Source organism: Ciconia boyciana, chromosome 5, assembly GCF_034638445.1.
Source record: "Ciconia boyciana chromosome 5, ASM3463844v1, whole genome shotgun sequence".
Classification (NCBI taxonomy): Eukaryota; Metazoa; Chordata; class Aves; order Ciconiiformes; family Ciconiidae; genus Ciconia; species Ciconia boyciana.
Genome location: NC_132938.1, coordinates 18194858 through 18339036, shown reverse-complemented (window position 1 = coordinate 18339036; position 144179 = coordinate 18194858). Strand labels below are relative to the sequence as shown.

General features: G+C 37.5%; 1 protein-coding gene across 8 annotated transcripts; it reads left to right on the top strand.

Moving 5' to 3' along the window:
* Positions 1-53202: 53202 nt before the first annotated feature.
* Positions 53203-141517, top strand: LCORL (ligand dependent nuclear receptor corepressor like). Of its 8 annotated transcripts, XM_072861727.1 has the most exons (10): positions 53203-53282; positions 53815-53971; positions 83350-83415; positions 83717-83776; positions 90188-90267; positions 90514-90643; positions 99672-99926; positions 109559-109649; positions 118864-123749; positions 140540-140695. In XM_072861727.1, the coding sequence occupies exons 2-10, from the start codon at positions 53821-53823 to the stop codon at positions 140551-140553; spliced, it is 5733 nt and encodes a 1910-aa protein (XP_072717828.1). In that variant the 5' UTR covers positions 53203-53282; positions 53815-53820; the 3' UTR covers positions 140554-140695. The 8 variants fall into 8 exon arrangements, with proteins under 8 accessions (XP_072717828.1, XP_072717827.1, XP_072717835.1 ...); XM_072861726.1 differs by lacking the exons at positions 53203-53282; positions 140540-140695 and having other exon boundaries at positions 53777-53971; positions 118864-125241; XM_072861731.1 differs by lacking the exons at positions 53203-53282; positions 118864-123749; positions 140540-140695 and adding an exon at positions 111076-115214.
* Positions 141518-144179: the final 2662 nt, after the last annotated feature.

Sequence of the window (144179 nt, the reverse complement as noted above, 5' to 3'; positions counted from 1 at the left end):
ATTTTTCAATTAGTGCATTGGTGGTATGGTGCCAAAAGCAGTTACATTAGTTTCAATAAAGCCTCATGTTTTAAAACTTATATTGATCACACTCAGGGTTATAAAAAATACTGTCCAGGTTAACAAACAATGTGAACTTAATCTGGAAAAGCTGGAATTTGCAGTAGTACTTCAGGAGAAAGTATCTATCAGTATATTTTTAAATGAACGAGTATGTCTACTGAAGGAAAAGGGGGCTAAAACAACTGAGGGAGAGTTTAAGGAGGCTTTCCAGGTGGATATTTTTTCATCAGAGTATAAAATATAGGCAATAGAGCCCAAACTTTCACTTTGTCGCAAGGGAAAGGATGCATATCAGAAGAAACTCATCACTCTGGGAACCAAAGAGCAAATGAAAGAACTGGTAGAATAGTTGCATGTGCTGACCACTGCTAGAGAAAAAGAAAAAAAAAGACCAAGACAATGCATTGTTAAAGTTAAATAGTAGAATACATAAATTAGGGATATTTTCCAGTACTTCAGAGAGATTTTATGAGAGAAGGTTAAGGTTAATTTTTTAAAATGTAAGAAATACATTGCATATGTGCTGGTAGACACCCTTCCAAAAATACTGTGTACACCTGTGTATGTTCAATTTATCTTTTAGGTGACTCTTGCACTGCATTCCCATTCCATAGCCAACATGCTGAAAGTTCAAGAGACACACACATATGTGTGTTATGTGTATGTGTGTGCGTGTACATTTTATCATACAGATCCACACAAGAAATCCACAAAAGAAATATTTTCGTGGATCTTTCACTAAGGTCCACACAAGAAATATTTTCATGCATGAAAAGTGGAAGAAAAGCATGGCCAAAAGATCTGAACATCTATGAAAAGGACCAGAATTGCTGGGCTAAACTTATAGATACAGAAATGTAGACTGTTACAGAAAAAGCTCATACAGCAAAAGACACAGGTAAGACTGAAACTATCACCTATATACACCATTTTCCAGGCTGAAGTCTCCTAAAGTCTCGCCTAAAGTCTCAGTTCACTGATGAACACTTTTACATATAGTACCCCTGCATAGGATTATTCCTTGAATAGGTCCAGCTAATCAAGCAATCCAGATCCCTCTAAATGACTGCCAAATCTTCAGTGTTATTTACATCTCCATCCGCACATTTTGTCATCACTGATTTCATATTTACTTCCTCATATCATTGTGGAAATGTTGAAAAACATTGAGCCTAATATCAATCTGAGTAGTACCTCACTAGGAAATCCACCATTTGATGATGATTCACCATTGGCAAGCACTTGAAATCTGTCATGTATCTAATCCTTAGTCTATTTATCAAGTGCTTTTTTGCTGTGCTATAAATCTAATTTTTCACCAGAATATTATTCACTGTACTTATTACCAAAAACTTCATATACTCTATATCTACAGGAAAATTTATGCACCAAACTTCACATTCAATGTAATTAAAAAATCAGGCCTGTTTGAAATATCTATTTCCTTAAAGTCACATTACCTACAATAAATTGTATTCCTATTCTTTAATGTTTTTATCAGATAACACTTTTCACATTATTTCACTTGGTTTTGGTTTCAGGATAACCAGAATATATTTACATAGCTATCTCTTTTGCCCTTTTGAATTACTGGCACAAATGGGGTTAGTTTTCAACTGTATGGAACTTGCCCGGTATTCAAATGTTTACTAAAATTAACACTAGCAGACTAGATATCTTAGCCAACTCTCTTCAAACTCTAGACTCCAGTTACTGACTGGTCAGCAGTGGTATCAGCTCTACTTCTGTGAGCAGGCTAGAAAGTTCTTCCTTGTTCTCATGTAACTCCTGTACATCAACCTTTCCAAATAAGGAATAGGAACAGCTGTTGAACGTTTTCTGAGTAATTATCTTCACTTTAGCCATGTCCAGTTTCATAATGGTCTATCCTATTAGTAGGATCTCCTTTGTTCCCAATGTAACTGAAAAAAAATTCTATTACCCTTTTTACTGGCAACCATGACTTTTTGCAATTCCTATTTTGTTACCAATTTTCTATGCTCTAGACTGAAGTTCATTTCACTCTCTTTTGCTTTTCTTCAATTTCATAGACTGTTTTTCTATTTCTGTTATCTTCATTGCATCACTGAGTTAGGGTGAGCTTTTAAGAAAATTAGTCTCCTTCCTGATATGAAATCATGACTTTGAAGATTTTCTGATAATTCTCTAGATTTAATCAGAATGCCTACTTTCTAATAACTCTTTCTAAAGGAGCAAAATTTATTAAACTTCCAATTCAGTCAAATTTATACATTATAATGGGGTTCAAAATATTGTTGCTTCATGGTGAATTCATGTATTATAAAATTACTGCATTTGATTTTAAAACCTCTAACAGTGATTAGAGGTTCTTGCTCCATAAATTCTCCTACACTTGCTTTTAAAAGTAATTATACTTTTTCCTCTCCACACTTTACAGTCAGGTGTTTTCTATTTCTATTAAATGGTCTTTAATAGATTTTCTTTTGCAGCTGTATTTGTTAGCTCTTACATGGAGTTCTCATACTGTGCTAGAGATACGCCAAAGTGTGCCTGTTTGAATTCAAATAGTAATTCGAGTGGAAAGTGGAGGGAAAGAGGTTGTGTGCAGAACTCAGTAGACACTCTCAAAAGTGTCTATTACTGAAAACTGTGTTACCATACCACAGTTTTCACAGATGCCTAAAGTTAGGCACCAGAATAAAGGATGTACAATGAGCTAAGCAAAAGCGATATGATTTTCTTGGAGGCACTGATCAGTAACAGAAGGTTTTTATTTTTTCAGGTGCCTAATTATGGTTTTCAGTGCTTATTTTTTAGAATATTAGATTGAAAATTGTAAGCAGTCATTATTAAACTGTTCACTTCAAGACTCTAAAATTTGACAAGGGTTTGTAAATATTGCATGTTGTTTCCTAAGGGAAAATGAAAACTCATAATGTCGATGGACTGGAAATCCCACGTCATCCCATGTGTTGTCCCACATCCTTCTCAAAAGTATTGCCTTTGTCAGGTTTTTACCTCAACTCTAATTATTGTGGTTTCTTAATAGAGGTAGAACTTACCTATAGAGTACTGAAGGGAATTTTAATGGAAAAAATATCTGCACTCAGAAAAGGGGTAAATATGTTTTTAATTGGGCAATGCCCCTTCCTCATATGTGGGGAGTGAAGGCAGTGGTTCCATATTTTTAAATACATTTTTAGTACAGTTGAGGAAGCTTTATCACAGCTTGCATCTATCCAATGGCTATTTGCCATTAATTTTAAATATAACTTAAGTTACAAATCTTGTACAGAATAGCAACTCACAAGAACTATGTTCCTTCTTAGGCAGAGAAAAGCAAGAAAAAAAAAATTGGGTGTCACTTCACTGAATGTAAAACTGATGTAAAACAGGTATAAGGAGAATCAGATACCCTATTAACAGATCTTGTACAAAAATAGAATATACTGATGTTCATTACACTTTTATTTCTGGTTTGTATTTTTGAGAAACCTTTCTGAGAGCTCATACTGAGGTAAGAGTTTGTTCATCATTTGCAGGAGAGTACAGAGTTTTTATTATTTCTTCACCTTTTGGCCTCTCCCAAAAATGATGAACTCATGGAAGACCAGAACCTCAATTTGTTTTTAATAAAAGTGGATATTGTGCACAGTTTTCTTATTACTTGTTTATGAAAAACTGAATGCCCTGATAAAAGGTATGATGAAGGCCCCACATGTACTTGTTTTCACCTGCCTGATTTCAGCTATTAATTTGATCTCAATGAAACAGCATGTCTTTGGTAAATACAACACACAATTAAACTCTGTGATCTGGTCCTAATGTTTCTCTGTTCTTGCATACTCATATTTTATTTCAATTAGTTATTTAGATTTATAAATAAATGGCATGTCTTCTCCTCTCACCCCAGGCAATCAGGTAAATAAAATCTAAGCTTAATTATGCTGTGCTTTCCTCCCTCTGCAAGCTCTTTTAATCATTCCCATTCCAAACTCTAGTGTTATGAGAACCTGGGTAATAAGAAAAATTGGGTTTGTTGTCATATTTTCTGGACATTTCATCAGCTTTTGATTATGGATCCTTGTAAACATATTAAAGGTTACAGTTGATTAAAAAAAAGGCTGACTTCATACTGAAAGGGAGCCAAAAATATAAACTTCTGTACTTCACATTTTAAACATGATTATACAAATTCTACTTATGCTATTTGATGTCAAAGAATGGTGGGATCATGCTGTGGTTAAAATATAGTATAGTTAAAAAGTCAGTTAACTACAAGATACAAACTCATAGCAAACCAGACTTCGTTAGTTCCACTGTTCATGGGACTACTTATTTAAACATGCAGTCAACTGACATTTACTGAGATTGTGAATTATTATTGCCACGGATGCAGAACGTGCTGGGTCTGACAGAGCTTGCTGGCTCAACCTCAGAAACGACAAAACAGAGATACATTAATCCCAGGACAACTCTTGCCCAGAAACAGTTCAACTTCTTTCATGTGATACAAAGGCTGAGGCTGTAAACTCAGCAGTCCTAATTTTGCTCCTGGAGAATCATCTCAGTGCCTCAGGATTGCACTTCTCAGCATCCTAATTCCAGGAGAGCTTTTTAGATGGGCGCAGCAGCATGTGAACAGCAGAATGTGAGCAGGCTTAAGCCCAGCAACCCAAGTTACCCATGCATATGATCAAAAGACACCCAATGCACAAAGCCAGCATGTACCTGGAAAAGCCAATGCTGAGCTTTGGAGCTAAATAAGCTTTATTGTGCCCAAAGTAAGTTCCAAGTAACTACAAAAATATTTTGCTTTTCAGCCAGATTCATCATATTCATAACATCCAGATTTTTCCACTAGCCTAGAGCTTCCTAGTCACCTTTCTCCAGCATAATCGAGTTGACTATCACCAAAACACCAAAAAAAAGCAAAGTCCATTACTATGTTTGTTGCTAGCTGTAGATATTAAAGTCACAAGTAGTGATGTATATTTGAGAGAACTATCCACTATTTATTTCTATTCTGTATTTGTAATGAAGCAGAAGGAGATGTTATATTCCATATGATGTTAAGGATGCAATAAAAGTTTACCATCTGTTGACAAAGAAAGATGTGAAGGATCATTTGCTAAAATTAATTATTTCAGTTAAAGCTGAGATAGGACAAGAGGAAATGGCTTCAAGTTGCACCAGGGGAGGTTTAGGTTGGATGTTAGGAAAAAATTATTCACTAAAAGGGTTATCGAGCATTGGAACAGGCTGCTCAGGGAAGTAGTTGAGTCACCATCCCTAGAGGTATTTAAAAGATGTGTAGATGTGGCAGTTAGGGACACGGTTTAGTGGTGGACTTGGCAGTGTTAGGTTAACAGTTGGACTCAATGATCTTAAAGGCTTTCCAACCTAAATGATTCCATGATTCTGTGATCTTATACCCACGATCCCCACAGTAACTAGCTGGGGAGCTCACTGGAACAGTCTAGGGCTATTCTGAAGGACTAGAGCACTCTTGGTATAGTTCCAATGTCAGACATGGGCAAGCTCGAGGGTGAATCAGGGACTCCAGGACAGCAATCACCCCCTGCGGCACAGAAGGGCTCCCATGCCCAGCTGTATGGTGACTCATATTGCCAGCAATGTGTAAGCAGGGGTTTGTGGGTACGAACTGCCCCCAGGAGTGGTACAGATGCCTCTGTTGGGATGCTGTGTTCCAGCTTCTCACGTGCTTCAGGAGCTCTCACCAGCAAGGGAGCAGCAGCAGGCACATTCCTCTACAAAGTTGGTGTCCCAGGAGAAAGAAAAAAGCCAAAGCAGCGTGCATGGATCTGTGATGGGAACAACTGGGAGGGAGAGTGATTTGAATGAGGGCCTGGGGTCACTTTAGCCCCTGGTAAATCCCCACCTGCCAATTTTAAAAAGAACTGGAGAACAGTAATGTTGGTCTGGCATGCATGTAGTATTTATTTATCAAAACTCATGCTTCAGGGATTCAATCAGTCCCTTAATTACATTAGGAAGATTTCCCTTCCTTTCCTCTGCAACACACAAGTGAGAGATGCATTCAGAGGGAGAGATTTTTTTTAAGACATTATATTGGTCAGCAACAGAGGTCAGTCTGCTTTCTTTGCTTTCTTTGCTGCAGTCTACTTTCTTAGCATGTCTGACTGAAGTATTCAGCTCACGTGATCATATCTCCATCACTAGATTTGGAAAGTGTGAACTTCTGCTGCTGCTTGCAACTGATCATCTAGGACAACGAATATGCCACTGTTTAGTCTCCTGACATTTGGAATGATTTTCACTAACAGAAATCTTCATATTATAGGGGGAGATCAGTATGCAATGTAACAGCCTTTGACATACAGAAAGTCACACTAGGTGATTAAACGGTATTCTTTGGCAAGCTGATCTGCTGAAAAATCTGACTTGCATATTCCCTACTTAAAGAAACAGCCAAGAACTTGAACACAGAAGAAAAGTAAAATAGAAATACAGACCCAGCTGTGATGGAGTCATGGGCTCAGAGGCAGAAGGAGTGCTCCATAGAATGAATTTAATGGACCACTGGATCACTAACAGCAGATATTCAATAGAAAAACTAATTCAACAGGTAAGCTTTACTCCTTATAGTAGGCAGATTGAGAAGGATTCAGCTGCCTAAACATAGGCGAAAATTTTAGATGCTCCAGAAACTGGAGTTATCCACACTTGACTGGCTGGTAGACTCATCACCTTCTGTAGTTGTAGCCAGAAGCAATAGGGAATCTAAAATGAAAAATATGTCTGGACACATGGATACCAATAGATAGCAAAAGTCCATTTAACAGTCATAAACTGTTTGGGCTCTTAGATCTTCCTGTTATTCCCCAGGAAAGAGACTGGATTTTCTGTATGCTAGAAATGAAAAAGGTGTATACATCCTCGACAACAGTTTTTATTTTCCTCCCCCTTCCACATTTTTTTTGTTCAGAGTTTTAAATTGAAAATCAAATGGCTAAATTTAGAAGATGAAATCTATGTATTGAAAAACTGCAATGGGCCACCTAAATTACGGCAATGAGTTAGGACATAGGCCTGGTTTAAAACATTGAGCTAAATCAGTCAGACATCAAAGGCAATGGAATTAAAGTGGACTGATACAGCCAAAACAAGGAATCAAACAATTATTTTCATTTTTGGCATCGACTTATTTCTGCTTATAGAGACAAATTTCTTATGAAAATGTGGTGATGCCATACTAATAGGCTGGATTAAAGAAAAAGACAGCATTGCCTTTCTTTTCAAGGATATAGTATGTCCCTACAACCAATTGTTCTTCACTGCTCCTGAAAGTTTAAAGTACTGTGTTAGTTATAAGGCAACAAAAGCAAGCCTCCAGCAGTAAGTTATGCTTCCTCTTTTTTCAGATTAGCTACTTTAACAATTCGCCCTGAGAAAGTACAGCTACCATGAATGACAGAGCAAAAGCACAATACCATAAACACTCAGTAAGACAGAACCAGAAGGTACGGTTAACATCGGTCATAGTAGGCCACAAAGCTTAAGCAGGACTTGCAGGTCCTATCATGCTGCTGTAGGAGATATACAGTATAACAGTAGAGGGGTTTAATAAAGAAGGAAGATATAAGGAAACCCATTATTTTCTGTATCTGTATCTTGTTTCTTCCCTTCCACTTACAGGGAAGAGGACAGATAAGTAAGTCAAGCCTGACAAGTCATCAAGCAGACTATTAGCCACTTTTCCACAGCTCTGTCTGCAGGTTTGTGAGCAGGTAGGGAAAGAGCACTTTAACTATTTCCCTCATGCCTCCATTCCTCACATCTCTCCCTCTACAGTTTTGCTGAGTAGCAAAGCAGGTTTCCTTCCTCTCTGGAGCTCTCAAGTGAGACCTTCCTCCTTCTTTGGTACATCTGGATTCTGGAGGAGATAAATGTTCCTGCTTTTAATTTGCTTTCTCCATTTTCTGCTCTCTGTCTTTAATGTTGCTCCCCTCAAGACCCATGGGCTCCCCAGGGAAGAGGAGTTTGTGGGGTTTCTGCAGTGCTTCCAGCACAAAAACTGAGCAACATCTCCTCTGTAATCTGTGCCCCACAGTTACATAAACAAGAGTTTTAACCTGCAAATGCAAACAGGGAGTGACCTAGCATAAAATCATGTGTTCTAGCCAATATATGCATTAGCTTTCTTTTTCTTCTCCAGTCAAAGTATTTGTCAAAGCAAGAATAACATTCATCTAAATTGTGATTATGGAAATAGTTCTCCATATGATACGGTCAACCCTCCCATTAAAATATTAATTAGCAAATGATAGCAGTAAAATTTCAGGTATGTTTTTAATACCTAATTCACATATTTCATGTCCTCTGAACTGTAGTTTACTTTGTAAATATTTGCTAATCTAACAAAATATGTACTGCCAGCCTCAGGTCATAATTCATGCAGATAGCAGAGAGGACTTCATGCCATTTTATAATGTACTTCCCCATTTAATTAACTCCTTTAATCTGTTAGTATCAGACATTTTTTTTCCTAGCTCTTGTGTTTTTGCTTGTGTGACTAAAAAGCTCTGTGTACCACTCAGCACAGGTCAGCTTCCTCCCTCTCTCATAGCAACAAAATCCTGGCTACCTCTGAAGTGGATATGCTAAATGGGAGGGCTTTCACATCATCTCTTGTCTTTCTAGCTTACATGCACAAAATGTCACAGTTCTGCTCAGAATGTTTTTGTCAGCAACAACCATTTTGTGTGTGATGCTAATCAGTTTGCTATTGATGACCACATCTACTCAGTAATAAAAATATATCAATAATATAACTAGTCTGTTTCATATTCTTTCCTAATTCAGTAATGTATAGTATATACAGACATTCTTTTCCCAGTTTTTTAATTTTCCAGAAGCCATGCTTAAAGAGCATGAACTTTACAAATTTACTTGCTATTCTTGCTTAAATAAGAAAGCCACATTCTTCTCTGGATGCTTCACTTCTTAGAAGAATAATTGATGCTAGCAATTTATTGCATCAATACGTTAAGCATTATGTTGAACATTGTAGCCAATTTTTTCTGACACAACGTACACTTTTTGCTAACACAAAGTCCAGTCCTGTAACCCTGATTCAAATTATCTCATGGGAATAATCTCACTAATTTCAGTAACTCTATTTGCATTGGTGCTGTTCAATATTCTACTCTGGCTTACTGAATCAGACCATTAGCAAAGATATACAAATATATTCAGCCATAGGCAACTTGTATTTCCCTGTTTCCAAATTAATGAGCTTATCCTGCAGCATAAACAGCTCTTATTTTCCACAAAGCTTTAAAGGAACGAACATGGTCAAGACTAAACTCTTCTTTTATTATGATATCCATTATTTTTTCACTATCCATTACTAAATTTTATTGGGTGCCCTGCAATCAGACAGTTTTGTTGCTGAGTTCAGTGGTAAAAGGATTGTTTCTACAAGGCATAACTGAAATATCTGACCAGTTTGACGAGCTTCTGAGCTCCCTTCACTTCTAATGAAACACCATTACTTAACAATGATAGAGCATTTACTAGCTCTCGATAGCTTTTATTCAGTGAAACTATTTATGACAGCAGAACTAAAAGTGAGTATGAGCATGTGCAGGGTGACGGCTTTGACAACAGGTTCTGCGAAGAGTATTGCTAACACAACACCTTACTCCTCACAGCAAAGGCAGGCAATGTGGTGCATTGCTGAACAAGCTGCTATGTTAATGCTAGAAGAATAATTGAAGTTAAAGGGACTTTTGACCTAATGGTAAAAGGAAAAATTAAAAACATTCACCAGTTTGGTGTAGTAATACTGCCCAAATCCATTCAACCTCACTTACGTTCATCTACATTACTGCAGTGATGTTTCTCTCATTTTATCTAAGTCAAGATTCTGGTTTGATAGCTTTGCTGGAAGGGGAATATGAGAAACAGAAGGTCTGCTGCAGCTGAAGGGAAAAGGAAAGATCAGGACCTTCAGTGTGACTGCAGTATGCATTGCCTGAATTTTCCTTTCCCTCTCCTTGGACAAATAAGAGTGCTTCTAGTCTAGGTTACCATAGTTTCTGGTTTCCTTAGTAACCCCTTTGAGAGCATTCATGTGTTTGTGTCAGTAGGAAAGGGCGTGAGGGGGTCTAAAATGGAATACAAACCTCTCAAACTTGGAGTGAAAAAATCCCAAATTTTCTCCTCAATCAACAAAACAAAACCAAACTTACAACAAGCAAAGTCTCACTGGAAATCAACTGAAATAATTATGACTGGGTATAATTTAAATAATGATGTCATGAAAAGACAAGTTTGTTCTCAAGTCATAAACCTGGAAGTTGAACAGAAGAAAAGAACACTTATTATCCTCACGATGGGAATTTGGAGTTATGAACTGACTTGCAAGGATGCTTCCTTTCTAGAGTTTTGTTGCATGGTAGTTACAAAGAAAGTGGTTATTACTTGAGGTGTAATATTAGCAAATAAAAACAAGACCAGTGAGAATTATGTGTTTTCTAGTAGCTTTGTGTTACACCCAGTAATATTTTGTACAGTACTTCCTCCTCCCTTCACCCCATTGGCGCTAAATACCAAAATAACGTTTTATGAGTTAATGGTTTGATCTTGCTGGTTTTTTAATCTGAAGTAATGGATATGCTCCTTAACTACTTGAGAATTTAAATTTATATTTAAATTTAGAAATTTATTTATGTTTGAAGAAAACTATTTTTTACTAGTAGCCTTCCTAACCCTTGTTGTTGTGCATCTGTCCTGCCCTAGAAAGAAACTTGTCAGTAGATTTGCTTTTTTGCTCTTGAAGAGCCCTTTTGTGTTTGGAAGCTATGCAGACACTTAACTGAAGCAAGTCTCAGCTATACAGCATAAAAAGTGAATATAAAAAAAAACATTTTTACTGTGAGGGTGGTTGAACACTGGAACAGGTTGCCCAGAGAGGCTGCAGAGCTTCCATCTTTGGAGATATTCAACACCCAGCTGGATGCAGGGCTGGACAACCTGCTCTGAGCAAGGGGGTTGCACTAGATCTCCAGAGGTCCCTTCCAATTTCTGCTGTTCCATGACTCTGGGATTCTGTGAATTGTGTAATGGTTGGGAAACTGGCTAAATGCAGATTACTGAGAGAACTAGAAAAAGTCTACGATTCATATAAGGAGGCACCAGCACATGTAAAAATGCTGGTTCACAAATGTAATACTTTTCTAAGCTAATTTATAGCATTTGAGAGTTTAAAGTGTAAGTGGTTTTGAGGATATTTCCATATAAAAAATAGAGAATAGTAACTACAGCATTGGTATTAAATAGGTCTAATGTCCTAACCACAATTTTGGTAATCATAGGATTTTGAATTACAGGAATTTGGGGAATTTAGAATTAGAAGTTACAGTTGGAAGAGTTTCATTTTTATATGACAAAAGGTGCAGCTCATCACATACAAACGGGAGAAAGTTGGAAAACAAGTGCATAGACAACTTGAGCAATATGAAGGATGAAATGCTGTTAGAAAGACAACAACATAAACATGTATCATTTTTTTGGTTCGTATTTCCCATTCTTGTTCCTAAGCTGTCATTCCCCTGTACTGTCGATGGCTTGCTCTGTTTTTGAAGGCAGTAATGGCAAAGCTGCTGATACCACTTTTCTAATTTTTGGCTCCTGTGCTAATGTTTTATAGTAACAGATTGCAAAATACATTTGTTGGTCTTTGTCTAACTGGTTTTCTAACACGAAAATAAAAAAGAATGACATAGGTCAGCAATGAATGGTTTAGTTTGTTTCTATGAGCTTCTCCTCAGAAGTGGTTTGAAAAGAAATTGAAGTTTTCATATACTGTACATGAATGGAGCATTAGTAACGGCCTCATTCTACATACAACACATTGCATATACATCTTTAATCAAGTAAACAGTTTCAGTAGGTGGCTCCTAATGAGCTATTTGCTACATTTCAGAGGTGATTTATTGATTGGGTTTCCATTAATTATCAGTAGGAGCTCTGCCCTTCAGTAGATATGTCTTCATTGGCCAGTTTATTGTCCTTAAAGTATTCTCTGATCCTGCCTTTGTTTAATGTTTCATTACCTTGAATCTTGTAGAATATTTACTTCAGCACAAAGAGGAGAATCAGAACAGTAATGTTTTGTGTCTGTTTTGCTGAGACAAAAGTAACTACCTATTGTTTACATCAAAAAACAGTCAGGACCTTTTCCTTCAGATAAATGCCACTAAAAACACATGGGATCACAGTGCACCACTTAAAAGTCTGACTGAAACCTCAGTAAAATCAGTGGGAACCTTTCTATTTAATTGAATAAACTTCAAATCGGATCCTGAATAGCCCTGGCTTATAATATAGTCAAAGAAATCTCTTTCCTCTAAGAGGCAGAAGTTACTCCCCAGTGACTTCTAATGCTGTTTTTGAAAAGTAGAAAACTGTAAAGATGAGAGTGCAGAATAACAAAGAAATAATTGAAAATACCATTACCACAGTTTACTTCTTAGTTGCTGACCACAAAACTCAAGATTCAGCTCAACTGAAAAAAAAACCCACCACACCCTACAGTGAGGATTTGTAGTTTGTATGTATCCAGACTTCTGGGAGAATTTCCCTCCTCACACTTAAACAGTCTGGACTGTAGGGGCTACTTATAATTTGGGCATCGTTTTTTGTTTGCAGACTGAAAATACTCATGTATTAAGTAGAATGCTTTTAACATAAAATACTAGTATAACACATTAGTGCTATAGCTAAGACTAATATTTTTAGAAAGACACATATTACTGCATATTAATAAATTTTCTTCTTAGTAAAGTGGGTTCCTTCCAGATCTTGATGTTTACTATTCAATAAGATGAAACAAACAAGGGTTACTATTTTCTTTTGTCTTCTCATTCCTTCTTTTACCACTGACTTTCAGGTTTCATATGAAAAAAATAATGAGCATTCTTTAATAGACCAAAAAAAAAAAATCTCTGAAGTTCTATTCACTGATTAGCAACTAGCTCTCATAATAAAAACAATTCTTCTCTAACCCAGAAACATGCATAAATATGATAGTAAGGAATCATGAATTGGACAGCATACTTATTACAATACCATATATTGTACTCATCACAGCCACAGAATCATATACAAAGTATCCAGTACAGTATGTTACTAAAATACCTTTTGTATACAGATAAGGTTATACTTCAAAATATTTTTTCTTAAAATACATTTCCATAAAACCTGCAATCAGATGTTTCAGAAGATTAGCAAATCGATGCCAATATTTTCAGTTTCAGGTACATGATTCAAATGTCAAAAGGTTATGGTTATCAGAACTTGTTACCATCTGAGGGTGTTTAATAGCTCATACAATCCAGGTCACACTCCACTTTCTTGCAGCAAGTGATGTTCCCCCACAACAAAAAGAGATACTAACTGGCACGCTTGGTGACAACCTCAAGGTAAGGATCTTGAATAATAGAGGCTTAAATGATCTCTCAGCATTCAAGGTGCTAACCCAAACCAGGGGTTTAGGCAAAATGATACAGGGAACTTTTCATTAACACTGTCTCGTATTGAAACTTGATCACAAAAATATGACATTACCATGAAAAAGAGCCCAGGGGATAGTCTTTTTTTGTACATGATGGCTATTTTTAACGGTTCTTATTCTTGAGTGCTAGGTACCAGTACAGGGATAATCTTCAGCTATGAAATCAAAACAGCAATGCTGTGTGATACTGATTTCAGCAGAGGCTGTCTGGTAAAGTTGTTGCAGAACCCATCAGAAAGATGTCTCATTCTGATTAGACTACTTGTTTCTAGTAACTTCGTAATTTTTTCAGGTTCAGAGGCAAAGAAAGAAATTTGTGTTCCTTATTTTCACCCCCAGTAACCCACTGGCTTTGTGTACTTTTCTTTTAGAATGAGAAGCACTGAACTTCCAAGGTAGTATTAAATAGATGCATTGTCAGTAACACTAAGAAAATCCCTACTCTTATACAGTTAATTAGTCTTGTTACATTAATTGAAAACCATTCAGAACTCAGATCTGAATGGAGGGCGATCTGGGAAAGCGGCCAAGCGCGGTTTTAGAGAGCGATGCACAATGCGCCTCTCCACAGCCTGCTGGAGGCAACGGACGTTGCCTTCACAGGGCAGAGGATCAGGCTACGCTCCTATTCAAAAAAGTTGCTGAGGAGCCATGTATTTAAGTAATCACATTTAGCAGCGGTTATAATAATGAAAAAGGTGGAAAGGGAAAGTCTTTCAAAGGGCTTTCAGCAATGAGGAAGCATGGAAGGTATCTTCTTCCAATGATTGTAAGGGTGTAAGAGGGCAGATGGATAATGGCTAAATGCTCTTCAGGACATAACTGTGCCCTCTTGCAGGTGTTTGCAATGCTCAGAACACATTTTTGCCTCTTTTTTTTTTGTTCCCAGTTTGGTTCTGAATAATGGAATGTTAATAAAATAACGACAGATCATAAATAAAAAAGTATATCAAATATTCTATTTACACACAAAAACTGAACTCTGCAGTGTAGCAAATAGGAAAAGAAGGACTAGGATGAAAACATTTTTAAGAACTGTATCACTGAATGTGAAGACATGTTTGCTCAGTTCTTTCTGAGCTTCCACTCTAGAAGAAAAGATAAAATACAGAAACAAAGTACTTTATGATGGCTTTCTCTTACTAAAAGGCAAAAATATAGAAATACAGAAAATTAGGAATGATATGTACATTTGGATTCTAGTTTATGGAAAACTGAATTACAGTGCTTGTCTTAAGGAAAATAAATGTGTTTGTAGCGGGTTACCCTTGGCCAAGGACCAAACTCCCACCCAGCTGCTCTGTCACTCCTCCTCTTCAACAGGACAGGGGGAGAAAATAAGATGGAAATACTCATGATAAAGACATACTCATGATAAAGACAGGGAGATTGCTTACCAGTTACCATCACGGGCAAAACAGACTCGACCTGGGAAAAATTAATTTCATTTAGTACCAATTAAAATAGATTCGGGTAGTGAGAAACAGAGGCAAAAATTGAAACACCTTCCCCCCCTTTTTTCCAGGCTTGACTTCACTCCTTCATTCCCGCCTCTTCTTACCTTCCCCCAACCCTGAGTGGTGCGGACTGGGGCAGGGAATGGGGGGTTGTGGTCAGTCCATAAAGTCAGTTCCTCTCTGCCACTCCTTCCTCCTCACACTTTTCCCCTGCTCCAGCGTGGGTCTTCCACAGGTCACGGTTCTTTCAGGGAATATCCACCTACTCTGGTGTGGGGTCCTCCACAGGCTGCAGGGAAATACCTGCTCCAGCACCTGCAGCAGCTTTTCCCCTCCTTCTTCTCTGGCCTTGGCGTTCGCAGGGCTGTTCCTCACGCTCTTCCCCACCTCCCATCCCAGGGTGTCCAGCGTTTTCTTTACTTTCTTAAATACGTTTATCTAGAGGCTCCCCAGACGTGACCGAGGGGCTCAGCTGTGCCCTGCCGTGGATCTGCTGGAGCCAGCTGGAACCAGCTGCATCCGGCACAGGGGAGCCCTGGCCTCCCCTCACAGAGGCCGCCCTGCAGCCCCCTCGCTGCCAACACCTCGCCAAGTAAACCCAGTACAGTGTTTGATTCAGAAATTTGATTAAATTTAAATATGAGGGAACACAAATATATTATGCAAGGCTTTTGGTAAGGAAAGCGTCTTGTATTGCCTTTGGCGGTAATAACAAAATACTCCTGAATAGTTGTGGGATTTTTTTTATATTCTTGTGATACAAGCTGATCCAAATTAAATCCAATTATACATTGAAGGTTAGTAGTAGCACTTGATTTTCTGACAAATATATAGTTCTTCAAAGGGGCAGATCATTTGTTTTCTGGAATATGTTGACAAACTACTGGAAAAGATTCAACTCTTTTGGGAAATAACACTTCGAAACAGAGGATGGTGTTGAAAGTCTGTGTGGAAAATATACGCACCTGAAGGCTCTCCTCTTTTTATGATACTGTGGTTGGATTATTAAAGGTATCTTTCCTTAAAAATATTGCCTTTTTAGGTCACTACAGAGTTCATTCCAATGTCCTGAATACCATCAGGTTTGTAAGTTACTTTAGTAATCAAGACTGTCATTAAATGCTGTAATTCATTGCTATAGTGTATTTGCTCTGTATTCCTCTCCTTTTTCCTCCAATATGTATGTCATTAATTACTCTAATTACAGATATCTTATTATAGCCATCCTTATTCGTTCATGTGCATCGTCTTTGACTTTTTGCTACTATGACTTTTTTTCTTTATTAACTACAGATCATTTTGTGACCTGAGCTCTTTTTGTAATAATGGAAAAAACCTGGGTTCAGAGGATGCATTTTGCAAAAATTGATGCTTGAATTATTAAATACAACTCTATTCCCATGTGCAGTGAGAGACAAGCAGAAAATGGAAGCTGTCTATAATTTAATTATAGTACATACAATAATAATCAGTTGTCATTAGGACCCTGGTTTTCACTGTGATGTGCAAATAGAGAAATGCCCAATTCACAACAGTGAGGTGTTGTGTGGCTTGTAGAGCAGGACTGGGTCCTTTTCTGTGCAAAATTGGATTTTTTATTTATTTCTAGTATTTATTTCTGGTGACAGTATGTGACTCTAAACTTTTAATTGGACACAGTGAATACATGACACTAACAGGTATTATAACTTAAAGAATCCCTAGCTTACAAATAATTTATTTTTAATGCAAATCACAATAGATGGGCATATTCTAGAAAAGGAATCAGAAACAGTATTCTTATTTCTAAGTGATTCCTGTTTAAATTGTGAGCCCATGCTGCTATTTTGAAATTAAATGCCATAGTCGCAACTCTCTAATGATAGAAATTTGTTGATTATTACAGATCTTTAAACAGCACTCAGGCACATACCAAAACAGATTGATAATGCCAACTGGATACAAACTGGAAGTGTTAAATTCTGCTGCCAGTTTCAGATGCTTTGAAACACTTCAAGAGTATAGTTCTGGTGGCTCCAGATTGAGTACTGTGCTAAGCGCTGTACACATATGTAATGAAAGGTCCCTATCTCAGCCAGTTTACATCCCAAGCATAAAAAGTTTCCCATTGACCAGATGAATGCTTAAGTGACACTGGGCAAAGGTCATTAACACAATGACATGAAGATATGAAAAATTCAAAGTCTAATTATCATAGCTGTGCAACTGAAGTAGAGACTGGCAGGAAAGATGTCGATAGTCCATTGAAGGACAAGTGGAAGTCTACTTGTGGCGCTGTGTGGAGAAAGACATGCAGCCTGGGAAATAGCAGAAATAGCTTTCAAATGTATATAGCTTGTACTGAACATGTGGTGCTACTAATGACTAGGTTTTGTGTACATGTTTTGCATATTAATAAATTAATTAACTAATTAAAAAGGCACATGATGAAAATTCTAATCTATAGGATTTTGTCTAAGGTACTAATTAGACATCTATGAAGGAGAGGTGTAAGTTTGATTCAAGTTGCTGGACAATTGATGCTATGGTACTAGTGACAATTAAGCAGCAAAACACTCTCAATGCTTTCCAGTTGCCATACAGCCTTAATAAAGAAACCCAAGAGGTGAACCAGGTCAGTTTTGAGCCACTTCAGTCTTTGTGGCTGGGCAAGGCTGAGCAAATCTGGTCCCTGTGAGAGTTGGGATTTGAGGTAGACCCTGGGGCAGTGAGTAGTAGCCTCTGGAAGAGCCCATGAGCCCTGTAGTGCCTGGCAGGTCAGGGCAACCAGCTATAGTGGCTTTTTTAGTGGCAGCTGCAGACATATTCACCCTCTCTTTTCCACCTACCACCAAACACAAGGAATTTCTGTAAGAAACATCTTAATGTTCTATATTGCATATTTTGGGGGTTTGGAGGCTTTTTTTTTTTACAGTTTTCACTCTCAATAGAGTGCCCAGACCTGCACAGTGAAAATGGCTACTAGCTCCCACTGAAATTAAGAGATATCACTTTTCAGACCAGCTGAGTTTTCCCACTCAGTTGAAGAACCTTATTCAAGACTACCTGAAAAATTTACAAAAAACAAACACCAGACTCAAGACTGCACCCCACTGCTAATATACAGTGGAAATCACAATACACTGCTTGCACAGGAGCTTGATTGCTGACAATTTCACAGCCATTTTTGCCACAAGTCACAAACTTTCAGTACAAAAGGGTTTTTTAAGGCCTTAGCTCTCAAACTGATGCCATGAAATGAGACTCGCAGCTTTCATGTAATCGAAATAATTATTTCAGGCTGTCATAGTTGCAAGCACATCCTTGAATGCATGACTCAGGTGCACCTTGTGGGCTTAGAAACCAAAATGTAGACCAGTTATTTACAGATCTGCTCCGCAGCTGCAGAGTGCTTGGAACTGCCTACCCTAGTGCCAGCATCATGTACCTGAATGCCTTTTTCTATCCCTTACTAGATAAAACTGCAGCCTGAATTCTTAATAGTGCCTTGATCCAGCACTAAAATAAGGAATTGCATACTGGTCAGACTAAACCCACGGAGCCCAGAGTCTAGCAGGGACCAGCACACTCCACTCAAGTGTGCCATGAAGAAGGCTTTTACCTCAGGTAAAGCACAGAAATGATCCCATGCCTCCTCCTTCTTTTTTATGTAATGGATTTTCCAAAGAATTTGCCCACAGAATTATGCATTTAAGCCATGCTACCACGTCTTTTTTTAAAGTTATGATTTTTTTCAATTTGCTTGCTTTCTTCCATTATAATTATAAGGGCCATTTAATGGTTTTGGTAATGTGGAATTTTTTAACTACCTTCAGTAAGAGCATAGTTAAATCCTGTAGGCAAAAATTGAGCTCTGTATTACCACAGAATTTCTCTGCTTATAAGGAAGAAAATATTCACTAGCCAAAAGACAAATCCACAAGCATTTCACTTCTGGAAAAATCCATGTTTCGAGATATGGTATCAACAAAAAGCCCATCCCCTTTCATCTAAACATTTGTTTTTACACCTGTCATACAGGACTAAATATAGCCTGATTCTGTGCTTTGCCACCATATGTTGCCAGTTTCTGAGTGCAGCAAAAGTGGGTTTGGATTTAAAAGGTTCTATGCAAATTCCAGCTGCTAATGGCACTCGTTTTTATGTTCAAAAGGGGTTTACTGCTTTATGTAGATGTTTAATTTCTACTTGTAGTTACTTAAGGTATATTCAGACATCAGATGGCACTTGTCTAAATTTTATATGGTATATTCATCCTGTACACCTGTGAAAGATTCTTGAGAAGAATAAGGTACAGCCAACTACTCACAGAAAATGTTAGTTCATGTTAATCAGCACATTATGAAAACACATAAGTCATTGCTTAAACTCATACCCTCCATATATTCAGTGCTTACAGATTACATCTTCTCAAATAGAATTAGAATTATGGCCTTCTTATTACACACTTCCACAACCAAAACGGTGTGTTCTGGAAGCGGGTTAAGGGAAGCATGCCTCCCAATGTCTGGGACAAGACTCTTGCTCATAACCTCTACATGCAAACACCTTTACGTCAGGCACAAAGTAAATCCATAAGCAAACATCACGCTGCACATAAAGTGATAACTTTTTCCAGCATAACTGGAAACTGAACTTATTGTTATAAGTTTGGCAGAACAAGCCTCCAATGAGTCCCACAGAGTGGCAGCAACAGAAGAGAGCATCTGTGGAGAATTAAATATACCAAACCCCAACAACAGAGCACTAACACAATGTTTAGGGGCACCTCATCTCACTTCCCTGCAGGAAAAGAATCAGCCCTTTCATACCCTTACTCCTACTCCAGGAATGTTACAAACTCATGAAAGGGTTGAATCCCCAGTTCAGTCATCCAGATCACTTATATTCATCCTGATTCAACTTAGCTGTTCCATTAGCTGTTCACTGAAGCTCTCACCTCATCCAGATGCTGCCTAATCATAGCTTTCCAGATCTGGCCTGCCTCACCTCACAGACCTTCCTCAGCATCAATTCTGCCCTTTTTTCCTAGGAAGTTTAGGCCAGGTGGGAAAGCCTGGCTGTTGTTTTGTTCATAGAAAAAGAGGGTAGAAGAAAAGTTGTCACTAATACATCCAATAATAAATACTTCATTTTTTGGCTTCCAGTTGTCTATATTAAGTCTTTACAACACCTTTAATACTTGATGACCCCTCAGAGAATTACCTTTTAGTTACCCTGTAGACCCTGAACCAGGAAAACCTTTATATGCCGTCCAAGTTCATGCTTATTTTAAAGAGTGTCTTCACACCCTTCTGGAGAACAGGGCTTTTTCCAAAACTGTGTTCAGAGCAGGGAAGAGGATTTGGAAAACCAGTATGACCATCTAATAGCTTATAATCTATATTCTCTATAAACTGACAAGCAACACCTGAAACATATGGCAATTCAAAGTCACAATGTTGCTCGATATTTCAAAATATTGATTAATCATTTTCATCAGCGATGTAGAATTCACTAGTGCAAAACAGCAGCTATGACACCTTGTGGAACCCACATCTTTTTTGTCCTGCCTAAAAGGCAATGGGCAGAGCAAACAGGACAAAAGTAAAAAGCTTAGAAAACTAAAAGAAAACTCAGGGGGAAAAAAAAAAAAAACAACCAAGTTCAAAAGCTGGTTGAATGTACTTTATCTTCAGGTGCCCAACTTGAAATATATCAAGTGCTTTTGATTTTCAGGAAGCCCCAAACTTGTGTTCTGAAGACCAGCTCCTGTAGGACAAAGCACATTGGGAATTCCTTGTCTATTCAAATTCCTTTGAAAAGTATTGGCCAAAGTTGGTTTGAGTTTTTTTAGCTCTTCAACTAAGCTGACAAGTTGTCAGTTGCTCTTCTGAAGAGGTACTTTACAGGATGATTTGAGACTGACTTTTCTTGAAACTCAAATCAGGCTCCAGCAATGAATTATATAAAACTGTTAATGCAGACCTTGTATAACTAGTGTGTAACTGTTAACTTGTGCAACTTGTGGAACAGTTACATCATCCTGTTTTGCATCCACCTTTTTCTATTTTATGCAATTAAAGACAGTGACATGAAAAGACCATCAAATAGGTACAGGATACATAACGATAAAAGATTTTATAGCCACGATTCTGGGAAGAGTACGTTCCTCACAAAGAAGTTACACAACTCATTCTTAGAAGTGCCAGTAAAATCTTTATTCCTCTCCTTCCCCACCCTTTCCCATCCACACACATGCTAGCACAAAATTTTGTGCTATATTTCGGAAAAACTTATTTTAGTACATTTTCAGAGTTTGAGTCTGTTTGTCATTCACTTAGTTTATTCACTATTCTGTACCTGTGTGAAGCTTTCAACAGCTTCATATAGATACCATACATGTAAAATAAATATATGTAAATTCCTTCTTTATCCTATCCCTTCATTAGGTATCAGAAAAAAGATTTTAAAATATTTTAGGTCAGGTCTGGAAATATTCACTGCTAGGTCATGCTGTTCTGAACATACTGTCTTCTAAAAGAGCATAACTGGAAACTTGTAGATTATTGCATTGGGCTACTGGGATTCCAGTCTCTCCCAAATCTTTTAAAGCACTTGCAATAAACCTTCTAGTTAGAGAGTCATCAGTCATATAATCAAAAGATGCATTTTTAGAGATAATCCTTTTAATCCATTTTGAAGTTTTGCATTTCACAACAGAGAGCACAGGATGATCTAGTAAGGCACAACATAAACAGCCAAACTGTACTACAAATTTTGCTAGGGATTTCTTGGGTCAGAGCAGGCAAGCAGATTTCTAACTGCCACACACTGTGTCTTCCTCTGAACTAATGAATCATGGTTTCTTTCTTTCACAGAGCACTTCAGATTTACAGGGTAAGTGCTTTTTTCTTTCTCCCCCACCCCCCACCCCCACCCCTCAAAGAGGAAATAAAAGTCACAAAATAAAAGGGGCTTTCTCAATCAGAACCATGACAAAACCAAAACTGACAGAGTAAAGTCAGACATTTCCGTGGAGCTTATTACAACAGCAGGTACAACTTAACAAAATCCAAGAAAGGATTAGTTATTTAGAGATAGAGTTTCTACTATATATTAATTAAAGATACTCTAAAACTTTTAACTGAAAGACCTAGGAAAAAAACTAAACTCATGGTTTAAACTAATCACTGTGTATTAGAAGTTAGGATGACATTTAATGTATGGGAAAATTTTTTACTGTAGCTGCTTATTGGAGTTTTTGGTACTGTCTTCTTCAATCTGTACTACTGGTCACTGACTGTTGGGAAAGTCTCGCTACAGGTTTGATCCACTGTGTCAATCCCAGTATACGTATTCTGTTGTTTATTACATTGATAAAGTACTATAGCTTCACAGACTGAAAAGGCAAAAGTGCTGCCTGAACAAATTAACAAAGCTGAAAAAAGCTTAAACAGTATTTCTTAGTTACACTATTAGATTATGTGCACTACAGGTGAATTCCTCTGAGGTGGCTCGTAAATTTGAGACAAAGACTTTGCCTCCTATAAAGTCTGAAAGTTGTAGGTGCCGCCTTCTGTAAATATTAACAATGGCACCGGAGCGAGTGCCACAAGCAAAGGGCACTCGGCCACTCAGAGCCTTCCCAACAAAAACCTCACTACCACATAGACTCCATACCCCTTGATCTCAAAGCTTCCTGTAAGATTGCAAACGTAAAGGAATTTTTCTATATATACCACAACAACACGTGGATTAAAGACCGCAGTTACTCCTTCATTGCTACTTGTATTCTGGACGTAGCATTTAAATATTTTTCGCAGCAGCCAGGAAAGCTCCTGTGTGCTTTTGAGCACTTGCAGTAACTGACCCAACCCAAACTACATCCGTCCCCCAGCCAGTCTTCTCTAACTGCACTCCAAAATGTACTCTTCAACTGTAAACTACTTGAAAGCAGCCACATTTAATCTCTTTTACAGATTAAAAAAAATGAATAAATTATGGAACTTTTCAATCACTCTAAAAGACACCACCCTAAATTCTGCTAACGACCTGACAGCCCGAGAGGGTGCCCAGCAGAGGTGCCTTGTGCCTCAGTTCCCTGGGTAACGAGGACACAGGCTCAGTAATGGAGCACAAACCTGCCAGGAACAACGCAGGAGCCATTCCACTTTTTTGCTGCTCTGTCATTTTAAAATATCTCACAAGCGTTCGCTGACTCAAAAAGCAGCTTGAAAGAGACAGAAATTGCCTTGTGTGCATTCTCCTTTTGAATCCAGGGCAGATCAATGATTGTTTATTTATCCTGAGTGAAGCAAGTGATGTTTTTTCTCCAAATTCTAGCAGACAATGCTCCCATCAGTGAACCTGGCACGACACGTGTCACACAGAGCTGGGAAGGGGCACAGGACTGGAGCAGGTTAGAAACCGGCTGCCTTGGTCACACAGAGAGCACAATTACTTAATGACAGCAATTTACCGGTTTTACAGTTTGCAGTGCCAAGGAAATATCACTTGTGACAGTGGAAACAAATCAAGCCTGAAGTGGTAATTCAGCACAGAAAATCAGAGCTCGTTCTTCTAACACTGAAAATCATGGAATTTATTTCAGTGCTTAATTAATGCTTTGGATACCCAGTTCTAAGTAGATTTGCTGGAAAGTTTGCGACACCAGTCCTTTTAAATAATCAGAAATTATGGATTAAACTGTCCTTGCTTCTTCCAGTTATTAACTTGACAGTAGATTTTTCCTAATGATTATTCACTGTACGCCATTAGTCTTCCAACTGTGAGAGTTATTTATTTGTGCTGTTTTCCTAAGCAACCCTGCTAATTCCCTACTGAAAGATCATGCACAAGAATAGGGCTACTGAAGCCAGCTGAAGTCTTTCAGTTCACAAGGAGAGGACATTAAGGAAGAAAAGGGTTGTTGAAACCTCTCAAGGCTAGATTAATATCTTCACCTTTCCACATTAAAGGAGTGCTTTTCAAATTTGTATTATCATCAGCTGGAATAGGAGTTCATAGACAGAAAATGTATGGCTTTTTTATATTTAAAATCACTTAAAGAGAAAAGACAGGGATTTGGTTTAACAGGTAATGAACTCACAACAGTCTCTCAGGAATAACGTCATCAGTGCACAGGAGGGGAAATCCCAGCTATATGTATTTTTCCTTGTTGTTTATGTACAGCTGCAGTGATGATTTCTTCAAGTTATAGGAAATGAACGAGAGTCAAAATGTAAAAGAATTGGTAATTAAATTAGGGGGTTGATTTTTGACTAAAAAATTAATTAGCCCAAATACTAATACACAAAGGTTTTTACAGTCTAGTAGCTTTCAGACCAAAAAACACTAGAAATCTATCACTGCTTTCTGACCTACTTTCCATGGTCATCGCTAATTCGATCTTCTTGCCTTTCATATCTCTCTGTCTCTGCCAACAGACAGATGAGCAGTGGAAGAACAGAAGAGGCAGGTTGGGTTAAGAGGCCAGATCACGGCAAATCATAGCAAATGAGACTGGAAGATTTCAGAGACCTACTCCCTAAATGAGCAGACAATTACTTTTATTAGGATGAAGTCAAAGGACATTATTATCACAAATATAGTATGTCTCATAAATCACCAAAAAGTGTCCAAGTGATCTATGCATGGATAATGTCTGAAACAATTATTCTAACACTTACAGTATCAAATCTAAATTCTACAGGAAGTTAGTCAAGACAATTGAATAAATAGATCTGTTGAAAAATGAAACATCAGAAATAGGGGGGGAAAATTGAGTACAACAGACGTTTTCTAAAAGAATTCTTGTTATTTTTAAGAACTATGTATTTGTTTTGAAACAGAAGCAGTTTATAAGATGAGAAATAACCCAGAAATCATACATTTCATTTCAATTCAGCTATTTTACCTGACCTGAAAAACATAAAAGAATGGTTTTCAAGCTACTATCATTTTGCTTTTTTCCCCCTAAGAAACTTTTCATATGTCCCAATTTCTATCCGGAGCCCTCCCACATCAATTTTATTCTGATTTCCTAAGTAAATGAAGTTTATGTAACAGCACTGTCAATTGTCAGCTGTACCCCATGTCTTCCAGTAGCTCTTCATCCCATTGACCACTTTGAAATAGCTTATATGAAAATACAAATTTCTATAAATGTGTCTGAGAATTGACAGCTGTTTGGAGAAGATAGACCCAAATTCATGTCCCTGTTTGAAGTAAGCCAGTGTAACTCCAGCAGTTTCCTGTTAGCCAGGCAGCATATACATGGACTAAGCCAGACTCCGCATGAGCTGCTACATGCCCAGCCAAACATGGAAGTGGTTTGGGAGCTAGAAAAAAACAGGGCGAGAGGACAGGAGCATTAGCACATCTGGATGTTCTGTGAGATGAGAGAGAGAGATTTAAGACACAGATCAACTGAAAGCTAGTTGCCACTAGTTTTACCGTTCATATGATTTTTTCTTTCCCCTTGAATTTTCAATTTAGACTCCAAAATGAAGTAGTCACTATTTAGACGCTCCTACTTAAATATTAATAAACTCTCAGGTACAAGCTACATGAAAGAGAATCAGAATCTAAACTTCAAATGATTAGGAGGGTTTGAAGAGAGGTATCTGACATCTAATTACACTGCCTTGATTCTGAGGATCTGCATCCTGTGACCTTGGCCCAAGTGTAAAACAAGCCACCGACTGCACTGATCTACGTCTACAGTTCCTAAAGGCTACTATCATGTCTTTCCATGTTTGCTTCTAATAAACACAAAGCACATTGCTTATAGGGATTAATTGTCTTTTTGAGATCAACAGTTTATTCCTCATTTAAAATTATACTGGGACTGAGACAGATGTAAAACTGGTAGGAGTGTCAAGTCTGTCAAAGAACATGCAGGTGTCTTCCCAGTCCCATGTTGTGTATACACCTATGTAATCCTGTTTAAGGAATGTGTTGATTTTTTCAGCCTTAAAAGAGCTAACTGGATTTTGTGCATTTCAGTTATAACCATAGGAACCTCCAGGACATGTTTCAACCAACTGTCCTAAGCTCTACCCTTTTACGCTGAGATTTCTAGGGGAGCTGTGTGCTCCCCACCACCATGAAATAACAGCACCTGTACTATTGTTCTTTATAGTTTTGCAGAAATTAATTTTTGTTTGTTGTTGTCTGCAAATTTCCCTTTCAGAAAGCCGTCAGTATTGGAAATAACAAATATTGCCAAAATGCTGTTCTCTTATTTGCTATATTCCTTTTACAATTCCTTAGCAAAAAACAAGCAAACAACCAACAACAACAACAAAACAAAAACCAAAAAAACAATTGCCCAAAAAACCTACTAAGTTCTTTTTTTTCAATACAGCTGTGGAGCAAAAAAGGCTAATTTCAATGAAAGATTTTTAATTGGAAAATACTACGATGATGAATTTTCAGTCAGCTCGATGACAAAAGAGAAAGTAGAATTACAGAGGTATTGTTCAGTTAAGGTTGTATGAACTGTTAGACATTCACCTAGATTAAACAAACTTGGTTTCACAATTTAATAATCACAAATTTGAAAAAAATAATTCTTCAGAAGATGACAGAACTTGATATACAATTTTTAATTTAATCTATAATTTTAAAATATAGATGCTTTATTCTGGAGTGTTCTGGCCACACAGAGAAAAGGAAAAGGGGGAGTTAACTTCACTGCAGCTTTCAGTTTCAAGATTGCTAATAAAATGTATTTCTTTGAATTCAAGAACTGAAGCCATTGTTTGTATTATCTAATGCTGCTATAGATAGATTTTCTTTTTAATAGATATTTTGGCAGAAAATAAAGTAAAAATAATTGGAAATAATTTTGGGAATTTATGTTTAAAATAATTAACAGGAAGTGATCATTTTACCATAAAACCTTTTAGGACTGTTTTAATTTTTTTAAAGTATTATTTCTTTATACTGTAGAAGATTAATACACCTAAAAAGATAGTAAAGTCCCAATCATTTAGGTAGTGAAACTCCCTAAGGCATGTAGTAAATCTAATTTCATGTTTGTGGGCTTTTGCTTTTATTTATTTATTTATTTTATAGCCACCTCAACTGAGAGGTAGAAGTATGTGGGATATTGATAAAATATTATTTTAGCATAATGGCTATAATTTTATCTATATTGAGTAACCCAGCTGATACTAAAAGGGGTTTAGTTACTGTGAGTACAGTCGTTCATGCACATTTGCAGAATACCAACTTGCAGCGTCGTGCTCTACTTCCAGTGTGTTTTTAGAAAAGCAGATTCAACTATGGAAAAATATGAAACAAATATAAAGGAAAGAAAGTTCACTGTTGAAAAACCAAAGTCTTTCACAGTGGTTCTTAAACCAAAGAGGTTATAATTTTTTACTGTTATTCAGAAACAATAATTATTTTATAGTTTTCTGCTTCCAAACTTTTTTTTAATAACCTTTGAAGTTGTGCTTTTGTAAGAAAAGAAAACTTTTTTCTTCCCTCAGGACAACAGGAAGAAATTTCTGTTGTGTAGCAAAAGTACAAAGTTCAAGCTCAGAAACATATGATAGATATTTGTTTATTTATAATATTTTACCTTCTACCTTATATGGACTAAAAATATCCTCAGAGTTCTTTCACCTTTTTAAACAATACAAATTGTTCATGTATTATGATATTGCTTCAGTGGTCTTCTAAAAATTGTTTTAGAACATCTTTTATAAAAAGTATGTGTCATTTTTAACTATAAGAATGTAATAAAACATTTAGTACAAAATTCTATAGTTCTCCACTGAAAGGAATTATGAATCTTCAAAGGTCAGCTATAAATACCTTTTCTAATGCCTTTGTGACTGAAAGAGCTTCATAATAATGAGTATAATCTTTGTCTGTCCAGATTTTCTTTTTCAAGGAAATCACAAATCTGTAATTTCTACCTGTTAAATTTCTTTAACTCTCTTCTTCACAGGTCTGCAAGATTCATCCTTTCATAGCAAAGGAGAAAAAAATAAACCTGTTTAAAAGGAGTAGCTGGCATCACTACAAAGTAGACTGAAAGACTATCTTCAGGGGAAAAAAAAAAAGACTTCAGGAAGACAGACTGCAGGGAAAAAAAAACAGTTCTGCTTCAGTGTGTGAAACAAAGTGAAACGTTTCTTGATTAATATAGAGAAACAGGGGAAAACCAGATGAACAGGTAGGATTGCTGTTTTCATTGTTTCCTTAGATGAGCCTCACCCATGGTTGTTCCCAACACCAGAACAGATGTAAAATAAGTCATTACAGGCAAAAGAAGCTGCTGATGTACCTTTCAAAATTACAGTCTTCAGCGGTTTTTATATGAAACCTATAATAATACGAACAGGTAGTAAAGCTGAAGACATTGGAGAATACTCGTGCAAGTGTATCTTGTCAGCCGTTTTAAGAGATCTCATGGAGTATGTCTTTCTCTGTTTAGTTAGTGCTGTCCTTAATGCAATAAACCAAACAAGACACTGAAATATGGAGCTGAGTAAACCAGAGTAAGGTCCATGCTAAATGCAAGAATTCCCAACATCTAGGGTTTGGAGGTGTTTGGGTTTTTTAATTATCATCCTTTTCTTAATCTGGAGTGTAAAAATGTTATTTATTTCATGGCAACTAGCAGAGAGAGAAATACATTGACCTTTGTGGAACAAAAAAGTGTACTGGGACGGAACTAGCCAGTAGTCTTACTGGCTGTCTCACTCTACTTTGGCTTTCCTGCAAAGCAAAAATTCTTTGAGAGAGATATGTATAAATATCTCTAAGTGTTTTCTATATATCTCAGATAAATATATACCTATCCCATGTCCTTACTTAAGATAACTATCACCAGAAGACAAACTACTCCTAGACCTTTCTTGATAACTCAAAAAGAACACTCCCAAATGTGTTTATAACAAAAAAAGGACATATACAAATAAAAGTGACAGAATTAGGAGCCTCAGTTTTATTTGAGCTGACACACTGAAAACAGATCATTTAGTCTGTATGTGAAGACATGGAAGAACATAATTTTTTATGCCTCAGCTACTTAGCCTTTAGACCCCCGGGGTACCGGGGTCTCTTTCACGTCCTATTTCAATGAGAAAAGGAATCACCCTTCAGGTAGGTGTGATACGTACACTTATCTAACAGCAACCAAATGAGGAAAGACAAGATTTCAATCTCTTCCCTTCAGTCTGACTCAAAACTAGACAGAAGAGTAGGGTTTTTTTTTTCCAGAAGTAGTAGCACAACTAATCAGTTGGCCCAAATATCTTGCTTTTGAAGGCCTGCCAGCAACAAGTGGTGCTTGAAGGCTGTGTAATGAGCCAGATATCAGCTCTCAACAACCTCCCCAAGGAATGACATGCATATAGAGCCAGAAGCAAAATAACACACCTCAAAATAACACACAGTGCAAGCGATCTAAGGGCTGAGCGATCACTGACCACCACATGATGCCAGATACAAAAAGGAAACTCAGCTGCAAATGGATTATCCCCAACCACAGGCAAAACTCTGGATAAGTAAAAAACAACAAGGAAGTGCAAAATACTGCTTACGTTTTTAAGAACAAGCAATGGGGGCTACAAAAAAAAAATTAACTGTTACTCTTTTTCCTGAGATGGCTTTAAGGCATTCCGTGCATGCAGCTCTGTTACAGCAATCTGAGGATTATTTCATGTCAAGGAACTGTAAAAGGGTACTAATTTTAAGAGTACTAAATACTGATGTTTCCAGTGCTCAGGTCAATGCAGCAATAATTCATTCTGTTTGAACTGTTGCAACATGCAACATGACGCTTTATGTAATGATTCCCCAATTAGTTTAATTCAGTGCAGATCCACACTACTGCTGAAGGGGTCGAGCCTGTCTCCTTCCCCCTTTCCCAATTCCTGTCCCCTCTCTTGTGCTAGCACTAGCACTCAGGAAGACACGTGCTGCACCAGACAGAGATCTCATCTCCGTGAATATTTGTGGGGTTAGTTTCTAACCAGATCAGTGCCAGATCCAGTTCACTTTGAAGCTGCATGAATGTTCACGTCTGCTCAAGAGAAGGGGCAAGAATAAACAACTAAGGCTGTGCCCTTCAGTAGCAATGATGACTTATGCCAGTTAAATTGCTGTTGGATCCCCAGGTAATGGTTGCCACAGAAAACCTTAACATGGAGCAAACAGACTGTTTCCTACTGTAGCTTTGCATAGGATCAGTGATGGTGATTCCTCAGCCACCTCTCCCAGTTTGGTTTTCTGCCTGACACTTCATATAGTTTTCTGTTATTTAAGCTATTCAGTTGCAGTAATAATAGTTATTCCAGCCTCATTAGCTAATGAGAATAATTGCCTATTGTCATCTTTATTAAATCCGTCCTTTTTCTTTTTTTTTTTTAATAGTCATGCTTCTTACAGTACTTCTTTCCCCTAAGTTGAATAGGATGAGTCGATTTCCATAGTGTCTGCTAGAATAGGATGTTGGCTTAATAATAAATCCCTGCCCAAATTAAATCAAAAGCATCTCTCTCTTATTGCATTGCCGCTTTGATTAACCCATTGCCATTTAAATGCAAGAATTCTGCTAGAAGAACTCCAAGACTCTATTGTCTTCTGTCTAGGCATCAGCATCCTTACTTGCGCTGTAACTTCCCTGAGTCAATGCAGATTTTACAGTGCCTCTGACCTACTGTGAAGGGAGTTGTATTTTCCACCCCGCAAGCACACAGATCTTCCCTAGCTGCCCTTAGACTAATTTAAGGACATGTGGAGAATTTGGCAGAGACTATTACAGTACAGTGAATGGAACCACTGTAGTCAGTAAGGGCTTCGTGAGCAAGCCCGTATTACAGTGTCATAATACAAACATATAACTAATTAACTAAATAACGAAGGGGAAACATAAAAACAGTTTCTTATGCCTGGGGAATTATAGAGCCTAAGGCTAAATGGCAGCTTTAAATAAGTATTTCTTTGCTTTTGTTAAGACAGGTTGCTTTATTTTAATATACATTTTAAATTAAAATTAATTATAATGTATATTGGATTCTGTGCTTTATAATTTGTATTTTCTGCTTTATGTATCACTCTCTCATTAGTTTCCTAAATAACAGAGAACGCACTTAGTCAGTTGGCATTTTCCAGTGTTTTAATTGCCTGCTGTGATATAATTATTGTGACATTTTGGGATGTTTTTAACATCCTGAATTAAATATTCTGACATCCCACAGAGCACTTCATGAAAACAGTCAAACTGTATTCAAGTCATTAGGAGTCTACAGTTGTCCTTTAATATTAAAATTATTTTTGACACAAAAAATGCAGATAAAATTAAAGTATGTAACAACTTATATCTTATGACAGTTTTCATCTTTAAAATTGTAAAATGTTATTAGAATAAAATGAGTAACGATGGAGCTCAAAATATTACATTAATTTGTATTTTCCTTTCTTTTTTTTTAAGTAGCTGTCAAAGAATGCTACCTATGAAATCCTATCTACAAAGCTTAATTTTTGGTGAATTCTCACAGTAAAATATGCTACACTTACTTTAAAAAATAAAATAAATAATTTATTCTATTATTTCACAACAATGGTTATGAAATACTGTACAACTTTAAAAATCATTTTACTTGCCACAAAAATAGTTTATGGCACAACATAAAATGCTTTGACTTCCAGATTAGACTTCATTTCTGCAAACATTAATTGTTTAATGGATTAAACAATGAGAATGAGATATGTCAAATAAAATGTTGTGAATTAGCTCCTAACAAGGTGCAAGAATACCCAAGAATGGTAAATTTACATAATAAACAGACATTTCCCTGTCTTGGTCTTTTCAGCCTTGTTTTGCAAATGGATTGGAAGTTTACTGGTATGTGCTAGGAGAGTGTGGAAAAGGTTTTGCGAACCATAGAGCCAATAAGGTCAGCTCCATTCAGCCCTCCAGTCCAGCCCCTTCTGTCTCTACCACCACTGATGCAGAAATGTGTAGGTCTTGTCAGGGATAGAAAGAGAAGTCAGGAGACTGATGGAGAGTGATATTGCACACTGGCAATCTCCAATTAATACCTGGTCCCTAAAGACTCAAATGTTGACTTGTGCACAGCCCTATATTAAATTGCACTACGGTAAAGCTAGAAAACCAGGCAGACATAACTTGTCACTTTACTTACCCATGTGAGAGTGTGGCTCTAAGACACAAACTGTGCCTGTTTATTAAATATATTTTTAAAGAGCGAGTCAATGTTTTAATATATACTTAATGTTTCATTTATCTGTATAATTTATCTTAGCACTGATACCCCAAAACCTCAAAATCCTCAATTCATATTCTCACATTTCAAGGCTTAAATAATGATTTTTTAATCTTAACTGCAAATATAGTCTATAATATTAATCAATTAAATTTCAAAAGATTGTCTGAACTTTCCTTTAATAAGAATTAGACATAAATGCAACACTGTAACACTGAAGTAATATTCCACAAATCTTAAATGTAATTGTGTATGTTTGTGCAAAAATATATTGGGCTATTGAGTGACCAAGACACGGTTCGTGCAAGATGAGTGACAGAATCAAGACTTTATAGCTTGTGTGGAAAGACAGTAGTTGCTAGTTATCAGAATTGCAACTAGAAGCAAGGAAGCAACAGTAAACAGCCCTATACTACGTTAGCATCAGTTTGATAGCAAGAATATAGAAAGTAAAGTTCTTTCTATTTCTTAGGCACAATACAGCAAAAACTTCTAAATCAAATCAATTGTCTGATACAAGTGAAGAAGATGACAATATTACTCAGTGCAGTGTGTGCAAAATTTATCTCCATCATAACTTTAGTGAGAACCTGGAGAGAGAGATAATGGAGTTACAACTAGGGGACAAATCTGCAGCAAGCATGTTACTTTTATGTATACAATTACCTGTCTCTTCTATGAGTTATAGCTTTACTTATATGAGTACTCATTTACTTTATATCTTTCTGATAGTATACTGATGATTCATATTGACTTGAGCATGCCCTAGCGTATTTACTACAATAAAATGCACTGAAACAATCCCAATTATATGACCAAATCTTCAGTAGTCCAGCTGACATTTAATGCTGACACTCCATCCTCACATCAAACTTCTATGCAGGTTTGAGAGGGTTTTTTTTGTGGAAATCACATCTCCATTTTTTATATGCCTTTAAAACACTTTAAATGAGTTAATTACAATTCCAAACAGCAGATGTGGGTTTTAACAGCCATAGGGTTTGCAGTAACAGGGTATTTGAGCAAATATCCTGTTAACTTAAGTGAAACTAGCTCTCCTGCAGAACAGCAAGAATACAGAACCAAGAAATAAGAGACTACAAATAACATGGTTAAAATTAAGCTCACATAAACTCTGTCTACATTTATAGCCAGGAGCAGATCAGCACTGGTCTTATTTTACTCCAGTTCTGAATCATTTTTTAATATGTTATAAGATCGGTGCAAGTATTGTCAACCCTACTGACCCTATTGAAGTCAAAAGTCCTACTACTTCATTTTAGCTGCTGTTTGGCCAGGCATCTAAACTAACCACGCTAAATGCATCCCCATTCAACAAAGTATTTAAGTACATGCTTCGTGCAGCTGAACCTAATGTAGACTTAAGCACCCACTTTTAATGAGTAGGGTAATAGACGGCCCTGAATGTGCTTTCCCTTCTACTTGTAAGTATTGCCAAGCATGAAGATGGTGACAGATCACTAGAACTGGGAAAAGATTATCCAGAACAGCTTATTCAACTGTTCATTTTCAGGCACAAAATCTGAGGGGACAGAGTTTTTTAATCTGAAATATAATCAGCTGACATTGTACTCCATTGTGGTGTAGTATCAAAAACCAAAGAATAAACCAAAGAACTCTTAAGTGCCAGAAGCAAGCCTTTAAAAAGGCTTTCCAAAAGTTTTATGAGTTTGTGTTGCAGGAATATCTACTAGAAAAAAATAATTTTGTGTTTGTCTGTTGAAAGATGCTAAAAGACAATCTCTTCACTTTGTTGGAAAATAAGCACCCATCCAACAAAAAAAACCCTTAATGCTCTAGTCATCTCTTTCATGACTTGCTCTGAGATAGTATGGAGTTACCATCATATATTTACTCACATAGTTCTTTCAGGTATATCAAAGTGATACCTGAGGTCATGAGTAAAATTGTGCTCATGTTTCAACACCGTCAGACAAGGTATTTTGCTATTAATAAATTGGAATTGGATTATTATCTTTAGTGAAGGAAAATTATATTGGGACCACCTACATTAGCATTTCAGTTCCATCAAAAGTTAGTGTTTTCAAGCATGTCTTCCACTCATTGCCACATATTATGCTCCACTTCACGTTACAGAGCTGTTTTAGAGGGCAAAAGCTGCATTATTTTCAGATTAAACTAAGCTAGAAGGTATGCTCCAGAAGCACACCTAATAGTGTCCACTCCTGGCCAGACAACTAGTCCATGGGGCCAGACTACAGCAAGTCCAAAGTAAACCTCCAAAAATATAAATAATGGAACATAAAACTGGTCATCAGTGCATAACTCTACAGGTTCAATGGGTGAAGCCACTTGCTGGTGTGAACACAGCCATTCTGTCCAGAAAAGTGCCATGAGAGGTTTGATGTTTAAATGTACAAATCACTGAAAAACAAGATTTTTAAGAGAAATCGTAAGTGCTATGGTGACTGAAACAGATGGCAGCAAGTTTTTCTCTTCTTATGAGGTATATAATAATTCAGTGTGATATCATGTCCTCCCTTGCCAATGGTTCAGCTTCTGACTCTATGGGTTTCCCAAAATATCCAGTGATAAGCCATCCCTGAGACTTAAGCTTCCGGGTTATCTCTGACAAATCCTTCTTGTCAATGCATCTTCATCTCTTAAATAACAAACCCAACAAGGTGATCCAAACTCCACTCCTGCCTCCATCTGCAGGGATTTAAACCTCTCCCTCTCAAGAAATATGTATAACCACAAACCTGTGGGTAATCTGGGGGAGAAGGTGCTCTCTATCCATCCTACTGACACTGTGACATCATGCAGAAAGGAACTTGTGATAAATCAGATAGGAAAGAGAGAGGTCAACTCTAACTTATTGAATAGGACATTTCTGTTAACAACAGGAATACTTGGTGACGGTCTGCAGGTAGTTGTAGCTGCCATTACAGAAAGTGATCCCTAGCAGTGGTTTTGTAAAAACATTACAACTGCATTTTGCCAGGGGCCTAATCCTGTAGTAAGTATTAGGTATGCTCTGAGAATGCCTCCCAGATCAAGCTGCTTAGAGGATTTGGTAGAGAAACAGTTCCCAGATCTCTGCCAGACTGAGGTAGAACATAGGCAAGCCCCCAGCAGCCTTGGACGTGCACAAAAACAAAAGTCTAGACACATTTGCACCTTTAAAGGCAAAGAAACAGAGACATTCAACTGCATCTAGAATGAAGCTGCTACTGAGCAAGGTCTTTTTGGATCGTATTCTAGGGTTCATTATCATAAGCGCTTTATTTGAGCTACTATGATTCCTCTGATTTGGAGGTCTATTAGTACTTTCCCTGCAAAAGAAATAGCAGGACCTGGCAAAAATAGAGAGGCAACTGCTCTGCAGAAACTAGAGCAGACTAACAGAAGGAGGTGTATACTGCAAGCTGCATATCTTAACAGGCTTTTACCAAGGCAGCTTGAGCATGGGAAGCAAGTCAGTGAAATCACCCCGAGCACCAGGCAGCTGTGGTTATAGACTGTTTCCAGCCCCTGAGCAACCTGCTTTCAAACTCGCTCAGATAGCTCTGTGCTCTGCTGCAGTCAACAGGCATAGCATAAAACCAATCCAGGAAAGAACTTCCGGTATGCGCTTAAGTTCATTTCTAATTAGGAAAGTGGGTAAGTGGATGCTTGAAGTTAATCACCTACTTAAGTGCTTTCCTGAATTACAGACATACACTGCTATAACCGATACCTATATCTTTATGTAGACTCCATTTTATAGTTCTATACAGAAGCAGAGAAGGAAAGTATTCAGATTAAAGGAAGGGGAATGAAGCTGAGTAAATGCTATGCATACTAGTTTTGTTGGCTTTCTTAATACTGTCATACCAGTTCGACCTTTATTTAGAAATCTGATTTTTGTCATTTGAGATTGGTATGTTTCTAAGCAATAGACTATTTCTGGAAGGAAAAACTTTTCTTCCTTTCCCATTTTCTTTTTGTTTTTCCTCATATTATAACAATTTGTACCATTTCTTACTTCTATTGCTAAATAGATACGGTTGTTAGGTTTGCAGTAATTCCAACCATAAATGTTCAGTGTATATGGCAGAAGGCTGTTTCCTGTCCCTTACCCTGGTGAAGCAGCTTTCTGAGTAAATATTTACAAAGACATAATTTCAGTACTATTTAATTAAAATGTTAATTTTTAAAGAATGGGAAATACATAAAGATTATATGATTAAATCAAATTTAAAAAAAAAAAGAAAACACAAGGTAGAGTCAGTATAATCCTATTGATCATTGTAAACAACAGAACATTTATTCCTGAAAATGATCATTCAGCACAGAATATTTTATGTTCACTGAATTCATACAAAAACCCTTTCACACCTTTGTCTTTACTAAACCTTCCCCAACATACCTCATAAAAAATGGAAATAATGTTGTTAGCTATTCTGAAAAACTCCCAGGTTTCAGTAAATACAGTTTATTCTGCTCACACCAGAAGCGAGCCAGATGCCATTATAACATCAGCAAGGACACCTATTAGTCCAAAGCTTGATCTTCATTCTCTGAAAGTGTTGTTCAGATTTCATACTGAATACTCACTGCATTTCACTTCAGGGGTAGGAAAACCATCCCCGTGCAGATTATATTTCAGATTTGGTGTTACTCTTTTCTCCAGAACAAAAGATTAAACTAAGCCTCAGTCTTGCATATTTAGCCTCAGTCTTACATATTTTAAACTAAGCTTTACTAAAAGTTCACCTATGAAAGAGTCATAAAAAATGGCTACAGGATGACAAAAGAAATAATTATTTTGCAGGTATAGATCCAAGTGACGAAACAAGAACACAAATATCTTTATTTTTTAGCTATATGCATATCCATTTATTTGCAGTCAGGTGAGCTAGGATGGAATTTTTTAAAGATTGCTACAAGTCTAAACACTTATCCACATAAATTGTCTTGCAGGATCAAGGCCTGAACTTATTCAAAAAAGAACCCAAATTCAGCCAGAAGCTTGACATCAGCTCAGTTTCACCTTTTTTAAAGATAAATTCACCCAAAGATGCTACGGATTTATAATCTCTAAAAAGAGGTTTCTCTGAACAAATAATAATATAGTAGAACAAACTAATCCAGTAACTAGAGCAAATTCAGAAATATTGAGACACACATTTAAAAAATTGTTTGGAAACAAATCTGTCCCTGACCTACCAGAAGCTATGACCTTCCTTGCAGGCCATTTTTCTTACTCAGAAGTTTCCCAAACTGAATACACTGCATAATCTCCTCAAGAAAGCCAACCTCCTTCTGTTCCCTCTGAGGCTGAACTCCTTGAGTGTTCATGCTACTGTAACTTAAACCTAACTCTTTTACAAATGTGTTTCCAGTTGCAAATTCACTGTGTCCTCTTCCTCAGACTCTTTCTCACCCTCCTAAAAAGGTAAGATTTTTTCTCATCATGTAGTAAAGAAATCACTTATTGTAATGATCCTATTCTTTCACACCTAAACCTTCTCCCAGGTGAACATGGTTAACTGCCCCCAGGGGAACCACCTCCCTCTCCCCTATGGACTTTCACCTGACCAGAGTGCAACAGCCAGAGCAGTACAGGTAGGCAGCTATCCTCTCTGTGCCCAGTCATGGACTTATTAACAAAACATAACATAGAATAAACTGTAAACAAAAAGTTCAATTGACTCTCATAATAGGACTTGTTATAACTCTAAGCTTGGGTGATCAGGTTAGACAAAAATAACCTTTGTGTTCTATCTTCTAATGTGAAATGTGTCTCTTTTAGAAAAAACAGGTGCTGATTTATAGCCCTCATTTGGGGAGTGATTAGCTTGTGTTTCGCATTATTCAGTGTTCATACTGGGTGAGTATTTTAATATTTTTTCCTTTGCTCTGATTCTTTTGAAGATAGCACATTAAAGGTTTTTGATGCTGGATTTTTTTTTTTTTTTTTTAAACAAAGATCTGCTGATATTGCCTACAAAGCAGACAGTATGTGCTGGAGATAGGAGCATTGGTTATGTTAGAGGCAAGTTACCAGATCCTCAAGCAACCTTTCCATAAACTTCAGGATCCTTACTCCTCCTCAGGGAGAGAAGCAAGATGACTACCAGATCACTTAATATTTTGAGGAAAGATTGTTTCTAAGTCATCATTTCTCAAGCAAGCTATATCAAAAAGAAACAAAAAGTTCACTAAAATGAAACCTCAAGAAGCTTATGTAGCTTGGAGGTTTGTGTAGCTTGTACCAAGAGGATTTCCTCACAACCTTTTCCTCTAGCTACTCTTCCCTGTCACTCACACAAAGAAGCAAAATTTGTTCTCAATATACAGAAGAAAAAACTTGTCATAATGACCCTTTCTTTATATACTTTTGCTGAATCGGTAAGACCATACTTACCTGTCTCTCTAATTCTGTCATATATATAAGCAGCAATGTAAAGGAGGAGAAAATGTTTAAGAATATGTTTCAATATTCCTTTCATTTGACTTTCATTTTCATACTGAGCTTTGCTTGCATGATGAGGGATTCCTACTGGTTTATGTGTGTGTATGTATGTCTGTATATACATATGGCTTTGTTTCTGAGCGAGAAGAATGTGTTGCAGGTCATCCAGATTCTGCATGGAATTAAACTGTTTCTTCACCTTTAAGGTTGGTTGGTTGGTTTGTTTGTTTTTAATGTTACAAACTGGCATTTTAAGGAAGCATGTTGGCTCTGGAAGACTTGTTTTAAATGCATTTCCCTGCTCCAAGGCATGTTATTGCTTGACTGAATACCTCTGTAACTAAGAGGAAATGTCTTTCCAGATGACCAAAAGGATGACTGTTTTCCCATGTCTAGAATCACCACCATCACTTAAGTTTGTATCTTTAGATAGACCTACTCCATCATCTTTTCTGCTTCTCATGGGAGCACAGCTGTATTTCCAAGAGTAAATTCTAGCTGTAGATTCCCTAGAATCTAACTGATTCCCCTGTTGGCTAGAACAGTTGCATCAGACACTGTATGAAGGGTCACTGTGAAGTGTACAAGAAAAAAACAAAATCAAATTAGATGTGATGCCTTAAACATCTCAAGTATATCAAAAGTTTTTGACAAGTGAGAGATGAGATAAAGGGAAGAAGAAATTTTACATACCTTTAGAGGACAAGGTCTTAACGGATATTGAATTTATTTACACCATAGCATTATTAAGTCCAGAAGCCCAGATTTTCAGTGGTGAGTGAAATTTCATGTGTTTTACGCTACAGCATTTTCAATCTGTCTTTTACATTTTGGAAATTATTTAATGCTCTAATTACCATACTTTCTACGTTAAACCACATATAAAGTTATTGACTGTTGAAATAATGAGGGAACAATTTATAAATTGTGACATTCTATACTTCTGTATTTGACTTTGTCTTGAGTGACATTGTTTTATTAGAAATACAGCACAATATTTTTAATTCTTATTTGAAGATGTGAAGCATCTGACAATATAGTGGTTAATAGGAAATCCTTACTGAATAATTTTGTTTAGTGGGCCTCAGTAAAGGTTGACAGAAGGCTCCAACACTATTTGATACTTAAAAAAATGGATTGCTATTTTGAAGTTTTCTTTAATGATCTGATAGTAAACAGAAAATTCCAAAGAAGACAACTTGCATCTGATGCAAAAATTGTTGCGTTTGTCAAGGATGCTGAGAATGAGTCTATTGCATTGCACCCAGCTTATTAAATAAAATGTGGGTCTCCGTATAGCCAAGTGGAAGACTAAACATTTATAGGAAAAAAGAAACATAGGCATTTCCTACAAAATGGAGAACCATATTCTAGGCAGCAATGGTCAAAAAAATCCAGGGATAATAGTACAGAGCCAATGAGTTCCTCTAGAAAGGCTAATGTGATTCAGACAGTTATATTCTAGCAGGGAAGTAATGAGTACCTTTTAACTGATGTAATTTTACTTCCAGTATCTCAGTTCTGAAATTTTTTTAAATTCTGCTGCCTGTTCTTATGCTTCCTTTTTAAGTGCATTGAGAAGCTAGAAAACAGGCCAGCAAGGATCATTTAAAAAAAAATAAATAAAATTGAACTCTAGAATATGGCTTACTTTGTGACTGCAATGTAGAAATACCTCTTTGCTTCCTCTCTCACTTACAAGAGGCTTAGTATTATACCCAAAATATTTCTGAGGCACCATATCAAACCTGATTTTTTTCCTCTCATCCACTTAATAAATGTGACTCCAAAATATAAATCAACATATTCCATGGTAACGTATATTTCTTAAAAAAAAAAAGTTGTCATTGTTTACTTTTTAAAAAAGTACAATTTTGAGGACTATCTGAAAAGTCTCACGAATGTTGATCATATCCATCGAGTATTTTTGGCCCGAGAGTGATGATGTTCCTGAGAAATGATGCCTTCATGCACTTTCACCAAAGGGTGGTGAATGGGTGTAGGAGGGGAAAGGGCAGCTCTGCCATTTCGTCATGTTTTCCTTCCCAAATAGTCTATGATGTTCACCTAGATCGTGGGAGACACAAAGCATGTTATCCGCTGCCCTAGGAAGTTAGAATAGACATCTCTGAGTACTGAGAAAAGCCTGATAGCTATCATACCACTCAGGGCTTAGGGAAAGGCTTGCTTGTCTGCTGGCTCATGTGCTCTTTCTTTTTACAGCTGTCCACTATGTATGGATTAGCTAAATAGTCGCATTGCCTGTTTGGTGACTAGCTGTATCCATGTTGGGTCCTATCATGAGGGCTGATCTTAGCTCAAGCTTCTGCTTCATTTGTTTCTCCAGCTTGGTTTTGTTTCATACCTTCCCCTCAGCTTTTTGTCCTCTACTGTGTATACATTTATCATCTTATCCTAGACATGGTTCTTGTATCATCTATTACCTCACTAACAGCAGCATTATTTTATTAGCAAACTCCAAGTTTTCACTTCCGTGAAACAAATAAAATGCATCCCAAGTAATATATGCTGTACAAATTGGTGATAGAAGTGGTATAATAATATTTAACACTTAATGTTGAACTGTCTTCATATCAAGACATCCCTGGGCAACATTGATTTGTCACTGGGTCACATGCTGTATAAGACTTTGTTTATGACAATTTTGATCAGAAGTAATCAAATTTTACAAACAATCAGGCCACAGATGGCAGTTAATCTAGTCTTTGACTAAATTAATTGCTTTCATAATTGGGTACGCATTGAGGTGTTTAAACATTAAGCACAGTGCTCTTAGGTATCTTTAACAAGAGAAAGTATGGCTGTTTTAACCAAATGCTTTGAGCAGCTGAGAATAACAGGAGAGTGTGTGTCATAGGAAAAAAACAGAATGCTGCAACTACATTTAGCTCTGCAGAGACAAGAAACAGCAAGATTAGAATTGGCATGTTTGGTTAAATTTGAGAAATGTTTTGTAATTTCACAGAGGTAGGAAACTTGGTACTGTTATCCCCTCACTGGGCACAGAATTAGCTTAAATATTTGGGAGATAACATGTTTTATCAGTTTCCCCTACACTTAACCAACTGATTGACCGCATATGAAAATAAGGGGAGAGGAGTTTTAGTTAGTACTTGCACAACCTTTCCAGTGCTGGAGTGTGCAAACGTTGTTGAGGCTCTGCCATATCTAGCCAGGGACCCTTTGTGCAGAGGATGGTGATAACCAGGGTGAAACACGATAGCTGTGGTACAGGAAACCTGATAAGCACTAGAATACCAGAGAGTGGGGATTTTGCGCTGGTGAATTTGTACACTTACGTAGCACTCTACATTTCCAATTTTGTATCATTCTTGCAGTTCTTGAAATCTTTGAAAAGGATGGTGAGAAGCAATGAACTGCACATAGGACACAGATCACTGCAGGAGGTAGGCAGTAAGAAAAGAAAAAAAAAAAAGGTAGGGATGGAGAGGTTTGAAATTAGGATTTCCAAACTCTACCTTCTTGTCTTCTGAGTGTGCACAATTACAGTGCTTTATATATTAAGGAAGAAATTTTTTACAATGAGGGTGGTAAAACACTGGAACAGGTTGTCCAGAGAGGTGGTAGATGCCCCATGCCTGGAAACATTCAAGGTCAGGCTGAACAGGGCTCTGAGCAACCTGATCTAGCTGAAGATGTCCCTGCTCATTGCAAGGGGGGTTGGACTAGATGGCCTTTAAAGGTCCCTTCCAACCCAAACTGCTCTATGATTCTATATGACTCTATGTAAAATTACTTGTGCGTCATAGCAAGTTGTGCTGACCTTGACTGGTTTCTACCCGACAGGCCAAGTTCTGTCTTAGCTCATCAGGTAGTTTTGGGGAGATCATTTTTCATATATGCACAAGCTCCTGTCTAGCAACCTACAGAGCTACACAGGAATTACCCAGCAGCAGTCCCAGTTCCTGTCTTGCAGGCCACGTGGTAAGGCTACACCAAACAGAAAAGCACGTCCACTAAAAGTCCTAATATCCCTGAAAGCACAGTGAAAAGTCTGTCACTTGGACTCTATTTATATTCCAGCTGGTATGTTCTTCCTATCCTTTCCTTTTCTACGAAGGAAATGCAAGATGTTTTAAAATATAATATTTCCAGTGATAAGAAATATTGATCCTAGTAGTGAAAAGATGCTATTTCCAATAATCTCTTGCCAATAATCATGCAAAACAGTTGTACAAGGTCAATGTGGAAATGGAGCTGAGCTTTATTTTAGAAGTAGCACTCCATGCATAAAAGGAGTGCTCACAGGGGACAAGGCCACTGGTGAGGAGCTTAATAAGTCCTTTGCATCAGTGTTGGAGGTGGGAGAAGCTAGGAAGATCCTTATGCTGAATCCTTTATTTCTGAGAGGAAGGAACCTGGCAGAGTTGTCTGAAATCAAAGTGGCTATGCAAGAGCTATGGAACAAGTTGCTAAAATAAACCCAAAAAATAAATCACCAAGACTTGAGTATTCACTTGAGTTCTAAAAGAATTCCAGATTGAAATAGCTGAATTACTAGTGGAAGTGTATGACCTCTTACAGTTGTTTCGAATCCGAGAACTGGAGATAGCATCCCTAGAGATTTGCTATCTTCAAAATAAATAAAAATTTTTAAAAGACCAAAATCAAGATCAAAATTGCTTTGGATTTTAAAAGCTTATGTGCTTTCTACAACGAGTTTGTAGCCAAATCTACTCCAGTTTCATAGTCCTGTAGATATAATGATAAAAGGTTAGAGCCCACTTTAATCATCAGCAACTGATACTGTTGGTTTAAGACATTCCTAGCACCTCCTTTGACTCTCCAGTCTGAATGACTAGTTGAATCACACTGGAACCTATTTTATGGCAGCAACACCTGGTTGATCTATGTTAAGAAAAGCTGATTGTGAGAATGCATAAAAGCCTAAGAATATGAGAAATAATCTAAATGGGGAGGTCTCGTTACAAGGGTATGAAAAGTACTTAGTATGAAACCTTGTCAACCAAATCTGATGAAATGGTGGTACAGCCTTGGCTTGTAACAATATTTGTGTAACACTCAAGTCTATGGTTAATTTTTTATTTTTAATAGTAAAACACTACAGTTAAGATACAGTCCTTACCTTAAAGAACAAAACATTGCCTGCTCTCACACTCGCATTACAAATTCTGTTATTTCTTTAAGCCCAAGACTGTAGAATCAGTGGACAGGAACCTCTTGGCTTCCCTTAGAAAGAAATTACATATGTAATAGTGCAGAAAAAGTTGAAAACATACCTTGATACAATCCTAAGGCAAGAAATATTGCACAATGGAAAGTAATACAATAGAGACACTGGATAGAGAAGGAATATATCTGAATCACTGTGGCACTGTGCCCAAACTTGAAGGAGCAGGATCCCAGCATTGCTCTGAAGTGGTTATAGCACTTTTAGATCCACATCAGTTTCTTAACCACCTTGCTCTACACTATGGGGAGGCATTGCCACGAAATATAGATACCCAGCTGTTTAAACATCCTTCAAGGCAAACAGTAGGAACTTAAACACTTAAATTTTAAACAAGAGGAGGAAAGGGAAGAAACAAATATTTGGGTTTTTAGAGGATGTGGACTTGTTTAAGATACAGAAGGTAAAGATTAATTCTATGTGCATCTGAACCCATGAATACTTGGAATGAAAAAGGCTTTTCCAGGGATGATCACATTATGGGAAAGGACAACAGCAATATTATGCTTTTTCTTATGATGATCTGCAGTAGATATACGCTGCCGTCTGCTTTTCTCAGCAGGAATCCAATGAGGAACTGTTCAGTCTGTCATATTCAGCCTACTGTGACTTCATTTTTTTTTATTAGCTGAGGGGATTACTTCATGTAGTCCCAAAAAAGGAATACTTAATGTGAATCTATAATTGTTCTGTTAATTTGTTTGAATTAACCTAATACAAAAATAGTCTTTAAAAATTAATGTGAAAATGGTCAGACAATGTAAGAAAATCATAAAATCAAGTTTAAAAAATGCTACTTGAGATATAACATGAACAAAAAAATCATTCCATGTGTTTGATTTTAAAACATAAGTATGAAAAAAGGTACAATAAGAAAATATCTTGGTTATGTTGAATTAACAAAACAGAAATGTTATTTTTCAGTCCTTTTGCAGCACTACTGAGATTGATTAAAACCACATGAAAAGATACCTATTGAGAACCAGCAGAAAAAACCCAAACATTTCAAGAGTGAAGTTATGTGGAGCAATATAAGGCCATAGCAAACTAAACCCCACAGCACTGATCTAGCTAGTGAAATAGTTGCATTTCAAGAATAACCAGGTACTTATTTTCAAATTATTTTGGGTCTGAAAAATCATGTTGCTCTCCGTTTGTTTTGCTAAACGGGTGGTGAATTTCATCCACGATATTCCTCCTTTCTTTTTCTTCTACTTTTTTTCAATTTGAGAAGGTTAGCTTGAAAATGGAAGAGATGGAACTGGTGGGAAAGGAGGGAGAAGGGAGTTGAGTGGGGGATTCAGAAGATAACACAACCTAAACCACAGACAATCCAGCTAAAAGAAAGGTTATACATAAAATTGATAAGATGAAGCTTATAGATGTAATAAAAATAGTTGTTCTAAATCAAACCATGAAGAGCTCTACTTCAAGAGGCAATAACTCTGCAAGTGATGTTACAGAAAATAAACTGCTTTACTCAAGTGACCAATGAGCCATTCAGTCTCATCTCCTACCACCTCCCATGGTGGATGCTGGTTAGGTTGGCTATAAAATTCCAGCCTATGCTGGAAACTGCAGCTAGAAACAGTTGCAAAGGACTCCAAAACACAAATTTCTGCAGTAAAAACAAGAACCAAAAACCTGTTACAGGCATACACCTTCCTCCTCCCAGAATCACAGACACATCCACTCCTGGGGAGACCTAGAGACCTAGGAGGTGGTACCCTACGCTTTGCTTCCTGGGGGATGACTCTATTGGAGCAGCCAGCTTGTGAACTGGGTGTTACTTAGGCAATACTCTCCCTCTCTATTTAGATTGCCGTCCTTTTGGGAGAAGGAACCACGTCCTCTGTTTGATGCTCCATGTGTGCTGTATCTTGCTGCATGCTCTGTTGGCGCTACTGTCATACAGGGAAACCCACCCAGTGTGACATTCCATGCAAGGAGGAGTAGTATTGGGGGAAAAAATTTCCTCCTTAGCTTAAATGATAATTAATCTGTGGTCTACAGCAGAACTAGCAGCCCTTATATTACTTAGCTTCAGTGAGTAGTTAGCTAGTGTAATTGTAAAAGTCATTCATGAAGACAGTAAACAGTTCTTTGTCTTTTCAATAATAGCATAAGTTTGGATTATCAGCGCATGCTCTGATGGCTGGCTCAGTATTTCATGTCTGTCTCTAATATTAAGCTGCAATTAGTGATCTATTCTCTCTGGGTTTAATAGCAGTATATTTTCAGCTGCAGAGTTGCTCTGTGATGGCATACTTAAATTACTTGGCCACTTGGGAAACTTTAGAGAGAGTGAGTGACATTACTCAGCTGTGTGGAACATAGGATAACAGTTTAAATGGAAGGAAAAAACAGCCATATTTGATAGATAGTGCTATGGAGACATCACTTAGGAGTATATATCGGATTTTACCTTCCCTCTAAATTTAATTTTAATAGTCAAATAATGACATGTTAAAACAGCAGTCTAATCTATAGAAGACTAATTTGTTATTTTTTGGCATTTCAAGCTGGCTTCTTTCACTTACACACCTTTCTCTGCCAGGCTAGTACTGAAACATAGGATATATCATCCTCATAAGAACACTTTAAGAATAATAAATGTTTTAAATTAGTACTGAACAAAAGTTGCTATATTTCTAGTTGCAAAGTAATCTAATTGTTTTGATAAGCTAAGACCATAGAGTCTTTCATGTAGTTTGCATATTAGCATTTGATTTCACCTTACAAGCCTGTATTACTTAAAGCTGTATTTTTAATACCTTACTGTGCACTGAAATGTAGCTCTGCTTTGAAGAGTGATTCTGTAAAGTAACATTTTGGATTCTACTCTGATCAAATGTGCTCAGCTCACCATAAAAGTTGTGTGATTTTTTTCTAGCTCTAGGGGTTTGTCTAAATGTTTTGCAGCCTTCATACACGTGTGCTCTTTCGTAGCAGAACATGTGCGTGATGAGACCATGCCCCTTTGGCCACAGTATCACCAGACCCTTAGCCTTTAAAGAGCAGTGATAAACAAAGATCTGAAAATAACCTATGGAAATTTCACTGTGTATTCTAAAATGGTATAAACTGAAAGCTCTATTCACATTTTAGTTACCCATGTAAAACTGAGTGCATCTATTTTATAAACATTTACTGCAGGGTTTTATTCTAACGCTTGCTTGCTACAAACAAGGCTAGTTTGATACATGGAAGTGACATCTCTATTAAATCATCTAGTATAGTTAATGTAGACAGGACTTGAAGATTATCGGTGTTCTTGAAAGTTTGGCTGCTTTTCGCTAAGTTAATTAGATGGTCTGACAAGAAAACATCCGCTCAGATACAAACTTTGTTTTACCTACTTAGATCCTCACAGCTTTAAGAGCACTACTGCTAGGATATATAAGAAGCATTTTCCCATTTTTTACCTTCCTATACAAAGGATAAAGATGTTTGTTTGTGGAAAATTGTCATCTGCCTGCAACAATCATGGTTCATGTACTTAGAATTAGGCCAATAACAGGGATGCAAATATAGTGCTGACTTGATTGGTTTAGTGCTGCCTTTCTACTTGAGGAAAGCTTCACTTCATGAACTTCCTGGTACTTTTCTCTAGGTAGAGATTCAAGGAGCAAGTTTTGGCTAAAAAATGTTATTGTCCAGTTAAAAATTCACCTTGGCTAGCTTTCTGTTAATCTGTGTGTAGATACAGTCGTGCACATATGTTGAAAGATACTGATAGCAACTAATGCAGACGAGATTCACAAAAGCAGACCCTGTAATTAAGAGACAGCAGTACTTTTCATTGTATGTATTGCTGAAATACGCAGTCACTGAACCCCAAATACTATACCCCAAGATTGCAGATTGTGCTGGTCTGGCTGGGATAGAGTTAATTTTCTTCATAGTAGCTAGTATGGGGCTGCGTTTTGGATTTGTGCTGGAAACAGTGTTGATAACGTGGGGATGTTTTCGTTACTGCTGAGCAGGGCTTACCCAGAGTCAAGGCCTTTTCTGCTCCTCACCCCACCCCACCAGCGAGGAGGCTGGGGCTGCACAAGATGTTGGGAGGGGACACGGCTGGGACAGCTGACCCCAGCTGACCAAAGGGCTATTCCATACCATATGATGTCATGCTCAGCATATAAAGCTGGGGAAGAAGAAGGAAGGGGGGGATGTTTGGAGTGATGGCGTTTCTCTTCCCAAGTAACAGTTACGCGTGATGGAGCCCTGCTTTCCTGGAGATGGCTGAACACCTGCCTGCCCATGGGAAGGAGTGAATGAGTTCCTTGTTTTGCTTTGCTTGTGTGCGGCTTTTGCTTTCCCTGTTAAACTGTCTTTATCTCAACCCCCGAGTTTTCTCACTTTTACTCTTCTGATTCTCCCCCCCATCCCACCGCGGGGGACTGAGCAAGCGGCTGTGTGGGGCTTAGTTGCTGGCTGGGGTTAAACCACGCCACAGATGTAAACAAGTGCCATTTCTTTCTTCATCTGTCAGATATTTGGTATTAAATTATAGCCTCTTCACACATCACCATTTGTAAACTATTTTGAATTTTATAGGAGCACAGGGAGATAAAAGGCCTAAAACTCAGGAGCCTGGAACGCTTGTAAATCTTACTTCTTCCTGGTGATCCAAAAGCCAATGAGTAGACCTGAAGTTGCCTGACTTTTCTGCCCTGTTAAAAAGATCATTTTTTCACCTGTGTGTGAAATGGAAACTTCTCCAATTGTTCTTATTTGAGTTTGAGCTTTCATTTTCCTTACTAGAACCGACGACAATGCAAAGAAATGTTTTGGGTTTAAGTTTCAAGGCTCACAGAGCCCCTAACCCAGATGTCTGCAACTAACTGTGAAGGATTTTAGCCATTTTAAAAATAATTCTGTTTTTAAAGATATTTTTGTGTAACTTCACACTGACTGAGGTTGTTATGAAAATTCAAAGTCTAAACTATTTGATTAGGCATAATCTTTTCAGCTGGGCTGCGTTGCTTGCCACCATGGGCAGGGAAAAGGTAGATAACAGGATGGTCCCCCCCTCACAGCGTTCTTGCTGTACTGCACTATACCCGCTGGTCCAACTTCTTCTGCTGGAGGTTAACTTCCTTCTCCACGGCAGGAAAAAGAATAGGCTGTATATCACACTTGGAATAGTGGAGGTATCTGCTGTCAGTAGGTGAAATAGTAGGTGGAGCAGTAATGCCTCAAACCATACAAATCCATCTGCAGTGGCAAAATAGTTATCGTTCCCTAGCTGTCTGTGCTTACCTCTCTTTCGGAGGTTGCCAACCTATTCAGCCAGGGCATTTTATAGTACAGTGTATCAGTTTAAATCTCTGAAATTCATGGTATTCTAGCTGATGAGATTGTGCTCTTTTGCATCTTGCCAGACTCTCACAAAACCGCTATCTGTGCTGGCTGTCCACTCATCGCACCCTGAACCTAAGGATGAGATTGTGCCTGAAAAATCCTGTTGCTTTTGAATAGGTGTACTTTTCCAGCTCCTGACTTTGAACTGTGCTTTATGCAGGCAAATCTAGAGCAAGTTAAATACTTTGTATGAATGTGCCTTTAGGAGTGACCACAGGGATTCTGCCTTCAAAGCATGAATAAAAGCATATGCAGATCGCTGAACAGAACTGGAGGGTTTGCTTCTCAGAGCTTCTTCTATGGAAGCTATGTGCTAAGTCCCCTAGCATTTTTTAAGATTAAGTTCTCAATGACCAGTGAGGAAAAAATAATGATTTTTTTTTTTAAAAAAAGGAAAAATGGCCTAATAATTGATTGCTTAAAATGACATTTTTCCTACATCTGACACTGCAAAAGAAAGTGGTATATCTTTGAGCATCTCTGAATTCTTTATAATGTGCTAGATTGTTAGAAAATGGATATTGCAAATAGGTTTAAGTAGTCATGTATTGGCAATCTAATATTCACACTGATTACTAAATAACCTTTATTCAGTTTGGCTAGATCCTGTATCTAAATTATCATGTTAGTGTTTATGGTGAAATCTTCTCTAGTGTTACTTTTTTTTTTACCCTTCTATTTTCTGCTGTGGTATATCTTTCAAGTGTGAATGATTCTCTGAAATACTGATTCATAAAGCTATCACACAATTCATCGTTTAACTCCCTCTGTTTTACCAAGAACACTGACAATTTCCAGGTTTACAAATTGCATTCATGTGAGACAGGGAGCTCACCACTTCAGGAAATATTCACTTCAAGACAGCATCTGCAAAAGGCTTACTACAGAGTTTTGACTGTTTGAGTTAGACTGTTTTAATTACACTTCATCCTTACCCCCAGTTTCCACAAAGCAGTACTTATGTGACAAAGAGCCAAGCAAAGCTGTCTGTACAGGAGTGAATTTCACCTTTGGGGATTAATTATAAAGAGGTTTTGGTGATGAACAATTTTGCAATGTTTCAATAAGATAGTTAAATCTCCCCAATGTGTGTTCAAAAAAATTAATTCAAAATGTCAGATTTTGATGGGGTTGTGGTATCAAACCGTAAGCATCTGTGACTATTTTAATTTCTCTTTACCCCAAAGTTAATATGAGATAAAACATACAGAAAGAACAGCAGTAATAATTCCTGTAGCTTCAGACAAAACTGTACTGGACTTCGCCTCCAGAGCCATTTCTAAGTAACTGACTCTGATCTCATAAAAATTAGCTAGGATAGGCAGCTAAAATTAACTAAATCGAAGCTATCCCTCACTGCTCCAGCTTCCGCCCTCGATCAGCCTTGGAGTTTTGATCCAACCCTTGTTCAGAAAAGTGGAATTGCTTCTATAAAATCAAGTACAAATCCACATAAGAAGTGACCTCTTGGCTGGAAAGTCATTTTCATAGAGAAGAAGAAGAAGCTGATGTAAAAATAACACCCCTGATGGTTTGACAAAGCAGGATCCTTGGGTTGCCTGGTTCAGTTTTAAGTTTGGGAGAATAAAAAAAAATCAAAAGGAGGGAGTGGTTCAAAACCTAGTCTCTACACCATATCTGATGTCTAGGCAGTATTTTCAGAAGGCTTAGGAGTTCAAAATCTAGGCAACTATAAAAATTCCGCTTGAAATTTTTTCTTTCCCCTTTCCTCCTCCTGCTCCCTGAAATCTGCCCACCAACTTTGTTAGCCAGGTTTATTTTTTTTTCTTTCATGCATGGAGAAGTCTTTCAAATGGGAGGAACCTTGAAACGACAACAAAAAGTGTGTTAAATGAACAAAATGGGGGGGCAGTGTAGTTTCTTCTCTACTCTTTATTTAGACATAAAGACATCTCAAAATAAAACTCTTCAGATGCAGGGCATTTGTGTCCCTATGAAACTGATTCCTGTTAGATAACCTCAGGGATTCAGTTAAATTAATAGTGTTGAAAATTCCTGTGTGTTGAATGTATTAATCTCAATTAGCTGTTTTACAGAAGTGACAAAGTTTTTATTTTTATGAAAATTCTTTACAAAAAAAGATGTGACCTGTCATCTGTTACCAAAATTTTGTTCATTCCAGTGGAAGGAGAACTGATCTTCAGGACTGTGTTCTATAGGCAATCCCTGAATGTGTCCTTCACCCACAAAAAGGAACATCTTTAAGAAGTTCAGAAGGAAATATCCACCATGGAAGGTTTGCAGGAGAAGCAAATGCATGACAGATTATTTTTTTTAAGCCTATTTTGTGGCAAAAAGAATTACTTTTAATGGAGGCTATTACTAGTTCAAAACAGATGCATTCTGTTCAAATAAGGTTCCATTTTAGTTTGCGTGGGCTTTGACAACACCTTACTGGAGTTGCCTTGGTTTTTGCTGTTTCTCTGAGACAAGGCTGGTAATTGTTGTTGCTGTTTGGAAGTCCAGTGCAAATAAGAGAGCCAAGGTACTCGCAACGGATCTGAGGTGAAGAAGGAGGAAGCCAGGAGATGGCAAGCAGCAGCTTCGCAATGTAGTGCTGGCTGCTGTGATGAAAAGCTAGAGGAAGCAATAGGTTGCCTTTTCACCTGCACTTCCAGTCTTGCCATTCTCCTGAAATGCTCCACTGAAAGGTGGTAAGGGCTCCATTCCCAAATAGCCCTGCTTCTGGTTGCACTGACACTCTACACAGATACATAGAGGGATGGATGAGTGGGCAATGGCTTCCCGTTCTTTGTTCAAAGTTGAAGCCCCTCTGTGGCTTTGATGCAGAATCACTGTGGTTAACTCGGCTCATCCTCTAGCATAGGAAAAAAAAATGTGTCTAGATAGGGGTGACATGATTCTTGCCAGCGTTGCTCCTTCAACCCTTATGGGGGAGGGAGGGGAGAAACAAGGTGTCTTTTCTGTGGCCATATTAAATGCTGTTTTCTACCACAACCTGCAAGTAGGCACAGAAAATGCCATTTCTTGCTGAAGTAGCGCTGCATACAAAGACTGTTCAGAGGAGGGGGGTGTGGCAGAGGAGGAGGCACTCAAAAGATGCACCAGGATCTGAGAAAACAGCAAGATCTTGATTTTTCTGTCTGGGGAATTCAAGACTGCTAATTGCTCTCTTGCAAGGCATGGGTAGCAATTGTCACGTTAGACTGGTGCTGAGGGATGTCTGTCTTGTGCTGGAGTCCGGAGGTACAGCATGAGGGTGACTACGTGTGCAGAGCAGTGAAACTGGCTGTCCCAGTGGTTGTCGAATGCTCCAAGTAATCCAATCTGACGTTTGTGTGTTAACTTTCTTGCAGTCATCTTAATCTGACTTTAGTTCTGAAGTCATTCGTAGGCTGGGAGCACGCCTGAGAAAGCTTACTCTCAAATATTGAACTAAACTGACTTGCCTCTAGTTTCCATGCTAGTCTTTTCCAGAGTTGGGGGTGGGAGGTAATGCTGTGTTTTGTGTGATGCCGGCTCCCAGCTCACCTCCCTGTCCAACTGTATGTGATCGACACCCTTATAAAAAGTAGGCTGAAGCCAAAGCCGTTAAAAACAGTCTGGTGAATCGAGCAGGAGTTTAGAGAACTTTGAGAATCTCCCTACGGAGTGAATTTGGCAAACTAATTAGGAAGGCATAGCATTGTGCCTTCCCTCGTGTGACAGCCACGTCCATGCTGTCGTGGAATACGGGGGTGGAAGGGGGAAGGGACTGCCATGATGGGCAGCAGCCCCGGGAGTCAGGTGTGGGCGAGGAGGCGGAAGAGGCTGCGGGGCGGGGGGGGGCCGTGGGCCATGAGCGAGCCCTGCTCCACGCAGCACCCGGGGTAGATGATGGGATGAGGGCGAGACCTGCGCCGCTTTTTGAAATCCGCTTAACCCAGAGCTGCCTCCGACCGAGCTGCGGGGCCGGGAGGTGTGGGGCGAGGGTGGCCCTGCGGTGTTGGGGCTCAGGCAGCGCGGAGCCGTTGGAGGGACCGTCCGCGGTGCCTTCCCGGTGGGGAAAGCTTCGGGGGCGGGTGCCAGTCCCCCTCCCTCAACGAACTACAACTCCCGGCGTGCGCTGCTGCTGCCTGCCCTGGCCGGGCCGGAGCAGGTGGCGCGCTGCCCCGCGGGAGTTGTAGGCCGGGGGGACATCGATGGGAAAGGCGGCGGGTGGGGGAGGGAGGTGTCCGTTTTGGGCCCGGTTACCGAACCGGCCCGCTGTCTGCGGGGGAAGGCGGCAGCCGGGGAGGGCCCGCGGCGGGGCGGGGGCGCCGCGGGGAGCGGGGACGCGTGTCAATCACCCCGCCAGGCGGCGCGCGCTCCCCGCCCCGGATGCGGAGCAGGGGCGGGGGGGGCGCGGGCACGCGCTCGAGGAGGCAAGGGGGGGGGGGGGAGCCAGGGGAGCGCGCGGCTCTTCTGGGTGGCGCGCGCGCTCGTATGTAAATGAGCGGGCGTGAGGTCAGAGGCAGATGGAAAAGGGAACAGACAGAATGGCCGCCGCGGCTCCCGCTCCTCCTGCCGCCGCCGCCTCCCAGTGCCGGAGCCCTCGCTGCACGGCGGAGCGCAGGGGAGTCCGCCGAGAACTCGACTCCTGGCGGCACCGGCTCATGCACTGTGTGGGTAAGAGACGGGGGGACGACGGGGCATCCCGGCTGTAGTGGGGGGACCGAGGGGCGGGGGAGGGGGCACCGGGGTCCTTGAGGGGAACGGGGCGGCGAGTTGGGGAGCGGGGTCTCCGCAGGAGGAGCGGGCGAGGCGCCCCGAGCCTGGGTCTCTCGGGTGGGCGGAGGGGGGGAGCGGGGATGGAGGACCGGCTCCAGCGGCTTTCTTGGAGGGCGGAAGCGGAGACGGGGTCTGTGGGGGAGAGCGAAGGTCCTAAGCCGCCTCCGGGCAGTCCAGGGTGGGCGTTACGGCTTCGGTTGGGGCCGCTCGGTCCCTCCCTTCGCCGCTGGCCGAGACCCTTTCTCGGCTCGGGTCCTTTTGTCTCGGCTTCTCGTCGTTCGCGCGGTGAGTGCCGGTGGCTGCCCCCCTCCTCTCCGCCTCCATCACCAGTGCCTGGGGGGCGGAGGGGGGGGAGGGAGCCCGCCTGTGTGTGTGTGTGTGCCTTTAAGAGGGAGCCGCTCCTGCACTGACGGTTGGGATTTGAAGTTTTCCCTCCCCCCTGGAAGTTGTCATGGCGACGGCAGTTCTCCCCTCGCACGCCCCCCCCCGCCCCCGGGGCTGCCCCGGTGCCTCTCGTGCCGTGAGGTTCCCCCCGGGTCACGTGACTTCCCCGCGTGTCTGGGCGGGGGAGCGCGGTCCCTGGCGGCCGCCCCGGCGGCGTTCCCGCGCGGGGGGAGCCCTGCCGAGGGGACGGGCGGGGGCCGGGGCCGGAGCCGCTCCGCCCGGGCGGGTACCCGTGCCGCGGCGGCCTGCCGGGCTAGCGGCTCGCGCCTCTGCCCTCGCTTCCCTGCCCCTTCCCGGCGGGCGGGCGGGCTGCCCGCTTTGAGCGCTGGCATTTGTTACGTGTGCCGCCGCGGCGCTGCGATCCCGGGGCGGGGGACGCCTCGGTCTGGGGGCCCTGGCTGGGCTTTTTTGTTTGGGGGGTGAGCACTTCGATGCCAGGAAGCGCTTATTTGTAGCGTTTCAACAGACATTTCCCTTCTTAGGGAGATAGATAAAATCCTTGATCTTCAAATAGTATGCTAGTGTCAGTGCTGATCCTCCCTGACGGCTGCGCGCTGGAAACGCATCTAGATGTAACTGGGAGGGTAAGCAGCAATTCACTCGCTGTTCCTGCGTGTGCTTGAGACGAGATCAAAGAAAGAAGTAAATATCTAACAAGTAGGTACACTTACAATTACAGGCGATTAGCTTTGTCCGGGTTTGTGGGTTTTTTACATATTTTCAGTAACCCGGTAGCTGCTTCACGCATACATGCTTCTTGTTCTTGCTGTGCTGCCCCAATAACACTTTTAAACACCTGTTACAACACCTGTGTTTATATTATGATACCTGTGTATGCTTGCACTGTCTTTTTAATCCTTCAAGTTATAATATTGTTTAGGAAAATAATGTTTATGTATTTCCATACACTAATACATTGTACAATGCTTCTTGTGGAAATAATGCAGTTTAATTAGAATATATAGGAAGAGCTAGTTCCTTGGCATAGATACTGTGATAAACTGTAGGTCTGATGGATTGATACCTCTCATGGTATATAAGTGGCCATTCCTCTGGTGACCTGTTATTTAATGGCATTTCAGTTTTAAATTTAAACCAAAATCCTAAAAGTCTGCTTGACAATTGATGACTGAAGAGACTTTCAGGTGGTAATGGTATGCTGCCAGCTGTGTTCAGGGAACACAAATGCACAGCACGGCCAACACTGACAAGGACTGCAAAGACTGCAAAGAAATGTAACGAATGCTCCATAAGGCAAAATTTTGCCATACGCTGGGTCCTCTGCTGGGCAGATCTGTTGCATTTAGGGAACTTCTTCAAAGCCATTTTTTTGGGTTGCTCTTCCACTGAGAATTGCAAAGGGTAAAGCCATGATGTAATTACTTACATTTTTACACTGATTGCACTGTGGTGTTGCCTCATGCTCAGGTTTTTTTTTCCTTGGAATAAAAGTTATTTAGGATATGATTTCTTTGTATGTTTATGATGCAAAATTCAGTTAATAGAGAGGAGCCCTGAAATGATTAGTAGCTGCTAAGGAGAAAGGACAATAGGTTATGGTTTAATAGTTAGTCAAGAGCTATCTTGGTTAAGAACTGTTACTTGGCATGCCTGTTGAGCAGCCCTTATCTGAGAGAAAGTGTAAACAGTGGCAAGAAAGTGAGTAGTCAGGATAATGGAGGTAGAGTACACTTAACAGGTTTGGGTTGGTTGTCTTTTTTTTCTTTACTCCTTTGAAATTCTGTAGCATTAACTTCTGTAAAATAGCCTCCTACATTAGCTCAAACCAACTTCCAAAGTAAAAATGGTTAATTGTTCTCACTTGGCAAAGTGTTACTAAGGATTTGAAGAGTCTAACAAAGTTAGTATTAACTGGAAGGTCTGAACAATTCTCCAGTTGATGGCTGAAACAGCAACATGGGGGGCAACGAGTGGTGAATGTGATGGATTTGGTATAACTTATTTTTTCTTTCTCCACCCTTCTCAAGAATCATACATTTTGTAGCAAAGTGAGGAAAATGATGTAGTAAAGTAGTAGCCCCCCAATTCTCAAACTAGCTTACTGTCAATCCTAAAACAAACAAAAAAAACATCACCAACAAAAAACTCAGGTCGTTCTACCCTTAGCATTTTTTTAATTTAAAAAAACGTTGAAAGGTGATGTGGTTCTGTGGACTATCATTTGTCAGGCATTACGTTTGGAGAGTGAAGCAAGAAAGTACAGACTCCTTGTCGATGTCATATTGTTTCTGCTAAACCCTTCAGATGAACAACTTTATTTTGATGTCTTGTATCACTTATCATATTGATACTAGATTTGATATTTGCATTTCTGTAGTATGATCGCTTGAGGACTTTGAAATCCTTTATCTGTAAAGGATTCCTCATCCACTTACTTTATGGAAATGGTAAACTGAGCCAGAGATAATACCTCCAAGATGGTAATTGCCCAGCTTGAGGCTCATAGTCAACAGATTGTTCATATTCACAACAGTGAGACAGAAATAATGCTCAGTTGCCTGCAGCATACTGTTTGCTTGAGGGTCAGTGATGGTTAGGGACCTCTGTTCAAAGGGCTCGATTCCTGAATTGTTTGTCAAAACATGATTGCAGACTTGAATATTTGCATGGGCTTTAGAATTAAAAGCTTGGGTTTTGCCAACCTATTATGTTCATTTGTGACCTGTGGAATATGATTTAAAGTCTCAGATCAAAATATTCAAGCATTGAAAGAATTTGAGAAGAAAAACAGTGATAAAATTTCACTGACATTACTGAGAATTCTCTTATTTGGTATCTAAATGTATTTGAAGGTACAAAAGACTTTACATTGTAAGTGAATGGAATATATTCACAGAAATTCTAAATAGGTGTTCAGTACAAAATGGCTGTTCAGATGGTAATCTTTGTGTGCGTTATGTTGAGCACTAACATTCCTAAGATGCCTAGACTTGTGCTTACAGATGTACCTAACTCTTGCATGGCTCGATCAGAGTTCACAACTAGATGCTCTTAGAAGGCACCTGAAGATCTTGATTCTGTCAGTGTTACAGCATGCATAATATGCGCTAACAAGTACTGTTTATAGCAGCACTTACTGGTATGTTTTGTCCTAGGTATAGTCTTTGTGACAAAACTAACAAACAAAATACTCTAATTCTAAATTATCTGTTTACAGAAAAGTGCCAGACAGCTCAGAGTTGAAGTACCTAACTTAGCCAGAAACCGAGTTCTGTGGTGGTTTAAATTGCAAGATATTTTATAGAGGTGAATATCAGAATGCTTAAAAATTGCTCTTTGGTGCTTTTTTATTAAAACTTTGTAATGTGAATTGGTTGAATGCATTCCATTAGATTGAGAGGCTTTGGTAGTATGGAACTATAAAAGTCTAGCTTCATACTGTGGTCAGCCTTAAGAAACAGGATTTATGTAGTTTTTCAAAGCAGTGATTGATCCCACTGACTGATTTCATTTGAACTTTACAGGTAGAGTGTTGGCAAGTACATTGAGTCCCCATAACTTTCATGAATAGGCACAGAGGAGAGACGTAGTAGTTGCTGGGGTGCAAGAAAAAGCTTCAGCATGAGGTGGTGCTTTTTACTGTGTTATCACGGTATGCTATGCGTAAAGTTTGGAGGAGTAACTTCAGGCTTTTTAACAGAAAGTGCCAGGTAACTCCAGTTACGGAAGTTGAAGTCTTCTTGCTAGGGCCTTGCAGCGAATTGTGAACATATAAAAGACACTGAATAGTCTTTCGTTGTGAAAGTTTAAAATATTATCTCAACTACTTTAGGAAAAAAAAAACAAACGCATTGCCATTTTGGGGGAGGGGAAGGGTAGAAGTTTTACTGTTCCTCTGCTGCAGCTCAAGGCCACACATTTGACAGGAAATAACCTTGGTATTGCTTTCTTATGAAAACTGAAATTTGATCAAAGTAAAAATCCATTTTTGTATGCTTGTGAAATCTAGCATACAAGTACTCCTTTACTCTTGTTATATTTTTTTCAGACTTTTTTTCCCTCTAAACTAGGATACATTGGTACATCTAATTCTGTTTTGATGGATCTAGACTTTCAATTTTTTTTAAAAATACTTGAACTTGACTCCAGCCTACTATTTTTGAACAAGCCGTCTCTCAAGTACACTTTCCAGGAAGAGGGATTCCCCCCAAACAAAAGATGTAGCTACTGCATTTGGTATTATCCCCACGCTTGCAACACTCCTGCATTAACTACTTCATATCCTTATTCCTACAATACACAGAAGTGTTCTCACTTTCACAGTGGCTGTAAGTACTTTGCAGCAGGTTAGTGTCACATTTCCTGTAACACTGTGGTGGTTGTAGGTGATTTTTATAGCTGCCACAGTAGCAGTGGCAGAACTAGTTTTTTTTACTCTACATCTATAATGTTCTTGTCTATCTGCTACTGATTGTTTTGGTGGCTCGATGCTCTATTACCTGTCAGCCCACTAACAGACTGTATGCAAGACTGATTTCAAAATGATACCTGCTTTGAACTATTTTGCTTCCTTGGCACTCCAGCTTCTTTAAACAGCAGACAAGCTTGCTATGGCCATAGTGCCATCATCCAGTATGATGGGTAGTAATACTGGTGTAAGGTGTTTCTGTGAGCTGTGATGTGAAACTCTTGGCATGATTCCAGTGTAAAACAGATAAGGGAAGTAATCTCAGTGTTACTGCAAATGTTGGAAGAAGAACAGGAATTAAATCTAGATCAGAATCACAGCACAGGTTCACAGGCAGTTTTGATGCAATGCGGGAAGATGGTATCATGTAAGGGAATAGCTCAAACTAGTGTTACAGAGGCAGGTGTTCAAGTCAGCATTAGCATTGAATGCTTATTATGAAACCACAATCTAAGAATACAGTAAAGTGCCATCTTGCATCATCAAGTCTCATGGAACTATTACCAGAATGGAGAAATCGCAATCCTGACTGCATGCTCCTGCTGCTTGTATGCTTGCATCAGCACTTATCAGACCCCTGTCTGATCTCCTTTAACTCAATAGCTGGCCAATTGTCTGTTGAGAGGAGTTAGGGGTTTGCAAAAAAAAAAAAAAAATCCGATGGATGCTGGTGCTAGCACAAGGACGGGGGTGGGACTGTGCGACAGAAGCAGGATGGGTAATAGTAGAAATAAGCCATTGGATTGGTTTAGCTTCCTATGGCACTGTCAGCTGCCAGGAATGGAACACAGCCCTAAACATACCATCCCGGTTTCCCTTGAACTAAGCAGGTTAACAAAAGAGGAAAAAATGGTCAGTCTGTATATATAAGTCATTGGAAGTTGTTGCGGTGTATGTATCACATTAACTGTCTTTAGACTGAAATAAGAGAAAACACATGGGGTTTGTTTTGCTTGTGTTGGACTATCTTTGTTTCAAATATGTAGTGTTAAATCAGCTTCTTTTCCATGTCCTCTTACAATCCGTTTCAACTCATCAGCTTTTCTCTCAGAAAGAAGTCATTGCCTACTGCTGTCATTATGTGTTTTTGAAGGGATATCTTATGTTTGACTCTTGAGATAAATTTTTACTTGGGAAAACAGTACAAAAAAAGTTAATGACACCCAGAGGCTTAGTTTAAAAGGTAGGGGGAGGAAGTTCTGTGTATCTAGCAGTAGATGCAGTACAAGTTCACTGATCTCTTGTGAACCTGCAATTGTAAGGATGTATGGAGCATAATTTTATGAAGGACAAAACTGTACCTGCTGCACAGACTAATCCACAAGCTGTGCGGGATGCAAGCAATGCTTTGTTTGAATTCTTTGCCCTCAAAACAGAAATGTGTTGCAGGGCATGCAAGTAGATATGTATATCTTCAGCAGTGTTGATAAAACCTGTGATTATGTTTTTGGTGCTCCTTATGTCTAGATACTGGTATATGGAAGCAGTTCAGTTTTTAAGTGCTCCAGGAACTAACATAATCTTTGTCAATGTTTTTAGGCATAGCTTGAACCTTCTCATTGTATGTTCTTATATGGTAGCTGTTTACTTTTTATGTGGCTGATAGTGAGCTGAGAAATTTAAACTCTGATAGTCTTTCTACATTGTAGGCACTAAGAGTTTCTTAAGCTGGAACTTGTGTAAACCAGAAACTTGGAGTACAGATATTGTCACTGCAACTCAGACTCGTTTTTTCCCTTGAATTGGCATTCGGTAGCTGTGCACTAATGGCTGAGGTTGGTAACTTCTGGGTTTTTTTTGTTGATGCATAACACAATTTTATTGTTTTTCTTTCTGGACTCACTGTACCTGCCTTCATGATTTATGTCGACTGGTATGAGCATTCCTTTATTAAACAGTTCAACAAACTAGACTGTAAAACTAATCTAGCTTAAAACTAACCTAGAAAACAGGAGGGGAAACGTGGCAGGAGGAAGAATAGGAAAGAAAAGGTCAGATCTAGTTTAACTTGGATCGGTTTCCTAATCAGGTTTACTACATACCTGCTTTTTCTCCTGAGTCAAGTGTAAGTAGTTTTACTGGAGTGTAAGGCTTCTGATTTTTAGTGACTGCCTATTTTAGCAACAGTTTTTTTGGGGTTTGAAGTGAGCTGGAAACGAAGTTGGCTGAACAGCATCCTAATCAACAAGATTATTGACAAGAGCAAGAATACAGTACCACTAACAATAACATCTTTCCACTTGTTCTCCCTTTGTAGTGGAACTTGTCTGATGTAACAGTGCCCTTCTGTTTTAAGTTAGTGTGGGGGGCCTACTGTGGTTTTTTTTTGTTGTTGCTCTGGGTTGGTTTTTGGTTAGTTGAGTCTCCTGAACTGTCTTGCTATGGTAATAAGTACTAGTAGTTGTGTAAGGGAAATAATAATAGGAATGTGTCATGCTGATCAATTTATCAGATCAGTGTATGCTGTTGAGGAGCTGTATTCCAACTGCTGGCAAGTAGCCAGGGCTTGTACTGCCTACAGCTAAATGGGAAGAATTAGTACCTTTTCCCCCTATCCGCCCTTGCCTTTTTTATTTTTCAGCTGTATTATATGGGTGTTTTGAATAGATAGTTACAATGGATCCCTTCTTCTTGAATATGACTCAAGCATCAGGGCTTCAAACAAGGTTGTTATTCTAACCTTTAGAGTTCAGTGTGTTTATGTAAAGTATAGAGGTCAGCCAGAGCTTTGTAGGCTTCACTAACTTAAAATTCTTCGTCTGAGTTAGGATCACTGTCTTTTATTCTTGAGCCTTGTTCTCTTCCATGTGCTTGGAGGGAACTTTGATAAGGTAGGTTGGAACACTGATAGAGGTTGGAACAGAACTGAGTTTGTGTGATTCACGTGTCTAGTATCAAACTTCGGAAAAACAGGATGATGTTATAAATTTAGCTACCATACATTAAAAAAAACCCAAACCAACCTTGTTTGAGGGTGTGAAGTTATGTGATACATCTTCCCCCCCGTCCCCCACTGCTAATCTACCACTTTATCCTTCCATCCACTAAAGGCATAGAGAAACCAGGAAGAAGGGAGGAGAGAGTAGGGAAGGGAAGATGGATGGTAGTGGCTCATCTGTTTGAGCCTGTAAGGGGGTGGAAGATGTATTACAAAGAGCAGGGGATTCTGAATCTGCAGAAATGCATTGAGTGGTAGAGGTTGAATTCCTTTTTATGGGGTGTGGTCAGCAGCGTGTGAGACTCAGATCAAAGACCCATGTGTCAGGTTGTCATCTTACTTTTTGTTTCCACTTCTGGTACAGACCAGGTTCCTGTGTAGTATCTTGAGAAGCTGGATTAACCCCTTGTTAGATAAATGTTTTATTCTTTGCAAAATTCTTTTGGAGTCTCAGCTGTTGCTTTTAATTGTGTTTGGTTCTCAACATCCATCCAGCCTTGCATCTCCATAGCAGCACGTGTTGTATTGGCATGAGTTGGGTAAATGTCACTAGATGTGATTTTTTTTTTTTTTTAAAGTATGTTGGTAAATGAAACGTTACTGAATTTGTGACCTCTTTATGTTCCTCAGCTTTCAGTTTCTGTATAACTTGGTAGGGTCCTGCTTTCCAATTATGAGGCATCTTAGCTTTTGTGGCAGCTGGGGATTGATTATTCATGTTTAAAGAGCTGTTCAGTGGAAAAATTTGTTGTTTTGCAATGTGTTTTATTTTAAAATGCTACCAACTGCTTTTAAAAATGCTTAATTTTCAGATTATAAATATTTATCTTCCTCATTCTACAGTTCCCAGCTTCTTCAAATCATCTTAATTAAAGGCTAGTTAAAATCTTATATATGAATAATAGTTCTCACCGTCATAATTCCACTCCTTTATAAGCTAGCTTTAGTGCATTTCTAGTCTGCTGAGCCACTAACAGGTCAGAGGGCAGTGTAATTAATCTAGGGTTGAATATGCTGCTGCTTTTCATAACTACTGTCAAAAAGCTTTGCACATCTTATTTAAAAGTTTTTTTGTTTTCTGTTCTAAAAGCACTACACAATTTTATAGTGCCAGATTAAAATACTACTGGTGCAAAACTGCTGGACATCTTTTGATTAACAGTGAACTAATATTGCTGCCATATAAGATATAGATTATAGAAGACTGCTTTGAAGGAGTCCAGCTTGTGATCGCAGCTGTCAGTTTGGCTCACAGAACAGAAAGTGTGCCACAGCAAGGCCCAGTTAAATGTGAAGATTTGACTTCACCTAAGCGTAGCTATTAAGCCTCCTAATCTGAGTATGGGGGGAGGATTATCAAATGGCTACTGCTTCGTGACCTGTAGTTCAGATACAGGTCATTCTGGTGTTAGCCATCTGATGAGGGGGAAGAAAAATAGGATCTACTTAGGATCTACTGCCACCTTAGACTGCTCTGTGTAAGGGCTCTAGTGCTAACTGTGCCAAACTCTCTCTCAAAAGTTTGCTGTGCTACCAGCTGAATAGTGCAGTGACTGTGGACTTAGCTGTGATTCTGGTTCATGCTCCTTCAATTTTTTTTTTTTTATTCTTCCTGGACCACCCTATCTCTCCATCCTTCAACTTTCATAAGCCAGTCATTTTCTATCTTTGACTTCTCCTTAAAATGACCCATTTGTCTTTGCTTCCAAACCTTTCCTTTTATTTATTGTCAGTGCCATTAAAGCAATTCTGACAGCTTTATATGTCTCCACAGGTAGTTTTTCTCTCAGCTTTTGAGTTTTTGTATGTTTCTATATGGAGTGTCTTCACAATTGACTTGTGTTACACCACAAACATGCTCACCAAGGCAAATTATACTTTCTTTCAGTCCAGGAGACTTATGTGATGTCTTCCTCTAAGCATGTAGTCCCATCTGTTTGTTTCTGTATGTACTGCTGCTAGATATCCTATCTCCTGGTGCTTGAGGAAAAGGGGTGTATGCTTCTTCCTATCACCTTATTCAGGAAATGTCAGTCTCTGGCAATCTTGCCAGGTCGAGAAGTCTGCTACCTTGTTATCGGACTTTCACGTACTAATCAGTAGCCATTTGGAAGGACTTAATTGTTCTTTTTTGGAAATGGATCCCAAACTCATTCTGGCTAGAAGTGTCCCAACTTCTAACCTCAATTTATCCCCAGTTTTCATGTATTGTGACAACACTGTCATTTAGGGATTTTCCTTATGTATTCCCCTTCTATTTTTCCCCTTTCCCCTTCTATTTTTATTCCTATTCAGATATTTTTGCTTATTTAGCATAGTAAAAACTGAATGTTAATGGATAATCAGCACTAATGACTCAAAAGTTGCTGTAGTGGATTTGAATTTTAAACAAGTAGTTCACAGACAAGTGAAAAAATGTAGCTACAAGTGTACAAGCTAGTGCAAACTGTTAATAGCGGATATTGTCCAAAGTTTACTGTCTGCACTGTGGTACAATCCCGGTTGCGGTATAGAGGCTATAATACGCTCTCTGTTCTTGTGTTCTGTTTGAGTATTTTCCTTTCCTCCTGTTCCAATTCGAATGGGTTCTACAGAGTCATGCTAAACAGTATTTCAAACAAAGTGTAGTCCAGACCATGTTGAATGGGGGTCATAATAATCTGTCTCTGCATCATCAGATAAGAACAGCTCTACTAGATCAGAGCAAGCCTGTCTAGTCTAGGATCTGTTGTCTGCAGCCAGTGGTGGACTGCTAGGGAAAAAATTATTAATACATAATGATATTTCTGAAATATCTTCCAGCCTTCAGTGACACTTGTCTTGATCCTTGGGAGAAAAACAGTTTTCTTGGATTTCATAACTGATTTAGTAGATTATTCTACTGTAAGTTATTCTTGATTTTGTGTGGGGGTGTGATTTTGAAGCAACATAAAACTTCAGTGGATCTCTGGTGTCCCCTGATGATATTGTGTTACAAGACTCTCCTTTTTGTCCTAAAACAAGAAGTGGAAGCACCACATGAAACCATTACTTAAAAAAGGCAAGAGATAGCAAAGGTGTTTCCTATTCATGTGGTTTTGGAGATTTTCCAATTTTCTTTTTTTCTGAAGATGTGACCTATCTTCCCTTGACCATCTCTTCCATCCCCCAAGCTGAAGAGTTCTTACATGTTCCTTGTAGAGAAGCTCTTTATTAAATTTGATTGTTCTTCCCTCCTTTCATGTGTTTTCTTAGTTCTACTCTCTTCCTGAGTCGGGAAACTAGAACTGCATGTATTCAAGATCACATCAGTGTGAATTTATGTGGTGAAAACCAGGAACAATGCAGATCTTCCTTTAAGAAGTCAGAGCATTTGATATGCCCTTTATGGAGCTCATCCTTCCACAGAACTATGTATTGGAACCCCAAGATAAAGCTTGAGTGATGAGTCAGTTCAGAGCCCATTACTGTCTCTGTAATATGAAGACTTGCTTTCTCCACTATTTAGCTTAATATTTACTTGCTTTTGGTAATAATCTTTGATTTTTACCATCTCGATACTTCAGTATTTTGAAGTTCCCCTGATGTTCTCTTGATTTTCTTTGCTGCTAATACTAGACTGTACCAGGCAGTGGATTGTCACTTTGTTAGGTAATCTCTTTGGGTGGAAGAGCAAAGGCAACCCTGGGACACTCTTGTTTGTTACCTTCTGCTGTCAAAACTATCCATTTACTTCTGTCTCTTAACCAGTTCCTTATCTGTGCAAGGACTTCACCTCTGTTGCTTGGGAGGTTTTTAAAGCTTTTGGAGATGGATGTCAATAGATGTCTTTTTGAAATCTTGATTTATTCTTAGTGTCCATGTCTACATGCCTACTGACAGCTTCAAATAACTCAGTCGTGTTTGAAGTATGACTTCCCTTTCACAGAAGTTGTATTGGGTCTTCAGTAATACATTATAATTCTTTATGCATGTGGTAATTCTGTTCTTTGGATTTTATTTGCCCAGTTATGAACATTTGACTTGCTGATTTATGGAATGGCCTTAAGTTGCGCCAGAAGAGGTTTAGATTGGATATTAGGAAAAGTTTCTTCACTGGAAGGGTTGTCAAGCATTGGAACAGGCTGTCCAGGGAAGTGGTTGAGTCGCCATCCCTGGAGGTATTTAAAAGACCTGTAGAGGTGGTACTTAGGGACATAGGTTAGTGGTGGACTTGGCAGCATTTTGTTTGCAGTTGGACTTGATGATCTTAAGGGTCTTTTCCAACCTAAGTGATTCTATGTTTCTATGTATGCCTTTGCTGGCATGTATTCTAAGCAGGTGTCTGTCTGGTAGGAGTATACAGGCCAGTACAAGATAGGCATACACAGTTGCCGATTGTTTTTTGTTGATTTGGTGTTAAGTTTTGCCCCTTTCCTGTTCTCTGGTGTTGAGATAATTAGTTTGCTGATTTCTTCATAATAAGTACTAGTTTGGGTGTGTCATCCTCAAGTTTCTCTCAATTTTTCTTATTGTTGTTACTTTCTTTTTTTGTTCCTGTCAGCAAGAGGCTGTTATTACAAGAAGCATATTTTATTTACTCCTTAGACAAACTGATCATAGTATGACTGGGTCAGGTAGGCCCTCTGTGGAGCAGGAGAGGCCACTCCTTCCCTGGCATCAACTGAACTTGCTTGGCAGAGGGAAGGTCTTAGAGATTATATAGTGGACCATCACGGCAACAATCTGGGAGCTTGCAGCTTAAGCTGGAAGGTGAGTTAAATGGGGAGGGGAAAAAGGGGATGGAGAGAAAGAAGGGTTAGCTGCTCAACCTGAGGAGTTGAAAATGAAAACTTACGTGGATCAGGCTGTTACAGAACTCACAGGTAGTATTTAGCTGACTAAAAACAAGCTTGGAGGTGATATAGTACAATGGCTGTTGGGGAAATATGGTTTATAAACTCACTTTTACCATCTTACCCATTTGCTTTGGAATTCTGCCACCTGTTATGTGTTCCACTCTGTTGTGGTACCTGGCTTTTCTGGTCAGAGATCTTCTGGTGACGTTTATAGGGAGTTTTGCCGTAAAGAAAGGGTTCAGGAGGCTTTGTTTCAAAGCTCTCCTGATTTAAGTCTTACCACACCTTTTTCTGTTGATGCCTAAATCTGAGGAATTGTTCAATTAATAGCACATAGTTGTCCTGTGATCTATCAGGAAATGAGATCCTTTGGTCAAAGTAATTTCAACTGTGCAACTCTTAGTGGGTTCTTTACTTGTTTCCTGGTCTATGTTCCTGCACTTCATATAATCAGATGTGAAATGAAATGTCATGTGTTTATCTTTGAGGCCTACATCATAGTCTGTGATGATGCAATCAGTCAGAACTTCAGGTATACTTGTATGCTTCTTTTGATTGTTGGTAAAATGTAATCAGTAAGGTAAAACTTTCTCCTAAGGAAATCATCTAATAACCTTTCTCCAGGCTGGACCATCTCTTTCAGCATTGCTTGTTGTTGTCTTCCTCCTTTTTTGTCAGTTCCATGCCTGTTTTACGTGCATTGTGCAAATTCCCCTCAGGCTTGACAAAGTTTTGTCTTGAGATGCCAATTTATATATCTGTCCTAACTCTAACTGCTGTACATGCCATAGGCACTTGATACCAGTCTGCCGTAGCGGTTTCCAAAAACATGCAGTCCTCTTCCGTGTTATCAGGTCCTCTCAGCTGTCTAATGTGGAGCTGAGAAATGTGAGGTGGCTCTTGATTTTGGCCTTTCCTTGTTTTGTTAGGTGCCTTACCATAGTTTATTTTAATCCCTTACTGCTTTTTAAATGGCAACAACAAAAAAAAACCCAAACCAGATACTGGCCTTCTCTGTTGGAATGCCAAATGTTTATACCTTTTTCGAAGATAATTTCTTCAGCAAGACCATCAGACTGGTTAGGATATATTGGAAAGTAGTTTTGTTTCCTGTCTGCACCCTTGTCTAAGTCTACTGACTCCTGAATGAGTATGTTCTGCCCCAAGGAAATGGGATTTAATAAAAAATGCTCTATTTGTAACTTGTGGCGTCAGGAGTTCTTCTCTTGAAATGTTGGAAGTGTCCAGAGTGCTCTGAGCTTAGTGCTGATGTGATGAACTGCACTTCAGCACTGATCCTAGATCGACTTCTGTGCACAGTCCTCAGAAACAGTGGTAGATTACTTGAGTCCTGGATACTTCTGCGTTTAGTACCTCACTACTTCACTTGCACAGAGCAGGGTGTTTTCTTAAAATTAGGGCTTCTTGACAAAACATGAGGGTTTCACTGGAGAATTCACGTTAGAGAGAAACTGTTCAGGAAATCCTACAAAGATCAGAGTTTTTGAAGTATTTATTTGTAGATCAGTCATGTCTGAATTATTGTCATCATCTCTGGCAAGCGCTCTTTGTCCCACAAACCTTTAGGGAGTGAACTGAAAATTCAAGGGATCATGGATTTCTTATTTAACTAGTCAATCCTTTCTGCAGTGACACTGCAGGAGAAAAAGCTGTGAGAGAAACCCACTCTGTGGGTTTCCTGTGGGTAATGTGTCCTGCAGAAACTTGCTTATTTAGTGTGATGGTGTTGGTTATTGAAATCTGTGGTCTTATTCACTGAATATGCCTCTTAATTGGTGACTTTAAGAATACTTGTCTAACGGTTCAGGAAGTGTTTTGCTGGCCTAAGCCAGCTTCTAAGGCCTTTACTTCAGGCTGTCTCATGTAGTAGCATTTTGAGGGCTGGTACTTGATGTGACTTGAAGTAATTTGTGGCTCTTTCATATTGTCTGAAGAGATCTTGGCATCTTTTCAGAATCTTTCTTCTGAGGAATCAAATCACTTTGAGGAAACTGATATTAACAGAGCATCTTAAAGGCAGTAGAGTGACTGCTTGTTTTCTCGAGGCCTTTTTATTAATTTTCTAGGTAGGAACAACAGATTGCACACCTTGTTTGCCTCATTCAACCACCAGCATCACAAACCGTCACAAGCTCAGAAGAGCCAGAGCAGCCTTTTCTGCTGTTGTCGGCAAGAGTAGCTACTCGGTAGTGATTTGGATGTGTATTTGAAGAGTTGTTAACTGTCCGTCGTTCTGCGTGGTGCTGTACTTCTCCACCTGCCCTTTAATAACCAACTGACCTGGTTATGTGGCATACAGAACAATTATGAACTGGATACTCAACAGCTTTGTCAGTTGTACATCTCTAGTGATACTCTGGCATTTTCTCCTCCTTCATTCTCAACTTTCCAGATTAGTAATAAAGGCTGTTTTGCTCTTTGTGTGGGATAAAAGTGACCTTGACCTATGAGACTGATTAAGAAGTTTGGTGCCAGATAAGTAACTTCATATGAAGTTTTCCAGAATGCTGGAACCAAGATTTATCTGGTTCCTGCAGGAGTGGCCCTCTTGCTGGAAATGCAGGCTGTAATCACACCTTTCTTTTAAGAAATCCTATTCCTGTATTCTCAACCTTGCAGTTCCATTGGCTTTACTAACTGGTTGCTGTTGTCTTTCTAAATTGTTTCATTAAGAGGGAAAAGTACCCTACTTACAGATCAGCTCAAAGTACTGAAGTTTCCTGTTTTGCCTTGCTTAAGACTTGTGGCAAGCAATAGGACATGGCTGTCTTGGGTCAAAGAAACTCATTAGATTGTGAATGGAATAGTGAAATCTGGTAAAAATTCTACCTTTTCCATTTATCTTAAAATTCATGGTCCTTCTGGGGGGAAAAAAAAAAAAAACACCACCAAAAAAACTAGTAGCTGTTTTGCTTAAAGCATTTTTTTATCTGCTTAAACTTAGGACAGAATTTGTGCTGAGTTTTTGTTTGTTTTAAGGAGCAAAATAGGGACATAAGTTTTCTCCTTTTTTGCACAGTATAAAATGAAGCAGTATTTCCTCTCATTATTTTTAAAGCAGACTAACACATTTAGAACTGAAAATCAATGTCTGTCTGGAAATAATGAATGTTTGCTTCTGCTAAGGAAGGGCCAGTGCTGGAATACAGAAGGAACAGAGTGTTTCTAAGACGGGATAGCCTACTGTTTAAATCCATCCGCCTTGTGTAAGAGCTCTTACCTGTTCTCCACATGATTAAAGCATTCAGAATCTTGCCACTAGGCACTTGAAATACATATCTGTTTTTCCTTTGTGGTGTTCCACCCCCTGCTCCCCAAGTCAGGTTGGACAGTTGTTAGTAACGTGAGTTTTATAGAATGCAATCAGAAATTAATTACAGAATTGTTACAAAATTGATTATCTCCCAATAAATTCTCAGAGCTAGTATATGGCTTCATTTGAGTACTATATGAATTCTGTTCCACAGCAAATGAGAGTCTGAGTACCACACTTTGAATCTTACCATTTCGTGCTTTGTCTTGTGCCATTTAATGGTTGGGAGGAAGTTTATCAAAAGTTTGTACAGATGTGTGCTAATTGCTTTAAAACAAACAAACCCCACCCAAACACACCTGCTTGATCTTTGAATTGTGTCAAATGCTAAAAGCAAAAACAAGATACTTTTTCCTGTTCTCTTCTTATATCTGACATCTTTTATCTGATGAGAATGCCTAATGTGAAGCTAAAATTTGTATTTAAAGTCTCAGTTTCTGTATTTCTGCTTTTTCAATCTCCAGTGGGAAATGAGGGAATTCAGCTCTCTTAATCAAACGTTAAACGATTAGAAACTCGTGTTTCTATCTATTCTATCTATTCTTTTCAGTATATTATGCAAGTTCAACAGAAGTACTCTTGGAAGGTGTAGATTTACAGGTTGGTTGTCCATGACGTGTAAGCTGAGATACACTACCTACCTACTTTGAACAATGTCATCTTTTAATTTGTGCGCTGAGCATATCTAAGAACTGTTTTGAAATCACAGTTTAGCTGAATTTAGAGTTCTTCCAATCTAACTGGAGCATCTGAGGCACTTGCAATTTTAACCTTGAATTCCAGAAAATCTTTTAGAGAAAGGAGGAATGGTTAATACTTTAAGTGAAGCTTTTACATAGATAAGAGTGTCCAATTCTTGTTGACCTAGTTGACATGTTGCCAGCTCTAAATTTTGTCTAATTTGCCAAGCCAGATTTTGGCTGGATACAAAAATGATGGCTGTCTAGGGGTTTGGGGGTTTTTTGGTTTTGTTGGGTTTATTTTTATGAATAGCTGGTTTTAAAAAAATAGCTGTAAGTTAAAGGTGAAAATGCATGGCATAGGTATTATAAAATGCAGAAAAGTAAACTTATGACAAACTTAACAAATTAACTGCTAGTTTATGTTACACTTATTTCTTGGTAAAATTGTGGTAAGTCTAGAATTATTAAAAATATTTTAATAAACTGTTTTCGGTGTTTGTATTAATAACATGTTTGGAAATAAATACTTTGAAGAATGCAGCACTGAGATTTATAGGGTTGATAGTTCCCTTACTGTGTTATAATTTGGTATCTAGATACAAGATGTCTTTAATTCTGTAGCTTCAGCAGATAAGTGTTAGTTGATTTCAGGGAACCACCATAGTAGTGCAGGCTAGTTGCAGGATTTCAAACAATTTCAAACTTCTATTTTTTTTAAATAATAGAAAACGACAAATAGTTTTTGAATATGAGGGAGTTGGTTCTACTGGGAGATAAGTGACTTTTCTCTTATTCACAATTTCAAAACGGTTTGCAGTTTGCGGGGAATAGACAGGTTGAATGACGCAGAAATGGTAATTGAAAAGAAAGCTCCTGAAAATTCTCATGAAACTGTGAATCCCTTAGGAAATTCCACTTGCTTGTTAAACTTACTGTCAGACATCAGTTTCGTGGAACGTTTCTGAAGGCTTGCAACTTCATTAGCTTGCAGTAGACCCACGGTGTAGTACAGAATCCTAAGCTTCGGTTTCTCAAAAGCCCATTAGGCTAGGAATGTTTTGAATTAAATATTTTTTTGGCTCAATGAACTGGCGTTTTCTGATAACTGTGTTTTTCTGTAACAGCTTTCAGCTAGCTCTCCCTTCTTAGCAGAAGGCTTCAGGTTCTTTGATTCTGATAGTCCAGGAAGTGTGCCAGACCTATTAATTCATTAGTTGACTGCTAGACTTTCTCCTGGATGCTGGTTAGATGTGTGATACTGCATAGTAGTAAACCAGTGTTGTGACCTATTCATTGTTACAGGTTTGCTGTGGGCTTCACTTTTCCATTATGATTTAGTGAACAACTGACTAGGCCTTCATGTAGAAAAGAAGCCTTTGTCTGCAATACTAAACTTTTTAGGTAAAATAGCCAAACTTTTCAGTCCTCTTGTACATCTTAAAATCATGGTTAAGAAACAAGAACATGCTTCAGGCACGTGGTCTTCTGAAAGTGACAGTTGTTTCTGTGTCTTAGTCTTGGGCATTATTCTCCTCATGTTGTAAAATGGTTAAATTGATATCAAATGAGGAAGTTGTGAGCATTTTTCCAAGCTGGATGTTATCTTCTTTTGCAGTGACTTATTCCCTCTGCATTTTCTTCTCTAAGGGTATGAACTATAAACTTTTAACCAGCCCAAATTTATTGCCAGTGCTGTTCTGAGTAACAGTTGGTATCTAGATGTAGCGTCTCGAAAAAAAGAAAGGCAGTAGGATAAGCTTCGGTGTCTGAAGAACACCGATATTCATACCTATTCCATATCTAAATGTGCCTGTGTGACAGCTGGGATTACATCGCTCTTCAAAGAAAGAAGAGTTTATAGAGAGAACAGAAATTAAGTTCTAGTAACTGTCACTTAGAAGCATTTCTCTCTCCCCCTATCCACAGAGCAGCACAGTGACTTCTGAAGTGTTTTCCTTATGCCTTTTTAAATTATAAATAACACAAATCTCTCAAAACATCTTGCTACTACATTAGAAATTAAATCTAATTTTAATTTTGACAGTGTCTGAAAGCTACAGTAAAAGGTGTCATGTGGGCTCTCCTATTTACAAGTCTACAAGGACACATTATACTGGCATAGAAGATTACTTTGGAGTGTGGAGATGCTTCCTTTTTTATTGAACCTTATTTTTCTTACTGTGATTTATAAGTACCTGAAAAATAGACCTGAACTCAGAATTGATGCTAATCTCAGCCTTTACTTAACCTACAAATCTTTTTTTTTTTTCTGTTGGCTGGCACCCTTTTCTTTAAAATTGTTGAACAATTGGGGGGGAGGCAGGACATTTCCTCTTTTTGTTTTGCCTCTGGGGTATGGCCGATGTCGGTCTCCCTAGCACTGGAATATTACTCCCTCTTTGTATTCTGCTTAATGCTTATAACTGCTTAATGTTATAGCTAGTTCTTTTGATGCATATATTCGTTTTGGAAACTCTAATTCGTCACTGTCTGCATCCCCTCAAAGCACAGCAGAGAGACTTGAAAGCAAGGATTTTTATCATAAGTGAAAAGTAACCAGTTAGAACTGAAGCTGTTCTGTACTCTCATTTCAATTTTTAGTCACCCTATCTCTTCTCAGTGGCAGCAGCAATGTCCTCAACTACATTAATTCTTGGAGTCAAGATTTGCATTAAATAAGGACAAGTATCTTTTTTAGCTACGGTTCGGAATTTGTATTGGAGTCTAAATAGAGGATTTCCTCCCTTTCACATTGGAATCTCTGGTATGTTGGTTCCTGTTTGCTCAGGGATCTGAATCAATATGGTAAAGAAAATGAGTGTATTAAGTTAAAAGTTTAGAACTTTCTATTATAAGAATACTTTTTTTAGTGTTATAAGCAAAAAGTGGATTCAAGCTAGACAAGATATTCAACAGAAGCCCCCTCCCTACCTACCCCTATGCAAATCTGTCCTAAACTATGTTCCAAGAATTTTTCTGCAAGAAAAATAGGCTGGTTTTACCTGAGAATTTGGCCAGCATTTTATCAAATAATGAGTTTTACTGACTAGATATTCTGTAGTGACATTACAAACAGGAAAAAGATAACATTTGAATAAAAATATATTAATTTTTGCTTCTGTTGTCGTGCTCTATATCTTGTGTATTCTGCCCAGCAAGCTAGTTTATTTTTTCTTACCATTTGTACAGGTGGCAAAAAAGTGATTGTTTGAGTGTTTGCTTGTTGTTTTTTTGATATTTTTTTTCTTTTAAACTCAGTGCTTCAGTGGTTTCATAACCTGGTTGACCCTTTCCAAATTGTTGTTATAGTAGATTTAAAAATCAAAACCAGACCACCACCACTGACAACAAAAACCCTGTGACTTTGAGAATTATGTCAATACATGAACAAGACTAAGATTATGAATCTGTCTATGGCAGGGGGCAGCATGGGGGGCAGAGGACAGCTGCTGATCTGTGGAGGGAAGGGAGAGGCAGAAGAAACAGACAGAGTTGTTAACATCTAATTTAAGTTACTCTGTTAAACACACTGCTCTACTTTTATAAAATATGAAAATAACTCTCTTCTCTACAGAATATTCTCCTTTAACAAGTTGTAAGGGAGTTGCTGCTTGTACCCTAATGGTGGGATAAGGGTAACTAGGTGTAATAAAGACTGAGATAACTATTTAATGCTTTTCAAAATTTTTCATTAGTGCTATAGAAAACTCATAAAATGTTTTCTAAATCAATTGAGTGGTCTGATGTATCAAAGGAACTTGGTGATGGCTGAGTAATAAACACAGATATTCTTAAGGGGTTTGAGTTTCTGATGCAATTAATTTTTTTTCCTGTCACGTGGAAGCAGGAGGCTGTTTCTTTATTTGGAGACAAAAAAATACAAAACTTACAAGCAGATAACCATTTTTCAGAGGAACCAGTGACCTTCTGCAGTGTAAAGTATGGCGGAACATGGAGTGTAAGCAGCACCTGTAAAACGGGGGCATGTACTTCAGAAAGTTGTAAGTTTACATGATTAGAAAATAAAAGATGACTGAACATGAGCTCCAAGTCTCTTTCATAAGAAAGCGATAACTTGTAAGAAAGGCAGATTACTTCTTTTAGTTTTTAAGTAAGCCAAAACTAAATACTGCTTCCTGCTCTTGCACCTGTATTTTAAAATAATAATATGAAGAAAAGCAGAAGTTTTTCTTTCAGAGAAACTGAGAGACTTGGTGCTCTGTCTGCCTGGGTAACTTGTTTAAAAAAAAAAAATTAAAAAAGGTTCTAATACTTGACAAAACTAATGAAGCTGCATTCTGTCTGTGGTATGATTGTTTAAATCCAAGATAGCTGACTTAGTAATGCAAACCACAAAACTTCCTTCAGATACACTCCTGTGCTGAGCCAAACTAAATAATGCAGTCATTAAACTGTATAGAATGGGGAGAAGTAGAACTGAAGTTTGTCATTTATATATAATACTTTTTCGAATTACACATAGTTTTCAGAAGGGATCTCTTTTCAGTTGAGTGAAAGAGGGTGAAGTGCCAAGGGGAGGAGGAAAAAAAAAAAATCTTTTAAGTCATTGCTCTGGTATGGAAGAACCAAGCTTAATGTTTTTAACTGCTTATATATTTTCACATACTAAGGGAAATCTTTACTTCTCTTGATAACATCAGTTATGTCAGTAAGTTTTAGCTCAGAACTGCATGTTTGTGTGTTGCACCTTGCCATGAAGTTACTGCTACTTAAATAAAAGTGTATGGGGCAAAGGAGGCTAGCAGTTAAGGAGGTTAGGGCAATAAACTGGGGCGTGCAGGATCTGTCTTATGGTCTTTACTTATCCATAATTTCTTTCCAGTGTGACTTTAGTTTCTGAGACTCCTCATACAATTTATGTAATAGTCATCATAGATTAAGAAATACCACCTCAAAATATGGGTTGTATGACTTCGGAATGGGAACAGAATTTATACAACAACTAGATAGCAGTGTTCCTGTGGTCAAAGGAAAATGCAGAAGCAGGAATTGAACTCTTAGTTGTAATCAAGTCTCTTTAACAACTACATGAATTAACACTAACTACTATTACAGAACACCAAAAAATAGAAGAAGGAAGTTTCATTTTAATGCAGTGTCTGGTGGTACTTTGCCCAATCTCATTAAATGTAATCCTATTCTTTGGGTTTTCCTAATTACGTTTTAAAGACCATTTGTTAAACTTTACAATCCTGTAAGAATTGAAATCAGCAATTCTGAACCTACTTTCACATTAGTTTTGATTTAAAAAACATTAATGGGCTAAACTCCACACTGCTTAGAATGTGCAATTTTTTTCTACTTTTCTGCTTTACTCTGCTTGGAATTTACTCTGCTTGGAATATTGAATAAACTCAAAAAAACAAGGAGGAGACATGAATCTTCCTTGCTGATGCATGTTACTTAACAGCATCTTTTTCTTAACTAGGAGGAGGAGTGAGGCCTGATTTTAGTTAAGAAGCTAAGTAACAAGTGATTTGGACTTTAGTAAAACAACTTGAACTACTATAATTCAGATGTGATTCTTGGTATAGTAAGCCACAAAGTAGAAGGTGTTGGAAATTCCTGTGATAAGTTAATTTTTAGGCACGCAGAACTTATGAAGATTCTGACATTGATTCTGCTAACTTTGTTGGGTGGGTTAACAAAGGTGTTTTACAGAGCCTCAAGATCCTTGTTTTTTCCTGCGGTGCCTCCAGAGGCTGTAGTGCTTTAAATTAAAAGTCTCGTTTCATTGTAGTAAAAATATGCATGCATGCCCCGTCCTTCAAAGCAGTGTGCAGCAGTCTTACCCTATGCCTAACTGAGGATATGCTGGAGAAGAACGGGAAAAAGCAGAACTTAATTTGCATGCACCTGGTATTTTCCAAATTCCTTAACACACAGAGAGAACAACATGATCTCTTCTAATGGGTAACCTTTCAGCATTAAGATGAAAAATAGAGCAGTAAATATGCATGAGATGAGCGGTATTGTTTAGCATCTCCCTCTTTAAATTTTGTCTATCTGTGTAAGGAACATTCATCTACCATTTCTGGTATGCATCCAGAGATATCAGTAAAAGTCTTTATGGCTTGGAAAAATATGAAACCAAAAAGTGAATTTATTTAGAAATATCTTCACTGAAAGCTTTTTATCAGTTCATCTGCTCATACCTTCCTAAACTGGAAAAAGCTGTAGCAGATCAGGGAAGGGGAGAGCAAGTATAAGTGAAGGGTTTTTTAGGTGGCTTACTGTGAGGTCATTGGTGTGATGAGAATTTGAATTATAGGGTTTTCCTTCACCTTTTTTTTTTTAAACTCAGTGGCTACAGCATGGTAGCTAGTTACATGGATTTCCGGTTATCCTGTTACAAGTGATGAGGCAAGTACCTCAATATGCCCCTGCATCAATTGTAATTATTATAGTTTACATAAGTCTTGTGAGGCCCCTCCTTGAGACTTGGTATTATTGTGTTGTAACACTGAGTAAAAGAGCAAAGAAAAAGGCATGTTTAGTTTGTTGGGGTTTTTTACTAAAAAGGATTAAATTTTAGTCAAAGGTCTCAAATACAGTGACTTTAAAAATAAAAAGCACCTTGTAGCTAAAGCCCTAAATTGGATTACTTCTGAAGCAGAAACTTTTAAATAAAAAAAAAAGACTGCTTGTGAAGGAATGAAGAGTCAAGGGTGAATGGAAATATATCTGCTTTTATGAAATGGACTTTGTTTTGAAAAGAAGATACAAATACTGGAGTTAATATGGCCATAAACAAGACTAGGGGAATCAAGAAATTAGTATGATGTAGACTGTACCAAACCTATCAAAACCATTTTAATATAACCTGCGCATATACTACTGTTCTCTTTCTCAACTGTATAGAAATTACCTCTCTTATCTTCAGACCTGCCAAGTGGTGTATTTGAAAGCAGTACTCAGATGTCAGCTTCCATTTATTACATGATATTTATTCTTTTTTGGCTGTTCTCCTAACACATAGTCTGAGTCATGCAAACAAATTTGTTGAAAACATACTTGCAGTCTCAGTTGTGATCACCTAAAGGATGTAGAGAGGGAAGGAGGAGAGGGGCGGTTTGAGAAGGTGTTGAATTGGGATCAACTGTGAGGCTAAAATAACTATTTCCTCTCATAAACATTATAGAAATACAGCTTTTGGAGAAACAATAGCCAATGTATAACTAAACATGTTTGACCTCAATTTGTATTGGACAGACATAACTGAATAATTGTACAAAGTTAACCTAGGCCAACCTTGTATTAAAAAGTCTAAGTCTGCACCTTCTGATTTCCCCTAGACTCGGTGCAACATAGAATCTATTCTATAGGTAGCTTCCACAGCAACAGGTACAGCTTAGCTGTTTTCCAGTTTCTGGATGGAAGAGGCCTTCATAATACATAGCCACACTACTGCTAAAGAGTAGATGAAAAATGTCTGTGTTTGGTCATGCAGTGAGGAAGAGTCCTCGTGTTCCTTGAATACCTCTGTGAGTCTGTATAAGGTGCACAACCTGGGAAGCTTCCATGGAATGTATCCATTTAATCATTATTCTTTGTTATGAACAAAACAGAATTTTACAGCCTGTACTGTTCATACTTGGCAACATACACTTTCTAATGTAGATGGGCTTTTAAGATGTGACAGACAATAAGTAGTTTACAATAATAAATCATTATGGAAAACTTAAATCGCAAAGTTCTATGAGCACTTGAAGGGTAGTTTCTCTTTAAGAAGACTTTACTTAAAAGTTGTGAAGGCAGTCTAAAGACTTATTTTGGATTTAATAATCCTGTTTTAATACTCTTTTAAATCTGAGTAAACTTGTAGAGACACTTAAATAATATACTGGAAATAATTCACAAAGTAACAGTTTCTGAATTGCTCAGTAGTGGTAATGACTCTTGCCTTTCCAATGTCTTTGACTTTTTAGTGAGCTATCCTACTAGCTCTTTATCAACCTTGCCATAGGCCTATGGTCCATTTAAGACTTCTCTGGCTTAGACAAGACAGTACAGCAGTCCTACTTCTAGCTTCGTTGCACTTCCCCCTGCTCCTAGGGGACGGATGTAAATCAGTGACTGCTAAGGCCAGGGCCATTATTCAGCTACTCAAGTTCCTCACCTTCTTTGGGATCTTAAATTACATCTCATGGCTGCTGCGGCCAAGACCACTGTTAACCGTCACATCACTGATCAGTTCTTCCTTAATAATGAGTAGCAGGTCTAGCAGAGTGCCTCCCTTATTGAGCTTGTCCACCACCTCAATCAGGTTTGTCCTCCAAGCACCGTAGAAATCTCCTGGGTTGCTTGTGTGCTACCATGTTGTGTTGCCATCATATGTCAGGGTAATTGATACTTCATGAGAGCTAAGGCCTGTGACTGTGCAGCATTTTTTCTTGGTTTTTTTGAAGGCTTCATCTACTTACCCTTGATTGGGCAGTCCGTAACAGATGTTCACCATGATGCTCCCCTGGCTGAATCCTGACCCACAGATTTTCAGACGTCCTGTAGCCCGTTCCACACTAAAGCTCCATTTGTTCAAGTTCTTTGCATAAAGTGTAAGCACTGTCCTCCTTGACTTTCTCACTTCTTCTTTCTTAAAAGCCATTATCCATCCACTGCAGTTCTCCAGTTGTGTTATCTCACTATGCCATGTATACTCCCAGTGAGATTGTGCTCTGATTTCTAATCCCTTGTGCTTGCTTCCTGTGCTGAGTGCATTCATATACAGCTACTTAAGATGTGTCCCTGCTTGTGCCACTTTTTCAGGGGGACTGTAAGATCCTCACTGACGTGTTGTCCTGTGCATTTACCCTCTCTGCTATTCTCTCACTTTCTAGGCTTCAGTCTCCACTTCCCTGGCAAACCTAGTTTGAAGCCCTCCTTATCAGGCAAGCCTGTTGGTTAATGATGATTTACGTTATCAAATGGATCCTGTCTCTCTCAAGCACCCTTTGTTTCTCAGAAGATCTTAAGAGCTGAAGTCCTGCCTGCAGCCATGTAGTCAGATGTTGATCCACAGGATGTTTGCTCCTGTCAAAGTCTTTCCCCTAGATCAACGCCTGGGCTCTGGTGTCATTCACCGTTGTCCCTGGACTCCTGTAGTTAGCTTTGATCTGCTGAAGATCTCCTTTGGCGGTATCATGGTGGCCATGCAGATGAACAACAAATGATAATATTGCAATAGCAAGATGAGCCATAAGAGTTTCTCTGCAACATCCCAGATTTGGACCACGGGCAAGCAGCAGAGCTTTTAAGACAGCCAGTCTGGCTGCTGTGCAGAAGCTTTCTGCACAGCCTTCTCCCCCAGGGAGTCTGCAATTACTGTCACCCATTGCTTCCTTTCAGTGACATTGCTGTGACCTATGGATCAGGCTTAGATGCCAAATCTGACAGAACTTGTTCCTCCTCACCTCTTTCCTGGGCTTCATGCCTTGTCAGCACCCGAATAGCTACCGATGGAAGAAGAGAGCCTCCTTCCTGTTGCTGGAGGTCACAACTTCCAGCCTCCCTTGTCCTGGGTGCCCTCATCCTAGCTCTGAGTGAGGAAAGCAATAGATTTGGTAGAGGGTGGTTGTGGGGCCAGGGGAGAGTTAATGCAGGGAAAAGAACTGTTCACAACTTTGTTCAGGAAAGCAAATTGTGGAAACTTTTAGCTGGGTTAAGAGACTAGCTGTATCATAAATTTCTGCTTATGAAGATTGTTGAAGGAACCTGACTTGGATTGTAAAGGATAATGAAGAAAGCTGATACTCTTTTTACATGAAGATACAAGAAGTGAGACAAATAAGCCACAGAAGAAATTTATTAGAGGTAAAGGGAGTTTGACAGATTGGGGCATTGCAAGTTAATAGAGCCAACACTGTTTCTTTTCCATTTGGAGCTAGAATGTGTCAGGGCTCCAGTAACAGTAGTTTTGAAAGGCAGTTTGGAATTACGGAGGCAGTCAGCCACCAAGAGACACAAAAAATTCTGTAAAATTAATTTAGAGCAGATTATTTTTTTTTATTGGTAAATCACAAGAGGTATGAGCAAAGTATATTTGTCCCTGCTCATTGCAGGGGGTTGGACTAGATGACCTTTAAAGGTCCCTTCCAACCCAAACCATTCTATGATTCTATGATATTTCTGACTGGTATCTGTAGACTCTTCAGGTTCTGAAGAGTTCCAAAACTACTGCTACCATTTGCTTATGCATATTGTCTCATGAAGTAAAACAAAGGTTTATTGAAATGCCTGTGTTCAGGTGGTTATATTTTATGGAACTGTGCCAGCACATATTCTTCAGTAGCTGTACTAGAAACTAAGATGTATCTTCCTGTTTAGGCTAAATTAGGCTGAAAAGCAGCAGAAGAGCTTTGTAGGAAATGCAGGAAGTAGAAGTATTACACATCTTTTCTGGGAAAACTTTAGAATAAGGGCTGGAAAAAGATTCTTTCTATGTTGTTAGGTTGTACAAGTAAACTTTTCTTTTAAAAGAAAAGATCCAGTATCCAAAGGTGAGGAAGCAAATGATCACATTGAGTAAGTCTATATTGTGGCTCTATGGGGAAGTTCTGGAAGGACGTGTACAAGAAGCGTCGCTTTGGATGGGTGGGATGGAAATAAGTTTGGTGAACTAGCAGAGGGTAGGTGTCCAAAAACCAAGGAGGTTTTGGGTGCTGATTGGAATGGTAAACAGGCTTCCTGTTGATGGATTTATAGAGTGCTAAGAAATGGGAGTTAGTGTTTGTTCTTCTGGAATAAGTAGAGCTGTCTCCAAGAGATACTTCATTCGTATCTTTACCTGGTGGCAATAACTTACAAGAACCTAAGTATTGACTAGCTGCTGAGCTAAAGTGGCTTGCAGGTTATAACGTTAACGATCATAATAATACACATAGTGTGTTTTATATTTCCCAACTCTTATGTTTGGGGAATTGCTATCTTAACTTCGGACTTCGTCATCTCTCTTGCTTTTTTTGTCCATAAGCCTTTGAAGCCAGAAGAACTGGGAATTTGTGAAATGCTAATATGATGTGAATTTATATTACATTGAATCTTAAGAGTCAGTGGATAATGCTTTAAAGTACTTTCTAGTGTATGCTCGGGCCTTGGATTTTTGCTTTCTAGTTTTTATAGGCTGTGTTTAAAAAGTGTGTGTGTATATGTATTTGTGAGAGGACAGTGGTTTTGTCACTTAATTTGTATTCTCGTCCAGGACTATTTATTACAAACAAAAGTGGAAAATTAAAATAGAAATAAATACACTTATAGCTGAAATCATAGATTTATAGCAAGTATAATCAATTGAATTTAATAATATAAATATAATCCATATACTAAAATTATAAAATAATACAAAATTGAAAGGTAAATTTTAACAAAATGTGACCTGTCAAGCTGAACAGCTCCTATGTGTTAAGACACCTTCTCTTGTCTACATTAGGATTTTAATATATTATTTAACATGCTACTTAAGATATGGTACGTATTTGTTCTTCCTTATACTAGTGTACATACAATCTAAACGAAAAAGTAAATGTCATTTTTGATGAGAGCAGTATGTTGTGTTGTCTTAGAGGGCATCACAGCTGATGAGCAAATTTTGTGATTCTAAATGTTCTTTGTTGATGGTAGTTAGTTGTTTCCTGAAGGTATTGGTATCTTTTATGTGGTGTGATGATAAAAGTCTTGCAAAGTACTGTAAAATAGCTACATCTTTAATATAGACAGATCTTGAGTATGAAGAATGAGAGCCTTCAAATGCTGCTTTGAATTATCCTCTTAGTTGAAAATAAGCTTATTATTTGGAAGGAGAAAAGAGGGGGCACTTGGAAACTGTTTCTATATTGAACAAAACTTCTGTAGTATTGATGATGATGTAAATTCTCACCATATTTTGTCAGTTGTCATGCATCTCCTCTTCCATTTTTTGTTGGTTTGGGGTTTGGTGGTGTTTTTTGTTTTTTGGGTTTTTTTTATCATTTGGTTTGCTCTGTGTCTCTTCTCCCTTGTTATGGTATGTGATTTTACCAAATACCTAAACAGACTAGCTGGTAAATCTGGAAAATAATTGGATTTATCTAATCCTCAATTTCAAAACATTTTTGTATAGATACAGAGGACTAGAGAGAACTGTTATGTTCTCTCATAAGCAAAAACATAAGCAAAATAAGTTTTCTTCTTTATATTTGTATAAATATTAGCCTTCTTGGATTATGTAATTTCAGGTGATCATAAATGAGAAGTTTCTGATTTTGAAGGTTTCCTCCTCCCCCCCCCCATGATTCTGATTCTCAGTGTAAGAGAGAGACTGCTTCACTTGTGTAGAGCTATGAGGCTAATCCTCCCACCTTTTAAGATTCTGTGGTAGTTATTTTAAGTCTAATGAGGTTGTTGGGGCATGGCTTAATGGGCTGATTGTGTGCAGATGGCAGTTGCCTTGTCTTATTTTTATCTTCTAATTCTGTTGAATAGTACTATAGTGGAAGGAGTAAATAGTTGTGTGATAAATGTAACAATTTCAGGAATTGCTCTCAGAATTTGAGAATACTTGTTGCCAGTATTCTCGAATTTACTTTCTTTTAAGAAACTTCTGATTTACTGTTTTAAATGTTTCTTTTTTCTCCAGGTTTTGAAAGTATTTTAGAAGGGCTTTATGGACCAAGGCTACGAAGAGACCTCAGTTTATTTGAAGGTAAATGAGCCAGCTTTTAGTGCAATGACCTTAATTTATTAGTTTTTCTTTTCGTTAAAGGTAGTTTAAAGTATATCTTGAATTATAAAAAGGAAATCTTCAATTGTTTTTCTTTCTAATGTTTATTTCATCATGTTCTTGTCAATACAGCACACAGGCAAAACACTAGGTAAAATGGTACCTAGGTTTTGTTCCTATGCAGGGAAATTTTGGATTAGCTAAGCTATCCTGAGAAGCTCTCATGAGAGACATTTACTTTTCTGGAATATTGCATCTCCTACTTCATTTTTTTTTTGGACAGCTTTTAGAAAGGGAAGACAACCTGCTAAGCTTCCTACCGACATTAATTGGGAAAAGGAAGGTAATAAATTCTAATTTGGTTTTCTTGTAGTGGTCAAGAAAGTTTAGGCTTTTTATATATATATATAACATCTTTATATATATAAAAATTAAGCTATTTTTATGTATTTTTGTATATATATAAAAAGTATATCTATATTTAAGTGTGTGTGTATATATAAGAAAATAAATTTTACATTACTCTTATAAGACCTAGCCTTATTCCAAATGGGTTTGGTTTTGTTGGAATAGCTGTCAATAATACCTGATTCTTTAGTTAGTTAAGTATGAAATTCTTTATCAGTCTTTAACAAAAGCAGAGGAGGAAAATCCAGCACAAAATTGCTTTGAAGTGTTGAAAGAAATGTTCTGTCAAGTTCATTTTTCATGGCTTTAAAAAATGTTCCTTCTGTTATCGAACCTTCAAAATGTTCCATTTAATTTCTTTACAATTTATTATCTGATAGTGCAATTTGTAAAGCATGTAACATATATTGGTAGTACATGAGGCAGAGTGGCATATACTGTTAATGTTTGCTTAGAATAGGTTTGGAATTATTGCTTTAACTTGGTTATGGTTTTGTCCTCTTCATGTTGTGCAAGTTCCTTAGCCTGTATGATATGAATAACACAATATTTTCAAGGGGAAGGGGAAGAACTTGAAATAATACTGTCCTGATGTTTTAAGAATATTTTTTGCCACTTACAAAGCTAAGCATGCCACTAGTCAGACTTAAAAACATTTAAGAAATGTGTACGTTTGGGTTAAAGCTTATTTTCCTGAGTAGTACTCCCATTTGCTGTGATAAACAAGCACTTTACTGCTTTGAAAAGGGAACAGGGCGTTGTTATAATAGTGTACAGTATCTTTTTTTTTTTTTTCTGGTTGTAATTCCAATGGGTTGCTCTGTATTGGGCTTTACACCGATTAGTGATTAAAGCTTTATTATTCTTTTGCATCAAAGAGTTTACATTTTGAAAGAAAATTCAGGACTTTTTTCTTTTGTTTAGGAAGGCAGAAAGTACTGAGCTAGTAACCAGAATAGAGGTGTTACAGTTGTTAGGCCCCAGTGACTTTATCCTGCAAATTAAATTCATGTTTATCTGAAATGGAAAACAAAAAAGTTTTAAAACTTTACAATTTGCAAGAATGTCTGTCAGTGATGTGCCTGAATTTTTCAACAGTTAAAGTCTGTTTCCATGTTTGACACGTCTGTAAAGTTGATTCTACTTTCTGAAGCAACTGCAGAAGAGATGGAGTGTTAGGTTGGGATGCCCACTTACCTTACTATTTTTGGTTCATTTTTATAGTATCTATAACGTCAGTAATCCCGTTAGAAATTGCCATGTTTTGTACAAACACAGTAGAGGTAGACCTTACAGTATAGGCTATTTCTAATTTGAGGTCTGAATTGCATTATAAAGATTAATACAGAACTCTGGAGTAAAATGTTATAAATCTTTCCCCTGTCATAATTTAAGTGCTACTTTTCACTTTACGGATAATGAAACTAAGATACAAAGTAAATAATGTGCCTTAGTTAACAAAATATACCATTGGTAGAATCAGAACTGAAGTTTTTAGACTCTTAGCAACATGCGTAAATCACTGCATCTTGTAAAGTGTCCATTTTTCTCATCATAACCACTGAACCAGTACTGTCAACATGCAGCATTATGCCTCATTAGCAGGAGTGTATTTTTCCTTGAACAAACCTCAAGAAATTATATGGCTTTCTTACCCAGAAATGTGTGGGAATTGGCTGAAATACATGCCGCTTGGCTACAATAGCATTTTTTCTCTTGCATTGTTGGTTTTATCTATTGTTTGTAACACAGGAAAAAAAATCAATAATGTGCATAAAATGTAACATACGTGTGTTAATTGATATATTTCCTCCTTAGTGCTGTCTTGAAATAGTATTTGATCTATAGATTAAAATATTGTATTGTATTCTCTCAAAGTTGCTCGAGAGAGAGCAATAAATTGTAATGACAAATTTAAATGGTAAAAGGTACACTTCAGTTTTACTAGGTTTGTTTTACTTTTCAAAGAAAATATCTTGTAAACTTCAAAAACGATCTTGCTGAGAAGCCAAACTAATTAAACTACAGTAGTCACCCATAACAACAGATAGTTACCCGAAGATGGCAAGTTGTTTGGGTTTTTTGGGGGTTTTTTTGGTGTGGGTTTTTTTTTTTAATCTTGAAATTCTTATATGATGGATACATAAGATTTACCTTGGGCTTGCTTAAATGATTCTAGTCACCTCTGTTATTCAGCACCAGGTTTTTTTCCTGACTGCTTTGATAGTGCAGCTTCTGATTGCAAAGGTGTCAAGTTCTATATCTTGGCGTCTGACCTTGGTCATGCTCTGAATGAGCTCAAGGCTTCTTGTGTCATTGAATCCTTAGGGCTTTCTAATCCTTTGCTTATACCCGTTTTCAGCTAAGTAGATTCACATGTAAATTGTTATTCTTTACATTCTACTTAGGGCTATTTAGCTAAACTGTTAGAAAGCTTTTCTTCTAATCATCTGGTATGTGTGTATTTTCTTTTTAGGGATTATGTGCTGGGGTTCTATTCTCTTATGGACAGAGGAAAAACAGTGTCTTGTGGGAGAGAAGCAGCTCTCTTATCATTCTTTCTCTGCCAGCAAAAAAGCCTCTCTATGCAGGATGAAAGGTTTATTTGAGTGTGTGTTTTATTTTTCCTTAGGTTGTCCTGGAATATTTATTCATCTATAAAGTAATTGAGTGGAAAATTATATTACAAACATGAATATCTAATATCACTGAAGTTTTTATGAAATTAAAAAGATGAAGGAACTTGATAAACACCTCAGGTATTCTAATGTACTTGTTAGGAAGCAGTAGTGCCATATAAAAAGGAAGGGGATGATTTGTTCAGAATTGTGACAAATAGCTGGAAAATTTATTGGGACATTATAATAATGCAGAATATAGGGGAAAGTAAGGGTTGAATTTTTTAAGCTGGCTCATATTTAAATTTACTAGACAATTATTTCACATTTTAAGAGGTAAACATGGCATCTGTTCAGTACTACAGATGTCTGTATTAACTTAATTTGTCATGACTCTGGGAAAAATGGTTTGGGGAAACAAAGATTTGAATGGCTTAAGAAATGAAAAAAGGTAGTAGTTTTTGTCAAAGTTCACCATTTTATTCTTAAAAATGGAAATAGGTTTAACAGCTTTGTACTAAATGACTTTGGTTTCAAGTAATAATCTGCACCATGCTTAGTATTAAAATGCTCTTTGCACAGTCTTAACAACTTTCTCATGCGCTGGCTAGTGTTGTAGGTTGTCAGCAAATCTTTTATCGGCTGACCCCAAACAAGATAAAATGGGGAGGGGAGATGATCATGATCCTAAATTGAATGCAGCTAAGAGAAAGTTTGTTCTGCTTAAAGTGCCATCTGTGCCTCTGATCTTTCTTGAGAGTATGGTTGTCTGTCTGTAGTTAAAAACTAATACTGGTCTCAGTATGTTTCCTGTGGTGGTGGCCTGAGACTGTTGGATGCCTGGCATTTGATGTATCTGGTATATATCTGCCATCTGATGGCAGTTTTGCTTAGCTCACTGGCATACTTAATGTGTTATGTTGTACATGGTTTATGCTGCTTTGAATAAATTTAGTGTTATGTAGAGCTGATGTTTCTCAAGGTTTGCTTTTTTGGTGACACACAAGGATTGCTCTCTAGTTAGACTTTTAACAGTGGAATTTCAGGATTCCAAGGCAGAAGAATTTCTCTGAAAATATAAAACCTGTCTTGGAGTTATGTGCAGAATCCCAACATTCATAAGTAGATTTATTGTGGTTGCAAGGAAAAGTATGAAAACATGAACTTGTTATGAAAGAATAGTGTGGGTTTTTTCATCTGTGGACATCTTAAAGGAATAGCTCTAACAGGCTGGGACAGCCTGATTAATTCAGCAAAAATAACTCATTATCTTTTGTTACTGTCCAGTCAAGAAAAATCCCATGTCTATTTTTGATCATCAGCTGTCCAACTTGTCAAAAGTGCTGGTTTGCATCCCTGGAAGCATATAGCATGTTGTTAATACAGAATTCTGTTCTAAATTAGCATTTTGGAGCTGAGTAAACTAGATTTAATTAAAAATAAAGTTACTTGGGTTACGTTCGCAGTGAACTTAAAAACCTAATTTTTTCACATTCATTTTGTTTCTGATGCTGCCTCTGTGATAATACATTTAAGAAAGAGTAAATGCTCAGCAGTTTGAGGGGAGTGGGGGAGGAGAGTGGGAAACAACCCTGCAGACAGCAAGGTCAGAGAAGGAAGAGGGGAGAGAAGGCACTCCGGGCACTGGAGCAGAGATTCCCCTGCAGCCTATGGAGAGTACCATGGTGAAGCAGGTAGAACCTGCAGCCTGTGGAGGACCATGTCGGAACAGATATCCACCCTGCAGCTCATAGAGGACCCCACACTGGAGCAGGCGGAGGTGCTCTGAAGGAAGCTACAGACCATGGAGAGCCCATGCTGGAGCAGGCTCCTGGCAGGAATTGTGGCTTTCAGAGGAGCCCATGCAGGAGCAGGTTTTCTGGCAGGAACTGTGGGCCTGTGGAGTGATCTCTTCCTGAAGTGCTGTGCTCTGTGGAAAAGACACGTGCTAGAGCAGGTCATGAAGAGCTGCAGCTTTGGGAAGGTGCAGCTGTAGCCTGTGGGAAGGACCCCATGCTAGAGCAGGGGAAAAATGTGAGGAGGAAGGAGTGGCAGAGAACAACTGATATGAACTGAGGACAGCCCCTGTTCTCCATCCTCCTTGCATTGTTTGGGATGGGGGAGGAGGTAGAAGAGTCAGGAATGAAGGAGTGAAGTTGAAGCCTGGGGAGAAGGGGTGGTAAGGTGATTTTAGTTTTGCCTTTCTCTTTATGCAAATCTATTTTTATTGACAATAAATGAAATTAACTTTCCCCAAGTTGAGTCTGGCTTGCCTGTGCCAGTAATTGGTAAGTGATCTCCCTGTCTTTATCTTGACCCACAAGTTTTTTCCATCTTATTTTCTCCCCCTGCCCTGTTGAGGAGGGGGAGGGAGAGAGCAACTGTGTGTGTGTTGGCAGCCAGCCAAGGTCAACAGACCACAATGTGTTATTGAAAGCAGATAATCTCAAGAACCTCCCTAACAGAACTGTGATTGTAATTTAGTGGTATGGAGAAAAGGAGGAAACATATTTGGTAATTAATAAGGAGGAAAAAAAGTTGTGTAGGTTCTTAAGCTCATGAACTGGAAATGAATGGGATGGAGAGCACCTTGGTATTGTAGTTAATCAGGTTTGTATTCACCTGCCAAAATGTTGCAGCTGTGATGAACTCATGCATGACTAGGATACTGTATGAAGAGTACTGTCTACAGTTTAAGGAAGTCTGGTGGTAAAAGAAAGGCATCATCTTGAGATCTTGATCACCTGTGTTCAGGAAACAGGTGTTCAAGTGATAAAGGTGCAGAAAAGATAGGGTTGAATCTCATGACAGAAAACTGGGTGGACTAGATTAGCCTAGCAAAATGAAGTGTAAAGGGGGGATAATGATATTCTCTATAAATACATCAAGGTGCTAAATACCTAAACAGTTAGTGTCATGGGTATAAGAATAATGTTGCCACAAAAGCAAACTGGAATAACTTGCCATGACTAAATTTAAACAAGAAATTAGAAGGTTAATTTTAACTATTAGCACAGTTGGTTTGGGAAAAGCTTTAAAGCAATTGGTCATTCAGGAAGAGAAGAGTATGTGGTGGAAAACTCTTTAACTTTTGAAAGGGAGCTTAATAACTTGTTTGAAGAAAATAGATGGTCTGTCTCCATTCAGTAGAAGACTGGACTTGATATAGATGATCTATTTAAGTCCTATGTTCCCTCAAGAACAAAGTACATCTTCTGATAAAACATATAAAGTTACTTTAAAGTCTTCTAAATAAAGTGCTACAAGTGAGTAGAGGGTTTTGGTTTACCTATAGTGATGGTATCAAATCAATTAAAATATTTTAAGTACAATACATGTAGCTCAAATGGTAGGGAGTCCATATCCAAATTCCTAGCTTAGTTTACTGCAAGTTTGCATGCTTTTGTTAAAAGGAATGATGACTGGAATTCAGAGCTTTATTTAAAGTATTCAGGTGCCTCCAGTAACTGTGACAGGTAATCAACTGAAACGTATGAGTTTACCTTTCCATTTAAGAAAGGTGCCCTCTACTATTTGAAAGTTGAGCCATGTGAGCCAGACAACGCTTTGGAAATATCTGAAGAATTGAATACTACTGACTACATTGTACCAATAAATGCATGTTAGATTATGATGGAATTTATTTAAAAGAATTGTAGGATGTGTATTTTGTTCTCAAAATCCATTTTTACTTGTTTAAAATATCTAGCTTTTTTTCTTCTTTTAAGACTGTGAGCCAGAAGAGCTAACTGACTGGTCTATGGATGAGAAATGTTCCTTTTGTAATTTACACAAAGAAACAGTCAGTGTAAGTATGAACATGATATCAAGCATGATTCCCCAACACCCAATTTTTTGTATGAAAGTAAGAATCAGAGAACTGATATTGTACTTTGACTCAAGATAGTCTGGCTATGAGAAGGGAGTGAGGTGGTTTGGCTTTATAGTAAATATCTTTTTAGTGGTTCTTTTGATAGGTCAGTAATTTAATTGTATATTGTACTACCAGTAGACTAACTTCTGAAAGATGTTATAATCTTCATATGTCTTCTAGGATCGTGCATCAGTTATCGGTTCTTCACAGTCAACGCCTACAGAGGAACTGTCATCTCAGGGCCAGTCCAACACTGATAAGATTGAATGCCAAGCAGAAAACTATCTAAATGCACTCTTTCGAAAGAAAGGTAATGAAAGTATGTATTTTATATTAAGAGATATGACACAAATCTAGAAGAATCAAATTATTTAGGGTTGATTTTGATTCTTAAGTAGTTTTTATTTATCTGCTGAATGCTGTTTCTCTTCTTTATTTCTTTGGTTTTCCTTAATCTTTTTCTTTGCTTACTTGTATCACCAAATGACACACTACTCTTCCTACTTGACATGCTGTTAGTCTTATTGCATTGTGTGTTATTCTCTGGAATCCCTGTTCATTATATTTTATTGGCTGCTTTTACCATGAGCTGCTACTTTGTTTTCATGCCAACTTCAGGTGCCATTCTCTGGAATTTTAAGCACTTAAACATTTCTGTTCCGAAACTTTAACTTCTAGTTTTCAGCAGGAAGACTGTTTTAGGTGAGAGAATGTGTTTTACAGATTACAAAATGGGATTTGGGATCTTCTTGCACAAAAGCTGCTACTTCAAATACATCCAAGTCAGAGGTTGAAACTTCTTGTCAAAATATAGTATTTAGTAACTCATTAATTCTTTGACTATCCTTGTTCTTTGGTGCTCAGCAAGTTATAGCAGTTAACATGAGTGACTGACAGGTCAGCTTGGTTCATGTAAGTTACTTAACTAGTCACTGTCAACAGCAGCAAAAATACTCATTTTCTTCCTTAAATTTTTGTGTAAGGAATGTGAATGCAGCTGAATGTAACTACAACTTTCACAGGCTTTTCTTGGGTTTAGTAGGTGTACTTGGATGTCAAAATAGCTGAGTATGACTAGGGTGACAGCCCTAGCCCTCTCTTGCTCTAACAAAGAATTAGGGAGTCAGACATATTCTATTCTTTCACATAGGTGGGAGGAAAAAAAACAAAGTTAATTTTCTCCCCTTTACCTTGCTGTAGCAGGGAGAGATTACTACACCCTTGAACCTGGGGTGGGTGGAATCTTTTTCTGTACAGGGCATCTGTCTGTTCAGTCTATGTTTTGCTTAGGGCTTTAAAGACCTTTAAATGGGGTGCAACAGCATTTTGAGTCCATCTTTGATCCTTGGCTTTCTTTAAAACCAGCTATTTTCCATTCGAAATACAATGTCCAGTGAAGTTGCCACCTCATTATTTCTGAAATTCTTACTATAGTTTCATCACAGAAACAGTTGCATGGCATCTCCCTAGGCAGGTATTCTAATTCCTTCAAATTTCTACTTTCTCAGATCTTTTCTTGGTCTTGATCTGTAGTGTTTTTCAACGTCTGCCTGCTTTATGCTTCTGCTGGAGATGCTGTACTCCTTGAGAGGAACTTTTATCATGGGAGAGGTGAAACTTGGTATGACCTCACCTTACTGGAGTGAGGGACTTCTGTGAAGTTTTTCACAAAGAACATTTGGCTTTTAGCTTCTTCCTTAGGTTTTTTTTGATCTGCCAGATCAGTAATGCTAAGTTAAAAAGGTTTTTGTCTATTGAAAAACAAAACCAAAGTCTTTTCCAATTTGTTTTTGTGATTCTCCGAAGGGCTTGTGTATTTTTGGGTAAGAGGTACTTTGCTGAAGAGTTGTCTAAGAATATTGCTTCAGTTCAGGTTCCAGAAAAGTCTCTTAAGTTGTTCAAATTATGGGAAGTGAAAAGGAAAAAAAATTTTGTATCTGCAGAGGGCATGTGAAACCAATTTATGAGGTATTTAAGTAATTGTCTTGGCTTTGTAGGAAGAAGATGAAGAGTTTTACTAGGAAAATCCCAAGTCTGTTTTCTGAATTTTTTGTAGGTTTTTGAGATTAGTCATCAGCTTAGGAAAAAAAGGAATCAAAAAATTTCAAGTAAGTGTTTAGCTAAGGAACAGTTCTTATACCTGGTACTAAAACAGATGCCCTTGCATTGTTTAAAAAAAAAAAAGTAGAATTCTTGGTTGGCTGTCTTTAAAATGGAAGTAACACTTGTTTTGGTTGCAAACTCCCCAAGATCATGTACTGTCTCTTACTATCATAACTAGCACAGTTTCATTTAGGGCTTCTGTGAACAACTTCTAAGACTAGTGAGCAAATTTAGGAGTTGCGTTTATTGGTCTTATTATCCTTTTATTTTAGAACAAGTTAGTGTATGGCTGGGTTTTTTAATTTGCAGAGTGCTTTGGTGGTTTGTGTTTTGGGTTTTTTGAGGGTGTTTTTTGACACCGGGGAAACTAGTTCGGAAGACCTCTAAACATGCAGCCATGTTATATGATTGTCTACAGCATACAACCTTCAGACATTCATAGATGAGGATTTGTCTGTAGAATCTCAAAGATGATTCCTCTTTCCTTTTAAGAGGATGATAGAATTACTGCCAAGATGGGTACACTCTTGAGAGGCTATAACTAAAAAAGTCTTCCTATTAGGAACCTATCTTCACTATGTGTTAGTGAAAGACCAGTTTGGTAGGTAGTTGTCTGTAGGAAAGTCCTGTCCTCGGCAGATACCTCAGTAAAGCCAAAGTAATTTTTGTCATCAAACATTGATTGTTTCCATTAAACAATATATCTGAAACACAGATGCTTTCTTCCTGAGTATGACATCTCTCTCTTTACCCATTTGGCATTTTAAGCAGAGTAGACTGTGATACTTTTCCACTTACATAACATTAAAATACATCCATTTTCTTTAGTGAAAGAAGCACTTACAAGGAAGAGCCATGATGTGCTTTAAAAAATACATTAGTCATCTTTTTTAACTATGAATGTTATGGAATGTGGCATACGTGATCATCATTATGTGGCAGAACCATAGTTGTTTAAGAGCTTGATCAGACATTTTGGTAATGGATTATTAAGTTTCTGGGTTTCTAGTGATCCACGCTGTATGTTCTGGGAAGCTTTTTTCCCATGCAATATTAATTTGACCACTTTAAACAAAAACAAAAAAAAAGAAAAGGGCATTTAAATACATTCACGGCTGTGAATCAGGTTCTATCTTCAGGACATGATCCACCAGGAGAAGATAGAAACTTGAAAAGCTTTTGTAGAAATTAAGGAATTAAGGCACAAAATTAGAGGGAGAAAATGGTCAGGATGACTTGAATCTTTCCAGATTCTCTGGGCAGCTCTGTCAAGTATCTTCAGTGCCATGTTTTCCATACCAAAATAATTTCCTTGTAAGCTTTAAGTTCTTCCTTGTTTCTAGGTATCTGTCTCGTATTCTAAAATATTTCCATTTATAACTTTGTCTTTCTTACAGCATACCATATACCTGCATTTAACTCTCTGAGTCCTCCTGTTCTTTGCTTAGTTATATCTGAGATACATAGATGTCACGAGCTGGTTATGCTTCTTGGACAGTGTATATATAATTTGGCAAACCTATGAAAATGTAATCTTGCACACATAATCTCAGACTACAAAAAAAGTGTTACTTTGAGGGGTAGTTTTGAGATGTACACACTACTTGATCCAATACCTGCAGTTCTTTTTTATTAATAATTTTAAGAAATCTAATTTGTCCTTTCAAAATCTGAAGGGTTTTCTGTAAGAACTGAGAACTGTCATAGCTTGTGCAGTAAACTTTTATGACATCCTTGCTATCCCTCTTCAAGTTCATCAGGAAAGCATGTTTAGCAGGATTTCAGCTGCTTTCTGAAGGAAGTAAAACACATTTTTTTTGTTGACTGCCTGCCAGTGTTACCATCTTCACTGACTTCTGAATTTCTTGATCATTTTCAACTACGTTTAAGAAAATCCTTAGACATATGACTGTATATAGAGTAATGAAAATTATAATCTGAGTAGAGGAAGGAAACATTGAATGTTTACAAGAACAGAAAAGAGTGAACTTGGCCCTTATTCCTTCTGTTTGTTGATCAGTCAAGTTTAAACTTATCATATATGGCTCAGAATAGATCGCTGTATTCTGTTTTTAACTTGTTGGTGATCTGACAGTGAGCTGCACAAGTTTACTGGTAGAGCTAAGAGTATTGCTGGGACAGTTTGGTGGCTGTTGAGGTGGGGGCATTCTAGAAAATGTGGCCTTTTTGTGAAAAGGGGAGAGCTGGAGTGAATACAGGAAACATGCTGATAAGCAACAAGGTGTTCTTAGTTCTGCTACTCGCACAACAGGATTGTAAGGTACAAGGGGGGTTGTGATTCCCTGCTGATTTCCACTGCCTTTTGGTATTGTATCAGAAGAGAAATTAAGTCACTATTTTGACTTTTTAATGAAAAATTACTGTTTTTCCAGAAATAGAATACTATTGTGGAGCACTATTTTGGGAGCTTTTAACTCCTTGTCCATTGTCCTGCCAGATACACAAGTCTGAACTACCAGTTAAATTGGTCATTGCTTTGTGCGTTGCAGTCTGATAATCACACATAGTGTTAATGTATAGAACAGTTAAGAATATGGATTTGAATAGTTACAAGGTGGTGCAGTACATAAACTGAGGAAGTCTTAATGCTAAATGTGAGCTTTGAATTAAAATAAGTCATTGCAATTAGTCCTAATTGCACATCATCTTTATTACTGCCTTCTCTTGCATTCTGACTAATCTTGACAATCACAAGCAGAAAATACCAGAATATATCATATAAATGTGTCATCCTTCTCTTATCCTAATAATATCAGGAGGTCTACAGTGATCTGAGAGAAACTAGAGGAACATCAGATCTACCTTTTACTCCAAATCCTTAGAGACTGTTCTGCTGGGTTTGAAGTAGTATGTGTGTACATACAGACATATGTATGTACATATGGAGTAAATACAGCTGCCTTGTGTTTTAAATCAACTATGTGAAAAATAGAAGTTTAAACAGAGGTAGATGTGTAGATTTAAAACTTTGTAAATAGCTATAATCATGACTCCTAATAAAACGTCTTAGAATAAAAACTTTTTAGGTCATACGAAGTATATCTGGTGCCATCTGCTGATAATAATTAAGAAATATTTGCTAGTGATACTAAGCTCAGAGACCTAATACTTTTCTTACCCCAAAATACATTAAATTGCATTTAAAAATTTTATATGACTAATTACAAATTTCCCATGTGTAGTGAAACTTTACCACTCTGAACTTAAAATTACAGGTCTCTACATGTTTTCATCGCATACTTGTATAATAATACAGACTTACAGTCCCTGAATGTAAGTAATTAGACTTTACATAATACACTTCAAGTGCATGTACCCTATTCTGATCACTCAGGAGTCTTATATTGATAAAACATTATGTAAAAGTTGCATTTACCCTTAAAAGTCTATTTTATTTCAAAAATCTACAATGTGTAAAAAGAAAATAGTATATGAAACCATAGAACTTTTTCTTCTTTCCTTGGAATATCTAATATCTCTCTCATTTCTGTTCTATATAATTTGGAGAACAGTGGGGAAATTATGTCTAACTTCAAAATACTCTAAATTACTTCTTCCTCATAATACAAGTTACGCATCCACAGCTTCATTCTCCATTAGAAAGCAAAGCAGCATTAATAGGAATGGATCAAGAGCAGCTTTCCAGTACCTCTGAGGAGGTTACTGAGAAGACAGTGTCAAACCCTTTACAGTGGTGCATAGCAGAACAATGAAAGATTACAGACAAATTGAAACGAGAGGTTCTTTTTTATGTAAGGGAAAAAGAGGATGGGCAAGCAATGGAACAGGCTAACCAGAGAGGTTGTACAGTCTCCATCCATGGTAGTATTCCACACCTAACTGCATAAAACAGAGAGCAACCTGATTTGATCTCAGTCGACCCTGCTTTGAAGCAGGCAGTTTTACTAGAGACCTCCCAAGGTCCTTCCAACGTGAATGATGATTTAATGACTTACACTATCATCTTCAGTATCGACCGTTCTATTGAGACGCTATTTGCGTTTATGGCAGTTAAGCTTAGACTAACTGTGGTCTAGCCCTGTAGATTGAATATGCGTTAGCAGCAAGAGCACTTCAGATGCACCCCTGGAGCCCATCTTCCAGATTACATGCTCTGAGATACCATTTCCCCCCATGCCCCAGTATTACCTTTTTAGAGTAAATTAACTTAAAATCTGTAAACTGCCAGTAGCTATAGCAGTTGAATATATGAGAAATTTTGCTGCATTTATTCTTCTATAGGGAGTATTTGGAAATTATTAGAAAAAAATTAAAACTAATACTGAAGAAAATAGTATAAGAGCAAAAAAAAAAATACACCTTTATTATTCCAACTAGGTCAAAAGATGACTTTGCTCCTAATGGAAAAGCAGGCTTCTCCTGCAAGTGTCTAAAAGCAATTCATGCTTGGATATTACCAGTGTGAATAGTCTAAAATGGAATAGAAAGGCAATAGAGACTTGGCAGTTCTGAAGGAGTTTTGTCTTGCAGTTTTGTAATAATTGATGCTGGGGATGGTGATTAATAAGCAGAAATTTATTCCAGGCTGTTGTGTTTTCCAGCTAATGGTAGGTATCCCCTGTGCTCTTTTGCTTTTTAAAGGCACAGATCATACCAGGATGTAAAATAACTATTTTTCCCATTTGCACTGACAGTCACCTGTTCTCCAAAAATCTTCCAAGAATTTTTTTCTTGGGTGCATGCGACAAACTAATTGCTCTATATAAGCAGGTTTGTTCCAGACCAGATATCTGGTAGACTATTCAGTGTTGATGATGATTTGTATATTTCATTTTGTATGTTTTTCTTGATTACTGGCTGTCAGATTTTTGTTTGCTTGTGTTTGGGTTTGCTTTGGTTGTTTTTTGTGGTGTTTTTTTTAAGCTTGTTCTTTTGTTATTTTTTGCATATACATTAGCATTTTTACACCTGTTACCCTACTGCTTCAATATCTTTTGTTGAATTTCTTCTTTCCTTGTAAGTGTGTCTCTAGGATGATAAAATTCCAGTTGAACATTTGTTTGATTAATTATTTAGGAATCAGGAAATACCAATAAACAAAGAATACCTGTGCCCTGGGTGTTACATGATGGGGAGAGATCTTTTTCTTTTTAGGTACCCTCCATCATTTAGAATTTCACCTCATACCTCTCCTCTAGAAAATCCTATCAATTTTAGAAATTTTGGTAGAGATCTGATTGAAGGATTGTCAGAAGATAGAGCTTCAAGCATAAGCAGACTTGTTTTGTCATGCCTTGGATAAGGTCTCTTGAAGCCAAGATGTCTAGCATATACTCAGTCTTTGAAAATGTTGGAGCTTCACCTTATCTCATAAAGCATTACTGAAAGGCCAACCAAAAGGCATTGACAAGAAGCATCTGAACAGTCAGCTGCCCTCTCATATGCTTTAGACAGCAGATCACCTATGTGCACGTTTGTAATTCCTTGCAATACTCTGGTGAAAATGAATTTTGAAAATGGAATATGTTTTGAATAAACCTGAAACAAAACAAAACAAATCTTCTGTGCATTCAACCTAAACTTGAGCAGCATTCTTTGATCTGTCTCTGTGGTCATTCTCTTGGTAGCAGATGGATAAAGCTTCATTGGCATAAAATGCTTGAGCAAATATACTGTGTGATCCTCCCAAACCTACCTATTAGGAAATTTACACTTTGCATGCAAACATCTACCTGATCCAGTCCTGTCAGTTTCTCCACTTCCATGAAAACAAATCTCAATTTATCATGTGTCTTACCTGTTTCAGACTAATTTAAGTATCCCAGTACCTGCCACCATGTCCTTTGGCATTTCTTTCAGGCAATCAGGACTGACCTAAAAGCTAATTCTGTATCCCATTCACAGTTACTTTAAATCTTTAAATCCCTGTCCTTTGATGAAATCTGTTTTACTCATTACCTAGGAACTCAAGGATGGGCAGTGGTTAAAACATTGAAAAGGATATTTTTGCGGGGTGTGTGTGTGTGTAGAGTTTGTGTGTATAAAGAAAGAAGGAAGAGTGGGATAGTGAAATGAGTACTATTGCTGCCACTTTAAGGAAGAACATACATCTTTGAATATGGGTGATTGCGCTTGTCTTGTGAAATGAAGTATTGCAGTCGTCAGTGCGGTATTGCGTTGATGAATAACACAGCTTTAAGTGAGTTTCTTAATTACATTGTTATTTATGCTAAGTTACATATCTTTATTTTGCTGATCTTTCTGGTACTTGTGTTTGTATTAGGATTCTTTTTCAGTGATTCACAAATATAGTTTCAGCTTTTCTTGTTAGTAAGAGGTTTAACTTTTTTCTAGCTGACAGATAATGTTAAAGTCATAGGTATCTCATGTTTGATCCTTTTATTTTTGTGTTTTTAAAATGAAACACATTTCCATGGGACTGTTGCATACACAAACAAAAAATAGGGTACATACAGTTTATAATAGGAAATAAAGCTTTTCTCCCAAATGTTTTCATTGGTAGCACTCTGAAAACGTCCTGAAAATCCTATAAGATTTTACAATAAAAACTTACTACTTCATTGTAAAATTCAATTGCTTGTATTACTACAGTTTGTATGGGACATTTCAAGTAGCGTCATATCAGTTTTGACATTGCAATCCTGAATGTACAGTGGGGATTATAATCTAATATGTAGGTGAAACAATTTTTCTTTTTTTTTCTAAGATCAGCTACTCAAAAGTCTAACTGTTCTATGTTATGAAAAGGACTAATCTATAGAACTGCACTTTAAAATTAATAATTTTTATGATAGTTGTTCTTTAAAAGTAACTTCTTTATGTATTAATTCATAGCTTTATTTAGCTTTCACTTTTTATCCAAAATCCTTTATTTTCAAAACTGAAAATTAACAGTCTGCAAATGAAAATTCAACTTATTTACCAACAATAAATACAGATTCTGACTCCTGTACTCGCATTATTTATCTACCCGCATAGCTTTGCTTGCATGCTATGATAGAGGAGTAAGGTAAAAATTACTGATGTGTGCTAAACGTGTTCTTCCAAGTGACCTCCAGTTAGGAATGCTCATAAGAAAAACTTACTAGACATCTGAATTAATGTATTCATTGCACATGTACTTATTACACACATTTATTGTGCTTGTAGGAAGTATTTATTTAAAGAACTGTAATTAAGTTTGGGTTTTTTTAATACATCTGTTGCCTGTGTTGTTGGTTTTTTATTCCTAGATCTTCCTCAGAACTGTGATCCTAACATTCCCCTAGTTGCTCAGGAATTAATGAAAAAAATGATCCGTCAGTTTGCGATTGAGTACATTTCAAAAAGTAGCAAAATTCAAGAGAACAGAAATGGTTCATCGTTTGAACCAAGTCTGATATGTAAAAGTATCCAAATGAACCAAACGGAAAACTCTCTTCAGGAAGAACAGGATAGCCCTCTAGACCTCACTGTGAATCGAACTCAAGAACAGAATACTCAGCAAGGTAAACTTCTATATCTGCTTATCTGTGTTTTGCTGTCATTTATTACCTAATTATGTCTTATTCCCTTAAATATATGTCTGTGTCAACTATCTATATGTTTTGTCTTTCCAAAGTAGTAATCAGTATATAAGAAAAAAAAAATTGTCCTATGTGATTAAAATATGGTTGAAGGAGAATTGGCATTGTATCAACTTAACACTTAAAGAAAACTCATACATTTTCCTTTAAACACCAAGAAAAATGTTATAAGAGAACTGGGGGAAAAAACCCAAACAAACAAAAAAAACCCCACACACACATTCTTCCTAGAAACATTTTTCATGTTGTGTGTTAGCAGATAAATATTCTCGTTTCTGAGTGCCTGTGTTAAATAAGTGGCATTGGAATTTCTCAGCTTTAGAATACTGAATCTAAGTCAGCTCCCCTGTGGCTGTCACAGGTAACAGTGGTTCAAGATTTTGTTGAAGAAATGGCTGTTAAAGCATTCTGAGAAAAGAGAAAGATACTGGAATTTCAGAGAGCAAAGGTCATTCCATCTGTGTCAGCTCTTGGACACTTTGATTCTTTAAATACAGGGTGGTTAGGATGATGGAAAGAGAAGATTAATTTGGGAGGAAATGCCCATATTTCATGCCTTAAAGTTGCACTGATCTATTATGATTAATTGAGAGTAAAGCTAGAAAAAGAAAAATAAAATCTGTCTTGCTATCATTTACAAAAAAGAAATAATTTCTGTGCCTCAAGGAATATTGCTATCCAAAACTGATAACAATATAATCACAAGAGTGTTTTGGACTTTGAACTTTATTTGGATTAGCAGCAATTTTCAGGAAGGGTTGTGACTGTCATGTGCAACTGAAAGCACTGGCAAAAACAGCTTTTGTCTTTTACAGATACAAGAGTCCATGTTAATCCAATAATACTGCAGACCAAAGGGAAAAGTTTACCTGTATGTCAAGTACCATGCTAAAAAAGTTAAAAGAAGGTAGAACTGCAGAATTAAGTTTTTAAAAAAATATATATTGGTCAGAATGAAAGCAGATTTTGTATGTATGTGCTTAATGATGCAGTCTTTAACTAGATGACACATCCTTGGGGGGGGGGGGGGGGGAACTCTGACATGGATATACCTTGCTAAATATAACGTATTCTAGATTAAATTTTAAGCATCGTTTCTCTTTGACAGTAGAAGCATTAAGAAATTGTGGGATTCCTGCTTTTATTCTACATGGTCAGCATAAACTAGTTCATGCCTGGGTTTAGCGAATACCTTGTGCAGATTAAATCCTGAGAAAATATCTGTTGTGCTTTGATGTACCTCTGCTATGGATGAATTACAGTTTAGAGGTTTATAATTGTCCGGGTTGAAGCATGTTTCTTTTGCAAGGGCAATAAAAAAGTACTTTCCTGATATCAGCACTATAGCCTGTTGCTGCTTACTTCAACAGCTGGTTATAAAGAATAACTAGTTTAAAATATCCATGAGGGAGCAAAGTCCCCAAAGACAGGTTCTGGTCCTCACTGAGCTCAAATAAATCTTTGAGGAATGAAAGGGAGGGCAGAGGCTGAACGGGGCAGGGACGGGAAGAAAGTTCTGCTGCCACCCTCAGCTATTTGAAAATCCATTGATCTTTTGTCCAAGAAAAACTTAAAGTATAGAGAGATCGAGGTATTTAAATCTTTTTTTTTTTATATCATTTGGCTAAACAGCAAGTTTAGAATTGTGCGTCTTCAGCAAAACATCTGAGGCTAAAGTAGTTGCTCAGTATACGTAGTTTACTGTGTAAAACTTGTATACTGTGTAACGTAATGTAGATTCTCAGAACTTACACTGCCATGTTTGCTGGAGTGCTTTGCAGATGTTAAAGATACTAGTCTTGCTGTGAAGTTTAGAGCTACTGAAATGAGAGGAAGTATTGAATCAAGACTGTAGCCGGGGAAAGGTTTCAAGCCATCTTATCTTATCTACCAGGGAAGTTGTATCGCGTTTCCCGTGAACATATCAAATTTGAGCTATTTTAGCTTTCTACTGTAGTGGTAGCAACATAAGCAAATAAGATCAAGATGGAAAAGGCAGCCTGCTCTTTTTATTTGCATTGTGTTCTAGGTGCAATGATTCATGAAAAGTTATTTCAATTAGCTATTGTCAGGGACTATGTATTATTACTCTACCTACCCCTCACTTCTGTCCTTTTCCTGAAGAAAACTTAGATATATTGAAGTGTTACATGCTTACAGTAGGGAATTGCGAAATTTTTAAATTGGATTATTTTTAAAAAATATATTATTCTGTGTCTAACATAATATACTACTTCAGTTTTGAGACTCGTAAAAGCTATACCATGGTTCCCTTCTTAGTAGTGTCTTTTAATTGTCATGCAACTCTTTTTATTATTTGCTATTTGTAATTCCTGTTACAATTGGCAAATGAAGTGGCAGGAGCAGAGGAGGAAATTCAAATTTGTACATTGCTCTGATGGATCCTCAAAGTTGAAATATTTTTAATTCAAATCCTGTGAAGCAGATAATGACCTAAATAGAAATACTTTGGGTTCATTTTCTGTTTAGGCAGCTGCTTTGTATTTACAGTAGTTGTCTTTAAAATTAATGATCTAAATAATAGAACAGACAGTCTTGTTCCTTTACTATGGCAATGATTCTTGAACTTAAGTTGAGAGGACAGAGTAAGCTTTATTTTCCAGATCACTAGAAGCATTTTTTTGCACTGAGCAGATCCAAGCTAAGTGCTAGCTCAATACTGAAAAAAGTTTCTGCCACTGAAGATGTCTGGATTATCTTATCTTCATTTAAGAAAGCTTCTTACTTTCCCCCAGTATCTGTGGGCCATCTCTGAAGTGCTCCCAAAATATTCAGATCTGACACTTCCAGACCAGATAGCCCTGTGTATATGGAAGGTTTTGGTAGTTGGGGAGGGCTGCAGGGGTGGCATCTATGAGAATAGGTATGGGGCTGCCCTGTGCTAGGCACAGCCAGCTCTGCAACAGACCCGCAACAGGCCAAAGTGGAGCACATCTGTGAAGTTCGTGGTGCCTCTGTGAAAATATGTTTAAGAAAGAGCAAAAATGCTGGACAGACAGAGGAGTGAGAAACAGCAGGGTGAACAACAAGGTCAGAGCAGCTGGGGGAGGAGGTGCTCCAGGCACCAGAGCCGGTATTTCCCTGCAGCTCATGGAAGAGACCCCTCTGGAGCAGATATTCACACTGCAGCCCCTGGAAGACCCCACGTTGGAGCAGCTGGACATTTCCTGAAGGAGCTGCGGCCTGTGGAGAACCCACAATGGAGCAGGGGAAAAGTGTGAGGAGGAAAGAATAGAGAGGAATTATACTGACTGTAACCCCCATTCCCAATCCTGGCTGTGCTACCTGGGGATGGGGGAGAGAGGTAGAGGAGTTGGGAGTGAAGTTGAGCCTGGGAAAAGGTGGGGTGGGAAGGTGCTTTAATTTTTCTCATTTTCCAAATCTATTTTAATTTGCAATAAATTTTTCCCAAGTCTGTTTTGCCTGTGATGGTAGTTGGTAAGTGATCTCCCTGTATTTATCTTGATGACCTTTTTCATTTTATTTCTCTCTGCCTCCCTGTTGAGGGGGAGTGAGAGAGGGGCTGGGTGGGGGTCTAGCTACTGCCCAAGGTCAAGCCATTGCACCCTTGCTACTGAATCATTTGGTACTGAGTGTTTAAGGACTGGAATCCAGGTAGGTTCAGCTGGCACCTGACTGATAGCACAGTTCCAGATTATGCTCTGCTTTCTTCTACATGTGGAAATGTAGTAACTTAGCAGGGTGCTTTAATTCCTGTGTACCTTGCTGGTAACTAATCAGGCAATTACTTCACTGTCAGTCAATTAGAAGCAACTCTCTCCAGAAATACCTGTGTCTTGCTCTTTTTTCCTAATCCATGTAACTTTTAAGACTGTCCAGGCCTCAAAGAATAGTGAAAGGAAATTTGTTTTGCATGCACTATATCTAAAAAAAATAGCGTGGTATTGTGTATTTTTGTAATATTACTTGTCCTCCAAACTAAGCCAATGAAAAAGCAGCATCCTTGCAGAATAAAACATTGAGTGAGGAACAGTCTTGGAATATCCTGCAGTAACTTAGTATTTTCTTGTGCAGTCATGATGCTGAGCTCTGTGGGGAGTGTTCCCAGCAGCAGCTAACTTTGCAGATGCTTCTTTCCCTTGATAGATATGGGAGAGTTGATCACTCTCAAGCTGCTAAGCAAAGTGACTTACAAGAGGCAGAAGTATAAACTGTGCAAATAAATAATCATGTTAGTTTAGCTACACAAGCTTATTCTTGTTGCTGTATCTTCTAGTAACAATGATGGTGTGTAAACATAGCAGAAAAATGCAAGAGAATTTGCATAGATATTCTTGTTTCATTGATCCATCATAGATTGGAAGACCATCAGAAGGTAGCTGGCAATGTGTGACATTTTGCTGCATGACCTTTTTACAGCTATCCTGTAGCTTTGTCATTGTGGTTGGCTATTATTGAAGAAGTAGGAAAAATAAGGATAATCCAAGTCAAATTCTGTTTAAATTATTTAAAATAGCATTTTATTATCCAGTTTAACAATGTACATGTGATTTCACCAAAATTTTTAGTAAAATAAAGATTTCTGAATAATGGACCAGAATTTGGAAACAATTCTTAACTTTTCAAAAGTGGTTTCATATCTCTTGAAAATCGACACTGAAGTTAGTATGGCAACTGGGATCACAGCATGTCTGGCCTCTTGATTGCTATGTTCAGGGCTATTGAAAGAATTCCAAACATTACTGAAAATAAGCTTTTACTTTCTTAGTATACTCTTCTTACCATAGGTATTGGGGAAAATACTACACTTTTTGAAGGTACACATGCTATGTTCCCAAAGATAAATTGTGTGAGCTGTAAATATATTCAAGAAACAGTTTGTTTAAAAGGTCACCCTAAAAACGTAGATGTTTGAGGGGAGTAGGTGCTTATTTCTTCCTTGGCTGCCATGGTGGCTAACAGCCAAGCTCCTTGTCAGATGCTCGCTTGCTTGCTTCCCTCTCAATGGCACAGGGAGAAAATGGGAAGAACAGGAAGAAGAGCTCGTGAATTGAAATAAGAACATGGTCGTTGCTTACCGCTTGCCATCATGGGCAAAACAGACTCTGCTTGGGGAAAATTAACTAAAATCATTGCCTATTAAAATAAATATTTAAGTATTAATTCAGGTAGTGGAAACAAAGACACATTACAGCTTCACCTTTCCTCCCCCCTTTCCCAGGCTCAGCTTCACTCCAGATTCCCTTGTGACCACCACCACCCCTGTGGTGCAAGGGGAATGGGTGTGGGGTGTCCACAGTCTGTACCTAATGGTTTCTCTCTGCCATTTTCCTCTGCCATTGGGCTTCCCTCTGCTGTTTTCTCATTCTTTTTGTTCCCTTTTTCTCTCTGTTTGGCACTTTTTGCCCTTTCTTAAATGTGTTTTCCCAGAGGTTCTGCCCAAATGGCTGCTGGTCTCAGCTGTGTCCTGCAGTGGGTCTGTTGGAACCAACTAGAACCATCTGTGTCCGGCACAGTGCAGGCCCTGGCCTCTCCTCACAGATGCTGCCAAGACCTTGCCATGGAGACCCAATATATAACCATGTACTTTTCATCTGGCAGTTTTTCATTTTACAAAATAGCACATCAGGTCAGCAAAAAGGGGCTAGTCAAAGCAGTAGTTAGGAATTAATAAAAGTCTTTGGTGTTCTTACTGACAGTTCTCTGAGAACGTTGTTTCCATGTGCAGCAGCACAGAAAATAGCCAGCAAAAGGCAAGGCATCATCAGGAAAGGTATTGAAGACAAGACAGCGTCATTTTGTTGCTATGAAAAACCTTATCGAGGTTTGCCACAATATGATGGGTAAGGTAAAGGGAGAGTTGTTATTTACTGAATCTCACAATATTAGAACTAGGCAGGGCTTGCTGAAAATTCTTAGAAGGGGAAAAACAGGTAAGGGGCAGCTTTTGCACAGCAGTTTGTGAACATCAGGAACTGCTGTGACAGGAGGCTGTGGAGATGGACAGTGTCACTGGGCTCAAAAAAGGCTTTGGCCAACTTCCCAGCTAACAGAACCAAGGCCAGAAACTAAAGCTAGAGTAGGGCAGGGATGAACTGAGATCCCTAATCCAATGACAGTAGCTACTGGAAGAGCAGGAGAGGAATGAGCTGCAGGTAGTGGCCAGGCTGGTGTGCTCTCTCACACTAGGAGTGGAGTTTTTCCCCCACCTGGAGAGTGAGGACTAGGTGGAGTAGGTTGTCCGACCTAGTAAGGTAGTTTGTAATAGCTAGTGAGAGGTTTCCTGAAACCCAGAAAAAACCAGAAGTTTGCTAGAAGCAGTACAGAAATACCAACTGTAGGAACTTAAGGGTGACCCATACAGTTCCTGTTACTTGTTCTTCTTCCCCTGTTTCTCTAACATCGCTAGCCTGGAGGAGTTTCAAGTGATCGTCATCCTGATTATTTTGAAGATGACCTTTGATCACACTTAGTTATATGTTGGTATTGCTGCACCTGCTGATCTGGTGCTGAGAAGCAAAGGCCAGAGGTTGAGCCATTTCTTTGAAGATCAAAATTTAATTTGCACAGAAATAACTTCATTAGAAGACCATGAGTGGCAGACCTGAAAAACTTCTAATAATTTTTTTCTATATTATCCAGTGTTCCATAGTATTGTTTATGAAGACTGTTGTCTTAGTAGTCATGGCTTCAGCTAAAGGGCAGAAGTAATTCCATGTCTTTTATTAAAACCACCTTACAGAGTGTTTTTTCTGTTCCTGATGTCATTCCATCCCTGTTCAGAATTCTTGCCTAAATATATGTTTTGAGTGATTTGATAGAAATAATAGAAAGTTCTGTCTCGGTTTAAAAAAAACCCTATTCCTGCCTTGCAAGTAACAGGTTTTCAAGGTTCATTGTCCACCTGTAGGATGCCTCTTTGCAAACTTTTTGGTCTTGTACCTATGGAACCAAAGTGAATGTCTCTACTGTGTATATATACATACATTCATTTCATTAGGTAGCATTTTGTATGTCTTAGAGCATTTGCTATAAAGCTTTTACTTTCCTACCAATTGTAGGTGCTCCTTTGTTATAATAGTAACAATTGATACTACTACAAAGCAGGAAGATCTACCAAAACCAGGAGCTACTGTGTTTTTAATGAATCTTTGTGACTTACCAGCCCTTTCTGCATCAATTTTGGGGGTTTTGTGTTGTTTGATTTGTTGGTGTTTTGTTTTGTTTTTAATTTGAGTGAAATCACTGAATAAAAGCCTCATGTGTGGTGACTTATCTAGTATTTTGTATGCATATCAAATTTCTTGTCTGGCTGTCTTTCACTCTTTTTACTGAGGATGATCTTCCCATAAAGCATCATCTTCAGGGAGGTGTCATATACTTAATGAATACATTTGCTGTGTTGGAGGAACCAACTGTCTTGAACCTGAAATGACTCTTCAGTTCTGCTTACCCTTTAGAGGCCCAAAATGTATCTAATTTTTTGTTTCAGGAGTCTGCATATTCTGTGCTGTGTTCTTTTTGGTCATTTTTCAACTTATTGGTGGCCTTGTGTTGTCAAAGCCAATTCTGAAAGATTGCAAATGAAAATTATTTTGGTTAGATTTCATTATGGAATCTTGAGAGTCTTTGAGTTTTGTTTGTTGGGGGTTTTTTTCCTAAAAATCTACTTGGCTTCAGATTTTTTGTAGATTGAAGAGACAGATGATTAGCTCTTCATAACTTGATGAGTTGTGAACTTTGAAGTAGTTTTTTCTCCAGTGACTTTGTCCAGTGACTCTTCTAAACTTTTTTTTATCATAGTGCCTATGAATATCAACTGAAGATGGAGAAACTGTTGTGAAAGGGAACACACACTTGAGAAAGGGAGATGAACTTTGTATGACTGATAGAACGCAACAGATGAAATCTGTCTGTTGCACAGGACTCAGGGATGTTGCGAGCTTAGGTATTCAGGGTACTTTACAGCTGGATAGGCCAAATAGTCCCTGTAGAATACTTCTGTAGTGTTTTTAATTGGCTTTTCCTTCTGAAATATCACTGCATCAGAAAGGTTGATTAACATTACCTAGTCCTTCCTTTAACTTTCTTAGGGTTAAGTAAGACTTTGAAAGGAGTGTATTCAGGAGAAAAGGAGCATCTCTGACAAGTGGCTTATTTATAAATATTTTTTTCCCCTTATGCTGGCTTACGATGCTACTTTTTCTCTCTTTACCCTTCTTCAAATGATACAAAATAGTTGGGGAAAAATAGTAAAAAAATTGTTAAAAACAGTCAAAAACAAATAGCTGGATTTGATTATTACACAAAACTACTTCTTTGCAGTATTGGTATAAAGGAGAACTACCCTAACAATTTTTTTTTACTACTTATTCAAGTGTTGGTATTTGGACTATTCAGCCAATGCTTCATGTCTGCATCTGAGGCTGTGGGAAAATATATACAGTTGATTGATGTTTTAGAAATAATATGCAGTAACATGAAAATGACAGTAATGTAAAAAGGGCTAGCATAAGGTTGCTTGTAGAGTTGAATGTTGAGCTACACATTGAAACTCAAAATTGGATTCGCAGAGCTCAGGCACACAAAACAGCCCAAGTTTGAAACAGAGACCCAAGGAAGAAAGGTATGAAATTAAATATATTTAGGGGATTTATCTATAATTTAAATGTGATTAAAAAAAAAAAAAAACCAAACAAACCTTAAACTAGAAGGAGTATTTCAGGTGCTAATTAGTTTCTTTAAATTTCAATGTTCTTAAATATTAATTTTTTAAAAATACAGTTTTCTATTTCAGTACTTCATAGACTTCAACAGCTAATTATAAGTCTTGAATTTAACGTTTGTCAGTGACTTAACAGAGCGGACTCCCACCCTAGCTTAGGTCTTTCCATTTCTCTAGTTTCATTATTACATATACGTGGGGGTGGCAGGGGGAATATGTATAAGCAAACTGTTAGAACCTTTAATGACATAGGTCTCATATACTTAAAACTCTATATTGGTCTCGAGCTCTCTTCCCAGTTACTGGGGTACTACTTTCTCATCCAATAACCTGGTCTGGTCTCATACCTGCCGCTGCTCTGAGCAGGAGGTTGGTCTAGAGACCTCCTGAGATCCATAGTAGCCTGAATTATCCCGTAAGCCTATAATTTAGTTATGTCAATTTTAACTTCAGTATCAGGCTTGTTTGCTTACAGTATGTAAATATGAATATATTAAAAATAATAATATCAGGGGCATTGCTTTGGTTGCCATGAAAGTCAACAGTGCAATATATATGCATACGTAATTTTTAGAAAAGCAGTCACATGTTTCTGTTTAAGACAGATTCTTCTTTTAAATTTTATTATTTCTGAATGGTTTTTTTTCTTAATTTTAAAAAGTTTTCTTACCAATCAAATATATAAAACCATTTGCTGAGAGCTGACATCGTTAAAGGAATAAGATGTCAGAAATTCTACAAGTTAAAATAACTGCTTAAAAATTGTGCCATAGGTACAAACATTTGCTAACAAAATTTCTGAGATCATCCTTAAACAACTGCTATCATCACTACTTGTTCTTTGCAGGGGATGGAGTGCTAGATCTCTCTACAAAGAAAAGCGCAAGGTTGGAAGAACCAAAATATGATCCATTGTGTTCTGAAAACTCAGTGTCTGGGTAAGCAACTTTTAGGACTCTCTTCAGCTTATATAAAAGGCGATCCAGGTTTCTTTTCTCTGAAGTCAGGTTTTATGTTCATAACATATTTGTATATACTGACACACACACATGTGGTTCCTATTTTGCTTTCAAAAGAATTTTCGTCACTCATAAGTGTGTGTCTATGTATATATCATATGTTTCATTTGTCTTTTTTCCGTTTTTTCTGTTTAAAGAAAAGTTATCAGAACAATCACCAAACTTTAGTTCATGTTACTAAAAATGAACTGAAAATTGATTACATAACACATTAAAAGTAATAGGATAGTAGAAGAAAATGTAAATATATTATTTCAGAGTTTATTTAGGAAACTTCAATTTTGGACAAAAATGACCATGATAATATTTAGATTTAAAATATTCTTCAACTAACATGAACAAGTTAAATTACTATTATCTATAATATTCCTTAATAAGAGAGAGCGAGCAAGCGTGTGCGAGAGAGAGCTCTTAATCATCATACTTATACTTACATCATGGTTCTGACTATGGTGTGTGGTGGCAAATGGTTAAATTCCTTTATTCAGCAAGAAAAATGTTATTGTGTCTGCTGAAAGCTACCGCAAAACTAGTGAAAGACATTGTTTTGTTGGATTTTGTTATGATCTTGGCATCCTCCCATCCACTAGCCATAGCAGGACCCTTTTTGTCACCTGTATGTCTTACCAAATAACTTATTACAAATAGGACTACAATAGCAGTATTTGTTGAATGATGTAAAATTGCATTTTATTAATTTGCTGATATGAAGAAGTTTTAAAATTAATATGACTTTGTAATTAGAGAGCTGTAAATAGTAGCTAGAATTTTTTAAAACTGTGTTTTATTTTGCCAAAATGGACTTGATTGTTAACTACAGCACTTTATCTTATTGTTGTAGAAAGCCTAGTTTTGTGTAAGTCTGGGATGTTTGTGTGTAGTTATGTACTTACTGCTGCAAATTTTCTATGAGGGGGTTGACTCTTTTATTACTTGTTTAGCGGTAACGTCACGTTTCTACTAACAAAAACTCCTTCAGGATTTGGGTATTTAACGGAACGTTAATTGTATAATTAAAATTATAACAGTGTTGCTCTGCAAGCATGTGAACAAGGGAATATATAGCAAGCACATGAGAATATTATCAAATACTGAGCTAGGATATAAAGTTCTTGGAAGGGCTGCTGTAGAAGCCACCGTATGATTTTTGACGCACTGTCCTACCAGAACTGTAACATTTTGCTAGGATAATCATTTAACTACCACATCTCAAAGGCTTAAAAGTATCAGAAGCAGTGATGTTACCGAAGCAAGGAGTATAATAAAGGAGTGGACCCTTCCCTTCCATAGCTGTGTGAGAGTCTCTCATACATCAGTTTACCATCGTTTCATTCCATCCATCCAGGAGACTACACAGACACAGAGAGGACTATGTGGAAAGAAGTGCTGAGTTTGCAGATGGTTTGCTCTCAAAAGCTTTGAAAGACATTCAGTCTGGAGCACTGGACATAAATAAAGCAGGCATACTTTATGGCATACCTCAAAAAACTTTACTTCTCCACTTAGAAGCCTTACCAGCAGGAAAGCCTGCACCTTTTAAAAACAAAACTCGAGATTTCAATGATAGTTATTCATTTAAAGACAGTAAAGAAACTTGTGCAGTCCTACAAAAAGTAGCCTTGTGGGCAAGAGCTCAAGCAGAGCGCACAGAAAAAAGTAAACTCAGTCTACTTGAAACCTCAGAATTAAAATTCCCAACAGCTTCCAGTTACCTCCACCAGTTAACTCTACAGAGAATGGTCACTCAATTTAAAGAAAAAAGTGAAAATCTACAATATGAAACTTCAAGTCCTACTGTACAATTAAAAATTCCTCAGCTAAGAATAAGTTCTGTGTCCAAACCACAGTCTGATACTGCTGGTCTTCTGGATGTTATGTACCACGTTTCTAAAACCTCCTCAGTCTTAGAAGGATCAGCTCTTCAAAAATTGAAAAATATACTCCCTAAACAGAACAAAATTGAATGTTCTGGACCTGTAACTCACTCAAGTGTTGACTCCTACTTTCTGCATGGGGACCTCTCTCCTTTGTGTCTTAATGCTAAGAATGGGACAGTAGATGGAACCTCAGAAAACACAGAAGATAGTTTGGATCGTAAAGATAATAAGCAACCAAGAAAAAAACGGGGCCGCTATCGGCAGTATGATCATGAAATAATGGAAGAAGCAATTGCAATGGTAATGAGTGGGAAAATGAGTGTTTCCAAAGCACAAGGAATTTATGGGGTACCTCACAGCACTTTAGAATATAAAGTAAAAGAAAGATCTGGAACATTGAAGACTCCGCCGAAGAAGAAACTCCGATTACCAGATACTGGCTTATTTAATATAACAGATTCAGGGACTGGCAGCTGCAAAAATAGTAGCAAGCCTGTGTAGAATAATTGTTAGCGAATTGTTTTGTGTGTGTGTATGTATGTCTGTATACACACACTGTGTGAGAAATACATATGCTCACTCTGACAGAAGACGTGAAATTATACAGTTCAAAAACCACATACATGCCTTTTGAAAAATAGTTTTATTCAGGGTTTTCACTGTGGACAGAATTATAGAGTTGCTCACTTAATTCTGATAGTGTGTATTTAATATAATCCTTGTATAAATAGGTGAAAAGATTCAGGTTTTATTTAGTAGTCAATAGCATAAAGATGTTTTGGGAAAACAAGTATTTGTCATGTGAAGCATAATTTTTAATTGGTGAAGAACCACTCTACCCATTCAATAATCCATCTTATTATGGAAATACACAACCAAGGGTCAGCAGACTTTTATACTTCACAGAATACTTGCAATAAATTGTAAGTAACTCAGATTATACAAATCAAGGGATTTTTTTAAAAAGCTAGTTCCTTACAAGGAAGTGGATTTGTGAAGTATTAGTAGGATATAGTACATTCTGTGAAAGAAAAGAAGTTCATCGTTACTTAAATATCCAATACAAGTAAGAAAAACATTTCATTACTAAAAATGTGTGTTTAGCAGGCATAAACTGCATTTTTTATCATTTTAAGAAAATTTTGTTGTTGGTTTAGAAAGAAATTGGTGTTTACAAAGTGTACACTTATGAAACCTGAGAAATTACTGTAGTTATAGAATTATTAAATATGAAATAAGATGGAATACTAAGAGCATAAAATAATTTAAACTTTAACATAATTTTCCTTTTTAGTTTGACAAATAAGGTAACTTGTAAGGTTTAAAAAGAAAGTTGGAATGCAACTTAGAGCATGTTCATAATGTGCACAGAATGAGCTTGAGAATGGTTTCGGTTTGTTTGGTTTTTTTGTTTAAGTGCTGGTTAGTTGATGTTATGACTACTTAAAATTTATTTAAGGGTTGTGTCACACTCCTATTGAAAAACCTCACTGTAACTGTAATGTATTTGCTGCTGTGACATTTCAAAACATTTTCAGTTTATCAAAATAAATACCAAGTTACATTATCATTTTGCTAATAACCAAATTTGCAGTTCAGGGTCTTGATAGAAATACAAATATTAAACAGTGAAGCTGTTTTGAACTTTCAATAATATAAATTCTTTATAAATTTGGTAGCTAGAAGTTAGGCAGTTCACTTTAAAAACGTAACTTTTAATAGAATTTAAGGGAGACCAATTACCTTCATATTGCAGTTTTTACATTAATTTCGAAGTATTCACATTGGACTTGATATCATACTTGATTTTTTTGTGTAATATCACGAATATATGTCTACATCTGAAGAATGGGGGCTTGCTTCATACATTCAATACTGAACATCAATGCCCTTTTCCTCTCAAAATGTAATTTTTTCTGTATGCATCTAATTTGGCATAGAAAAAGAATTTTCTCCAACTTCTATACATTTGGTGCATATGCATAATTTTTTTTTCCCCACTTAAATTTGCATGCGTATAGGTTAATTATATAAATGAAACGGGACATTGGATACATATGGCCCACATCAGGTAACTTGATTTATAGATAAACTTGCCATTAAATTCAGTGGAGAGCATACTGCAATATTGATGGCAAAAGCTAGCCCATATTTATTAACGCTACTAAAAAATAACAACTTCCATTTTAAAACAGAATAATCCTTTGAAACTGCACAACCAGTGTCTCAGTTCTTTGGTCTCTCAGATCTATACTGAATCTTCTTCAGTGATTAAGGTTTACTTGCATATTACAGAATGAATCCTTTTTTTAGGCAGAACTGTACCTGCTAACAAGGAGGTCACAAAACAGCAGATGTCAGGGTCATCTTTCATTTTAAAAGAATTAAGCCATATTTTGTGAGGGCCAGAAGGATTAATTTGTGAATATATCCCCACTGAAAAATGAAGTTGAAAAAACCTTAAATGTTTCAAGATCTGTCTTTATACAGTTTTACTTGCAAAAAGTTTGGGCTTCAATACATTGCCTAATATTTGTACCATACTGATGTTTTCTACTCCTCAGACAATGTTATAAATTTGAGTCAGAAGTTTATATTGAAGGCAAGTTACAGTACTCTTTTTATATAATTTAAAAGATGACCTGACCAAAAAATTAACAGGATTCATAAAATCAGGGATCATTTTACTATTGACTTAACAGTACTCAGTAGTTTTGTATGTAATATTATAATTAATTTTCAACATTTTAGTACTTGTATTTATTTTTTGGTCAGAAATAGTATATTAAAATATTTTTTGATAGTTTATAGATGATACTCAACCTGTAAGTGTTTAAAAGAACAGAATTATTTGTTTCTAATTATTAGGCTAACCTTTGATTACACAACTAAGGAAAGGCAGGGAAATGTGTAGATTCTCCTTCCCCAACCCCTATGTATTCCATTAAATGTCATTTAAATTACACATTTTGAACTGTTTTATAAATTCAGTTACCAGTCACTACTTAGTAATTGACAATTTCTGAAAATTCCTGTTTCAGCAGAATTTTAAATGAAGGCGAAAGCAAGCCCTACATGCTTTCTACTTATTTGAATGTTTCTCAAGTATTTTATATTAAAAAACAGTGCCTCTGTTTTTAGAACTACTGCTCAGTAAAGCTGTTTAAACCATTTCTGGTAGCTAATGACAATTTTATATTAAATTGTATATTAACTTTAGTGAGACTGATTTTTTTAGTTGTTTACAGTACAAATACTTGTATTTGTTTTTTAATTGCAGTATTTCCATTGTCGCAGTAATTTAGTAAAACTCTGTGGCTGCCTTGATTTTTGACAGATTTTTTGTTAACAACTGATTTTTAGGCAATTAGTTATATTTATGCATAAATCAATTGCACTATAATTCATGAATTATTTATTACAATATTTTCTAATGAATTCCATGTATTTGTCTTGTGTTGTAAATGTACTGTAATTCTGTTTCTTCTTTGTGTTGTTATATTCCTAAATCTGATTGTATGAATTTAATTGTTTAGTTAACGTGTTTCTACGTTGTAATTTGTAGTAAAGCACTTCAATGCTTTTGCACATAAATTTACAACACTGATGTGTGATTGATTTGCTCATTCAGTAAAAAAAAAAGAAAGAAACAAAAACCTGTACACTGACTCATTTGACTTACTCCTGAGGCACAAGTTTATTACCAGTGGCATAAGATCAAGAACTGTACAAATTAAGCACATAATGACTAATTTACTATGACAATTTTTTATATCAGAACTAGAAGCTTTAAAGAAGGATGATTTCTCAGAATTGATGTAGTACTCATAAATTTTATAAGTTACATCATTTAGTTTGCAGTTAAAAATTATCTGTAATATATTACAGATAATATATAGCTTTTTTGGAGGGATTTATTTAGTTAGTAAAGTCCCAAAACAAACATTTCTCTAAGACAAATTTATATTTCTATAATAGTTCTGTGCTGTTTATATGAATACTTGAAAGTATGTTCTGTTCCCAGTCTTGTTCCTGTTCCCAGTCTGCAAAGAAGTTGCTAGATTGATCTATCTTGTCTGTGGCCGAGACAAGAGAGGATAGAATGCTAGGGAAGGCCATCTTTTGGGAGTCCTCTGAAAGAGCTCTTTCCTGATAGTTTTTTGGATTTGTGGAGGAGGCAAACATTTACTCTTTTATACATAAAACAATAAACTGAAAGGCTAGTATTAACCTTATCGCATCTCTGCCTTTGTGCCAGTTTTGGACTCCAGTCAATCCCCACTCCATGGTATTAACTGCCCCTGCCCTCCAGCAGGGAAATAATGTCATTCCATGCTTAACTTTTGTCTTCAGAGGTATTGTGCGCAAAATGTACTGGGGGAGGAGTGCATATTGATCCTCTCACCTCTCAACCTCTCCATTTCCTACCCACTCTCTCTAGCCATCTTTTTGTGTGTGATTTGTAGGAAGTGTAAGACTGTGAAAGAGTATGCAATTGTGAAAGTGATAGCTCTTCCTTCTATGAAATTATTGTTTAAGCCTTTTATCTTGAGGATAGTCTAAACTACTGTGTGGTAACACAAATTTAAAGGGCCATAGTAAGGAATTACAGGAAACCGATATATTAATTCCATAATTGTATTGAAAAGCTACTAAAATTAGTTTGTTTAAATATATGGACGTGTCTACAGAGAGACACTTTAAAGAAACTGTGTTGCTTTAATGCTTTCATTTGTTTGTGTAGTAAGCTCTGTTCCCAAATGGTGACCGAGTAAGGGGTTGATGTGTTTTCACAAACTTGGAAGATCATTTGGAGTGTGGTACTATTACAGTAGAATAGATGAAGTTAAGTTGTCTGTCAGCTTTAGAAACTAACACGTGCGAAGGGATAGCAGATTATAGACGTTACACAAGGGTAGATTAGATAACCAGGAAATAAATTGTATTAGAAGAAATGTCCAGTATGTCTGTGATAACCAGGATATTACTTTATGCGACAGGTTGGTCTCCACATGGCAAATTCAAAGCATTTTTGAGGCCTTTGGAAATTGTGGTTACTGACTTTGAGAAGGCTTTGGGGCTCTGGAAGTTTCTTCCACCAGTGACCGTATTTTACATAGCAGTTATGGATACAGATCCTCTACAATTAAAGCTCTCCAGTGAAACTCCATTAGACATACCTTGCAAGCGTAGACAGACAGAAAGATGTGTCTCGAGATTCAGTCTAAAAAGACTGTACTATAGCCATCTTTTTAGCAAATTAGAACTTAACAAATTTACTGTGATTTACAAACAAAATATTGAAGACCTAGTGCTGTGTTAATTTTTTTTCTATCTGGCCTTTCAAGACATTATTTAGTTAAAGTCATGGTGGTGGGGAGGGCAATTAGTTTTTATCTGTAATTGTATTACTAGAATAAACTTTGTTTTCACAAGTGTAGTGATATATTTCAACTCCTGAGTTTGTTGGACTGAGTAACACTCAGACTCTTCTCAGTGAAGTGGTGTTTCAAAAACCATTAAATCCTGACAATGACATGCCCTTAAATAATGCTGGTTTTACTTCAGATTGCAAGTGTAAAGAGGGTTTTTTTCTTTTTAAGACTTCAGTTATTTCAGTTTAAACAATCACAGTTTCAACTAGTACCATTGCAATTATCATGCTTTTATGAGGTAGTATCATCTAGATGCTTGATTTTGAATACATACCATTTCATACTAAATATTACAGGAGAAGGAAAACAACATGAGGAATTATTAAGCATAGTTGGCTGTTTTTAAGCTCTAAACATTAAAATCCATGTGGAACAATAAAAATACAAACTTGTATGTATAACTTCCAGTAAGAAACATGAAGCTGAAAGTTATTATTGATGCTAATAACATTGGGTATGAGCTAATTAATGAATAATAACTTTATATAAATACAGCACATTAAATTTTAAATATGTTTGTTCCTTGATCAGTACAGTTGTAAACCCACTCAAAATGAAATGTTTCCCAAGTACAGGCTTAAATGCAAAAAATTAGAGATAATAGTAGGGCAAAAAGTTAGTGTCATGTTCAGAGTTTGGTGATATGTTTAAACAATACATACTTTTCTAAAACAGAATTCTTCTAACATTTTCTGCTCATGCAATTGGTTTCAGTAAAACATTTGAATTAGGTGTTAACTATCTGTTGATAGTTGCTATCCAGCATAAGGATTTTGTATTTAATTGAAGAAATATCTGTATTAATTTCTACCATGGAAAATTTTCAGCTTTTCAATATAAATGGTTGATTAGGTAAGTAGTGACATTAGTTTTAATAATTTATAAGAAATTAATTAAATAGTTAAGGTAGTATTTGATAAGTGATTTTATTTTGAGTTAATATCTTTGAGAACAACTGCTCAGAAGTCTTATTTAGATATAGGCCTACCCTGTATTTGAGATTTAAAGGATATTAACCTTTATCACAGAAGTTATTTATTCTAAGTGGTGATTACCTCTGTTTCTGTTTAATGAAGGAATCCGTGCGTGTGTGTGTGTGCACGCGCGTGTGTGCACGTGTGTGTGTAATATATTGCAATGAAGAGCCCATGATGCACCACTGCAATTTATTTTAAAACTGGAAGGGAAACTTCTATCTGCAAAGAACAGGAACAGTAACAAGTGGCTATTTTTTCCATTTTCTGTTAGCCTATTAAGTGTTCTTTAAAAATAAAGATATAAATAAAAATGTCTTTAGAAGGATCTTTGAGTATCCTGAAGAGCATTCAATACACTTTGGTATATGAATATCTTAGGGTGGGATTCAGGAGAGATGGATCCACTCTTGCCTCTGCCACAACCTTGAATTGTGACCTTAGGCAAGTCATTTACCCCCTCTGTGCCTCAGTTTGTGAAATAGGACTAATACTAAGCTCTGCAGGTTCTTGGTGAGATTTTCCTTTATTAATGATTAAGGTAGTTGGAAATATCAGAAAGTTAACATTATTGTAATTACATTTAGATATGAGAAGCTGTTTCAAACTATTCTTTTTGTCCCTTAATTTCTTCCTGATTATTTTTCTTATGGTAGGACTATCACTACTATAGATAAGATGTACAGCATTGCTAGTGACACTTGCAAGTATGATTGAATAGTGCAAATAGAACAGAACTGTTTTGCAGACTTCAGGTTTTTAGGCTTGAGTTTAACCATTATAACAAACATTAGACATGGTGTTTTACTGTAATTTATATTTTGTTTTGATTTGTTTTCATTTTCAGTTCAAGCTCAACAGCTGATGCAAATTCAGAGGAAACAGCTAATTTGGAAAAAGGAAAATCAACATTAAACAAAGTTTTGGAGTCTTTTTGTTCATATCACTGGCAACAGACTTTGGCTATGCTAAAATTTTTAATACAAGATGAAAATGTTCCTATAGCTTGCAGTTGCAAGCAAACACATTTGGTCCACTCGGAAACTCCCAGTTCCCTTACTGAAGAGGATGTTCACGTTTCATTTTGCAATTGCAATGGACATATGCTGACAAAAAGGTGCTGTTTACAAAATCAAAGACCAAACACTTGTTTACCACCTCTCTCTGTTTGTATTAAAGATTTTGATCCTTTGTCATGCCAAGCTGTAGCGATTGGATGTATTAAGACAATGGTGAACAAAGCATGTAGTTCTCATAAGTATTGTGCTGAACAATTGCAAAATTATAACAGGCATTCTGTGAAAGGAGCAGCGTGTACATATTCAACTAAGGACTGTGATGTCTTGAACAGCATTAAAAATTCAAATAGATCTCGCAGCCCATCACCACCTCCACTATCACCTGTACAGAGTAAAGAATTTGAATCATCGGAAGGATCGGTTATAGATTTTCCAACTTCAGATAATAACAAGCTTGAAACATCCATCAACCAGCCTCCATCCCTCTTGCCAGCTGAAGGAAGCAAAGGACAATTTGAATATGAAGGTAAAACATGCAGAGGAAAAGAGACTGAATATTCAGAGGGAACGTTGCTATCAACAGACCAAGAAAGCAACAATTATTATATAAATTCTGAGAAGGCTGAGGAAGGTGAACATTCTGCCATTTTTCAAGATTTAATGGACCGTATTAATGAAAAGTTAAAATCAATAGACACTACAGATATAGCAACAAATCTTGTAAAACTTTCTAGCAGTGACAGGGCACCAGAAAATGATGTCAAATTAGGAGACTTCATAACCTCTCTTTTGCATAATGCTAAGGCAAGTGATTACAGCTTTATGGAATTACTTCGCCAACACGATAAACAAATGGAAAATAAAATTATCCAAACAAGATTTCGCAAGCGTCAGGAAACTTTATTTGCAATGTATAATTCTCCTGATTCACCATTCATTCGACGACAGTCTTTGCAAATCAAGAGGGAGCTTGCAAGCCTTGATGAAACTCTTGTAAGAAAGAAGTCAATTTCTGAGAGAAATGCAAAGAGATCTACAAAAAAAATTGATAAAATATATCCAAATAAAAGACACAGTTTTACTGTGATAGAAGATGAGGCTTTGCAACATCTTGAAAGTAATCCATGCATGAATTGCCAAACCAAACCCATGTGCTTTCCAGTACACCAAACAGAGGCTTTCAAACTACCTCTTCCTAATTTTCAAACCAGCTCCAGCTTTCTAGTTCTTTCAGAAAACAGTGCTATTGCAGCCAGCCAGGCAAAACTCGCAAAAACACAAGGAGATTGTGCACCCTTAAAAAAGACTGATCAGATTCCTCTAAAGGATGAGAGTAATGGAATCTTGGGGAGAACTAGACGTAACATTGTGCCTCCTGGATGGTATTCTGTGTATGTAACGAACAATATTGTGTTTAGAAAGGCATCCAATGCAAAACAGTCTTTAGAAAGTTTGGAAAAAATGAAAGTAAATAAAGATGTTCATGCTGAAAAATGCAGTGACATAAATATAAGCAAAATTGTGAGAGACACAAATCTGCAAGTTGTTGTAGAGCGTTTAGAAGATACAATAAACTTAGCCAGAAAGACTAACAACTCATTGCTGGATAGTTACAAAATAAGCCAAAAATTAAAAGATAATGCTTATGAACAGGTTATGAACCCAGCTGCTAGAAGAGGCTTACCTTTCACTCTGAGTGAAATGGGATGCACAGGACAAAGCTTCCTTCCACATTCTCATTTGCCAAGCAGCAGTAAAATCAAAACTGTGTGTGTGACAACAGACAATCAAGAAATGGTTATAGATCAAGAAATTAATGACAGCCTTTTGAAATCTCTGACCTTTGATTCATCCAGTTCAACTTCCAATAATGTGGACTTATGTACAACTTCTGAAGCTGGGGAGATCTCATCTCCCTTAAACTACTCTAGTCCTATTAAGCTGATGTTTGTCTCAGAGGTTAATAGTAGTGAAGGAGTCAAATATACTTTGACATCTGCAGCTGCATCTTCTAAAGGAAGCACAGATATTTGTTTGTTTCAGGGCCACGCAAACACTTTGTTAGACAAACAGGCCACAGGAGATCTTTCTCATGCAATCTGTGTCAAGGACTGTGATTACAGTGAAAATTATACTAAGGAGGAGTCAAGTTGTGTTTATACGGAAGCAATTACAAGCTCTTGTCCAGTTGGTGAAACTAACTTAAATGACTCAAAACAAAATGATGAAGTTGTGGAGAAATCAAGCAGTAGCAGCGAATCGGTTTTAAAAAGAAAACCTGGTAGACCAAAGAAAATAGGTCCTCAAGTTGTTAAGCAGGTTAAGAGACCTATTGGACGGCCTCCAAAACCAAAAATAGACATGACTGAAAGCACAGAACTTAGACCTGTACTTAGCAGTGATGGTAAAAGTACCAAATCTGATGCAGCAGTAATGGAAGAAGTTAACAGCAACAAAAATATTACTGTGACAGTTGTCTTTGGAAGGTCAAGAAGAACTAAGAGACACGTTTCTGAAGGTAATCTAAATGTAATCAGCATTCTGCCCACACAACACACTGATTCTAATTTTGCCAATGACAGCAGCAAAGCGAGGCACAATGCGGAAACTGAAAATGCTTTGACTGAAATAGTAAAAGCCTTACAGAATTCTTCTGCTGAAAATGAGGTCTCTGGTTATGACTATGTCAGACCTATCAAGAGTAACCTGGCATCACCACATCCTTGCAGCAATATTATACGGCCAATTAAGAAACCGTTAACCACCATTCGAAAACCTGGTAGGCCAGCAAAAGTAAAAATCTCCGGCATATCAGTGACTGTTAATAGAGTTTCACCTCAGGAAAGAAAAGTGAGTATTAGCAACTGTTTGCCTCCTTTACAACAGCAGAATGTGTTAGAAAAAAACATAACACAGGAGAGAAAAAATCAACTGTGCAATAATATGGGTCAAGTAAAGAGCATGCGGAAAGATTCTAGAGAGGATGGATCAAACCATGTTATTACAGCAGTATCAAGAAAATGTGAAATTCCGTTGAGACATTCTGCTAGAGACAGAAAACCCTCGCTGCATTTTTTACATTCATTAGCATCTTCTAGTGCATTTACTTGTAGAAGTGCCTTACTACATAAATCTTACAAACTCCATTTGAAAAAAGCTAAAGATCGAAAGGAAAAACATAGGCAATCGAATCAGAGCACAGCATCCAAAGATACCTCAGAACTGAGAAATTCAGGAAGTGCAAAAAAGGATCTTAAGGATGGTGCATTTGGGCCCATTAATGAAGTATCATCGGATCCCATTTTTTCATCAAATCCCTCTCTCAGGTGGTGGGCTACTTCCACTTCAAGTGACACTTTGTTGGAAGAACTAAATAATAGATTCGAACAGATAACTAATACCTGGTTGCGAGTGGGGGGAAGTGAGTTTGATAAATGTGTATGTGAAAGAAGGGATCCCATTGAACAAGACTGTAATACTGAAATGTCAAACCCTTTAGACTCCTGCCTTGTAGAACTTGAAACATCACCTATAAAAATGCTTTTTCAGAAAAAATGTAATATGAATGAACTCTGCACCTGGTTTATGCAAACTACAGAAACACAGTCTCTCTCTCTAGTAAGAAAGGCAAATGCTCGCAATCCTTTAGAAGTAGTTAGTACTAGAGAGGTAAAGATGGAAACTAAACAATCTGATCTTAGTACTTGCCCTTTCAGAAAGCACTTTAAAAAGTTTGCACTATCCTCTCCTTCAAAACCAGCAGGGAAGTTACAAATATTACATAACATGGTGAGGTCTCCAGTCTTAAACATGAAAAGTAATTTCGCATTAGCCAGATTAAAAAGAAATGAATTTAAGAAGTTACAGCATGATAGGTGGGGACAAACGAAAACGCTCTATAATCAGGCTCCCGGAGGCTGGAAATCAAAAAAGAAAAATTTGCAGTTCTTTTGCCAAAGCCAGTTGTTTAAAAGTACAAGTGGGGAAACCAATGATGAAATGCCCAAGCTCCAGGAAAAAAATACAGTAGAAATCCAGCCCACTCAGACTTTGGTAGAATCTCAGAGTAGCCTCTTGCCAACTGAAAATGAAGCCAGAGATGCATTTGTTCAACAGATGATGGGATCTTCTGACTTTAACCCACATCCTGGTTTAACAAATATACTTAAGTCACATGCAGAGACAAATGGAACAATTTGTTACCAACAAAATGTTAGAAAAGAACAAAGCCAAGATAAACTGTTTCAAAATACTTGGAAAGCCAAAACCTTTAAAGATTGTAGGATATTTCTGAGAAAAATCAACCATCTCGAGCAGCACAATTCATTTAAGTTAAATAATGTCATTTATTCTCCTGAAGCTGTTGAAAGTAAAAGCAATCAGGCCTATATGGAAGAAAAAAGACATCCTCTTTTAAGGTCCCATTCTACTAAGCAAAATGCATTAAAGAAACAAGAAAATGAAATGGAAACATCTAAAGGATCTAAGTCTTCTAAAGTGACTGAAAGGCTGGATGACCAGTTTCACAGCAGAAAATTAAGTAGTGATGTAAACCATGATGATAATCCTGCTGGTAGTTCTGAAGTTCTTATCAGAATAAACAAAAGAAAAAGTCCACAATGGGAGACCACTGATACAAATATAAGAAAAAGGCATAAGAGACAATCATGCAGTAGTGGACAAATGGCAACTTATTACCCAAAGTACCAAGTAGGTAAGTTCCAGTTCCCCCCTTCATCTTAAAATTGCAATCTTAAAGAATTGGAGAAGTCAAACAACTAAGCACTTTGGATTTTATATTTTTTTTAATTGCATGATATTAATTTTAATTTCAGAGAAGTCATGAAATTAAACATTGTGTAGCATCAGAATAATGCTGAAAGTGCAATTTTAAAATTTATATAATATAAATTTTGGCTACAATAGGCACGTTACATTCTATTACGACTATAACACACCAAGATGAAAAGAGCTAACTAATATAGTTCAGACAGACAACAAATCAAGTTCTGACATGTCTGAAGTCAGTCGCAACTAGTTACTGATTTCAAAAGGAACAGAATTTCATTCCACTGTGTAGTTTCTCATAACGTGAGGATGGGTGAATTATAAAATGAAGCAGAAATTTAGTTTATTAACATATAGTTGTTTGAAAAAAATTTGTCATTGAATGATTTCTAATATAAATCTGTAATGGTTTCATAATTATACAGTAAAAAATAGTACTATGTACTTCTGAGAAGTATTCATTCAGAGATCCGTTTTAGTATCCATTCAATGCCAAATGAAATCTGCTGACTCTAAAGGGTTTGCGCATTGAATTCTTACAGAACAATTTAAAATGCAAAATTATTCTAGACAAGTACACCATACAGTTACTATGCTAAATGCATTGGATTGGAATCTTTTTAGGGTAGTGTGAAATTAAATCCATTTTTAAAGCTAGATATTTATAATACATTGTAATACAACTGTGATCTCAGAAAGGCCATTATATTACTTACAAAGAGGGTACACTTGTGAAATTATGTCTTCTGTTGGGTGAAGAGGTCTCCTTAAACAGAAGTCTCAACTAATTTCTAATAAAATAACTAAGGTGTGAAATACCAAGTAAAAAAAAAAGTTCTGCAATAGGAATTAAATTACTGCAGAAGTATTTATTTGTAGAAACAATATTGTATTAGCTAATCTGATTATGTTGCCCGAAGAATAAAAAAAACTATTCAAAATATCAGAGTAAAATCTTATGTTCCCCCTTTGTATTCTATATTGTAGAAAACTGTCCCTGATAATAAACTGAAAAGTTAATTTAAGTTGTAATATAAACGATATTATGGCTCTTGTATACTTTCTTTCTTTTGTGCTTTATGTGATATGTAAAATTCTTCATATTAAGCTCATTCAGTGTAACTCTGCTTTTCCAAAGTACAGTATTTTTTATCTTTAGACTATTATTTTGTATTTTAATTCACTGATCTGGGGCCAAACTCAACATTAAAAACTTCTTTTTAAGAAGTTCAAACCTTGACACAAGATTGCTGTAAAAAAGCCAGAACTAGAAAAGGAAAGGGTAACATTTATCTGTTTCTTTTCTGCAAATGAAGAAAGAGCTCTCTCATACTTCTATTTCATGATTTTGACTGTAGTTGAGAAAATTTTGCATTCGAATTATATTTATCTTTGAACTTTTTCTTGCTATGGCAATGTAAGACCTATTACTGTGATATGGTCTCATGTTAGTTTTAATTTGGATTCAATTTTATTTACCTGATAACTTTCCTCCTTTAGTTTTGGATCTTCAGGAAATCTGATAACTATTTTGATATTTTACATTATTTCATTTACAGTTTTTGTTATTTTCCCTTTTACTCATAGTTTCTCATATCAGTCGTTGTCTTTAGAAAGGATATGACAGAAAGTTCACTGATAAAGGGAATGTTAAAAGAGAAAGAATTACGCTTCTGGAATTTTCTCCACACTTGTAACCCCAAATCTTTATTATGGGTACTGTTGCAGCATCAGTCTGATATAGAAAAGGATGTCTTGTTTTGGCATGTTGATTCAACATTGTGTGCTGTCTGCACTAGCCAAGGAAATCATATCAACGTTTTTAGTCTAGAGTATAGCTACTGGCTGAAAAGAAGGAACATGATTTCTAGCTGTGCATGCATGTGTTTTCAAACATAATTCCTGCATCTGGAAGTTTAATGCACATGAAAACACCATTATTCATTCATATGTTCTTTGGACTGTATTTTTGTTGATGTGGTATCATAAACTATATCATTGTTCTGTTGTCATGCTTGAAATGTTCTTATATACACATTTATGGTCAATGTTTAAAGTTTTTCTTCAAGTTTTACTGATCTTGGTGTCTTACCGAATATTCTTGAAAGAGAGAGGTGTTGTGATGCTGTTTTGTTGTGAAGCATTGTGGCAGGTAGGCAGAACGTGGTTACTGAATTTTCATGTATACTCAATTTTTGTTAGAATGTGCAAGTGGGAATAAAGCAATTGAGTTCTTACAGCTCAAGGTAGTATGAAGCAACTAGAACTAGCCATGTGCTCGTTGTAGCAACAGAAGAGAGTTAATCGCTTTTTCACGTTGCCTGTTTTATTCAAGATAAGGTGGATGGTAGATACACTGGTCCGTATGCTGTTTGTTACTACTTGACTTCTGAACTGTTGCTTCAACAATATATTTGACATGTTGAGGGGCAGTTCCCTTTTACTGTAAATCTATGTTCTGACCATTTTAATTTCTTTAGCAACACTGAAACATTATTACTGTCTGTGGTGGCAAAGAAAATTACATAAGCATGTTTTTAGGAAAGTATTTGTGTTTCTTTCCATGAAGGTGGTTCAGTGTGTTTCCTTATAACACTGAAGACCACATTCACATGCTTTGGACTTGGCCAAACTAGATCCAAAAAGGCTTCAAGAGAGCCAAGCTAAAATAAGAGAAACTATTACCCAACAATAAAATGGGACGCAATAACAGACTCCATTTTAGGAATTGACAATGTACTGAATATTTTAAAAATCTACTTCAGAGGGTGTGGATTTATAACAGATGCAAAGGAGGCTGTGGACCTACTACAGTAGCAGGCAGTACTGTGTGCTGTGATGATGTGACATACCTGTCTACTTACCCTTCATATCAGGGTGGGAGTTCACATAGAAAAGCTTTTAAAAATCAATTCTGATCACTTGAAGCTAGGATACTTTCTTCATCTAAAATGAACTTTTTCATTTTCTCCCTTATAATTTGGCTTTTCTTCAAGTATTCTAAAGTTTTAGAAGAAAATATACTGTATTTGTTGGCAGAGAATATAAATTTTCAATTTTAATTTTTCATTATATTTGAATGCTGTTTTTAAATGCTATCTTAATGAGATCAAGTTAGTGCAGTATTTAAAATGAAAATTTGCTAATCTCTGTAATAATTTCAAAGCTGACTACAAGAGTTAGGAACCTTTCATAGGAACCTAACTGTGAAAACTTGTTATTTTTGAGTCTAACTGGTCTCTTGATTGTGCACATAAAATAACATCTATATGAATACAACAACAGATAAAACTTTTCTTAAACTTGACTTCCGTTACCATAAATTTTCTTGAGAGGGAAAATTTTATGAACTCTTTTTACACAGCTATATTAGTATGGCATTAATATTCCAGTATTATTGCTTATTTCTCTTACAGTAGTGTGATCCACTAGCAATAAGGCCACATAATGTGAATCGCTTTCCTACTACTGTGGAAGACATTAGTCTCACACCAATGATCTAGTGACAAAAAAGATTGTTTTTAGCAAGTCTCTTCAGCTTTCTCTTTCATGAAGGAGCACATTCTACACTCCTAATGTGGAACAAATTTAAAATATTGGGTTAGGTAAAATGCAAAAGATACATAGTGTAACAGTCATTATATCTGTTGATTTAGAGAAATCCTTTTCAACAGCCCTGTCTTAGCTCTTTTCACAAAGGCTTTTCATCAGAAGGTTACTTGGCTTCAGAATAAGTTTCACCCGTGATGCAGAGTAAGCAGATAGAAATTTTCATAACTGTAATTGCCAGACAATAAGTTACTTTTTCAGACAGCCATAAAACAAAGTAAGAAAATTCATAGAAAATGTAGAAACAATATTGAAATGAATGACTATTCTCAGTAAGTGGGCCATTTTTAATGCAGAAGGATAAAAGCTGAAAGGTAGACTTGATATATGGTTGACTATACATGTATAATAAATCCTGACTCATTTAATGAACTTAATGGTCTCTGCCTCATTCCCCTTAATGCATCAACAGCAGCTCTAATACCACAGTCTAATGCTCCATCTTGTTTTACACTCTGGAATTCCACTTGCTAAATGCAGTTATATAGTCTGTCCTTCCCTTGTCTTTCTCTCCCATCATGTGATCTAGTATTAGGTGTATAGATTTTGGGTGCTGTTTTATTTTAAAGGGTAGTCATTTACATATTGCCTTGGAGTATGCTGTTCCTCATGTTCTTTTGAGGGTTATGAGCTAAGGATTTTTACTTTTGCTTATTTGAATAGTAGACTTCTTTCCAAGAACTCTACTCTGAAGTCTTTAATTTCCTTTACCTGCAAGGAAATTTCTGTAGTTTAGTGTCATGATCATTAAGCCTTTGTGTAGGATTTATATACCTAGTTTTATACATGGGGGGGGGGGGGGTTCATCATTTTATTCATTATTGTTTTGTTATTTCTTTTTAATTTGATTTCCTCAAAAACTGAGAAACTCATACTCAAGCTTTCCTATTTGTTCTCAGTCCTGGGGAAATGGTTAAATTTTTCAGCTTTCTTTAGGAAACTGATAATACTATATAAATATAGGCAGGCTTCTGTCTTTCTGCTTAAGCCTTTCTCTAGAAGAGAAAATAGTTGTTTTCCCAGGCCTGCCTAGCACTTTTGAAAATATGACAAGTACATACCCTTTTTAAAATCCTCTCTTCTGTTAAGAGTTTACTGCCTTAAAGTGGAGCTTCAGTTGATGTTAGATAGAAAAGGATAGAGGTCAAGCAACACAGCCTATGATGATGTACCTTGTAAATAAAGTATTTATGTGTGGCCATCACAAAGCAGGTTAGTTATACTGAGACAATTCCACATTTTGGTGTTGAGCTCTGGAAAAATATTCCTGCTCAAGAAAGATGCTTTAATTTACAGAGGCCTGTGTACTGTGCCTTAGTTTGCGTCCTCTATTTTATATGCTAAAGCTGGGGGGGGGGGGGGGGATGGATGTTCACCAACTTTTTGTGAAGTGTCTTATACTAGAATCTTCAGTTAGTTACATTCAAAAAGTGCAGATTCTGGTTCCAGAGTCGAGGGGAAGGTTTAAAATGGTGTGAGATAACTGGGCTGTTGTTTGCATGTATTGGGTAGATTTTCCTTCCCTAATGCCTCTTGCACTCAATCAAAAGATAGTTGTAGTCTGTCCTTTGATGATTCGACAACACCTTCAGATTTTCAAGCCAAATATAGTGCCGCATTTATTCACTTTTTATCCTTTTGCTAGCAGTGTCCTTTTGTTTTGCTATAATTATACAGTTGTGCCTTAAAGACATTGTTTAAACAAGATTTGAGACTAACAGAAATGTTTTCATTATTTTAAAATATTTCAGGAGAAGGTCTAAGCATTTGTTTGCAGTGCTTTACAGAGTAAAGCATAATCTTATGAACTTATCCGAAACTTTGTTTCAAATGTAGGTAAACGTTCGATAGCTGTTAGAAATTATATTTCATTTTTTATGTTCCTTCTCCCTCCTATTCATTTGGTAACTGGATATTAATTTAATACAAATAAGATTTTTGCCATATTTTAAGGACAGCATTTTCTTACCATAAGGCTTTTTTTCTCTGGTGTTTCCTATGGTCAACATGAAAAAGAAAGACTGTCTGCCCTTTAGAATGGCCTTGAATCTTGAGTATTCCCTAGCATACTGAGGATTTCTGAAAGCTGTTGGCAACCTTCAGGTTCTAATTCAGCCAGATATTTTTACAATGATCAACAACTAATTAGATGGATGTACCTGAATGGAAATTGTTTTATATGGGAAGCCCAAGATTTTAAGAGCAGCATTTTGCATTCATATGCATGCACCACTACAACATCATAGCTTGACGGTTTTGCCCTTAGTGGTAATTGGAGGTAGTGTCATGCTTTGTGGTCTCAATGTGACATGAAACATGATGGTGTATGCAATCTAGCAAAGAAAGTTCATGGAGTTCTCATTAACAAAGTTTACTTCCTAGTTATTTAAAAGATATTATTAGATATTTTAAAATAAATCAGAAGAAAATGTTTGGAATCCCAAGTTATGTTTTTTAACAAATACCAGTATATAGAAATGTATGATTTATAGACCTGTACTTATATATATATATATATATATATATTTGTATTGGGATATGTTGTGCTACCTATGAACTGAGAACATTTCTAAGGTACCATTTTAAGAGAAAATCACTTCTTTGAAATACTGCAAATGGAACCTAGATTGAGGTCCCAATTTAGAAGTTAATTGGCATTTTTAATTACTTTGTTGTTTGCAAGGATTTTTTTAATAGTGCCTTATTAAAAAGCTAGAAAAGAAAATAGAAATTATTTCACTACTAGTCAAATAAAATATTGAAGTTATTGTAACTGAGCAATAAGTAAAATGTACTCCACACATTTTTATCAGGTTCCTAACTTAAAATAATGTTTTGACTGGTTGCAGTGTATCTTGACAAAATAATGCTGTTCTTGAGACACATCTCTCTCCATCTTCTCCTTTCAATGCCTAAGGTATCATCTTGAATTACTTCAGTTTTCGTGTCTCCTCTAACTGTTATTTCTTTTTCCTCCTTATTGGATTTCCAGCTTGCAGCTGACTGACTTGTTTTCTCATCTAAATTCTCACTTTTTTTTTTCCCCCTCAATGTGTGATTTTTGTCAACATTATTTTTTATATTACTCACTTTAATAAGTCAGACTACCTGTGTTTTCCTTGCAGCTTTCTACCTTTGTTCCCTCTCTCACAGAAGCATAGAAACTGTGCACAGGTTTTCAGGGAGGCTGATGAGCCCAAACAGGATGTCTAACCACTTCTCATAATGGCCTAGCTCCCATAACGAAAATTACACCATTGCCACTGGCTGTCTCTTCCAATGTTAGCCATCCTACTGCTTTTTGTATATCGTGATACTTATTTGTATTTTTACAGCAATATAGCATTGACTTATGCTTCATATGTGATGCACTATAGCTGCCTACACCTTTGTTAAAGAACTGCCTAACCTGCATTGGTACTTTGCCATGGTCCCTGCTGAACTGTTGTTTATTTCACACCATTGCTTTTATTCATTTATTTTATTCAGACCCATGTCTGAAGCACTGTTCAGACCATTCAGACCATTACACTCTGGTTGTTCCACATTCATCTGCATCCTCTCTTCGTCCTTTGCTCTCCTTTAGTATCAAACTTTAATTGATTCTCAGATCACACATCAGCTTTCTTTTTTTCCAAGCTGTATGTTTGTGAGTGCCAAAGCATACTCTCAGGAGCACTGCAGAATGAGTGCAGCCCAGTTTCATTCCCTGTTTTTTTTTTTACTGCATATTTGTCATTGTGTACTTCTGGTGGTCTGTACTATCTCTTACACTTGATAAGAAATTTATAATATCATATGAGCAAGATGTCAGTCAGCCTTTGTCATAGATATCTTCAAATCCAGGTACGGAAAATCTTTTCTAAATAGCCATGCCTACTTTTTAATCCACTTTTTCTTATTGAAGACCCAGGTAACTTTTAATTTTTTTCCTACAGTGTAAAGACACCTCTCTTTTCCAAAATCAGGATGTGTAAACAGACTTTGTCTTCCTAGCTCCATGCTTTTGGGCCAAAAGCTCTGGGCACTTTGTAATTCTGGAAAAGTTACTGTTCCTGCTCCCATTCTTATGGCAAATAGCACATTCTGTTCTTGTGGAACAGGTCGAGCAATTTATATTTCTCTTTCCATTTTTTCATAACTGAAGGAAGGACACCTTTTTCCGATGATGATTTCTCTTGTGTTCTAGACATCAGTAAAGGCTGCTTAGATTATTTTTCAGTGTTCTTTGGAGTACAAATAATGGTATCTCTTGCTCTGTTAAGAGGATATAAATCTTTACTGAGAAACTTCACGCTTTATGGAGACCTAGGCTTTGCTTTGGTTTTGTCAGTCTGACAGATTTTACTGTCTGATTTGTTCTTTCAACAGCAGAAACTCACCTGACTTATGTCTGCATCCAGCTTTATTGGTTCCTTATCACAAATTAAATTTAGACAGGAGTTTCACAAACTTTCAGTGGCTGTGCCAGCTCACCTACTCTCCATCCTCTACTTACTGCCACATGCTCCTTTCTGTCTCCACTTCTAAGCATATATAAAAGGAATCTGTGCTTCTGTCTTTTATCATGGCTTATCTGTAAGTGGGACAGGTATCTTAACTTGGCTGTAGCTCTTTCTTCAGTGATGATCGACTTTAGACCTGCTTTTCTTACTGCATGCCTACCAGTAGAAATGGCTTTAATTTAACATTAGGTTAGGACTTAAAATCCTTCCAAAACATAAGCCTATGCATTTCTACTTGGTTTTGAATGTTTTATATTGGTTGTCAAGCCATTAGTGAGTCATGTGACTACATTCATGTTTTTCCAAGCAGGTCTTATGTAGGTATTCTTACTCTTTGTTTTCACTTTGCAGCTCAGGGTAGAATATTTCTAAATTGTGTTCCTGCTAGGAATTAGAATAATAAGACTTTCACACTTCATATTAAAATACATGCGTACATAAAAATTAAGATGCTTAGGGAAATCAGTCTTTTCAGATGGATCTTGTCACAGGTCCCTATGATCTCAGCTGCGGATTTCACAAATATGCAGAGATTATACTTGATATTTTACGGACACAGGCTTCCCCTCAAAGTTGTCTATTTCAAACTACTGAAATCTTGATTATTTGCTTCAAGTAATGGATTATTTACCTGTACATGAAATGGAAGTCTAGCTGAAAAATTCTTGTCTAGAAACTGTAAGAATGCCATATGATTTTTTTTTTAATTTAAAAAAAAATTCTCACTTAGATGGTGCTCTTTTATCTATGTGTCTTGTTTTCTATTTGGAATGGAGGCTAAATTGTGAAGAAAAAAAGTACTTAAAGTTAGGTTTCAGTGTTTTTATTGGGGCACTTAGCATAAATTTCAAAACATTCAGTAACAATAATTTATTTTTAAAATTTGAGAATTTTATTTACAATGCAAGTAAAGATTTAAGAGCTATACTTAACGTATCCATTCTTAAAATTGCAGTGGTTGTTGTTACCTGTCTTTGTAGTTTACAGTTCTAGAGATGTGTGTTTGAAAAAATTATTTTGTATATCATATTTGTTGCTGAGATCTTTCATATTTATCAGCTTACTACTCACAGCTGTTTTTAAATTACATTTTAGTAGTAGAAATCTCAGAAAAGGAAATTACTTATTTGCAAATTATTGTTTGACCTTCCTTACTTCAGAAGTCTGGTGGGCTATAAACCACCCAGGGACTATCTCATCATGTTTCTGAGATGATCTCCCTCCATAACATAATTGCATTTGTAATGTCAAAAGACGATTATGAATTAAAGATCTGAGATTAATCCAGCTCAAATGACAGGATTTACATAGCTGCATTCATCACAGTATTGAGATGGTGGCATTTTGTTCCCTCTGAGAACAGCCTGAACCAGCATACATAGTTCTGAACCTCCAAGCCTTAGCCTTACTGTACCTCATTCAAAACCATTTTTAATTATGATTAAGTAGAATAAAAATAGCAAAAACTTTTTTCTGTTATAGTATGTTTCTAAGGCAAATGCAACAATACTTATCTGCACAACAGCTGTTTAGGGGTTTTTTAATTTATTTGCATGCTACTAACTTCTGATAATGCCTAGAAAGTAGGTAGTTTTCTTTCATGGAACTGATGATCAGAGGCAGACCTGTTTCATGGCGATGCCTGGATGCTAAGAATTAATTATGTTCATCGCACAATTAATGATGCTTCCTTTCAACTGTTAGATTCTTAGCTGGTTTTTGTTTCCAAGATCTTTCAAGACAGTATACTATGAATGATTTGAGATCATAGGACTATTTTTTTTTTCTTTAACAGGTTTAATACTCTCATCACTAGTAAATTATGCCCTAAAATTTTCTCACTGCTTCATGCCCATTTCAGTGACAGCTTACATTAATATTTTGCTTCCTTGTTCTTTAAGAACCCTGTGCCTTCTGTGGACTGTTAAATAATCTGTATTGCCACAAAACATAGTGATTCTTGTCAAAAAGATCACAGTTCTAAATAACTTACCAAGTCAGGCTGCTTTAAATAATTATAACTTAAAAAGGGGGCAGGAATGTTTTTTATATTTTAGCTTGTCAACATACATTCAAATCTGTCGTGTGTTTTGGAGAGCTATCAGGACTGAGCTCTGTACTTCCATGGCTGTGCAAGTCTGATTAATTTCTTTTTTTTTTTTTTTAATACTTGTTTCAGTTCCTGATTTCTACATCGAAGTTGCAATTTAAACCTTTTATGTTGCCGATGATCTGTTATGTCTAAGGGAGTGAGAACATTTTCTGTAGCTGACTGGTTTGGGGGAGAAAGTCGTGTTATTTCTGTGACTGCACTCTGAAACTGTTGTCACCTATTCCACTTGCCAAACTTTTACCTGGAAATGCATACAATACGCTGTTTGGTTTTACTATTGGGCTGTGTTCTTTGAAGATGAATTAGTGATGTAAAAGGTGCAACAAAGATCCACTGCTATATAATTTTGTCTCTGTGCAAGTTAAACCTTGAACAGTGTGTGAATATTTCAGTATATAGCTTCAGGAAATAGCTACCAGTAAGTAATCCTCTTTCACTGATGTGCCACAAGTGCTCAGCAAATGCCTACTAGCCTCTTTTAGTTATCTTTCTCATATATTTCGTATGTATTTCCTTTCTTCTTCCCACCCTTTTTTTTTTTCCTTCAAACCAAGAGAACGTTTCTGAGTTAGTGTGAAGAGCAAAAGAAACTTTTCCACCATAATTTCAGTCTGGGACTGTGGCTGGTTCTGACTTCTCACCCTGTCTTTTTGTCACCATTCAGTTCACCTCCTGTCTTGGTTCTGTCTTGTGTACCGTTTTATTTGTCTTAGTACTCCAGCTGTGTTAAACCCAGCTCTTATGTCTAATTTTTAAAAGACTCCGTGGATATTGCTTATCTCCCCAGCTTGCTTTGATCTAGTTGAGTATGCCATCTATTTCCAGGGCATTTCTTTCTCTCTGTCAGATTCCCAAATTATATTCCATCCGCTCAGCTGAAAAATATTATTTCTTATTACAACGAGAATCCATTTGATAAATGGAAATGAGACATTAAAAAATTTCTTTGTAGATTTCTTTGTTGTTGCAGTTTGGCATTGTGGAAAGATGAGTTTAAATTTTAGACACAATAAATCTGACTCTGCGTGCTTGGTTTATTTTAATTTCAATGTATGTTGCATTATCAAATCAATCTCTGTTGGAAAGCATACTGAGGCTACTGTAGTCATTGTAGACTTTAACCTAATATATTCCACTATTTCCTTTTCTGGGAAATGTTTGAGTAGTTTGTATAGAGAACACTTTTTTATGCTGCTGAAGTTTTACTATTTCTACTCAGTATTTTTGAAACCTTTCTGTAAAAGCCACTAATCAGTGCATGAATGCTCTTATGCTTTCCAAGCTATCAGTTTGCACATCATTGATGCTGGTGTTTAGCAAGTGCAGTTGCAGAATTTTTGGTAGACATGAGCGTAAAAAACAGTTTGACCTAGCTCTCAGCTAGTTGGGAAGGAGATGTTTTTATCTATGAAATAAGCGTTGCAAAAGATTTAAAGAAACATAACCCTACAGTGATACTTTCATAGTCATTTTACAGCATACAAACACACAACACGTGTGCCAGAGATTACCAGAGATGGTAATCTCTGGCAGGAGATGCTGAGGAGTCACCTAACAGATAAGAAACATTTATCCCTGTTCCTACTTTTTCTGCATGGCCTTGTCATATTGTAGACACAGATGAACTCAGCAAATATATGGCCTTGAGCTAGCCAGATTTTTTTTTTTATCATTTTCATACAACAGGTGTCAAATTCCTGTTTTTCCTGAAGAACAGAGTTCCAAACTGCACAGAAAATAAGCAGCTCAAAGAATATTATTTTTGTGCTTGGCAGCCCATCAACTTATACAGTATTGCTCTCACATCCTCTTATTAAAAATCAGTATTTCTGTTATCATAACAATGATTTGGGTAAAACCAAAGACAGAAATGCAGAATTTCACAAAGAAATACTTGTATTCAAGCAGTTTTAACTGGAAGTGTGGAAAAGAGCAGGGTTTTCTTTAGTTCTTAGGAGCATGGGAAGGCCCCTTGTTGCTTGCTTTAGTAGAAGGTTGAATTCAAAGACCTTTCTATTTAATTCCTTTTGCTTTAATGATAGGAAGAAAGTTTAGTGGAGTGAGATGATCCTTGTAGGTCCTAGTAGGCCTGGAGGCTTAACCACACATAGGGTTGTGTCTTAGCCAGGGGAGACTAGATAGAACTTGAGAGTCCATCGGCATTATTCTGATTTGGCTGCTATGATTTGTTAGAATAACATAGGCAATTGCCTCTTCTTCCAAGGCTGTTGAAAGATAGTAAATTCAGAGATGATTCAGTAATAGTGATTTGGGAACTGAGAGTTGCAACACATGAAAAAAAATCCTGGAGTCATCACTGGCAGTTTTCTAGACCCATTGACTTTGTGTGCAGCAGCATCCAAAGAAAGCCAAGAGGATGTGAGGGCATCCTCAGCTTGCATTGACAAAACTGTGTGTCCTGTTACCGTACACGACCTTCGTGTGTCCACATCCTCAGTGGGGTACCCGGCACCTCCTGCCTCTCCACTAGTTCATATATGCTCACTTCGAAGAGTCGAAAATCTTGGTGAGACTGAACGTGCTCCTTATACAGAGCAGTGATGTAGTGCATGCTAAAGGACTGCAGAAACACACAACTTAGCTCCCTGAGATACATTTTTTTTTTTAAATTGCTATTGTTTCAGATCAAAAAGGTATAGTCTTGTTTCCATATACTTTTTTTTTTTTCAATTTTTACTTTCTAAGAAGAGACAAGAATGATCAAGGATCAGCTACTGTACACTCTGAAATATGAAATCTTTTAAATTAAGCAGTAAATATGTTACCAGCATGTCAAGAGTAGTTAGAGGACAAGGGCTGGCAGAGGGTAGTGTAATTAAAGATGAAGACAAGCATCTGAATTTTCAAGAAATATCACGAGTTTATCATACAAAAGAATTTTTAAAAAATAAAGACTGTTTTCTTCTTTTTCACTGGGCTTTTAGCACTGTTGGCCTGTCTTCGAATTCACTAGTGAAAGCAGAACTATTGAATATGCCATGGCTGGAATTTATATTCCATGTTACAGAAGCACCTGTAGTTGACTTCCACAAATCACATGCACGGAAGCTGATTAACAGCATCAATCCTGAGTGAATAAAAGCAAAACAGATTATAATTGCTGGAATAGTAAACAGATGGCTTCAGAATTGGAAATTCTAACCTTTTTAGAGGCCATTATATAAGATCAGGAAATGCCTGTTGTCTAGGAAGTTAAAGGGACCTCCATCCTCTTACTGGTGCAAAGCATTGGTAGTGGAAAACTCCAGGAGGATGTAGAGTAGAGATGCTCTACAGCCTAATTCCAAGCTCTACTGAAATGGGCTTCTGGTAGCATCAGGCTGTAACCTGCAGTTCTTCCTGACAGGAGGGTTGCTGTATGAAACATCTCTGTCATCTTCTGCTAGGAACGCTTAATGCACAGTGCACCTTCTGTAAGCAGGGCAGAATAAAATTTAGAGTAGCATCTATTGATGGATCTGGCTGGAGAAATTCAACTGTTTCTATTTAATTTTACACCTTAATTACATTCTCTGCTTTAAAAATACTATTTAAATACACCATTTTTGTACCTTGTTACATCAACAACTAGAAAATAAACCACTACAGCTAAAAGAATGAAAAGCAAGATGAAAGACTAGGTTCTTGGTTAATGACTATATTAATGCAGATCTCTAACCATATTATCTTCCACTTTATTTTTATCAAGGTAAAATTTCCTAAAATACTTGAGCTTTTTATGTTGATGTTACTCATACTGGGGAACTGAAAAAAACATTAATTTTACATTTTTGTATTCCTGTTTTTATGCATTCTCTTAAAATGCCACTCTCTCGAGTTTCCTAGAATTCTTCTGTAAGAGGTAAATTCCTGCATGACAATTACTAGCATATACTTCAGTTTTAGTTTTGCAAATTCAGCCCTGCCTTTTACACCTTGTACAGAAACCTGTACAACTACAGGTTTACAAACTAAACAGTTTTAGTTTACAAACTAAAACAGAGAGAGTAGGACAGTCCCTCAGAGAGGGAAACCATTATAGTCGACTACTTGGAAAGTGCTGTTTGGTAGTATTACAGCACTCTGCATTTTGATTTGCCGTCCAAGCAACTGGGAAGGAATTACGGTCACAATTACACCAAATCCTAGTATACACTCTGTTATTGCTAGCAGTGTTGTTTGGAAAAGGGGCCATAACGATTTAGTACAATTCCTAGGTTATATATACAGAAGTAACATGCCAAATCATTTGAGAAGCCTGAACCTTTAGCTTTTTCTGTCTGGCACTTGCCCAGCATTAAACAAGGTTCATGTGTCTACTGCTTTAAAGACAGTAGAAATACTGTTCTTTAAAGCACTTTGCATAGTTTGCAATTTCTTAATTCCCAAGGCATTTATGTTCCTTTCAGGTAACAACAACAACAAACCCAAACCACAAATCCCAAAACAAAACAACATCCCAGCCCTATCTCTCCATTTAGCTGTTGATTATTTCTGTTCAGTGCTAAGAGGTTAAGTTTTGCTACCTGGCCACGCCTGGAAAGTACGTAAGCAGTAGGGGTGAGGAAAGCTGCAAGACTTCAGAAGTCAGCCCTAGCACCATCTCAGATGTACACTTAATCCCATGGTCATAAGAAAAGGCTTTGACTTTCCTCACAGCAAGTGAGGGCAAAGGTTCAAGTCTGAAGAGGTGGTAAATTCAAGAAAGTAACCTTGCTGACTAAAGTCTTCTCTGTCACCTACACTTGCACTCTGTGTTTCCTATGGGAAGGAAAAGATCAGAGCAACGAGAGTGTGTGCAAACCAGAAACGAATGAAGGAAAAGAGTACGAGGCAAAAACAAGACAAAAGCTGGAGGCAGAAGAATAAGGGCACAAGGAAAGGCAGGTCATGGGAGCAGTACCCCAGTTATGGAGGGCTAGTAAATTAGAAATGCTTGTTTCACTACCATGTCAGAAAGACACAAAGCCATCTAGAGAGCTTGCATAAAAATGTAAAAGAATGAAAATTGTGTTTCAGATGATCTGTGAAAAATAACAATGAATTGTCACTTTAGCTGTTACACAAGCTGTCTTTCCCTCTTGCCATGACACAGGAAAAAGTTTAACCAAAGTCAGTCAATAGTATTTCAGTAACACAAGCTAATATGTTTTAGGTTATAGTCTTACAATTACTGAATGTCCTCAGCTAAACTGTTCACACTTGTGAACAGTGAACACTGCACCGCAGCATGTGAACACTACACTGCAGCAGACTCAGTCCTTGACAATTTGCACCTAAGTCCTGTGGTGGACCTCATCTCCTGAAATGCAGCAAGTAAGAGCCATTAAGATATCTTCTTGCTACCTAAGCATCCTTTTGATAGAAGAAACGGTGTGCAGGTAGTTTATAGCATGATCATTACCTCCTACCCTTCATTACAATACAGAGAACTTTATTTTTTTCATCTCAGTAATTAGAAATATTTCCAACTTTGTATCATTCTTGCAGTTCTTGAAATCTTTGAAAAGGATGGTGAGAAGCAATGAATTGCACACAGATCACTGCAGGAGGTAGGCAGTAAAAAAAGAAAAAAAAAAAAGTAGGGATGGAGAGGTTTGAAATTAGGATTTCCAAACTCTACCTTCTTGTCTTCTGAGTGTGCACAATTACAGTGCTTTATATATTAAGGAAGAAATTTTTTACAATGAGGGTGGTAAAACACTGGAACAGGTTGCCCAGAGAGGTGGTAGATGCCCCATCCCTGGCAACATTCCAGGTCAGGTTGGATGGGGCTCTGAGCAACCTGATCTAGTGGAAGGTGTCCCTGCTCATTGCAGGGAGGGTTGGACTAGATGGCCTTTAAAGGTCCCTTCCAACCCAAACTGCTCTGTGATTCTATTCTATGATTCTATATGGCAACAATGAGAGTATGATTCAGTCCACACTTATGTCCTAGTCTGCTTAGTTATCCCCACAAAGGGCTGGGTTTCTTTCCTTTCTTGTATTACTTCTTTTCCTAGATTTGAAACAAAATAAACACTGTCTATATATTAGTCCTTTCATGGCTGTACTAAATTAACAATGTCAGCAAAAAACCCAAGCCCACACTCTTGCCCAGTTCCTGCTCTATGTTTTTACAGTAGTCAGCTGGACACGATTTAAGACAGGCCAGCCTGCAGAACACACCTCTTCCTGTGCAAAGCAATAGCGGTAGCAAGAGGCTGACCTAGGATAGTCCGTGCAAATTAACAGGACCTCAGCTATTTCAACACAAACAAACAAGCCTGATCTACTTTTACAACCTGGAGAGCGCAGCACAGTCAGGTTCTGATCTCGGTGTTTCTGGAACATAGTGCAGTAAAACAACAAAAAACCCCATCAGTGTATGCAATCTGCCACCACCTCATCTTGCCTCTTATCAGTTTGCTTGTTGGCAGGGGAAGAGGAAAGTGTACTAAACTTTTTCTCATTTTTTTCCCTCTCCCACCCCCACTTCTTTTCTCACAGCACGCTACAAGTGAAAGTCTCGGAGCCGCAGAATTCAATAGACATGAACACAGAAAATGAACATTTGAAGTCCATAAAGATGTGCCTTAATCAGCCCACTGAGTGGAATCTGAGTTTTTCAGCAGCATCTCTCACCAGCTGTAAAGTTTTTAACCAAAATCTCAAAACTGATGAGAACAAATAGATTGCAGCTGTTCTTGCACTATTATTTTGTACATTGTTCCTGATTTTTTTTCTGCTGAATAATAAGCATTTATTACATTGATCTTGACATGATCTTGTGTGATTTGGCTTTATATTACTACTAGCATTATCCATTTTGATGTACTTTTTCTTTTTTTAAATACAAAGTTTCGCATCTGACCATCATGAAATTCTTGCAGTACAAATTTATATCAGAATCAGATGTTCCCCTTTAATAGTATTGTGATTTTTCTATGTTCTTTAAGTTTAATTATGATTTGCCAATTTTATTTTTGTGCACGAAAGTTAATATATTATGTAATCTGTGGCATAGGTCACCATGTAAAGATTGATGGTAATAACAACTCAAACAAATCTGTAACAGGTGGAGACCAACTACCTCGAAGCAAAGCAGTAAAAAGAAAAGGTAAATTATCTGAGGAGATCTCCTTCACAAACGGATTGAAATGTATTGAACAACCAGTTTGTTTCTGCAGTATGCTTTCATCTTCATTTATCTTGAGAACTTTTGTGTGACAGTGTTTAATGACCGTAATGTCTAAAAGAAAGGCCAAGCCTGCAGGAGAATCTCTCGAAAGATTGTTACTCAACGAACCTGTATCTGCACTTTTTGAGGTTTCTGCTAAATGGTCTTTCTTCCCCTTTTGTTTTTATGAATTTATGCCTGCCACCAATTAAAATGGATGTAAATGCTCTTCCTATTTCATTTTTTTTCTGTGTACTTCGGAAATTCAATGTAAACATCAAAATTTTAAACTCTACTCAAAGAAGTAGTAAATGGTTGTAGCTGACTCCATTGTGGACATTCCATGCTTAGATCAGCTGTAGCAAGGTTCATGTACTTCATTCATCAAAACTTTATTATTAATAGAGCTATAACAAAAGTGTTAGAATAAAACCGTATGATATATTTCTCTTTTCTGGAGTCATACATTCAGTAGCTAGAGTAGAGGTTTCTTAATTCAACTTCTTAAGAAGGTGTCTGTCCTTTACTTGCCAAGAACTCATTTTCCAGACGGAAATTTCCTTAGCAGACACTGTATTTTATAAAACAAAGGTTTTAAGGATTCACTTAAAATTATCACCTTACTTAACAAAATGAAGAGCAATTCTTCTTTACACAAGTTAGTTGATTTGCAGGTGCAATCCAGTAACTGAAATGAGATTGTTGTGAATTCCATTAAGTCTCACAAGATCCCACAGGGATTTTGAGTCACTGAAGTGTCAGACAGTGCAGAATATAATTAAAGAATGAACAGTCATCATCACACCACACTGTCTAGAGAGTCTTTATGTATCTCAGCTATTTAATGCATTTGGACTCTATGGGGCAGAAAGCCAAAAAGAGAATTAAACTTCCTGGGGAAGAGGCACTGAAGTTGACTTCAGCGGAGCCCCACCAAAGCACAAGGAACAGTAAGGAGTCAGGGCTATCCAAAAAGGGACATAAAAACAGTCTTACAAGCAGCGGAGCTAATGCAGCCTGTATCTTGTTCGTGTGCCCAAAGGAGGAGATGCCGTGTGGATTTCTCATTTCAAACCAGCGTAAATACCTGAACTCTTCTGTTACAGGCATGTCTCGCCTCCAAGCAGCTGTCTGTTTTCCTTAACTTTTAACAATTGTGATCCCTTCCTTTGTGTCATATTGAGTTTCAAATTGGCTGATGAGTTCAAAACTTTTCAGATGGGAGTCAGATACAGGCATAACACAAGCTCACTAACCACTTCTCTAAGTCACACAATAAACAACAGAACTAGAAAAAGGCATGTTCTCGGTGCAGCACTCACCCTTCATCTTGAGATAGCAACCAGCCAAAGGAGACTCTTACCAAGAGAAAATCTTTTAGTTTGTAGTCTGAAGAGACTGATTAGGCAAGCAAACAAAAACAATAACAGAACTGGTTTTAAGAAACAAGAACTAGTGTAGGAATAAACATCAGATCATTTTAAGTTTGACAACAAATGGCCACTGCTATTTTATCATTATTCAATATGGAATCAAGTCTTCTAGTCTAGGTCTAGTTTGGCTCATGCGCTCTGGACACCCTGTTGCTGTTTAGCCAGCAAAAAGAGAGGATGCACAGTAACTGGTTCAGAGCAACAAAGAGACTGGTTTTAAGTCAATTAGAATATTTTAGGCATTAAAATTTTATTCCATAATTAAGCAGCCAGGCAGTTAGGTACTTTCAACCCACAGAATTAAATAAAAATCAGCAACATTGTATTAGCTAGAAAGAGTAATGCATACTAAGTCAAGATTTTTCACTGCAGGTAGTAAGACACTTCCAAGACTTGGCTCCTAATCACCTTTGGATGTAACTCTATTGCTACCATATGTGACTTTCTCAGAAAGTCAGCTGCATACATTTAAACATCCATTATTGCTAATAATCAGCTTTGAAAAATACAACACACATGTGATCATCCTACCCTGCTATTAAGCAGCCATCCCTCCTCAAAAGATGAAGTAATTTTGTAAGAGCACACCAAATTTTCTATTGCACAGAAAACAGGGAGCAGGGCAAGGGAAGAGCCCAGAGGGGCTGGAAATTACATGCCAGTGCTGGTCAAGTCTCTAGCCTGAAAGAGGATCACAGGGTAATTTGGGCATAGAAGGACCTCAGGAGGTCCGTAGTTCTACATCCTGCTCAAAGGCAGGCCAGCTGTGAGGTCAGAGAGGTTGTTCAGGACGTTACATACAGGTCTTAAAAACCTCCTAGGACAGAGCCTGCACAGCCTCTCCAGGCAGCCTGTTCCAACTGTTCTCAACCTGTTCCACTGCCTCTTTCTCCTTATATTCTGGTCTGAGTTTCAACTTATGCCCATTGTTTTTTGTCCTCCCATCATGTGCAACAACAAAGAGCCTGGCTCCATCTCCTCAACAGACTCCCTGTAGGTAACTGGGGGTCCTCCCAACACCCGCAGGCTGAACGAGGCCAGCTCCCTCAGCCTCTCCCCATAGGGCAAGCACTCCAGCCCCCTGACCAGCTTGGGGGCCTCCATGGAACTCACTCCAGATTGTCAATGTCTGTCTTCTATTGATACACACCAGTGAAGCCGTATCCACAGCAGAGACATCCGCCGATTGAGAGGTGACTTCAGGGAAACCTCATCTTTTCAGTACAGCATTCCTGAAGAGATACCAGAGACAGAACCTGCATGCGTGGCAAGGCACGACAGAACAGCAAGAAGGCAAAACTGAAGGTCTTCAATTTACTCAGGAAGGCATTCCCAGAGAACCCTTTATAATTTTTTATTGCTCCTGCTTTTGCTAGAAACTCATTTTAACCAAAAATAAGAGTGGAGCAGCAGTGGTTGAAAGTGTATTAGCGGCGGAAGAGCAAATCACTCACGAGAGTGAGGGTGAGAGAGAACTTGTAACTGAAATAACAATTAAAAAAAAAACCCTAAATTTTAAAGCACAAGGGAAGCTCTG

Excerpts from the sequence above, each read along its gene's own strand:
- LCORL (XM_072861726.1), top strand. The coding sequence starts at position 53,821 with ATGGAAAAGGGAACAGACAGAATGGCCGCCGCGGCTCCCGCTCCTCCT. Across the intron at positions 90,644-99,671 it reads TGCACTCTTTCGAAAGAAAG|ATCTTCCTCAGAACTGTGAT; the intron begins GTAATGAAAGTA and ends TTTTATTCCTAG. Across the intron at positions 99,927-109,558 it reads AGAACAGAATACTCAGCAAG|GGGATGGAGTGCTAGATCTC; the intron begins GTAAACTTCTAT and ends TGTTCTTTGCAG.